The 141,457-nt window shown below is 52.7% G+C and overlaps 1 protein-coding gene, 2 long non-coding RNA genes and 1 pseudogene across 4 annotated transcripts; 1 reads left to right on the plus strand and 3 right to left on the minus strand.

The window, feature by feature from the left end:
- Window positions 1-37,520: 37,520 nt before the first annotated feature.
- On the minus strand, window positions 37,521-37,639 carry LOC118759755 (U2 spliceosomal RNA; annotated as a pseudogene).
- Window positions 37,640-66,029: 28,390 nt separating this feature from the next.
- On the plus strand, window positions 66,030-67,215 carry LOC131482440 (uncharacterized). Of its 2 annotated transcripts, none has more exons than XR_009246989.1 (3): window positions 66,030-66,168; window positions 66,388-66,572; window positions 67,007-67,215. It is a non-coding gene; the product is annotated as an uncharacterized LOC131482440 (long non-coding RNA). The 2 variants fall into 2 exon arrangements; XR_009246990.1 differs by having other exon boundaries at window positions 66,407-66,572.
- A 2,978-nt stretch (window positions 67,216-70,193) lies between these two features.
- On the minus strand, window positions 70,194-115,541 carry TMEM132E (transmembrane protein 132E). Its single transcript, XM_058676212.1, has 9 exons — window positions 114,188-115,541; window positions 80,500-81,436; window positions 79,042-79,188; window positions 78,639-78,831; window positions 77,805-77,948; window positions 76,055-76,260; window positions 74,065-74,353; window positions 73,025-73,216; window positions 70,194-72,265 (listed from the first exon to the last, which is right to left on the minus strand). The coding sequence occupies exons 1-9, from the start codon at window positions 114,252-114,254 to the stop codon at window positions 71,222-71,224; spliced, it is 3,219 nt and encodes a 1,072-aa protein (XP_058532195.1). The 5' UTR covers window positions 114,255-115,541; the 3' UTR covers window positions 70,194-71,221.
- A 680-nt stretch (window positions 115,542-116,221) lies between these two features.
- Window positions 116,222-117,505, minus strand: LOC131482408 (uncharacterized). The gene is made up of 3 exons (XR_009246969.1): window positions 117,410-117,505; window positions 116,514-116,601; window positions 116,222-116,352 (listed from the first exon to the last, which is right to left on the minus strand). It is a non-coding gene; the product is annotated as an uncharacterized LOC131482408 (long non-coding RNA).
- Window positions 117,506-141,457: the final 23,952 nt, after the last annotated feature.

Consider the following 141,457-nt stretch of genomic DNA (forward strand, 5'->3'; position numbering starts at 1 on the left):
TTGCCAGGCAAACTTTCTGCCACAGTCCCACAGCTCTGGCCACCCTGGGGCCTTTGCCTTCCCCTCCCTTGGCTGAGATGTTCAGTCCTTCCCCATCTGGCAAATATCTGCTCATTCTTTCCAGGCCCAGGGTCACAACCCCCTGGTCTGGGGTGGAAGCTCTGAACTTCACACCACTGCAGGGGGAACAGGGCCTGTCCCCTGGGCTGTGTCCTCCCAGTGCTTAGGATAAGCTAGTGCTGACTCTTAGCTACTATGGTCTGAGCAACATGCTCAAGTCTTTCTGCCTGGAGAACCAGGCTTCTGAGGATGTACATGGTAATTGGGGGTGCTGATGGAGGGGAACGGGTCTTAGATCCCTGGGTGTGGGCAGGAAATGTTTTTACTTATGGCAGAGCTGGCAAAGGCTCATCCCGAACCTCTGTAATCCTGATGTGGCTCTGATTATTACTTAGTTGTTGGAAAAGCCCACTGACCATCGGACGAGGGGTTTCCAGCAGAGCTATCTCTGCCATCAGATTGGCTGCTCCTCTGTAGGAAGGCTGTGTCTCTGCCATCAGACCAGGAGCTGCCAAGTAGCAGGAGCTCTGTCTGCTCCTTTCTACGTGGGATCCTCTTTCCCCCATGAAGCTGTGTCTTCCACATCAGATTGAAGGTCCCTGAGATGGGCACAGGGTCCTTCCCACCAAGTTAGGTGTCCGTAGGCTGGGGCAGGAGCTGTGTCCTGCTTTTAAATTCCCTCCTGGAAGCTCCATTATTCCCAGAGAGGGACAGAGCATACTTAACGCCCTCTCTGTGGCTGAGATGCCAGCGGGGCAATCCTCTCCATCCCTCTGCCTTCAACTCCAGCCCTCTCCCAAGCAGCTGTCTCCTCCCTTTTCCTAGAGCTTGGGAGAGTCAGAAGCCCACCAGAGGATGAGGAAATTGAGATTCAGAGAGATGTGGGGTGGCTGGGACAGCCATGGGATTGGGCCCTTGGGAGGAGAACAGATGTCATAGACCATGGGGAGCCTTTTACTCTTGTCTTCTTCTTCCAGGTTGGCAGGTGCATTTCCGCAAGATTGAATCTGCCCATATCAGCTTCATTAACACTTAAGGTGTGTGGCAGGCAGTTTTTGATGTCTGCTTCCTAGTACCCAAGCATTTTAGCGCCTCTTTGCTTTGAAGCTAGGGAGACTTATGTTCCTGTGAAGGAATAAACAGACTTGCACATAAACTAGACTCACTCCATTCCCCCCTAGGAAACTGGGAGAGGGTCTGCATCCCAAGACCATTAGCAGTTGTTTTAGCCTCCTTGGATCCTATCACTCACTTGCATTCATACCCATTTCTCTACCTCATGTGAAGTGTAAAGACAGCACCCACATTATTGATCTGGAGTCACCTACGTGGCCCCAGCATACTCACTAGGCAATGGAAACTGGAGTTGGGGGCTCAGCTCCTGCTAGGACAGATGGGAGCCTGAAAGTCCACCTTAGACTTTGTAAGAGACACAGGAGGACACCTCTGCCCAACCCACCCCCCTCATTTGATGCCATCCCTTTACGTCTCTGGAGGGACAAATCTTGCTCTGGGTCCCTGCCAGAGGAAGGCAGATATGTGGGTGTTGCTGGGCCACTGCAGATTTGCAGTTTCTCTGATGGTATCAGATCAGTGATTGGGTTATCAGGTCCCTTCCCTGGTTACCCAGCATGATCTGGGGATGTGGAGATGCAGGTGCTTTCTTCCAGGGTCCTCATGCCTCCCTCGCCCCTCTCCACGTGCCCAGCTCAAGCACTGCCACTGAGCATGAGGGGACTGTCAGAAGATCCCACCTAGGCTGGTGTCCCAGTGAGTCTGATTCTGGCGAGGGTGATACCTCGGGGGAGTCTGAGAACAGAGGAGCAGCTGCTGTGGGAGATGGAATCCTTGTGTGTGGTTGGAGACACAGCAGCAGACCTGGGCAGCCCCCACTTTGGTGGGAAAGGTGTAGCTTTGCATGGGGAAGGAGAGGAGATTCTTTCCCATAGCACTGTAACAGCAGCAGTAGCAGCAGCCAAGACTTGGCTCCAAGACTTATGCTTTCTTCACTGTTTTGTGATGTAAGCACAGAGACCAAGACTAACTTAAGGGCTAACTGGCTCTTGTGGGGTTTGAACAGTGAGATGAGATGCCTAGTTTTGAAGTAGATATTGACACTCTCTTCTGGTCCAGGGATGGGCAGGCACCCCCTTGCCTTGTCAAGTGACCTAGTGTGGTAATGGGAGGGAGCAGGGAATGGAATGGAGGTCCCTTCACCTTGAGTATATGATCTTTCCACTACATGTTGAACTCAAGAAAGAGATCCCTGCCTTTGTTGAGTGAATGCATACAGTGGTGCCTGGGCTGGCTGGCTGGATGCTGCCCAGGTAGCTCTTCAACCAAGGGCTTCCCCAGAGTCCTGTCGTGCTGTAAGCTGTGCATCCCCTGGGCCTAAGCGGAAGTTTCCCATGAGTTGGAAGGGCACTCATGGGTAGCAGGCCTTGCTGGGGAGCCAAGGTCACATAGGCAAGAGCACCTGGCACCAGCCCCTGCTTAAGAATAGACACAGAGTCATTATCCAGCAAATAATCACCATAATCCTGGAAGACACAGTTCCCCTCCGGTGCCTTCCATCACCACCCTGAATGGGAGCGGAAGCTTGAAGCAGGCATCAAGCCCACACAGAGGGGAAGCTGACAGCTCCATCTACCATCCTGATTCCAGGCATGCGGAGGCACCTGCTTTGTTGGGGGTGGGGGAGATATGCTTTGACCGCGACAACCTTGGTAGAGAGGGGGTAGAAGGAAGCAGTAGGAGGGATCATTAGTGGAGGGGGCACTGGGGCCCCTGGCATGGGAAATGTTTTATAGATTATTTATTTTTATTTTATTTGAAAGGTAGGGAGAGAGAAAGAGGGAGTGAAGGAGAGAGGAGAGAGGGAGAAAGAGAGAGAGAGAGAGCGAGTGAGCGAGAGAGAAATCTTGCTTTTATGATTCATTCTTTAAATGTCTAAAATAGCCAGGACTGAGCCAGGCCAAAGCCAGGAGCACAGAACTCAACCTAGGTTTCCCATGTGGGTGGAAGGGACGTAAGCCATCACCTGCTGTCTTCCAGGCTATTCATTATCAAGAAGCTGGATTGGAAGTGGAAGAGCCAGTACTTGAAGCAGGCACTCTCACATAGGATGTAGGTGTCTCAAGTGATGACAAATGCCTGGCCCTGGCATGGGAAATGTGGAGCCTGGCCCTGGATGAGTGGCATTAGTGTCACCACTGGGGATATGATATTGATGGCCACTCTGCCCTCTTATTTCAAAAACATTTATTTTCATCTACTTGAAAGGCAGAGGAAAAGACTTTTCCATTTGCTGATTTACCCTTGAAATGCATGCAACATCCAAGTCTGGGCCTGGCCAAAGCCAGGAGCCAGGATCTCCATCAGGATCTCCTGTGGGGGTAGCAGGGACTCAAGCACGTGGGCCATCCTTTGTTGGCTTCCCAGGTATATTAACAGGGAGCTAAGTCAGAGGTGTGGCAGGGACTTGAACTGGCATTCTGAAGGGGATATAGATGTCCCAAGTGGCAGCTTAACACACTGCACCACAATGCCTGCCCATATCTTCTCATTTAGCAGAGGGTGGTCTGAAATGACTTTGGAATGTCTTTCTCATGTGGGTGAATCTAGTAAGTCCCTTGTGGACTAACTCCTTCTAATGGGCAATCATTCGACTCCCCCACCAACCCTGAGGTGCCTGTACTTAGTCAGCCTAGACAACCCCCAGCTGATACTGGATCAAGGGCCCTTTCACTGCTGTAGTGCTAGTGGGGACAGGGCCTGACAGGGGGTGGTAGCTTTTCCTCCAGTTCCCATGGGCTGGAGTGCTTGGCCATGGCCTGCTCTTGACTGCACTCAGCTTCTCCACCTGCCAAGGGCAGGGAGGGCTGCTCAAGAGGATTCCTTTTTTTTAAATGATGTATTCATTTTTATTGGAAAGGCAGATTTACAGAGAGAAGAAGAGACAGAGAGAGATCTTCCATCCACTGGTTCACTTCCCATGTGGCCCAATGGCCGGAACTGAGCCAATCCAAAGCCAGGAGCCAGGAACCTCTTCCAGGTCTCCTATGCGGATGCAGGATTCCAAGGCTTAGGGTTATCCTCTACTGCTTTCTCAGGCCACAAGCAGGGAGCTGGGTACGAAGTGAAGCAGCCAGGACACGAAGTGGCGTCTAAATCCTGGCACTTGCAAGGCGAGGATTTAGCCACTGAGCCATCATGCCAGGCCCAGGACGATTCCTAATGGTCAGTCGGATGCAGACTTCCTGGGCTCCTTCCTGGCCCCCTGGGGCTCCTGGCTGACAAGCAAGAAGAACTTCTGTCTCCCTATCACTCAGACTCCATGCCAGGAAGGAGGGGTCCCAGAAGCAGCAGGGGCTGGTGGTCACTTCCTGGGGCCCAACCCCCTGGGCTGTTGCCAGGAGACCATGCCCATTTTCCATCAGTCTCTTCTGTGACCACAGCTGTGGTCCCTTTGGTTAGAGCACATTGGAGTAGGGACATGGAACCCTTGGCAGGCTTGGGGCAAGCCCACCGGGAACAAGTCACAACCCTGCTACTCCAGACTCGATTTGCACTCCAGAAAGTATGGGCACACTGTCTTCCTCTCTCACAGGGCTCAGAGAGGACAAAACGCCCTCCCAGTTGTGAAAGGTGATACAAGGGCTTGGCACCTGCTTGTTTCTCAGCAGGAGCTGTGAGATGCGTCTCCTCCTTCCAATCTCTCAGATGCCTACAGCCTGACCCGCAGGGTGGCAGGAGGCTGAAGCAGCTCCGTGGCTATCCCTTGATCCCCGGATCCCTCGCTCCCAGCAACCCTCCCTTCCCATGCCATCCCTCTAAGGCAGTGCCCCTGCCACTACAGACACCTGAGATGTGGCGCCCTTTAGAAGCTGGCCTTAAAGGTCAGGTTTGGAGAAGTCATTTGGGGCAATTTCCATTTCTTGACAATGTTATTTGCAAACACGGGGAAGGAGGCACTGACTCAGAGCCCTGTTCTGGGAACCAGGCTGGAGCGGAATCTGGGGCTGTGTTGGCAGAGCACAGAGAAGTATCCAGCCTCAGGGCTGCTCCAGGAGGGGCTGGCTGTCAGCACTCAGCACCTCTCCCTCACAGCTCCCCGAGTGTCGCCAGTGGCAAGGTGAGCGGCACCAATACAGGCTGAAGGAGGCTAGTGTGTGGCACAGTGGGTTAGGCTGTCGCTTCTGATGTTACATCCATATGGGTGTTTATTTCACTCCTGGCTGCCCCAGTTCCAATCCAGTTCCCTGCTAGTGCTTCCTGGAAAGCAGCAGCACAAGACGGTCCAAGTGCTTGGACTCATGTTGGAGACCCAGATGAAGCTCCCAGCTCCTGACTTCAGCCTGGCCAGGCTCTGGCTCTTGTGGCCATTTGGAGTATGAATCACTGGATTGAAGATCTGTCTGTCTCCCTCATGTTAACTTTCAAATAAACAAAAATCATTTTTTTTTAAAATAGCAGGCTGCAGGGCCAGGATTCCGAGTACAAATTTCAGTTCTGCTGCTCCCTGGAGGTGTCACATTCATCTCCCTAAAACTCAGGTTCCTCACCTGCCCGATGAGGACAGTGAAGATCGTCTGAGCATGGTGAAGTGCAGTTGAGGTTAGAGTGGGGCTTCTTTTAGCAGGCGGGCTGGCTCACGGCAGGTGCTGCATACACACTGCTTGCTTTATGCACTTGGGCACAATTAGTTTGTTATGTCAGCATTGAGGCCCTTGCAGTGAGTATGACCCAGGTAAGACCTTCAGGACCTCACAGGCCAGAGCAGGCACTGCCTTTCTCTTCCTCCCTCCCTTCCTACTTTATTGCAGACTTCGGGTGGGACCAGAAGCTCAGCAGGGCTCAAGCTGACTGTTGTTTATGAGAGGATGCTATTGCTTAGTCAGTGGTCCCCAGGGCCCAGTCCCAGTCCTAGCCCTGGACTGCTCCCAGCTTCCCAGCCAAGGGATGACCTTCTCTTGGGCTTTGTCCCAAACCAACCCTCATTGCAGCTGATGGGTAATACTGGGCCCATGGAGAAGCAGCCAGGGCCAGGCCCTGTGCTCAGCTCTGAGCTTGAACCCCGTTCCTCTCAGAACCTTACCTTATTGTTTCCACAAGCTGAGTGGAGCTCAAGGTGAGGCAGAAAGCCAAAAGATTTACACAGAAACAGGAAGTGTGTATGTGTTTGAGAGAGAGGGAGCTTGGGAGCAGGGTTGGCCTCCCCTGCAGTCTTTGGTGGTGACTTGTGTGGCAGGCAGTGCTCCTTGGCTCTTAGGAAAGCTGGGGGTGGGTGTTCAAGACAGGCATTTGGCACGGGGATTAGGACCGCCTTGGGATGCCCCATCCCAAATTGGACTGCCGGGGTTCATACAAGTCCCAGCTCTGCCCCTAATTCTAGTTTCCTGCTGGTGCATACCCTAGAAGGCAGCAGGTGCTGGCACAGGTATCTGAGTCCCTGCCACCCACATGGGACATCTGGCTGCTTGGGGCATTTGGGGAGTGAACCAACAGGCAGGTAATCTCTTGCTCTATCTCTTTCTGCCTTTCAAATAAAATAAATGACAATTAGCTAAAGAAGAAGGCTGGGAACACTGGCTGGTGAAGCTGCCCACTACTCAGTCTTGTGCAAGTCCCTCCCAGTCATGTCTCTGTTTCCTTTTCAATCATACCAGGGGAGAAGGATGCCACTGGCTCCTGCCTCTGGGAACTTCTGCCAATCCCTCTTCTAGGAGAGCTCTGGCCCTCTTGGCTCTCAAGAAAGGGTCTGAGGAAACTGGGGTGACCCTCCTGGAGGACTTGGAGGGTTTCCCAGAGCCAGACAGTAGGAGCTCTGAGTCCTGTGCTGCAGCCAAGCCACTACTGACTCCGAGACATGATGGTGCAGCCATGTGCGTGGAGATTTTTGGAACAGGTGGACTTGGCTGCATACATCCTTGCTTTGGTTGCTCACAGTGCTCATCCTCATGGGAGGCACAATGCTCATTCCTGTGACCCTGTCTTTACTTTGTCTGGCAGGTTTTCTTGGGGCCCAGCCATGAGGACCACAAGCAGACTCACGAGGAACTGGCACAAGCATTGAATCAGCCTCTGCACTTGGCAGTTTCTTCCCATCACACGCTGATAACAATGCGGCAGGGGCAACAGAGCTTGTGCAGCACTGCCTCTGGGGTCCCTGTGGCCCCAGTGCCCTTGCTGCTCTCCTTGCTTTTTCTTGTGCCCTCTCCAGGCTTCCCCTGGGGCCTCCTCATCTCCAGGGCTCTCCCCACATGGGGCCATTTATGGCTGTCCCAGCTGCGCTTCTGTCCCCCTCTCCTGGGACTGTCCACACTTGAACTCAAGTGTGACTGCCAACAGGCAGGTCTCCCCTGTCTCTCCTCCCAGGTCTGCTCTCACTCTTCAGGTCACATGAGGTCATCACCTGCTATCAGTGGGCTTCAGCACCCCCACTCCAGACTGTGTTCCCATACAGGAAGAACACATAGAGTGGCATCCTTGGGCCCTAGAGCAAAGCTTGGCCGAGTGTGGGTGCTTCACAGTTGCTGCTGGGCCGGGGGAGAAGGAATAACAATCCCGCACGATCTGGAATCTCTGCCGTGTGCCAGGCGTCTGGCAGCTAGCACACACGGAAGGCTTCTGCTCTGCAGGTAGCATTGCCCCCTTATCATGGGCACTGCCAGAGGCAGGAGCTGCAATTGTCCCCATGTAACATACACGAGAAAACTGAGGTGCAGGGTGCACCCCACAGTCCCCATTGGAGGCTGCCTGCTCCAGAATCCCGGCTCCCCAGGGCTGAGGACTATTTCTGTGTTGTTGCCTCCCCACAGGAAGCCGGGAGGGGGAGGTTGGGGAGGGACTCACTGGGCCTCCCCACCTCCACTCCCCGCTCTCAGATAGAAGGGAGGGGATCTCTTCTTGGTCAAACCCTGCCCATCCTCAGCCCCGTTTCCAAGCAACCTGTTTCCTGGGCAGCGCCCCCTGGTGCGGCTGTGTTGCCATGGCGACCATAGTGGCTACAGGTGCATCTCCAACAGGGTGAACCGAGGCTCCAGTTCCTAACTGGCCCTGAGTCTTCCTCCAGCAGAGATGGAGGAGGGATGGTGCCTGACAGGACCTCTGACGTGCCAGGGAGAACAGGTCAGGTCTTGGGCAGGGCTAGGGTCTGTGACTGGAGCGAGAGGAAGGGAATAGGGCCCAGGGCCTGGTTCTCACAGTGCAGTGAGTATCCCTCCAAATGTCTGGCTTTGAAGTGTCCATAGCCTCAAACCTGGTCACTGCATCTCCTCCAGAGTGGAGACAAGGGGACCTTATGCTTTCCAGGGGAGTAGTCCATTTTTTTTCTTTTCCTTTCTTCTCTTTAAACATCTCTAATTCTACGACTACAAATTATATAGCAACAAATTTAAAATTTCCCTGCCCACTACCAAGAACTAGCCTCAGAGGTTAAAACTACATATGGGATAGTTGTTCAACGCAAGGGTTGAGACACTGCTTGAGACACCTGTGTCCCATATCAGCTCCACTTCCAATTCCAACTTCCTGCTGATGTGCACTCTGGGAGGCAGCAGGTGGGTCCCTGCCACCCATGTGGGAGACATGGATTGAGATCCTGGCTCCTGGCTACTGACTTTATGGCTGGCTTTCCCTGGCTGTTATGGGCACTTGGTGGGGAGTGAACCAGAGGATGGAACATATCTGTCTTTGCTTTCAAATACACAAGTATTTGTTAAAATGTCAAAAAAACCTCACTTATAGTTTGTGCCATCTATTCACTGTCTTTTTATTTTTTTAAGATTTCTTTCTTTTTATTGGAAAGGCAGATATACAGGGAAGAGGAGAGACAGAAAGGAAGATTTTCCATCTGATGATTCACTCTCCAAGCAGCTGCAATGGCCAGGGCCACGCCGATTTGAAGCCAGGAGCCAGGAACCTCTTCCAGGTCTCCCACGCAGGCGCAGGGTCCCAAGGCTTTGGGCCATGCTCAACTGTTTTCCCAGGCCAGAAGCAGGGAGCTGGATGGGAAGCGAGACTGCTGAGATTAGAACCGGCGCCCATATGGGATCCTGGTGTGTGTAAGGTCAGGACTTCAGCTGCTAGGCTACTGTGCTGGGCACCATTCACTGTCTTTTCTACACTTAACATGATATATATCTAGATATTATATATATATATAATTATATTATGTTAAATAGGAAAATAGGAGTTGTATTCTACAAATTCATTTCTATCTTGCTTTTTCTTCTTTATTAATATTTTAAAATTAAAATTAAAATTATTTGGTTACTTGAAAGGTGGAGTTACAGAAAGAAATTTTCACTCACTGATCCACTCCCCAAATGCCCGGAGGTGGGCCAGTCCTAGTCCGAGAACCTGGAACTTTTTCTGGTCTTCCACATGGAAGCAAGGGCCCAAGCACTTGGGCCATCTTCTGTTGCTTCTCAGGGCGCATTAGCAGAGAGCTATATCAGAAGTGGGGCAGCCAGGACTCAGATCAACACCCATAGGGGATGCTGGCAGTGTAGGCCATGGCTTTATCTGCTACACTACAGTGCCAGTCCATCTTTATTAATATCACATTAAATGTATGATAGTTATGTACACGTATGGGGTATAGAGTGACATGTACACACACATACACATAAAGTGAAATTGTTCATTCAAGCTGGTTAACATCTGTCACCTCACTTATTTTTTTGTGGAATGATACTTGAAATTTACTCTCTTAGCTATTTTGAAATGCATGTTGGTTTTTAAAACTTCACAATATGTCCTGGTACTGTTCCATGCTGGCAAGCATTAATATATACTGAAGCAGAGAAAGAGCAGGCCTGGTGTGGGGGCAATCCTGGCGGCTCCCCGGAGGAGGGGATGACTGAGAATCTGAGTTGGGCAGGGAAGCAACAGCACTTACTGCAGCGAGCCGAGGGGGCCCTCCCATGATCCTATTTATTTCTTAGAGTAGTCCTGGGGACACCTGATTCTTCCCACATTTACAGATGCAGAAAGTGAAGCACAGGCGCATATGGGGAGATGACAGGGTTGCGGGCTCAAGACCAGGACTAGGTCCTTCCTGAACAGCACCCTTTGAGCCTGTGGGGTTCCCTCACTCCACATGGGCAAGTTCTTAGGTTCCTAGCACAGAGGAGGCCTGGGAAGCCCCTTACCCTCCTGCCAGTCCCTCTGTCCTCTCCTTCTGCAATCAGAACCAGGTGGAGCACTTTGGAATTCACGCAATGGAAATTTCCCAGGTAAGCCTTTGGAGAAGGGAAGTAGTGGAAACCGCAATAGAATTTCCGAGGCCGATAGTGCTGCCCAGCTGGAGGTGATGCTGCGAAGCCCCCTCAGAGCATGAGGACCACCTGTGAGACAGACAGACCCATGTCCCAGTGTGTCTGGGACCCCTGGGAGCCTGGGGTTCGTCCCTGTGGAGATAATGGCACCACTTGCTGCCCTGGGTGGTGCTTGGTTACCGTCACTGCAGTGTTTCCTTAATGTGGAGATCCTGTTCTTTCTCTCTGATACATCAGTTCTGGTATCTTGAAGTATCTTCATGGAAAGGAATGTAGCTCCCATTTTGCTCCTAAAAAGCTGCTAATTTGATTTTTTTTAAGAGTCCATTTTGGTTTTTTTCTATTCCGTGTTTCCTTTCTCTTTTACAAAATTTTATTTATTTATTTGAAGCACAGAGTGACGAAAGGACAGAGAGATCTTCCCTCTGCTGGTTCACTCCCCAAATGCCCTCATGGCTGGGGCTGGACCAGGTGGAACCCAGAAGCCAGAAGCCAGAAGCCAGGAATCCCGTTTGAGTCTCTCAAGTGGGTGCAGGGTCCCAAGGCTTTAGATCATCCTCCACTGCCTTCCCAGGCCACAAGCAGGGAGCTGGATGGGAAGTGGAGCATCTGGGACATGAAAAAGCATCCCTATGAGATGTTGGGTTCTGCTTCTTAATCTAGCTTCCTTCTAATACGCACCGTGAGAGGCAGGGGGGGCCCAAGCAATCTAAGCGTTTGAGTCACCTGCTGTTGCTTCCCAGGTACTTCAGCACGAAGTTGAATTAGATGTGGAGGTGGAACTCAAGCCCAGGCATTCTGGTATTGTGTCACGATGCCTGCCCCGTTACCTTGATTTTAAGTTAAAATCAGTGGCTTCTGAGAATTGAAGGAAGCATTATACTGTTGTTATTGCTGTTAAGTGCTTCATAGGCCTGGGCACCGCTACATATTCTTTACCAGAGAAAAGGAAAGGCGTGCAGGGGGAGGCGGAGGTTCATGCTCATCAGGCCCCAGGCTGTGACCTTGGGTTTGCTACTTCCTGCTCCGAGAGGCTGCCAGGCTGAGCTGTCTGAAATGAGGCAGTTTCTGGGATGTGGAAGTTTTGCTGCTGAAGCTGGCGCTGGAGTGGCTGGTGTCCTCTTGTTGCGGCTGGACCTGGGCATCTCCTCCCTGCATGGAGGAAAGCAGCAACTGGAGAATGAAAATTTGAGGGAACAAAGTGACTTCCAAGCCCATGTGCGAATCTAAACCATGGGAAGAAGGTGTTGAAAAACATAGGCTTTCAGACCCTGCCCAAACCTAGAAAGCCTGAGAAAGGGCTCTGGCGTTGGGGTTGCACCTGGGCGTATTTCCTCTCCAGTTGGGGTTGTGTGGCAGAAGCCGGTCAGTGGCAGTGGCTTGGAGGAGCTGCTGAGTGAGGCTTGCCTTCAGAACAGCTGGTGTTTTTCTCCAGACTTGCTGAGGTGACCTTGGGCTAGTGGCTGAAGCTCTGCTGTAAGAGCTGAGGGAGTGACCCCTGAAGGGCTGAGCCGAGGACAGGGTCGTCTGATGGATACACAGAGGCACCCTTTCTGCTTAAGTCTCAACGTCAGAAGCTTTTGGTCCGTTCTACCTTGCCCTACTCTGGGATCTGGGGGTGAGAGGTGAGGCCAGGGAGGGAGAGGGAGGGAGAAGTAGAGAGTATTAGAGCGGGGAGGAAAGGGGATGGAGGAGGGTGGAGGGTCTGTGAGGGGCTGAAATATGCTTCCTTCTTTCCGGAATGTGCCTCTTCATCAACTTAATGGGCCTCTGGCTGAGCGTGGCCTCTGAAGGTGGGCGAGATGGGGAGGGGGACAGGCCATGGTCGCCAGCCAGGGTGTGGGCAGGGCTGGGTAAAGTGGCTGAGCTTTTCCTGAAGGTCCTGGTGCAAACTGGACAGCTGAGCTAGTAGTTGGAAACCTCTTCTCTTGCTCCTTCTAAGTGTATCCACAGCTGGGTTCCTGCTCCTGCATTCTGCTTGGGGTGGCTCCAAGGGTCCTTCCTCTGCAAGCTAGAGGACAATCTCAACATGTGTGACTTGCATGTTGCACATGTTTGGCTTGCATGCTACACATGTGTGACATGCATGTTCCACTTGTGTGACCATGTGTTGCACTCGACAACGTTCTTAGGTATTCTTGAAGCAGGCTGACATCTGACCTGTCTGATTTGTTGGTCATGGCCCCTTTGGAGTACCAAGGCCCAAGGAACAGAGGCCTTGTCCCCAGAGCTACCCAGTGGGCAAAGGAGAGGGTTAGAGTAAAAGCCAAGGCTCAGGCTCCTGTAGGCATCTGTGTCCTGGAACAGTGAAGATGGTGATGGTGATGAAGGTGCTCACGCTGGTCAACACTTAGCAAGTGAACAGGCACACACCTGGCCTGACACAGCTGCCTGTTCACCATGCTGACCTTATGTATTGGGTTCCCATTTGATTCATGAGGACACTCAAGAGCAGAAAGACTGGGCAACTTGCTCCAGATCACAGAGCTGGCCATGGCAGGCTAGGATTGAGACCTGATGGTATGGCCCCTACCCACCCTGTGCCCCACCACCCTGTAAGTTCATAAAACACATCAAGAGTCACTCCCTGCCCCAGAATCTGGCCCCGGCACTCAGCTGTACAAGCACCCTTCAGGTCCCCACGGGGCACTGCCCTCTGAGGAGGTTGCTGGGTCAGGGGCCCATACTTAGAGATGTTGACAAGCTGATGGCCTGGAGAGCATTTTTTTGTCTCCAGGGTATCAAGCCCAGAACGGCAAGGAAGACAATCGTTGTGGGAGTTGCATTTGCTAATCTCCCATTTGTTAATTTATTTTATTTTCCATCCTCGGAATTAGGACGAGCCTCTTGAACTCAATATGCAAATGTATGCAAAGCAAGATGAACAGGCATCATTAAAGCTCACCACTTTTTTCCTTCCATGCATTAGAGGAATTGCAGCTCTCTCCCCAGCCAGCGGGCAATGGGTGGGGGTGGCAGCAGGCATGGGGGAGGGGGTCCTTGGTCACATTCCCGAGTACATTTCACAGTTCTTCTCAGAGTCTCTCACTGCAGCTGGCCCTATTCTACTCTGGAGGCTGAGGGGCTCAGGTGAGTGGTGGGTGGAGTGCTCCAGCAAGGGACCCCTTGAGTCCAAATCCCATTTGCCTCCCCCACTTGCACAAAGCCTGCTCCTGTCCTTGGCCTCTCTGCTAGTGTCCCTGTTGGACCCTCATGCAATGGAGTCTTGAGGTTAGGTGCCCAGCAAGGTGAGCTGGATCTATGAGTGAAGGCCCTCTGAGTGCTACCCAGCCCTTCTGGGGAGAATGGCACTGAGCACTCCCATCCCCGCCCCACAGGGCCAGAGGACTGAGATGTTCCTCGCCAGGTGTGTGGAGTGCCTGTGTCAGAGCCGTGGCCTCCTAGCCAGAAGAGCCTCCCTTAGCTCCCTGGATAGACTTGCCCCCTGCAGTCATGGCGCTGGATGGGTATTGGAGTGTAAAAGATGGGTTAGTAACAGGCCCCCAGGACTCGAGGATAGAGGACATTTTCCTCTTCTCTTGCCCCTGCCCCTGCCCTATTCTCTTCATCTATCAGGGAGTCTGCATCCCAGTGCACAGCAGCAGACAGCGCTTGGGGAGCAGATGGGGCTGGCTGGGTGAGAGCTCTTGGGGTCAGAGTGGGAACAAACAGGGATGGAGGACGGAGGATGCTGAGGAGGAGCCACTGGACCCAGGAAACATCAGCAGGAAGCTGGATGGGAAGCAGAGGTAGGGCTGGAGGCCAGGCACTCAGACATGGGATGCGGCTGTCTCAGATGTCTGTGCCACAGCACCTGCCTCCCTACAACCTTTAGAGTCATCCCCAAAAGGGTTGTGAAGAATCTGGACCTAGGATTGAAGCTTCATCCAGGATGCCCCTGTCTCCCCACCGGGATGGCCCCACCCCTGCTTAGAGCCCTCCTCTATAATTAGTAAGACCTGGGATGTCCAAGGTCAGAGAACTGAGAGGGTTGCCAAAGTGGACCCCAGCTGCATCCCTTGAATTTCGGCCCTGGTTCCTGCCCAGGGGTGGGATGGGGTTGTGCGTAAGGCTGCAGCTTGTTGCTTGGGGAAAGAGAGCCAAGGCAGAAGGCTGGGCTGCAGCCTGGTGTTAAGGGAGAGATACCCACCATCTGTTCCAGGGAGAAGCAGGGACTGTCAGCTCAGCCAAGTTAAACAGCCTGGATGGAAGCAGGTTCCCCAGAAGCGGGCCAGCCAACCTCTCCGTGAGCCTGCAGGGTGTCCTAGGCACCTGTCTTGGGTGGGGAATGGGACACCACAGCACACCTGCACCACATGCCCTATCCCTTCAGTCAGCTATGCTCCAACGTCAGAGCTTCTTGGGTCGGGGGGAGATATGAAAAATAAATAAAAATTTATAAGACAAATAAGGGATCAGGTCACTCTTTCCTCCTTTAATTTTTTAAAGGAAAAATTAATTTTCCCTCGCCTAAGTACCTGTCACCTTAAATTAATGTCTGTAAGAGCAAAAATGACAGAGAAGTTGGGTCATTAGGCAAATTTTAATTAGAGGCTTAGCTGTCCTTTACTAATAAGATGTTACATATATTTCATTTTGTTCTTGGTGCCCTACTGGCAGGATGTCTTTGCAATACAAGCAGAGGCCTCAGGGACCCACAGTGATGGGAGCTAAGCGGACCATGGTGGGAGGGGGCTGCACCTAGGGAGGAGCCTGGTGGGGGGCTCTTTGCTCCCATGCAGGAGCTCAGGGCAGGGCAAGGGAGGGGAGACTGCAGGGAAAGGTGCTTCTGTTTTGTCCCTAAGCAGGGATATGCTCTTGCACCTGAGCCAGCTCCTGCTCTCTATGTGGGCAACATCACTGCATCCATGGGTGGGTGTAGTAAGCCCCAGATCACCTGAGATCAGTGTGTGTATGTGCATGTGTGCATGTGTGTATGCACGTGTGTGTGTATGCACACATCTGTCAGTCCTACGGCAGATAACTGGGCAGCTACAAGGTGACTCACGTTGAGACTCTTGCTGCGTGTCCTTGGACAGGTTACTTCTCTGTGTCCCAGTTTCTGTACCTGAATTATAATGACACCCCTACAGGTGTTGGCAAAGTTCCACCCAATGGACTACAAGGAAAACCCTCATAATACGGTCTGATCACAGGAATGCTAAGAGTGCCCTGAGAGTGGTGAGAGTGAGTGTGCGTGATGCACATGTGTGGTCTGGGCCTGCTGCACTTCAGAAGAATCGGAGTTGTATTTGGAGTCCCAAGACATGGTTTCAAGCCTCACTTGTGGTACTTCCAGCCTGGGTGACATTGGCAGCCACTTTCCTTCCCTGAGCCTTTTCCTGTCTGCCATCTGCTGAGATGCTTGAGACTGAGGCCTGAGCCTCTGGAGGTTGACCCTGTGTGAGACTAAGACTCAGCTGAGATGCACAACAGCTGCTGGGAAGCACCAGGCTCAGGTGGAGAGGCCTGCCTGCTCAGACCCACCACTTAGCTGCAGGCAGCGCCCATCAACTCACAGGTGCCTTCCAGCAGGGGTGCACATGTGTCTGTATGAACATGGTCAGAGAGGCTGAAAGGGCTCCCTCTGGGTCCCACAGGGGCCTCTGCTCTGCTCTTCTCAGCCACATTCTCTGCTCTGCTAATCCATCATTCATTCCACCCAGGCCCCTGCAGTTTGCCTTAACACCCGGAGCTCAACAGCCCCTCTGAAAGTGGAGTGACCAGGGATAGAGTTAGCATAGCTTACCTTGCCTCTGCCCCCACCCAGGGATGCTCAGGGTCAAGATGGACATTGTTTGCAGAACCAGATGGGAAGGGGCAAAAGCCAGCAGCCTGTGATGGGGCCCAAGGGAGGGATTCATGCACGTGGAGCACCTGCTGTGCTATTACACCCTGACTTGCTGAATCCTTTAGCCATCTGAGTCAGGAGCATTAGTATTTTTACAGACAGGAACATTAAGGTCAGGTCACATAGCTAGTAAGCTGACATTCAAATCCAAGTGTGTCTGGCTTTTAATCTTCCCTCTGTAGGTCAGCGTATGTGCTGCAGGCAGGGCCCAGGAATGTGTGAGCAAGCCCACGGCTCTGTGCTGGAAGGCACTTTTTCTCCACCCTGGAGTTTCTCCTCCCCTGTGGGTGCGGCCCTGCAACTTGGTCAGAGGTCAGGTTAGTTGGGCACCCTGGAGTTGAAAAAGAATGGAGGATGCTAGGGGTCTGGAGTAGGGGCCTGGGCTGAGCTGAATCTGTCAATTGCTCTGACTCACTGCCTTAAGTTCATCTTTGGGGCAAAAGGTGCAAGCTGAGGGCAGAGCCATCATTGCCAGGGCCATTACTCACCACGGCAACACCTCAGCCGCTGCCACCCACTTGCTGGCTGGACTCAGCTTCTCGTGGAAAGGAATGGAAATTGCACTCATTTTCCAGGAACAAAGAAGCCAGTTTGTGCCGACCCAGTCTTGTTTCTTCCTGTCTCTCTGCTCTGTGCCCTGGCTCTGCTTGGCTTTGTGAGAGCTTTGCTACCCATCCAAGACAGTATTAAAGATACCAAGGGTTGAGGTGGAGAGGCAGCACCCTCAGATGGAACTCAAGAACCCTTGTCACCACCTCTGTTTCCTTGAGACAGGCTGGAGAGAATGCAGCAGAAGTGGGGGTTGAAGCCATCTAGGCAGGGTAGGGGGTGGATGGTGGTGCAGAGCGGGCTGGGGAGGAGCTGGCTTCCTGGATCCTCTTGCCCATGTGACACCTGTGTCTGTCATCTCATGGAGTCCTCACAACAATCCCTCCTCACCCTCATTTTAAGCACCAAGGCAACAGGCCTGGGGAGGATAAGTGACTTGGCCAAAAAAACACAGAGAAGTCCAGTTGGCAGAGTCAGATTTCCAGCCCCAGCCCTGGGGCTAGCCCTGCTGCCTCTCTCTTGGCCAGGAGTTGCAGGTTCTGACTCTCAGAGATGCCTTCTGAACCCCTCTGGGCCTTTATTTACTTATCTGGAAAAAATTAGAAGGTTGATACAGTGATTTCCTAGGTCCCTTTAGTACTTAAGAGAGAGTTTGGGGTTGGGGAGTATCCTCATCCAAAGTTGCGAAGCCTCAATGGAACTCTGTCATCTTCCACCTTCCATGGCATCACCAGGTGCTGTTCCAGCTCTCAGCCATGAGACTGTGTAGCTACAAGATGAGGGCAAGAGAAGGCTCAGATCAGGACCCCAGTAGGCAAGGAGACCCAAACAAGTCCTCCGGGGCAGCAGAGCTCCTCTTTCTTCACGCCCTGCCCCCAAGCTACAGATGCCCATGAGCAGCTTCCCACCAAAGTTCCCAGACATACTCCTGCCCCTGAGGAACACAGAACAATGGAGATATTCCCAGAGTTGGGTTAAGAAGTGGTGGGTTGGGGGGCTGGGATGGGGGGCATTAAAGGATGTGAACCTGTAAAGATACATTGAGATGGCACCAACATTGCGGTGCAGCAAGTTAAGCCGCCACTCTCCGTGTTGACATCCTATATCAGAGCACTGGTTCTAGTCCTGGTTAGCCCATTTCTAATCCAATCTCCTGCTAATGCACCTGGGAATGCAGTGGAAGATAGCCCAAGTGCTTGGGAGATCCACATGGAATTCCTGGAGCTTGGCTTCAGCCTAGACCAGCCCTAACTGTTGAAGCCATTTGGGGAGTGATTCAGGGGACGTAAGATTTCTCTTCCAACTCCCACCCCTACCCTGTTATTCTGCCTGTCAAGAAAAAAAAAACTTAAAAATGTGGCAATATTTGGTTTAGACTCTGGATTTGCTTCTTGATTTTAGGAAGGTGTCCAGTTTTCCCCTGAAGGAATCTTGGCCTGAGTATGATTTTCTTAGAGTGGCCCCATTCCTCTGGACTGACATCCTAGGTACTATGGAGTGAGAGAAAGAGGCCAGATGCTCATCTAACAGGAAGTGTGACCTCAGTGAGGAAGGCAGGCCTTCAGAGGAGGCCTACCCAAGTGACACCATATTTTAACCTATTGTGGGATTCCTCAGGCTGGTGGGGAAATACTTTGTTAACTTTGGAGTCATGGATGGTCTAGACAGAAGAGGTAGAGGAATTCAAGGGGGCGGGGAGTAGAGCTCAGGTGTAGAGAGATTACTGAGGGATGGATGAAAGATGTCGAGCAAGGAAGGTGTGTGTGTATGTGTGTGTGTGTGTGTGTGTGTGTGTGAGAGAGAGATCCTAAGGTTGGAACAGGGAACTCTTACTTTCTATATTTATTCTTCAGAGTATCAAGGAAACAGAGAAAAAGGCTCTCTTATCTCATTTCTTGTCATTTGGTGCAGAGAAGCTAAATTGGGAACAAACATATAAATAACATGTCCTGTTCTACTGAGCTGAAGTTGTGAGTTACGAGAAAGTGAACCAGAAGTCATAAGAGCCCATCTGATCACTTTGTGAGTTCAGAAGTCTTCCTGCTCCTGGCCTCAGTCTTCCTGCCTGTGAGAGGCTACTTGGGTGCAGGAGCTCTCTCGTCTTCTGTCCCCTGACTTTTGTTTGTTTTGTTTTCTACCACTCGTCTTTCTCCACTAGTTTTCACCCTTAGGGTTTCTTGGTGAGATTCATTCATCTCTCCCTGCCTGGGTAGTGTGGGTGTGATTCTGTGTGTGTGAGAGAGATTTTGTGTGTGTGATTCTGTGTGTGTGTATGATTCTGTATTCTCTGTGTGTGTGTGTGTGTGTGTGTGTGTGTGTGTGTATGGGGGAGGGTGATGGTCCTCTGGCCAGCAACTCAGCTCTGTGACCTTAAGATTCCTCCCAGAAACATATTCTTTTAAATTGGATTGTTTTGTTTGTTTTCTGCTGTATTTGATAATATGTAACATTCATGAGATCTGCCCCCCCCCCAATTTTTTTTACAGACTTATTTATTGCAAGGCATTAGCTTCAGTGACTTGGAGAGTGTGGCCTTTGCTCTCTTGGTTGTCTATGGAGGTGTTCATGGTCTCACTGTCTATCTGGGAAGAGTGAAGCACAGAAGGGAGGCTAGGGAGAACCCCTCTCTCATTGAGTCCTCACCATGCTTTGAATATTTTACATTTATTATTTTGTCATAAGAGTCCCGTGAAGAAGAATGATTTTGTCTGTTTGCTTTACTATAGCAAAATCCCTCAGTCTAGATAATTTTTATATAAAAATATTTCTGAGTTGTGGAGAGTGAAAAATCCAAGGTCAAGCCACTGGTAGGTTTGTTCTCTGGTGAGGGTCTGGCCTGTGCTTCCAAGATAAATGCTTGGGTGCTGAGGCATCCAGAGGGGAGGAGCACTCTGTGCTCACATGAGGGGGGAGACAACAACATGGGGAAGACCTCTCATCAAGCCTTTTTTAAGGGCTTAATCTACTCACAATGGCAGAGCCTCCCTCTCCAGCATGGTTGTGTTGGAATTACATCCAACACACGGATTATTGGAGGTGGTGTTTCATGATGAGGAACCATTGTTGTTACACAAGTCCTATGCAAGTGGAAGCAGAGAGATGAGCTTATCAGCTAACAAGTGCTGGATCATATTTACCAGTCCAGAAACCATACTTCTTCTGCTTCAAAAAGAATGCAGGTCCAAGGGTAGGAACAGGATGAGCTTTAAAGAATCTCTTAGTGAGTTTTGATTGTCCATCCTTCCCCATATGCAGTCAGTCCTTGTCTTATAGGCAGCAGGTAAAATATCAGATTATTTCTCAGGCTGGGTACATCTTTTTTGTTTCTTGAGAATGTAGAGGGAATTGGACCTTCTCCCTTCTTATCCTCTATATTTTAAATATGACTCTTGGGAAAGTTTTTTTTAATCACTCTATGTGATTTTACAAAATTGGAAATGTTAAATGATGTGCTCACTCCACAAGAGTCATTTAATGACTCCCTAGGACAGCGCATCTGCAGGTGGGGAGAATCCTGCTGGGACCAACTCTACTTACCGCATAGCTCCGACTGAATCCACCCTTTCTCCACTCTCACCTCTGCAAGGTGAGTAGGGATTATAGGAATAGCAATGATGTGTTGGGGGAGGAGCATGCCCGGTATACCTAAGGAAATGTAAATGTTGGAAATGTGGTACAATTGCCAACATTATTAGAAACCAATTTCATCATTGTGGAGATGCAAGTCATGATCCTGTGTATTCTGCATCGATTTCTCATCAAGAGAGGAGGTAAACGCAAAGGCGGGTTGGAGAGGAGTCACTACAATCCTGAGGTTAGAAGAAGCAGTGTGCAAGTGTGGGTCAGCACCATGGACAGTGGCCGAACTTAACTTCCACTCCCTTCCTGTTTCTTCTGTTTACTGATGCTCTGCCCATGGCCACGGGCAGGACCTCTAACTGGCAGGCCTCCTTCTCCTGACCTGTTTATCTGACCCCTGTCTTCCCTCTACCCTGGTTTGGGCATCTCCTGGGGCCATGAACAGCTGGCATTGCCCTGGTACATTTACAGATGAACTTGCTACTTTCAAAGCTCAGGCTTCCGACATGGAGGGCATCTGGGCTGCTCTGGCCTCCTCCCCACAGGGTAGGTGACCTTCTTCTTTCATGGAGGAGCAGGTGGGTTGCTTTGGCTCTAGCAAGGGCTTTTTTTTTTCCCGGTTTGCTGTGACAGGTGGCTTGCTGTGATTGGGCAGGAACTCCCCTCCATTCCCCCATATCCAGGAGACTCTTGCTGCAGGGTAGGAGGAAAAAATTAAAACTGAGGTTTATTATGAAATTAGGGCCATAAAACCACAGGCTACAGCAACTCAACAGCTACAACTATAAACATAGGGCCCATTCAATCATAGACTAGATGCTGTTACACATTAAGTAGGAACATTTATATACAGGTAGCAGAGAGTAACTCCTGATCTTGTATTGTGGCCATAACTGGCTCTTTATGGCATTTTTGTGGCTGCTTAATTGTGGTGTATGAACAAAGAGGTCTGGGATGTAGAAGGTCAGTATACCGAAAACTGGCTGAGGTTGCATTGCATGACCAAGTAAGCAAGTCCATTTGCCCATGTTTCTGTCTCCAAGAAGGCTAAACCTGGTGCCTGGGTCACATTGGTTGATGTTTGCTTTGGGATATGGGAGGCATGATATTTTGTGGCATTCTTTGAGTTGTCTTTCCCTAAGTCCCCCAAAATCTAGATTTAATGAGTCATGGTTACAGTCATTATTCAGAACCCAAGTCCATTTGCCACCTGTAGGGATATGGCAGGGATGGGGCTGCTGTGCAGTCTGCAGCTGGTCCACCCTGCGCCACCTCCCTCATGTCCATCCTGGGGAGGTTCCTGGTAAGATTTGGGTCATAAGACCCTGAGTAGCCTTCTACTGTCAGAGAAGCTGACTATGGAAGCTGGCTCTTGTTCCTATTTTCCAAGGAGCAAGAATTGTCATCCCTTTCCCAGAACCTTGCCTTGCAAAATGTATTTCAGCAATTTACACTACCAGGAAGATTCTTAATGTGTTGACGGAACTTTATAGCTTTTGAGGTTTTCCATTTATTTGGATCTCCCAAAGCCCTACAGTATGGACTGGTTGGGAGAGGATTATTATTCTTATATTATAGATAAATTGTTTGACTTGGGCAGGCTGACGTGTCCAGAGGTCTGCCCTGAGGTGGCAGTGCTGGAACCGGAACTTCTGTCTCCTGACTCCAAGGCAAGACCCTTAGGCTTTATTGGTTTTTGAAGCTCTGACTACCAAAGACAGCCTGGATTCCAAATGTGGCACATAATGTGTGTTTCTTTTCTTGGCCTTTCAGAGGATCCACAAGGGAGGATCCAAGTCTCCTGGGTTTAGTCCAGCAGCACTACCAAGCTTTTCTAAAATACCATGTGCAAGCATTGCTCCAAATGGTGGACAATAAAAAAACATGTGCATTCATATATATATATACACACACACACACACACACATGTGTCACATATAAGTCACAGTGTACATGTATAAGTACATACATGTTTGTTAATACATATAAACAATGACTGTGATTGCCACACTTCACCGATGGGGAAGTAGAACCACAGGCATGAATCCACTTTCTGGATGTCCCACAGCTGGCAAGTGGCAGACCAAGTAGCCTGGCTCTGACAGTGTCTCTCTGATCAGATTTTAGTCATTCTCCTCTGAACCCGCTTCTCTATAAGGCTTTGACTTTTGGACTTCAGTGTCCATCTTGGCTTGTCCAAATTGAAGCAATAGTTTTGCCAAGTTGGTTTAGCTATAATCTTCCACCCCTCACTATTTGATCCAAAATTTCATCCTCCATCAACTTCTGGGTGATTTATTGAGTTGACCTTCACCAATAGTCATATTAGTACAGCTTAGCTATAATATCCCTTCGATGATCTCTCTTAGCAATTTTCCATCCATTGTCCCTGCTCCTTGGTCCTGTGTTCCCGGGCTGGGAGACAGAGATCTCCCATCTTCTAGTTCTGCTTCCCAAATGGGTAAGGTCCAAACTGGAAATAGGGAACTCAATTTTGGTGTCACACTTGGTGGCAGAGACCCAATCGCTTGAGCCATCCCTGCAATGGCACTGAAGTTGGAACTGGTGACAGAGCTGAGATTTGAACACAGGAACTTCAGAATGGGTTACTGGTGTCCCACAGCTTAACCACTGTGCCAAGTGCCTGCCCCTGCCTGATGATTTTAACAAGTATCATGAGCAATTTTCTTTAGTAATGTTGAGACATACTTCTTCTTCACCACCATCCTACACAGCCTCTTCTGTGGAAAACACACTGGAGATTCAAGCTCCATTCTTCGTTCTGCCTTATGCAGGGACTTACTTTCCTTCACTGACAGGTAACAATAACACATTTGTTTAGTGCTTGAAGTTTATAAAGAAGATCGTCACACATCTTCTCATTTGTTTCTTGTGACCCTCCTTGAGGAAGAGGGTGGTCTGGATTTTACACATGGGAAAATCCAGGACTTTGGGATCTGACCAAGGTCCCATGGCTAACATGTGCTGGAGTATGACTGGAACCCAGGCCTCAGTGCTCTCCTTGCCTCAAAATATGTAGGTCTTGGGCCCGGCGGCGTGGCCTAGTGGCTAAAGTCCTCGCCTTGAACGCCCCGGGATCCTATATGGACGCCGGTTCTAATCCCGGCAGCTCCACTTCCCATCCAGCTCCCTGCTTGTGGCTTGGGAAAACAGTCGAGGACGGCCCAATGTATTGGGACCCTGCACCCATGTGGGAGACCTGGAAGAGGTTCCTGGTTCCTGGCTTCGGATCGGCACAGCACCGGCCGTTGTGGCTCACTTGGGGAGTGAATCATCGGATGGAAGATCTTCCTCTCTGTCTCTCATCCTCTCTGTATATCTGACTTTGTAATAAAAATAAATAAATTAAAAAAATTTTTAAAAAATGTGGGTCTTGGACTAAACATTCTCTCCAAGAGTTTTGCCAGACCAGATCCTATCTGTGCTGGGGAAATTAAGAATCTGGATGAGTTCTTCCTTTGGGGTCATCCCAAGCAATAGGTAATACAGACACTGGCCTCTCTGCAGGCAACACTCGGAGGACATGAGACACTGTCCCCTGCTGTCCCTTTCCTCCACAGGGACTCTCACACACCGTCCCATGAACAGCAGTTGGCTTCTGCAAACATCCACCAAACTATCCCCTGCCTTCTCTTCCCCAGCTGCAGTGACTCCATCTGCCTTGCCCTTTCATGGTTTCCAGGTGTAAATCCTGAGGATGACCAGAGGTGTCTCTGAGTCAAGGCTTTGCTCCGAAGAGGCGCAGGAAGAAAGGGCAAAAATATAAAGATTGTGTGGAAGAATTGCCCTGTGTGTTTCTCTCGTCTTCCTCATCTCCCCGTGTAAATTACCCTATTATTCTGCTCCCTTAGGACTCCTGATCGTCCTTATTTCTTCTTTTGAGCTAAAGTCATTCATGCAGTAAATTAGTTCTTTGCTTCGAAATAGCTCTGATTGTAGCAGTTGCTGCCACCAGCAGCAGCAACACTACGTCCCCTGGACAGTTAAAAAAAAAACCTGCACGAATTTTCCCTTCCCCCAACCCTGTTCACATGCAGAGACACTTAGTTCCCATTCCTGGGAATCGATTTCTCCGAAAGGCATGTGGTGTATGCTGAGGAGGAGTGCAGGTGGTTTCCTAACCTGGAAACAGCTTGGGATGGGACAACAAGAGTTACAGTTGTTAAGGCTGGGCAGTCAGCCTGAAAACTTCCACTGTGTTTTGTTCTGTCTCTTCCAAGCCATGGTTCATTTTGGAGTCTAGTGGAGCAGAATAACACAGGTTTCAAACCCAGACAGACATTGGGACCAGTCACTCTTGGGTCAAGCCCTTTCACTTATCAGCTGTGTGACCTTGGTTGAGGGTTGTAATAGTCCCGAAGCTATTGATTTCCTCATCTCTGACATACGTTTCACACCAGTCGCACACCATTGCCTGCTCAGCATCTTCCCTTAAACAGCTGAAGGCAAATCAAACTTAACAGGACTCCAAGGAAACTGTTGGTATTCCTACCCTGTTCCAGATATACTCCTCCCACTGTCTTCTCCCTTCCTGTGAAGGTCAACTCCAGTCATCTTTTGCTCAAGTTTAACTTCCGCCACTCTTATTCCAATCCCTATTGGCTTTCTTTACAAGCCATGTTTATAATCTGCCTCCTTCTTGCCTCCTATGTTGCTGTGTCCTACATCTAGCCACCTGCCTGCAAGGTGGGTGCCAGTTTTGTGAGCCCCGAGGGTAGAAGGTCCTGTGGAACTCAGGTCGCCTGGCCCTGGTCTCTTGGCCTGCCTGAGTGGTGGGTGCTGGGGTTATGAGCCCCAAGGGCAGGGGATCTGACGGAGCTTAGGGTCACCTGGCCCTGATCCTTGAACCTAAATGAGTGAAAAAAGCGGAGCAGTGGACACAGACCTTGATGCACATGGAGAATATGGCAGCCCATTGGGTATTGTTGCAGGGGAAGAACAGAGCAAATTGGACAGCAAACAAGGACAGCAAAAATCTGGCTGAATAGGGACTTGAGGTTGACTATGTCAGCCAATGGATCGGGAGGGTTGCCTCACCCTTGGGTCAGCAAAATTGATAGCATTTTAGAACTATCCAAACCACTTGGGCAGATCCATCAGAACATATACTACAGTGGGACCCTGGGCTGATATTTGGTGGTGGTCCCCCATCCCTGGGTACTGGGACATTTGGGAGGCTGGGTGTGACTTCCCCCTTTATCTCTCCCCTTCCCCAGAGACAAGAAGAAACAGGGAATTTGGAAACAATGATTTCATCCATGTTTCTCTAGCCATCAATCCTTCCCACCCTGATCAACCATGTAATCATCATCAAAAATTTAAAAATTTAAAAATTTACATGTGACTATTTGACTACCTGCTTTCAGTTCTTTTGGCTATTTATCTAGGCAGGGGAGTTTCTCAAGGCATTTAGTAATTCCATGTTTAGTTTTTTTTTTTAAAAAAGATTTATTTATTTTTATTGGAAAGTCAGATTTATACAGAAGGAGAGACAGAGGGAAAGATCTTCCATCTGCTGATTCACTCCCCAAGCAGCCACAATGGCCGGAGTTGAGCTGATCTGAATCTGGGATCCAGGAGTTTTTTCAGGTCTCCCACACAGGTTCGGGGTCCCAAGGCTTTGGGCCATCCTTGATTGCTTTCCCAGGTCACAAGCAGGAAGCTGGATGAGAAGTGGGACAGCTGGGACATGAACTAGTGCCCATATGGGATCCCAATGCATGCAAGGTGAGGGCTTTAGTCACTAGGTTACTGTGCTGGGCCCTAGCTTTTAAGAAGCCAACAGAGTCTATACCATTTTATGGTCATACCAACCGCAATCTTTCCACAACCTCACCAAAGCTTGTGATCTTACATTATTATCATAACTGCAATCCAGATAGGTGTAACAGGGTTTGGGTTGCATTTCCTAATGTCTAAGCATATTGAGCCTCTTTTCATGTGCTAATTGCTTATTTGTACATATTCTCTGGAGGAAATGTTTAGTCAAGCATTTTGTCCCTTTTTTATTTGGATCATTTGTCTTTTTATTGTTGGGTGTAGAAATTATGTGTTTTGGATATTATGCTATTATCAAAGGCGGTTCTTTTTTTTGGTGATGATCACATAATTAATTAGGGTGGAAAGGGTCAAAGACTGGAGCAAAGTGGCTGGGACCATTGTTTCCAAACTCTCTCCTTTCTCTTCTTGCATCTGAGGGAAGTGGGGAGACAAGGGAGTTGCCACACCCAGCCTCCCAACTGCCTCAGTACCCAAAGATGGCCATCTGATGTCATCCCATGGTCACCCATGTGGAGCACATTCCGAAGATTCTGCTCAAGTGGTTTTCATAGTTCTAAAATGCTGTTGATCTCTCTACTCCAAGGATGAGGAAATCCTTCAAAGTTTCATTGGTTGACTTAGTCCACCTTAGAGTTTCCATTCACCTGTCAACACTTGGCTGGGGTAGCTGACCAATTTGTTCTACTCCCATCCTCTGCCATGGCACCAGATGTTCTCTGCAGGCCCAATGGACTGCCACATCCTCCATGTGCACCTGGGTATGCTATCCACTGCTCTAAGCCACTAAGGAGGCCTGGTTCTGCAGGTAAAGTGGCCCTGTTGATGGAAGTCCTTGAGGTCATTCTTTACCTGCAACATACTCCCTCAGTGGTTCTCCCTCCTATACATCCCCCTGCCCCTTACTCTGATTAATCCATTGTCCCTGCACCTGAGAACCCATGAGTATGATGGTGGAGGGGTAGTGCGCTGGTCTGGAACTCCACCTGCCCAGCAGGGTCTCAAGCTCCTGGCATATGCACACCGACCTGGGACCCTACCCCTCCAGCCTTCCAAAATCCAGGCCCATTCCGAGTTCGCCAAGCCTGGTCCACCAGCACACCAGACCAGTCTGACAGTCAAGGGCCCTCCCCCACCTCCCTCTACCCTGTCTGGGACCAAGCACATGGGGAAATCCCCAGGCTCTCTCCACCTGCCTGGACGTGAGTCCCCAGGTCGCCTCATGCCCCCACCCGCATTAGCCCCCAGCCTCCCACACCCTGCAAGCCTGCACCCTAGGCCTAGGTGAGTGAGCCCTGTGGGGTGGCCTGGGGGCTGTGTCCAGGAATGGCCCTAGGGGGTAGGCAGGCCCAACAGGGAAGAGGGCTATCAAACAATTTTTGAATACTTTCTCCCTTTATCTAGGCTGTCTTTCTTGCTCAAGATCTTTTGCTGCACAAATAGTTTTTTGCCCAAGTCCATTGAATCTAGATTTTCTTTTGTTGCTTTGGATTTTGGAGTTAATACTTATAAATCAATTTCTGAGTCCAAGATCATTAACATTTCCCCCTGTATTTCCTCCTAAGAGTTTTATACTTTTAGTTCTTACATTTGAGTCACTGATTCACCTTGAGCTTATTTTTGTACTTGCTGTGAGATGGAGTCCAACTTGATTCTTTTGATGTGGAAATCCATTTGTCACTGTACCAATTGTTGGAGACTCTTCTTTACCTGTTGAAAAGACTTGGCTTTCTTACTCATACAAAGATGTAGGAACTTTTTTCTGGACTTCCAGTTCTACTCTGTTGGTATATATGGGTATGCTTATACCAGTACCATGCTCTTTCATCCCTGAAACTTTGTAGTGAGTCCTGGAATTTGGAAGTGTGGTCTTCCTACTTTGTTCTTTGTCAAGGTGATTTTGGCTGTGCAAAGTTCCTTGTGATTCCATATGAGCTTCAGGATTGGCTTTTCCATTTCTGCAAGTAAAATAAAAGGTTATATTAATTTTCATAGGGATTGCATTGAATCTACAGATCACTTCGGATAGTATAAACAACTCAATAATATTGTCTTTCCATCCATGAACATGAAATGCCTTTTATTGATTGAGATTTTCAATTTCTTTCAGCAATATTTTGTGATTTTTCAATGTGCCATTTTTCAGCTCCATGGTGAAATTAGCTTCTAGGCATTTATTCTTTTAAATGCTATTGTGAATGGAGTTGCTTTCCTTTTCCTGTTTTCATTGCAGAGGTACAGAAACACTCTTGATTTACAGTGTGTATCTTCTATTCTGGAATGTTGATTAATTTTTAAAATTAGTTGTGGTGGATTTCTTCTAGGTTCTTTGCGGTTTTTGCATATATATGGCCAAATGATCTGTGTATGAAGATAGCTTCACTTGATGTTTTCCAATGTGCATGTCATTTATCTGTTTTCTTGTCTAATTGCTCTAGCAGTAAAATGCTGAAGAACTGTGGGGAAAGTACCTACCTTTGTTTTGTTTCAATGCTTTCATTTTGAGCCTCCTTGATGCTCAATACTCCTTGACCTACTTTCTGTGGATTTTGGATATATTGTGTGGAAGTATAATATATTTCTCTTGCATTTATCCCAGAAATGCTGCTAAGTCTCTTTTAACAGAAGCTAGTTGTTTTTAGGTAATCTAGTCTGCTATTGTGCGACACTAGTCTGCAACCTGTCAGCACAAGATGACACTTTGAAAAGCCCTGATAGAGAAAATGGGAGATTAGTTTTCATGGTCTGCCTTGATGACTCCCTCTCCACCTTACCCAGAATAATGTACTAGAAATTGAGTAGAGAAGAAAATGTGGAGAACAGAAAGCGTACAGTAGTCCAGGGGGAAGAAGAAGCTCTGGGAAAACAGAATAGATGGTTGGGAGATAAATGTATCTCACGACCTCTGGCACGACCAAGTTCGTTGCATTTTGCAGTCAGGTGTCATTAGGTGTACAATCATGTAGTACTCTGGAAGTTTCTGCAGTTGCTAGGGAACTTCCCCTTGTAAACGTGAGTCATACTGGAAACTGTGTCTGTTCAGTGTTTCATGGAGTAGGGGGTAGAGAGGAGAGACATGAGGAGAGGCATACCACTCTTGGAGAATGGGAGTGATTGTCTTTTGTCTTTTTGGGGTCTCTCCACCATCTCTGGGTACACCCCACAAAAGCAGTGTGTCCCCACCTGCTCCATGAGCTGTTGAGAGCAGTGACCTCCTGCTAAAGCCTCGGGTGTGTTGCCAGCTACAGTTACTGGGTGAAACTCAAGCTAAAAAAAGGTTCACTTAGGGCGTGTGAAACCTCAATCACTACAGTGAATTAATGCTTTTTTTTTTTTTCCGCCCATGTGAGTGAGTGTCAGAGCATTCCTGTTTGGATACTGTCAATCACTTCTCCCTCACCCTCTGCAGAGTGAACTCATCCTGAAGATCCCTGGTGAGAGTTGTGGGAGTGCAGAACAACTACAGTCAGTCCCCTGAGAAGCAGATGGCAGACACCTGCTGAAGGGATTTCTGGTACAGAGTTGGTCCTCAGCCCCAGGGACCTCCCAAGCTGACGGAAGAAGCACGGCCTGTATCCTAAGGATACAGGTGTGATTAGAAGCACCTAGGCCCTCCCTACAATTAAACACTTCGTTTGATGCAAAAGAGGTAGTCCTTTTCTCCAGCCTAATAAATTCCTCTGTGGTGGAGACATAATGTGATAGAACTATCTGGTGTCCAGAGGCCAGATGTCCTATTGAATGAGGGGGTGACCATTGACCAGCCAACCTCTGGAAATAGGCTAAGTAACTTGCTTACATTTAAGTGTTGTAGCAGACAGGCACACACTCCAGATTGGGAAATCCTGATCTGGCCTCCTGCCTTCCCGTAAGGACATCTGGAGATTTACCCATTCTTGACCAGCCCTGCATCCTCTCTCCTGATGCTCCTTTTCCCGACAATCTATTCTGAAAATTCTAAGGACAAAGAACAGTTGGAAGAACCCTAAGTACTTACATAACTAGTACCTAGCTTCTACACTTGTCAACATATGACTGTATCTCCTTCATCAGACACCTGTGTCTGTCTATCTTTCAGTTTTCTTTCTGGTGTGTTTAAAAATAAGATGCAAGCCATCTGTATTCTTTCCCCACATGCTCCAGCATGCACTTCATCAAGTAGTTTTTAGCATTTGCTTGCAGTTCTGTGTGTATGTGTGTGTGTTTGCATGTGGGTGGGTGTTAAATTTATATCGGTGGGATGGTGAAATGTGCAAATCATTAATGCCTCCTTTTTGAAAAATTGAAAAATATTTTCCCTGGGGAGAGTGAGAGGGAAGAAGGAAAGAAGGGGAGAGACAGAGAGAGGGATGGAGAATAAGAGAGAGAGAGAAATGCTTTCCCATCTGGTGATTCACACGTCACATGCCCTAAAAGCTGGAAATCAATTTAGATCTCCCATGTGGTTGGCAAGAACCTCTCAGGGCCAGCACCGTGGCATAGCAAGTTAAGCCACCACTTGCACCATTGACATCCCAAATGGGTGTTGGCTGCAGTCCCAGCCATTCGCTTTCTATCCATCTCCCTGTTTCTGCACCTGGGAAAGCATTGGAGGATGGCTCAAGTTCTTGGGCCTTTGCACTCATGTGGAAGATCCAAGGGAGTCTCCTGGCCCCTGACTTTATCCTGGCCCAGCCCTGGCCATTGTGGTCATTTAGGGAGTGAACCAACAAATGTAGGACCTGTCTGTCTCTCCCCACCCTCCTCTCTGTAACTCTGTCTTTCAAATTTTTTTTTTAAGGACCCAACCATTTGACCATCACCACTGCTCTTTGTGGGCTGCATTAGCAGGACACTCCAGTATGGGATGCACGTGAAGTGACATCTTTATCGCTAAACTGAACACTGCCCCTTCGAAGTGTTTCCTCTGAGGAGATGTGAGGAAAGCTTGCATGCATGTCTCTCAGTCCCCTCTAGGGATCTGGAGCACTTCTGTCATCCAGGAAGTCTGCTCATGTCCTTTCTCAACAAATCATTGCTCTCATTTTGCAAAGACAGTTGCACACAAATGGGCTCAAATGGTATACCTTATATATAATGTTATGTATTACATAGTGTATATATATATATATATTTAAAGATTTATTTATTTTTATTACAAAGTCAGATATACAGAGAGGAGGAGAGACAGAGAGGAAGATCTCCCGTTTGATGATTCACTCCCCAAGTGAGCGCAATGGCCGGTGTTGTGCCGATCTGAAGCCAGGAGCCAGGAACTTCCTCCAGGTCTCCCGCATGGGTGCAGGGTCCTAAAGCCTTGGGCCATCCTCAACTGCTTTCCCAGGCTACAAGCAGGGAGCTGGATGGGAAGTGGAGCAGCCGGGATTAAAACCGGCGCCCATATGGGATCCTGGCGCGTTCAAGGCGAGGACTTTAGCCGCTAGGCCACGCTGTCAGGCCCATACATAGTACATTTTTAGAGATTCTATAACATGCAACAGTTTAGTCTTTCTTTCCTGTCACTGAGCAGTGGTCACAATTTGCTCATCCATTCTGTTGTTCACAGAAATTTGTTTTGGGTTGCTTCCAGTTAGGGGCTACTGTGATGAAGCAGCTGGGAATATTTTCATACAAGTCTTGCAGTGGACATATGTTTGCATTTCTGTTGAGTAAATATCTAGAAATGAAATTACTAGGCCATAGGGTAGGTATACATTTAGGATACAAAACTTATTGTAAAGTGTTCGTAGAAAATGCTACGCTTTTCTTTCTTGGGTTATATTTTTATTACCATGTGGCAGGCATTATTTTCAACACCCGTCCTTCAACAAATATGTTCTGTGAATAGTTCATCCAGTCATGACTTGCCATTCGTTTTCTTAACTGTTTCTAATGAGAAGACTCTGTTTTTACAAAGTCTAAATTACCATTTTTCTTTTCTAGTATGGTGTTTTGCCTTCCCCCTAAAGATCTTTGCCTGTCTGCTGGTCATGAAGATGTTTTTCTATGTTGCATTCTAGAGCCCTATAGTTTTGGCTTGGTAGATATCTACTGAAAGTCAAGTGACCATAAATATGAGCTGATTCACGGGCTCTCACCTCTCGCCCATTGAATTGTATCTCTACAGCCCTTCCTGTCTCGACAACAGTGTATTAGCTTTACTATAAGCTTCCCAGTTAGATGGTGGGGTTCTCCAACTTGGTTTTTCTTTGGTAATATTGCCTTGTAAGTTCTAGGTTCTTTGCATCTTCATGTAAATTTGGGGGTTAGCCTATCAATTTCTATAAATAAGCATTCACTAGAAATCAGGATTGGGATTGTGTTGAATCTGTAGAACTAACAAAAGTTATTGATTGGAAAAAAGTGATCATTGAAACAACACTTAGGTCTTCCAACACTGGAGCACTTACTTAGTCCTCCTTAATTTATTTCAGTAATTTAAAATTAAGTTTTCTATATCTATTATTGAATTTATTCCTAATTTTCTTTTAATTTTAAGTGGAATTTAAGCAATTTCATTTTCGTGGAGCAAATGTTTGGTGCCGTGATTAGAGCATTGCTTGGGAGCTAAGCACCCCCTATTTGAGTATCTATGTTGAGTCTCAGCCTCCCTCCTGCCTCCAGCTTGATGCTGGTGTGCACCCTGGCAAGCAGCAGATGGTGGCTCTAGTACTTGGAGGGCTGCAACCCAAGTGGGGAGATGCAAATTGCATTTCAAGCTTCTGAATTCAACCTGTTGTTGGCATTTGAGGAGTAAACCAGTGGATGAAAGATCTCTGTCTCTATATCTCAAATAAAATGAAAATAACATGAAAATAAATAGTTTTTCAATAGTTGATTACTAGCATATAGAAGTCTCACTGATGTATAAATAGTACCCCTTTATTTTATTACTTAAAGTTCTCTTGTTAGTTCCAGTTTCTATTTTGTAGATTTCTTGAGATTTTTTTTCACATAAACAAGTCTTGGCATCTATGCACAGACTTGCTTATTTCTTCCTTTCTAATCATTGTGTATTATTCTTTTTCTTTTCTTATTACCCTAGCTCAAAAATGTAATAAAATGTTAAAAGGATGTAGCAGGAACAGAGCTCATCTTTGTTTCTCAGCTTAAGGAGAATATATATAATAATTCATCATTAAATATAATTTAAACTGTAGCGTTTCATAATTTTTTATCAGAGTGAAGAAACTTCTAACTTGCTGAGTTTCTTTCACATGATAAACAGGTGTTGAAGTTTACAGAAACAATCTTATGGGTTTCCTTCTCTGTTGATACAGAGAATTATATTAATAACGTCTTAAGTGTTCAAATAATCTTATATATCTGGGGTAAATCTATGTGGCGATGATTTATTATTATTATTATTATATGCTGCTGGATTTGATTTACTAATCATTTCCTAGGAGTTTTGTTCTGTGTTTGTGAGGAACAGTGGTCTTTTTTTTCCCCTTTTGTTTCTTCTTTTGTGTAATGTCTTTGGTTAACCAGGGTTAATCTGACAGTAGGATTAATCTTATATCAGGGTTAATCTGCTGTTGTAAAAACAAGATGAGAATTGTTGTTCTCTGTTTTCTGAACTTGATGAAATTCAGAGTGAAACCATCTATTTCTGAAGCTTTGTGGGAAAACTTCGGGCAACAAATTAATTTTGTTAAATAGATACAGGGCTACTTAGACTTTCTATTTTATCTTGTGTCAGTTCTAGTAACCTCTATTACTGTATTTTTCAAGGAATTGGTCCCCATTGTTCATAATGTCCTCTTATGATCCTGCTAATGTCTGCAGGAATTGTAGCAACAGGCGCGCTTTCGTTTCTGATTCAGTTAGTTGCATTCTCTTTTCTCCTTGCTCAATCTAGCTGGACCCTGGCCTCCTTTGTTTGTTTGTTTGTTTGTTTGTTTGTTTGCTTCTTTGTTTTAATTCATGCCCTTACCTGTGGCATTTTTGCAAATATAAGGACAGACCTCTGAGGTCTCAGCTCCCCACTCCTTTCTTTGAAATGCCTTCCCACCTTAAAGGAAAAGTGGATGAACTCTTCCCACATGTGTCCGACTCTAAACCCATTTTCTCAACTCAAATCTGCCTTCCCTTTGTGATCCCAGCACTCCCAGCACAGCACTGTTGAAACCTCCCTCTCTCTATTATGGCCTCCATGGCTGTTCATGCCATGGTCCCATTAGGCATCTCCAACCCCAGTCATGGTTTTGCTACCCTGAATGCCCGTGTGGCTACAGATCTAGAACATGTCAATGAGCTTTGGTTCATTGGTTCATCCTTTCCATGAGGATGTGTGCCCCTTCACATTTGCCTGGAGATCACCTACTGAATAAAATGAAAATCAATCAATAAATAGATGCCTTGCTCTGCAATCTACTTATGGATACTTATGGATACTGTGGGCAAAAGCATCTACTGGTCTTACCACATGCATTTATTGCAGTCTTTTTCTCCCAATGATTCCACAAAATCCTCGAGGACAGATTTATATCCTTAGTGCCTGATGTACTGTAGGTGTTCAGGAAACACTTGTTGACTAAACATAAAGTGTTTGTATTTTGTATTTTGTTCAGATTAGGCTTTCCTTGTGGAACCACCAAACATGTTGCCTGTGAGTCCCTGTTCTACTATTCTTGTTCTACTGTCTTCCTACTTTTCCTAGGACTATTCTCTTGTGATGCCCACTTCTGCTGGGTCCTCCAGGTGCTGCCTCTTTGTTCTCCTCCATTCCATGTGCGTTGCCCCCACTAAATCCCAAAGAGGCACTGCTTCACTATGACTCATCATCTCTAAAAAGGCTCTATCTCACATTCATCTATCAGTTGCCCTGAAATGACCAAGGAATGTGTTTCCCTTGGCTCTTCATTGTTCACAGGACAAGCAGCAGTTGCCACCTGTTGGGTATCAGCTATTTGCCAGATCCTGCATAAATATTAACTCCTGGGGGCGGGGAGAGGGCAGTCACTCCCTCTTTGCTTTTTTTATGTATATATATTTTTTATTTATTTATTATTTTTAATTCATTAATTACATTGTATTATGTGACACAGTTTCATAAGTACTTGGATTCTCCCCACCCCTCCCCAAACCCTCCCACCATGGTGGATTCCTCCACCTTGTTGCATATACACAGTTTAAGTTCAGTTGAGATTCCCCCATTGCAAGCGTATACCAAACATAGAGTCCAGCATCTTATTGTCCAGTCAAGTTCAACTCACTCCCTCTTTGTAAAGATAAGGAAACAGAGGCTACAAAAACACGAAGAAACTTGCTGAAGACCACCTAACCACTAGGTGGAAGTAGAATGCAGATGTTTGCTGAAGCTATGTCTCCTAACTCCCTTCTCACCCCATTTTCAGGCACAGATATTCCAGATAGAACTCTGAAACCCATTTCCATGGGTCCATCATTGTCTTATAGAAAGATCATGTTCTTTCCTCCTACCTGGGACACTATCAATCTACCCTGAATGTTACCTACCCATTGGGTCTGGATACTTGCCATTCTGTCCCCCATTCAAAGCATATGCATCTCTCTCAGGAAGCCTGTGTGGTTGTACCATAAGGAATATGATGGCTTTTATTTATTTATCTATTTTTTTAGATCTATTTATTTTTATTGGAAAGTCAAATATACAGAGAGGAGGAGAGACAGAGAGGAAGATTTTCCATCCACTGGTTCATCCTCTAAGTGGCCACAATAGCCGGAGCTGAGCTCAACTGAAGCCAGGAACCGGGAGTGTCTTCCAGGACTCCCACGTGAGTGCAGGGTTCCAAGGCTCTGGGCCGTCCTCCGCTGCTTTTCCAGGCCACAAGCAGGGAGCTAGATGGGAAGTGGGGCCGCAGGGACATGAACTGGTGCCCATATAGGATCCTGGTGCATGCAAGGCGAGGACTTTAGCCTCTAGGCTACCACACCAGGCCCAATGGCTTTTATCTGATGTTCCATGAAATTCACTGCTGTGTGTAACACTCTCTGCGATTACAGGTTCCCTCTTGACCATCCTCGGCCAACACAGGACAACAAACACTGCAGATCTTCACAAATATTTATTGTGGAGGTGCGTTCCCAGTCACATATCTCTGGCTCACTCATTTACTTGATCTTTGAATAAATCTTGATGAGTACCAAGCATTGGGCAGGTAATACAGAGATGTGGATAAAGATGTTGATAGTAATGGTGATTGCAATGATAGTGCTGGTGATGGTTTTCTATATCAGTTCTGACTGCTATGACAAAGTATCACACACTGGTGACTTAGAAACAATGACATTCACTTCTCACAGTTTTGGACACTGAAGGTTGAAGATCATGATGCCAGCATGGCCAGGTTCTGACAAGGGCCCTCTCCTGGTTGTTGGCTGCTGAGTTTTTGCATCCTCATGTGGAGGAAAGAGGGTGAGAGAGCATGCTGGGGGGTCCTTTCTCAGGAAACTACTCCTGTTTGTGAAGGTCTTACCATCAGGGCCTGAGTCCCCTTCAAAGGTGCATCACACCAATAGCATCACACTAAGGCTTAGGGGTTCTCTTTCATTAAAAAAAAATTATTCGAAGGTGGAGGTTGGCGGTGCAGAGACAGATAAAAAAGAGAGAAAGAGCATGTTTTTTTCTACTGGTTCACTCTGCAAGATGCCTACAATGGCTGAAACTAGGCCCGGGCTGGAGACTGGAACTAGAAACTCTGGGTTTCCCACGTGGGTGGCAGGAACACAATTTTCTGAGCTATCACCTGTTGCTTTGCTGGGGAATCATGAGCCCAAGCTGGGAATCAAACTCAGCTACTCTGGTGAGAAAGGTGGGTGTCTTAATGCGAGAAACAGCCTCAGAGGAGGGGCTCAGAACTCAGGAAGCACAGTGAAAGTGAGGCTTCATGAAGCATCCCGCATGGCTGGGTGCCTGGGGGGTCAGCACACCCAGGGTGGTCCACAGCATGACATTTCCTAGCACATCATAGGTCCTTCCCTGGCTCCTCACTGGTTGAGTTACTACTGGGTTAGTCTTTCTGGCATTTGCTTCAGCTGTTTGAACCACTACCTTTGGTTTGTCTAAGAACTCTCAAGTGTGTGTAACCTAGCTGCGATGCTCCTCACTTTGAACATGAACCAAATACTTTCTTGTCACTCTTGGCCACTAGGCTTAGTGCCCTTTCTGACACACGGGGGCTTGGGATGTCAAGGTATGAATGTTGGAGGGCCACAGATAGACAGTTAATTGCACCAGCACACTACCATTGGATGCTAGGTTCTGTTCCAAATGTAAGATAGGATTAGATTGTGAGGATTACAGAATTCAATCCTCATTATAATCCTATGGCATAAGCACTATTATTAGCCCCATTTTAAAGAAGAGGAAACAGAGGCACAGAGAGATTCAGAAACTTGTCAAGGTTATAGAATAAACGGCTATCTGGGCTCAGCTTGTAGAGTGCCCATTCCAGGATAGGTTTAGTAATTACAGGGTCATAATTACAGTTTCCTGAGTATTTAATATATATACATGTTTCTACACTTGATCTTAGCCAAAAGGCCAAGAAGCGATATATACATGTTTCTATGCTAAGCACTTGAGATACATTATATCATTTTAATCTTTTTATTTAATCTGTAAAAAGCTAGTACTGTGAGTCACATTTCACCAGTGAGGAAGCAGAGACCCTGAAAAAGTTACCTTGATCCAGGCCCTGCAGCAGGTGAGACACAGCTGGCAACTGAGCCGGGTCTGTCTGGCTGTAGAGGACACCCTCAGCACCACTGTACTTGCCTTCCCAACAGCGCAGAGCTGGAGAAGCCACCCACACACGTCCCCGGGCCCCATCTACTGGATGGGGAGAACTGTTCATTGAGCTCTGACAGAGGATGCTCCTGGTCCATCTTGGATGCTTCCAGGGCAAGGGGCTCACCTCCCCCAGAGGCAGCCTGCCTGCGCTTGGGCAGCAATACTCTTTCCTGAAAGGTCAGCATCCCCCTCCCTGGGTCCTCAGCTACAAGACATCCCCAGAGCTGCCTGCAGAGCCTGCCGGAAGGAATCCAGCCTAGCCTAAGCAAGGATTGACTCTGATCCCCTGGGAGCCAGACAAGGCACTAACCTGCCCAAGGTTACACAATGGGGGTGGGGAGCTGGGAAGTTACAGGCATCCCTGGGAAGAGAGGCACAAGTGTTCTGGGTCTTTTATCTTAATTGGTTTTTGATCTGTCTGGCTGAGTGATTGCCTGGAGCCACCTCTGCTTAACATTCATGTAGATTCCCAGCTGGGGCCTTGCTGGAGTAAATCATCCTGTTTGCTTTCACCCCTGACTCAATCTCCAGCCCCCCAGGACAAGAGACTCCTTGGTTTCCATGACAACAAGGCCATCTGTTTCACTGAGCATCCCAGGCCAGCAGAAGTTCATTCCGGCCCAGCTCTGTTAAGTTATGGGTGGTACAGGAAAAAGTAGAGGAAGGAGGGGGGATTAGGGAGAGTGGATGGGGAGAGCCCAATGTGCTTCTTTCTGATCCCAGTCATTTCGAACAAGGCAGGCAAGTGAGCTGAGCTGGAAGAGTTTTGGAGGTCCATTGACCCAGTGGCTGCTTTTCCTGTAAGGGGAAAGATTCTGAAAGGAAAGATGATCATCCAACAACACAATAGCTTCAGAGTGAGGTTGCTCTCTCTCATGATTCGGTCAAGGTGCCCTTGCCTGTCCTCTATCAAAAGGAGTTACTGAATTCAAGGAGTGATATAGCTGGCCTTATGAGTTTCCAAAAATGTAAATGATGCAAGAGGTCATTTACTTCTCCAACAGATAAAAGCTCGATGACCAGCATTGTCCAGAGGAGTTTGTTTAAGGGAACTCCAGGTGTAGGCAGGGAAATTTCAAGTCTGGGGCAGAAAGGAACTACTAGCTACATGTAACGCCTCTGTCCAAGCGGAGCCTGCTTAGTTGTCATAAATTCCCTAAAGGGCATAGCATCAAGACCATTTAAAGGAAGGTCACGCATACCACTGACCTACCAGGAGGCTGGACATGAGCTGACAGTGCCTCTGTCCATCCCAGCTTCATCTGTAACTTCTCAGGGAGTTAACAAATACCCAGCTCTTCAGTTCGCACCTTGCAGTATACACTATCTTTCTTCAATTAATGGACTTCCTGCATATCAGGCCAGGAGGCCTGGGTTTGGGGATCCCATAGCAGCACCTCCAACTGGTTTAGGGAATTCTACAAGAGCTGGGTCTAGTAGATAACTGACACAAATTTGTTGAATGAGTCATAGGATCATAAAGATACAGAGGCAGCCAACACTCTATACTTAAATTCCCATCTAGTGTGGGAAAGCATCCAGAAACGATGTTCCAAAGCAGATGGTCATCCAAGTGTGCTTGAAAGCTTCCAGGGACACCGAGGTCACTCTCTTACTCTCTTAGGCATTTGTTTTCATGTTTTTATTTGAGAGAGAGAGAGAGAGAGAAAGAAAGAGAGAGAGAGAGAGAGAGAAAAGGCAGAGAGGTCTTCTGTGCACTAGCTTATTTTCTGAAGGCCACAGCAGCCTGTGCTAGACCAGCCCGAAGACAAGGAAGCTTGGACTCAACCCAGGCCTCCCATGTGGGTGGCAGGGAGCCCATATCTGAGCCATCAGATATTCATCTCAGGATGAACATTAGCAGGAAGCTAAAATTGAAAGGGGAGATGGAACTCTAACTCAAGCAGTCTGATGTGGGATACAGGCAGCATGTCTTAACTGCCAGATCCAACACATGCCCCTGAGTGTCCTATACTGTCTTAACCGCTTCCATTGTAGATACTTTGGATACAGAAAACTCCTCCACAACTCCTGTGTCTTCCACTGTAGCTCTGCCCTTGAAGTCATACCCGAAGACTCACGGTTTCATCAGAGTTGTGCTATTTCCCTCCCTTCAGGGGTTTAGAGAGGGAAGTAATGGACCCAAGGTCCAGGGCTCCTGAGAGCCCAGGTGTCTGAGGTGAGGGGAGGAGGGGGTTGAACCGGGCAGTTAAGACTTTCACATGCCATAATATCAAGTGCCCATGTTTAAATCCCAGCTCTGCTGATGATTTCAGCCTTTTACTAAACACACATCAGCAGGTGATGGCACAGGCACTTGGCTCTTTGCCATTTAGATGAGAGGCCTAGATGGAGTTCCTAGTTGCCAAGTTCCACTTGACCCAGTCCTGGTTGGTGTGGGCTTTAGTGGCCTGAACCAGTAGATATGTGCTCTGTCTCACCAATGAATAAGTAAATACATAAATACATTTGACAAAACCAGCTCAGTACCCAGACCATGGCCCTTAGGGTGGAGGTGGGGGAAGTGGTGTTATCTGTCAGCTCCTCCGGGGCAGGAAGCAGTTGGAGCTGAAAAGGGACATCAGGGGATGTCTTTTGGGAGATCTACTTTTCTCTCCTGCCTTTCCACCCATCTGAAACTCTTGCTCTCCAATTAGATTAGTTTGACAAACTCAGGATAGTTTGTTCTCTGTTCAATAGCCAGAAAGCAGACTGACTGCCACTGGGTAGATGGACTCCTGGGCTTCCTCTCCCTTGATGCGAATCCTGCTTTGGACCACAAAGTATAGTGATTAAGCCAATTAGCGCAGGTATGCAAATGAGAGCCCTCAGAGTGGCATCTTCTCTGGCCACTCATCAGCAGAATTACAGCCTCTGCATTGTGACTGGCTCGTCAAGACAAGCCTGCGTACTCAGGCACAGTTGTCTTCTTTGAGGGATCGGTGGGCAGGAATGAAAGGGCAGATGCAGAGAAAGAAACAGCATCACACTTTCTGTTCTCCTTGCAGTGCAATATTCTGGTGTCATAGTGAGGGGCATGGGAGATGCTGTGAGAAAGGCAGACCAGACAAACCTGGAATGGAAATGGTGGTTGTGCCACTTTCCCCAGACATTTCTCCAGCTCCTATCATGTCTGCTGGCTGATGGGCATCTGATCCTACTCCAGGGCCTCTTCCCTCTGATCTGCTCACTGGGAGCTTTCCAGCATTTAGCACCAAGCCCCCCAGGGTGCCCAGGGCAGGGCTCTGTGTGCAAAGACCGGGCATGAAGATGGATTGTTCCCTGCAATAACTATCGACTGATTCATAAATCTGCTTGCCAGATTCGATCAGAGTTGCTACCTGCATAATCCAGGAGCAGGAAGATGCCAGCTAATTCTGTACCTGGTCAGCTGACTGTGTGGGGAAGCGGTGCACTTGCCCATGTCTCTCAGCTACCTGTGATTTGGGGGCTGCGTGAGGGGGTGGGGGCAGAGAAAACCTTCCCTGTGGGGTAGCACAGCCCTGAAGGGTGGCTAGAATGAGCCAGGAAACAGAAGCTCCCACAGGATGGGAGCCCTGTCCTCCCCTTCACGTCCCTTAGTCTTCTCAGCTTGAACTTCCAGCTCCCCCATCTGCAGCTGTCTCTACGGCAACCACTTTCAGGCAAACTCTACCTAAAGCTGCACATCTGGATGAAAAGCAGAGTCAGCCTTCCCCCACCCCGCCCCCACCCAGATGTTTTTAGATGCCTAGCACTTTGCGCAGAGATGAAAATAGAGCAGCCTGGCAAGGAAGAGTCTTCACTTCTCCCGACGTGGGATGCTAGCCTCCAGGGTCCTTGATTTCTCCTTCCTAGAACCCTCTTTGTCAACTTGGTGCCCCACAAGCTCTAGTAGAAGGGAGAAGGCAGCTGTCCTGCTGGCCCATTCCTTTTACGTATCAGCCTCGGGGTTGTAGGGTTGGGGACAGCGTCTGCCTGGTAGGACTGCCGTGGGAGGGCATGGGTTGACACATGTTGCGTGGCTGAGATTTTTCCTCCGTTCAAGATTTCTCTGCCTCTCTGACACTACCTGTATCCTGCAATTCAACGTGAGGTTTCGGTGCTCGTCCCACAACTGCTGTCACTGCAGGTCCAGATCCGAGGGCTGGGCCCTCAGCTTACCCACATTTCTGTCCAGCTTGCCTATAACTCCCACAATCATCCTGCCCGAGATTGACCACTGGCTAAAGTGACTTTCAGGCCTCTAGAAAATCCTGGGTTGACAGCTGCAGTTTGTCCTAAGGGACACACATGAACAGGTAGTTAAAGAGGCCTGTAACGGGGAGTCCCGGGAGCAGGAGCTCCATCCCCAGGAAGCTGGAGACATCCCCTCCTCCTGCAGAGGTGCTTGCTAGCAAGGACCTTCCTGGAATCCTGGAACTTAAGGATTTTTAAGGTAGATTAATTGCATAGGCAGGAGGGTGGCCTTGACTGCTAACTCACTCTCTGCCCTGCTCCTCCCCTCCCAGGGCTGCGAGAACCAAAGCCTCCAATGATGTGGTGGGCTCTTCTGGCTTCCAGCCTTGCCTGCAGCTCTCTGGGGACCACCAGTAACCTCTGTGTTAGTATCAACTCAGGTGTTTCTGGAAGGGGCTCCTTACAAATAACCTAGGGTTTCCAGGAAATCCCCAAGTTCTTGGGAACTCCAGTTGAGAAACCAGGGACAAGGAATAATCTGCTTCTTATACCGAGGAGCCAGGACAGTGCCTGGAAGAGATGTTCACATTGGTGGTTCTTTCTCCCTTGCAGCAGGATGCCTGATGCCCCATTCTGCGCAGCACACAGAGCACCTTGGGTGCCACTAGCTTGCTTAGGAAGGGTGCAAGGTGAGTTACAGGCAGTCCCTGACATGCCCTCCCTGGAACCCACGGCAAATACAGACCAAGGGCAAGGGGCTGGGCTGGGCAGGCAGTCTGGCCATTTGGAGAGTTGGGGAGGAGACAGGGATTGTGGCCCTTGCTGGTGTTGCTGGAGGATGAGAGGAGTCTTCTGGGAATGGAAGGGATGGGGTAGGGAGGCATGGTGCCCAGATGAGAGGACCAGAAAGGGAGCTGGAGTTGGGAAAAGGTGGTTTGTGTCACGTTGTAGAATGCCAAGTGAGAGACAGGGCCTGTTGTGGGTCATGGCAGCTGCAGGAGAGAGCTGGTCAGAGCTGAGCTTTAATAAGGTCTCTGGAGGTGGTGATGGGGGCGGCGGGCGGCGCTAGGAAGCTGTACAACAGTCAAAGGAGGCTTGAATCACTTGTGGCTCCAAGCAGAGCCATGCAGAGGGACAAGGCCTCCACATATGATACAGGAGGAACCCCAGACAACACTAGGAAACTGGCACACCAGGAAAGTGGGGGTGAGGGCTGAACTCTAGGGCAAAGCATACTGCAGCCAGTCAGGTGCTACCTGTTTTCCCTTGAGTGGAGGAGTAGGTGCTCCCATTCTGGAAGTGGCTCTTGGAATTAGAACTAAAACTCCCATAGATCCAGAGGACAGCAGAGTCAGAGACCTTGTGCGAGATGGTTCCATGCAGCCCTTTGTCTCACAGGCCCCTCTGTGAGTGCTGAAGCAGGCCAACAGGGTTTCCAACAATACCAGGGACAGAGCAGGGACACGCCCACTAGAGGCTCCCAGGCAAGGCATGACTGCAAACACACCTGTACCTTTGGCTCAGCCAGGTACATGCTGGCCAAAGCAAGTCGGGTTATGAAAGATGCACTGTGCACCCGGCACCCAGAGGGACCCATGGGGGGTCAGAGCAAGGGTGATGTTGCCCCTTCTCCCAAGGAGCTTGCACTGCAGAAAGCAAGACAGTAAGCGAGCACAGCAGGGTCCCCCAAAGCTCAGCCAACTATTCCAGGCAGTCCCAGCTCCCGTCACAGCCCCTCTCCTGTCTTCTCATTTTGTTGATGGCTGGCTGCTGCCTCCAAATATATTTTTCAGGTTTTTTCTTTCATGACACACACACATACACGCACACACACACCCCCCTGGTGTTAGCCTACAGTCTCCTGATTGAATAGCAGCATATGCTATAATGGAGAAAAATGTGTGGCTCTAATTACTGTCATCAGTGAGGCTACTCAGTGGAAATTTCCTCCCAGCCTGGCCTGGCATTCTGGCTCTCACCGCTCTCACTCACACACATTCACAGTTGGGTGATTTTACAGGTGCCTGGTTGTGACATTTTCTAGCTGCTTCCAAGCACCTACCCAGACTGTGGCCCAGGTGGTGCTGGCTCCTGCCTTTGGGAAGCTAAGGACCTCGTTCAGGGATGATGCACAGATGCATCGGGCACAGTCAGAGCCTTGGAAGGCAGCAGTGAGCAGAACAGGAATGATCTCTGCCCTCGTGTAGCCTCTGTGAGTCTCTCTCTCTCTCTCTCTCTCTCTCTCTCTCTCTCTCTCTCTCTCTCACACACACACACACACACACACACACACACACACACAGAGTAGAACATAAGAGAATTGGGGAGGGAGCTAGATGTAGAATAGAGGAAAAGCCACAGTGAGGGCTCTGTGATGGGGCCCTTGTGCAATATCAGGTGCAGTTATTGATGTGCTGGGCAGAGAGGGTGATGTCCCTGCAGAGGCTGGGACTGTGCCCACTAGAGGGGGAGCAGAGCCACTGATGCACCTGGGAAAGAGGACGTTGTAGACAGAGGCAAGAAAGGAGGACACCTGCATCCTGCAGGGTCCTGGCAGCCACTGCCAAGAACTTTGGCTTTTCTTGTGGGTGAGCACCAATCCCACAGGGAATCCTTCGGAGGCCCAGGCTCCAGAGAGCCAGTAGCTTCCCTTCTTGCTGCCTCCTCCCCCTCCCATTGATCCACCACTATGTTGGTGGGGAGAGAGAGCTGTGCTTCTGCTTGGTTTTGCACCGTTTGCTTCCTCCTAGTCTTACCTTGATTGCACCTGTGGGCCAGGGTCACACCCTCTCTTCAGGAGACGTTTCCACAGGGGCAGGTGGAAGCAAGGAAAGGGCTGACCCAGGGCACTGTCTGATCCCCCAGCACTGCTACTTGCTGGTGTTAGGTCAGCCATCTGCTGGCTTTCCGAACCCAACCCTAATGGCACAGAATTTCATTTTTGTGCATATTATGATCTCTCATTCCCTCCCGACCCCTCTCCACTGGGTTCCTTCTCAACCTTTCGATTTAAAAAACTGGCCTCAGAAGACAGTGCTGGGCGGTGTTTAGGCTCTGAGGCTGTACAGCCAGCTTGCCGCTCTAGAGCTATCTCACAGTTGCTGGGTGCTCTTGCATTGGTTTCTGAGTTCTTTAAGCTTCAGTTTCCTCATCTGTGGAGTGTGTAGGGTGGCACTGGTACTTGCCCCTGGATGTGATGTGTGTGCCCAGGGCCTGCCACTTAGCAGGCCCTTAGGAAAGCAGGGTGTCTTGTAGCAGCAGCTAGAATGATGTATCGGAGAGGCAGAGGCCCTTGATCCTGTCCAGTGCCAGCCCCACCCCCCTCGCTCTTTGGGTCACAGAGGGACTGTTGTCCCAGATGTGCCATCTGGTGGGAACTTGTCTAGGGTCAGGCTGCTCTAAGGTGACACTGACCAGTCCACTTGCTACTGGTTTCTCTCTTGAAGTGCATCGTTTCTGTGTGGTATAAGAAGCAACCATGAATAGCATGGAGGGAAGTCCAGAAGAGAGGAGGCAGGAATCTGGACTCTGGTCCTATGTGCTCTGAGCCTAGCCCAGTGGACTGAGGCAGGGGGGGGGGTCTCTTTGGCTGGGAAAAATATCTATCCCATAGATCCAAAGCATACAGAAAACCATGGTTCTGGGGGCAAAGTTGGAAGTTTCTAAAGAGTGAAAAGAGAGCTTTAATTATCTTGTGTTTAGAAGAGAAGAGGGCAAAAAAGTTTATGGAGTTGAGGACAGGAAGCCTGAGCCAGGTGCTGTCCTTGGAGCCCGGGCTGGGGACAGGGGTGGAGGAATGTGGGGGCATGTGAGGTGGGGTGCTCTTCAGATCCTCTGTGTCTGAGCACTGGATTCTGTCATCTCTGATTGAAAGATTTGGCTACATGCCTCTTAGCATGACGATCATCTGAGGATCGAAAAACATCAAATGCTGATGCAGTAGGGGAGAAGGGAGTGGTGCAAACTGGTACAACCATTATGGAAAACAGTATGGCAACTCCTTAGAAAGCTCAAACCAGACCTGCCATATGACCCACGAATAAGTGAAGTCAGCATGTGAGAGAGGCACCTGCAGTGCCATGTGTGTAGCAGCTCACTGCACAACAGCAAGGGTCCTGGCTTGTCCTGGAGACCCACCAGAGAAAGAAATGTAGTCTCTATTCCCTGCGGAATATTGCCCAGTCATAAGAAAAAATGAAATCCTGACATTTGCAACACAGGGGACACAACTGGAGATCATTATGTCAAGTGAAATAAGTCAGATCTCAAAGGACAGATATCACATTGTCTCCTATGTGTGGAAGTTAATGTATACAGAGTATAAAAATTGTGTGAGTGTCATACTATTCAGGGTTTAGTTACATACACTACTTCTTTGGACCACACCGTACACATGCCAATATATTGTTCTTTCTGCCAATTATGATCATTGCCATGAACCCTTTTCTGTGAGCTATTAACATGTCTTTTCCAGAATAAATAGTATATGTGTGTATATATAATGTCCATATATGGAGTAAATATGACAAACTATTTTTAAAATTGTTATATTTTAAAACCAAGAAACAATTTAAAAGATTCTTGTGGTTTAGATGCAATGTCAGAAAGGGGAGGAGGTGGCTCCTGAGCAGGGACTCGGGGAGGGTAGAGGGACAGCTGGGAGAATCTGGACAAGTTATCAGATTTGAGGATGGAGGTTGTCTTGGAGGCTGGGCTGGAGAGTAGTGAGAAATGAATGTTTTGAATCTGGGGAGGGAATCGGCTCTGCTGGGGAAGATCTTAGCAAATGACTTTTCCCAAGGAGACTGAGACAGTGTTTGCATTTGTGCTTCTGCCGTTCTATTGATTTGAACATCAGTGCCGGGCATTGGGGTGGGGTAGGAGGTGTCAGACAAGGAGGGGAGTGTGTTGTATCAGTGCTGACTGGGGCTGAGCTGGACCAAAACCAAGTCAGTGTGTGTGTGGGGGGGGGCAGGGGTGGAGGGGCAGACCTGAATGCATCATTCAGGAGGAGAGGTGTGTGGCGGAAAAGCTGCCACCCAACTGTTAATGCACACCCAGTGTGCATTAGCCCATTTAACCCACCAAGCCCAGTTTTGTCTGGAATATGAAGGATGGGGTTTGTGGACAGGGTGTGACAGGTGGAGGGGACGAGGAGCAGGTAAGTGGAAGTAAGCTTGAAGAGCAGGAAGTGTCCCATGTCAACCACTGCTCCCAGGCCTCTTGCCCCCTCCTGGAGACCCAGGGGCCTTCAAGAGGGCAGTATAGAGGCAGACGCTCGGTGCCGTTGTTAGTTCACACACATCCATATCACAGTGTCTGGTTTGAGTTCTGGCTGTTCCACTCCGGATCCAGCTTCCTACAAAGGTACACCCCAGGAGGTAGCAGGTGATGGCCCAGGACTTGGCTCCCTGCCACCCACGTGGGACACACAGACTGAATTATAGATTCCTGGCTCAGTCTTGGCTTTTGGCGGCATTTGAGGGAGCGACACATGGATGCAAGATCTCTGCATGTCTGCCACTCTCTTTTGCTCTGCCTCTCAAAAAGTGAAAATAAATGAATTGTAATAACAAAATCAGAAAAAAAAGAAAGGGCAGGGCAGTCTTTTGGTCAAGGGTCTGGATCCCTTGAAGGCAGAGCTGGCTGGACTGGGGTAGACCCTTGACCTGTGCTGACCCAATCAGAGCTCTGTAACTTGGAATTTTGGATTTGAACCCAGAAAACTTGTGAGATGGATGGTGAGGAGCAAGTGAGCTGCCAGGAAGCACAGTGAGATGTGGTGCCAGACAAGGCAAAGGCACCTGCCAGCCCCAGTGTAAGCAGAGGAAGCTGGTGTGCAGCGAGGAGCAGTGAGGAGCAGGTGCGGGAATGGGAGGCAGGTGGAGATGTGGGGACTCCACACAAGGTGTCCTGTTGACCTTAATGTTAGCGTGGCCTGGTTTTATTGCTGGCACCTAAGGCTCCTGGGCTAAGATCCTGAATTACTGCAGAATGGAGCCTGTGTGCTAGGGAGGTGCCAGGTGTTTCCGAATGAACCTAGGCGGTTGGGGCCAGATTGGGGTTGGCTTTCTGTGCTAGAGTGCGAGAGCAAATATAAGTTTATAGAAGTAGGGGTAGGGGCCTGAAGTGGTAGCTTAGTGGCTAAGTCCTTGCCTTGCATGTGCTGGGATCCTGGTTCTAATTCTGGCAGCTCTGCTTTCCATCCAGCTCCCTGCTTGTGGCCTGGGAAAACAGTCGAGGACGGCCCAAAGCCTTGGGACCCTGCATTGGTATGGGAGACCTGGAAGAGGCTCTGAGCTCCTGGCTTTGGATTGGTTCAGCTCCAGCTGTCGTGGCCGCTTGGGGAGTGAAGCATCGGATGGAAGATCTTCCTTTCTGTCTCCTCTTCTCTGTATGTCTGATTTTGAAAAAAAAAAAAAAAAAGGCCCAGCGGCGTGGCCTAGCAGCTAAAGTCCTCGCCTTGAACGTGCCAGGATGCCATATGGACGCCGGTTCTATTCCCGGCAGCTCCACTTCCCATCCAGCTCCCTGCTTGTGGCCTGGGAAAGCAGTCGAGGATGGCCCAATAGGTTGGGATCCTGCACCCATGTGGGAGACTGGGAGGAGGTTCCTGGCTCCTGGCTTCGGATCGGCGCAGCACTGGCCATTGCGGTCACTTGGAGAGTGAATCATTGGACGGAAGATCTTCCTCTCTATCTCTCCTCCTCTCTGTATATTTGACTTTGTAATAAAATTTTTCTAAAAGAGGTGGAGCTGGGTTGAGCCATTAAATTCCTAAGAAACCTTGGGAGCTCAGGTGCAGTGCAAGGGAAAGGATCTAACTCTGAGGATAGGGTGCCCCTTGGGCTTGGAGGCAGCCAGGAGGGTCCAGCTGAGAGGCTCCTCCCAGGGCTTGCTTTGGACTGGCCCAGCCCTGGCTGCTGCAAGCCTTTGTGTAGTGAGCCAATAGATGGAAGATTTCTCTTTCTCTCCCTCCGTGTCTGTCACTCTGCCTTTCAAACAAATAAACCTTAAAGGAAGCAATGGTTGAAGAACTGAACCTTTCTCTCTGTGAGCAAAGACAGTGTGCATTTAACCCACAGGGGATCACCCCACAGCCCAGGGGCATGGTCACTGCCTGCTTCTAGCAGTCATGTTGGCTGTTGGCTTATCTGTCTGCCACTGCTCTACAGGGGAGTTGCTGACAGGCAGAGCCCAGGCTCAGAGAAGGCGTTGTCTGCTGCATCTGATGGCTCTGGCTTCCCATGGAGCCCCATGCTGGCTACACAGCTACAGGCCAGTTCCCTGGTTGAATATCAATGGCTCCCACTTAGGGGCGGCTGAGGGTGAGTGATGATGTGTGTGTGTTTGAGGCCCCACCCACAGGCTCAGTTGCAAGCTCCGCAGATGGGGGCTTTTACTGGGATTGCAGCCTCTGGGCTCCTACCCCCACCGCTGTCAGGTTCAGGTGCATGTTTTGGCGGGGAGATCCAGGGTAGAGTGGAGGGGTGCATGGTGGTGCATGGCGAGGATGGTGGGGAAGCAAAACAGGCCTGTGTAGCCAGCCTGGCCCACGTTCCAGCTCCCAACCCTTTTCTGGGGAAGAAAAGAACAAAAATAAACCTGCTGTCATCAAGCAATTAAATGGAAATCAAATAATCCCAAGGACAGAAAAGCCAATTAATAAAGGAGCAGTGAAAACCAACATAACCACGGGGGTTGCGGGGAAATGCAAGGCAAACAGAGGACAGCAGGCTGGGGGCTGGTGGGAGGTGCACTGTGGCTATGTCCCTAGGAGGAAAGAGGACACAGCCCCATCCCACCATGTCCCAGCTGGACTGAGCCGTGACTCTGTCCTGGAGGTGGAGGGGTGCAAGCATGTCAGGATTTGTGTTGCTCATCATTGGCCTTGCATTGGGTAGTTTTACACATGAATTCCCGAAAGGTTAGTATTCTCAACTTGACCAACTTGTTGGGTACAAAACCCAAAGTCCTCCCGGTGGAGCTAATGAAGCCCTCGGAGTGGCTGCTGCTGCCCTCTGAACCTGTGCTGACAGCTGACTGCCTTTCTGTGCCTTCTCCCTATTGCTCTGCAAACCCTCCAGGGGAGCTTCTGTCTCGGGTTCCTTTGTGCTCCCCAGGAACATCCTCCCCTTAGGTGTTCAGACTTGATCTGTTTGCTTCTTTTGGCTCCAATGGCACCTCTTCAGAGAGGCCTATCTTAATGCCTATTTTGACGACTTTTCCTAAGGCTTGCCTGCCTTCCCATTATCCCACCATCTGACATTTCCTGTGTTGATGCAATCCACCCCTCCCCTCCACACACCACTACGATGTCATGTCCGTGGAAGGAAGAGCTGCTCGCTTTAGTCCTATGCTTGGCATATAATGGGTTTTGTAGATGGGGTTGTTGAATGAATCAAAGAACTGAGCTGAGAAAGGCAAGAACACCTGCTAAAGGCCACGCTCACATGAAGGGAGGGTGCACCTCCCTTCACCTGGTGAGGCTGTGTTTCTGGTTCCCAGGCTCCCATGCAGGCTGCGTAAGGCAGCACAATGCCTGTGTCTAATCCCCAGGGCTGTGGGTTTGCTCCAATATCCAGCTAAACACAAGGAGGCTGCAGGTGGAATTCAGTTGGTTCATCAGCTGCCTTTAAGATAGAATATTTATTGTTATCCAGGAAGGTCCCTAAAGAAGGAAAAGGGAGGCTGAAGGGCCCAAGAGGGTGTTATGACAGAAATGATGTTGGGGGTGATGCTGTGTTGGGGGAACTCCACCCTCCCCTGCTGGCTGTGAGTCCAGACATGTGGGCAGCAGGTGGTGCACACAACAGGCGGGGCTGCTATCGTCTCTGGAGCCTCACAAGGAAGCTTGACTTGAGCCCAGCTTCCAGGCCCTATAACTGGGCAGCAGTGATGGCACATTCATGCTCACAAGCTCTCTGACCTCAGAGTGGAAGCCCTGCCCTAGGAAGGCCTCAAAACAGAAGGCATGGTGGCCCCCTGAGCCAGCACCATGAGTGGTCATCCATCACTGGGCTGGAGACTTTCTGGGTTTGCCAGAGGCAGTGGGGCAGACATGGCCTCAGGGTCAGCAGGGAAGACCTGGCTGAGGGCAGCCTAGGGGACAGACAACCCTAATTCTGCCCCTTCCCTCCATTCTGCCTGCCATGGGCACTGTGAGCTCAAGCTGCCATGGATCTTGGGTGGGGCTTGAGGGAGAGCAGGTTGGGGTATTGTCCTAAGGAGGAGTCTGGGCTGGAAAGAGGTCAACAAGAAGGCAGTGAGGAGCCCCTTGGGCAAGCCCCTGTGCATCTGAGACAATCTCTGTGCCGAAACCAGATCCATCCAGCTTGCCCCTCTATCTATGACAATGAGGATTCTGGACATGAAAACACAGGGGAGGAGGCAGGACACTTACCCACTTATCGTTTCCTTCCAAAGGCAGGGTGCCCACTGAAAAAGGGCTCAGGCCCTGGCTGACAGACTTCAGCCCGACTCTGGCCTGCGTCAGACCTACTGGGTGGTGGCAGGGTGGGGAAGGGGCGTGGCGAGCTGTCTATACCCTCTCACCTTCCTTGGCCTCATCTGGCAAATGGAGACAGCTTCATAATTCCCACAGAAATTCTGAAAAGCAGTAATTCTTGAAAAAAAAAATCAAACTATTTTTCAAAATTCACTTGATGAGGAAACTTGAGGACATGCAAGGCTGTAACCCTGCTGGGTTTCCCTCCTTTCTGGGGAAAGTCACCCGTTCACTGCAAGTGCATTCGTGCACTGGATCATCAGGTAGAGAGAGGATATGAGCAGAGGGAGGATGCTACCCTGTGTCACCTGTTGATAACCTGGTACCATGGGTTTTGCCCTCTGGGTCTGGAGTGCAGCAGTTTTCCTATGGGTCCCTGGGTACTGTGGGTGCTCAGTATGGCCGCAGGGGTACCCAGATGTTCCCATGCGATGCATCAGCAATCAGAGGCTCAGAATGGTCAGGCGGCTTGCTCAGCTGGTAAGTAGTAGAGCTGCATTCGAACATGGGATTCATAGTTTTATCACTTGGGAGGTCATCAAGTTAAATGTTCTGTGTCAGCTGATTTGTGCTCTCCAGGTCAGTGGAAGGTGAATTCTAGCTGGTGATCTGTGCCCTGCCTACCTGTGCCGTGGCTCTGAACTGCTGGACATGAGGCTCTGGGGAAGGCTGGGTGGAAACCTGCATTCCCACCCTCTGGTTTGAAACAAGTGGTAATCAGCAAGCCATAGCCACCGCCCTCCTGGGGAGCCTGTGGCCCTGGCTAGAGAGCTGTCGGATAGTGCAGAGCAGATCTGTTCCCAACAACTCTTGCCTCCCATCAGCACTGAAGTCCGCAGGCATCAGAGGGTTGGGCTCTTGCACTGTCCTAGCTGGAGAAGGGGCAGGCATGCAGCTTCTCTCTTTGCTCCCTGGGGCTACTTGAGGTTATGTGTGGCTTGAGTTTATGCAGTCAGAGGGCTCACCTGAGGTCCCAAGGAAGCATGGGTTAGTGGGATTGGGGTGACTGAGTTGTGTGAACGGGGGACCAGATAGCAGTGGGATCTGCAAGGCCCGGAGAGGTGAAATGTCAGGAGCAGATGAAGACAAGAGCCCAGCCCCACAGCACCCAGCACGGCCCCAGCAGGAGGGCTCTGGAGCCCAGCCTCAGAAGCCCATGGCGGCCAGAAAGACTTGTGAGTTGAGACTTGTGACAGGACCATAACCTAGAGAGGATCTGGGAGCTGAGTAGATGAAGGGCAGGTCCTGACACTGACACAAGTTCCACTCTGGAGAATGGAACTGGGCAAAAGGGCAGCCGAAGTGACAGGCTTGTCAGGCAGCTGGTGCTAGGCATCTGTTACTTATTGGAGAGGGAGGTACGGCTACCCAGCCAGCTGACTTTCTCCGTGTCTCACAAACTAGCTACCCAAGAAGCGGCAGCAGCGGAGTTCACTCGGCGGGGGCAGCTAAGGGAATGCAAACGGAGCAGGGTGTATGCTGGAGGTAGGGGAGGGGGAGTTGGAATCCAGCCTATAGGGAAGAGGAGCTCAGGACCGAGTGAGGAATGGGAAACTGTCCACACAGGGATGCCCAGTTTGCTTTTGACAGCTGTGGTCACTGACATGTCAGTATATAGGCTGGCCAGCAGAAGAAAGCAGGAACAACTCAAGCTAGGGGCAAAGAAGGGCTTCCTAAACCCCTGAGAATACCAGACCAGTCTCCCAATCCTCCCCTCAGGGCTCTGCCAGAAGGTCCTGGGGGTGTGCCGTGCTGAGCAGGGCAGTGACTGGAAAAACCAGGGGAGAGTAAAAGGGATAGTGGAGGGTGGGCTGGGTTGCGGGGGCCACTGGCCCCGCTCAGACCCCAGCAGGTTCAGCTGACTCTGGCCCTGGATGGAATGGGCACAGGCGCTCCCTTTTAATTATTCCTGGCCTAACTGGTCTCCTGTCTCCCCTCCCGCTGCTGGGAGAGCCTTTTGTTTGCGCTTGCATGTTTACCAAGCAAATGGGTTTTAAAAGCTTTCCTAGACACAGAGAACCCATTTAGGAGGCTCAGTGGATACAATTATTTATAGAGATTAATGGTTATCGTTCGTGTGCCTGTAGGAAGTCAGGAGCCGTGTGCCGGATGCCGCAGGTGCATGGGGCTGGGGGCTGTGCTCCAGCTCCCTGCAGCCCATGCCTTCGTGTTCTGCCTCTTGCCTCTCTCAGAGGTCAGCTCCCCTGGCTCAGCCGCATGCCCCACCTCTTCTCGCATTCTGGGTCTTCTCACCCCACCCACCAGTCCTACTTGTACCCACAGGTTTCTTTCTCTGCCCCGCAACTGTTTTCATGCCCTTTTCTCTGGTCCTGTCTCTGCCAGTCTCCATCTCTGAGTCTCTGGGGTCCATTCCTCTCTGGTATTCCCTCATCCTCCAGCTGCTTTGGGTGCGTGTTGGAGGCAGCTGGCAGGGGTGAGGATGGGAGGGGGTGTCCTGAGGGCCCAGGGCCAGGCAGCCTATGCCGGCTGGGTGCAGCCTGTGCCGGCTGTCCTCTGCAAGGACACTGCCTGGAGCGACAGAACCTGCCAGGCTGGGCTGCACAGTCACACAGCACCAGAGCATGAGAGCAGGTGGTGGAGGGCCCGGAGGGGTGAGCAGGGCTCTAAGGGGAGCATCAGGGTGCTCCTGACATCACAGCTACTAAAGCCTACTCCAGACAAGTCCTCACCACCAGCTCTCCTGCTAATCCAGGGCCCTCTGCTCTCCCAAGCAGCCCTCCAGGGGAGCACCCATGGGTGAGCCGCTTGTTCCAATCTGTCTTTAGATAGCTGTGCCTCAAAAAGCATCATCTTCATTTAGCAGATTCTCACCTGGAGGCCCCAGGTGCAGAAGTTGTGAAGGGAAACCAAGCTCGTGATTGTGGGAGAACCTCAAGGGATGTGTGGGGGACAGTGGAGGTTTTGAGGTGTGCAAACTTCGCTCTCTGAGCCAGTCTCTTTCTGTACCTGTACAGAATGGTGATGAACATCATCCCTTACATGTGTGCTATTGTTAAGTGTAACTCAAGAAGATCTTGTACTCCTAGCACAAAGCTTGGACAAGTTACTTAACTTGTCTGGGCCTTGGTTTCCTCCTCTGTACAATGGGAATAATGGGAGTCCTCAATGAAATAGCACATGTAAAACATCCAAACCATGTCTGGTGCAGAGCAGGCACTCATGAGGGTCACCTGTTGCTACCAGCAAAATGCCTGCCCCAGATAGGATGGGATCGCACCCAAGCCCCACCCTCTATGGGCCCTGAGCTCTGTGTCTCACCTTTTGGAGCTCCTTACCATGGCCACTGTCAGGTCCACCATGCCTTAATGACAGTATGTCTTGGGCCCAGTGCAATAGCATAGTGGTTAAAGTCCTTGCCTTGCACATGCCAGGATTCCATATGGGCACTGGTTCTAATCCTGGCAGCCCCACTTCCCATCCAACTCCCTCCTTGTGGCCTGAGAAAGCAATCGAGGATGGCCCAAAGCCTTGGGATCCTGCACCTGTGTGGGAGACCCAGAAGAGCTCCTGGCTTCAGATTGGCTCAGCTCCAGCCTTTGTGGTCACTTGGGGAGTGAACCATCGGACGGAAGATCTTCCTCTCTGTCTCTCCTCCTCTTTGTATATCTGTTGTATATCTGACTTTCCAGTAAAAATAAATAAATCTTTAAAAATGACAGTATGTCTTGGTTATAATCAAAGATGCCTCCTTGCTCTTCATCTCTCCCAGAACTACCTGGGGAAAAGGGAAGACAAAGGTTTCCTAGGAAGATCTATCTCTTCCCACCCATCCATCCATCCATCCATCCACTCATTCATCATCTATATGTTCATTCATGATCCACCTATCCACCCATTGTCCATTCATCCATCCAATCATCCATCCATCCACCAGTCATCCATCCATCCATCCCAGCTTCCTCCCAGTGTCCTGGCCTACCACTCCTTGCTCCTAGTGCCTCAGGTGGAGTCTCCTGGATCTTCAAGCCATGGGCCCAGGAGCACTGTGCTGCCTGCATGTCCCTTCACCATGCCAAGGTAAACACAGTAAACTGGGTGCCCAGGCTTTTGTGACTAATCTTGTCCTCTGCCTCCACTCCCAGCAGCTCCTCAGGGGTTCATGCCCTTCCCCTTTCTGGGACTGCTGAGGGGAATTCAGATCAGTGGGAAAGTCTCCCCTGCATCTTGTTTTCTGGATTTGTGTCTGACTTCACATGTGCAGACATTTTTAATCTCTTTATCACTCTGTGGGTAGACACTAAGTGCTCAGTACATGTCTATTGGCTGAAAGGTGGTGCCTGCTTCAGTGAGCAGCTCAGGGCCCCATCCTCTGTCCCTGCCCCCATGGACGTCTGGCCTTCTGTGCTCTGCATACCTTGTCTCCTGGGTGTAGGGCTTTTTCAGCCAGCTGGGGATGCTGGGCCAGCTCCCAGAGAGGAAGGTAGAGATTCTGCAGCACTCTCTTGGCTTTCTCGACCTCCAGGGCTAACCGATGCTTGCCTGCCCACCACCTGTCAGGTCCAGGGCAGGAGTGCGACAAGGAGGGCCATGCACATCTCAATTCCTGGAAGCCATTCGTTTATCTCACAGGGGTCCCTCTCTCCTGTCTTGCCAAGTGGGCCTTCAGTGTGGCAAGGCTGTGAAGCACACATAGGGCTACAGTGATGGCCACTTGAATCCCCACAGCACACACGCTGGTGTCCTGTCGGTGGGCTACTGATGTCAACAGGAGGAATAAAGACACAGAGTCAAGAGCACAGAGAGTCAAAGATGTTGTTTAGATGCTATTCAACAATTGGCAATTGAATTGACAGAGATAGAAACTGGGAAAGCGTTGTTGCTGGAAGGTGGATTTGTCTGCACAATAGTCTGGGGGTATTTCTGGGATGGAGGGGTTAACCAGCATCAGACCTGGGGTGTTGGTAGAATGAGAAGATACATTAATCCAAACTTGCCAAGCTGTCCCCTCAAAATGTGAGTTATACCTCAAAAACAACAGCAAAACCACAGTGACATCAGAAGACAGCAGTGTTTAAAAATCGCACAAAAGTGCATGTGCCTAGTGCTCAAATTATCATATACTTGCCCCATAAAATGTACTTACCATTATGTTAGCAAAACCCCAAGCCTTGCTGGTGACATCAGGATTTGGCGCAGTGGCCCAGGTGACGCTCAGCATACCTATAGTGCCTGTCAGGGTGTCTGAGTGAGTCCCAGCTTGATGCCCGGTTCCAGCTTCCTGCTTAAGCACACCAAGGGAGCCAGCAGGGGATGGCTGCAGTAGTTGGATCCCTGCAACCCACGTGGGAAAGTGGGATTGAATTCTGGGCTCCTGGCTTCACTTGGGCACAGTTCCAGATGTTGTATCCATTTGGGGAGTGAACCAGCAGATTCAAGATGGAACTCTTTCTCCTTGCCCTCTGTCTATCTTTCACTCTACCCTTCAAATAAATCTTTAGAAAGTTCTTGTATGGTATTTGAGGTCCTTTGTTTTCTACTAGGTCTCTGGACTCCTGTATTGTATGGATTAAAGCATTCAGGTGTAGGGTAACTGCATGTAGATACTGGACTCTGGATTGGGCCACTCAGATGAAAAAAATGAGAAAATAAAATGAAGTTTTATTCACAGTGTCCAAAATTTGAATGTGTTCTCATTATACTGTTAAACTCAAGCAATCGTAAAAAACTGAAAAATTACACATCTCCTATGTTTTCAAAAAAGCCTGTGATGTGATCTATTAAAATTACAAGATGTAATTCACATTCCAATGAATGAATATAAAAAAGCTGAAAATAAAAGTAACTTACATGTAGCTGAATTTTACCTAATTTGTGCAAAGATATTTAGACGTTATTAAATATTTGAGGATGTTTAAACAGGTTTCAACTCTAGCTTTCAAAGCCCCAGTTGTTGCAATGTATTGAACCAGTGGCATCTTTTTTTTTACAACAGGACCTGCATGTATAATACCATTAATCGCTAATGCAGCAGAAGTTTCCTCAGCTGCCATGTCAACAGTAGCAAGCGCTACTAACAATGCCTGATAACACCTGAGCACTTCCAGAAGCGTTCATTCAAAGAGGGTGACTGCCAGCAAGGGACACTTGGCACTATGTGCGAGTGGTACTTCGCTTCTCAAGGATTCATCGCATTAATGCTATCAGAGAGCAAGGATTTGAAAAGCTCCCCAATCCATATTCTTTCTTACCCCGGGCTTCTGCAGCTCCTACCTTCTTGACGTTCCAAAGCAGGGCATGATGCCACCAGTTGCTAGGCCCAGAAGCCCCTGTGGCATTCTCACTTTTAGAAAAGACAGGAGAAGCACTTTGCTGGTGTCTGACTCTTGATCATGAGAGTCCGTGCTTACGGGGATGGACTACACTGTCATGGGGTTGGGAATAGCAGTCTTGATGGCAGGAGGGCCCAGTGTGTTTGAGGAGTGTGTGTGTGTGTGTGTGTGTGTGTGTGTGTGTGTTAGTTCCAGCAGAGCTGCTTGTTTCTGTAAATTAAGTTGTATTGTGAAGGATGTTGTGGTACAGTAGCTTAAACTTCTGCTTGGGCTAAGTTCTTGGGTCCCTGCCACCCACAAAGGAAGCCTGGATTCTGGCTTTGGTCTGGCCTAGCCCTGGTCATTGCAAACATTTGAGGGGTGAACCAGAGGACGGAAGCTCTCTCTCTCTGTCTCTCTCTCCTGACCCCCATGTACTGGTCCAGGGGTCTGGAACTGGGCCCCTTGTCTGTCCAAAGTAGCAGGTAAGGCTGACTGGGCTCTAGAGGGTATAGCCAGGGTGGGGTCAGAAGAAAAGTATGGGGCCCTGACTTCTTGAAGTGGATGGTGCAGTGGCATTTGCTGCCACATCGGCTCTTCCACTAGGTATGTGGGGTCAGTCTGTTTGTGCTGATGCAGGGCTCACCATGGCGTGGATGCAATAGGTGCCTTTGGCCCGTGCTGGATGCCAGACCCAGGCTGGGCTTACAGAAATGGATCTACAAGGTCTGTGCTAAGCAGGGTCTCTCAGCACAGGGGTGAGGAGAAAACCCAACCTCTCTCCCGCCCACCCTCCAACCTCCTGCCGCCATGGAGGAGCTGTCACTGAACCCTCCAAGCTGGGTGCCACAATGTAGCTTGCTGGGATCAGGCAGCTTAGGAGATGACAAATTGAACCACCTATTGAATGGTAGTGTGAGCCGATGAGCCTGGTGCGGGGCCAGAAGGGAAGGATTGCGTCTCAGACTTTATACTGAATCTGCCTAGGGGGTTCTGGCTGGGCTGAATGTGAGACAGGAGGAGGGGGCTGGGCAGAGGGCATGGGACAGGCAGGACCTACTGAGAGCAGGGGGCTCCTGGGTTTTCTGCACAGCCACCCTCCTCCAGCCAACAGCCCCTCCAGTCTCTGAGTGAGTGGCCTCACTCAGAAAGATGAGCTGTCGCTGCTGGAGGACAAATCTTTTTAAATTTTCTTCTCTGGAGGAGAGGGTGGGGCTAGCTGATGTCAGAGCAAGAGATGGGCTCTGTGAGTAATGGCTGTGCTGGCCCCTCTAACATGTAGGAGGGGATGGCGAGAGGCAGGCCCCCTCACCTGGCCTGGCCTGGGGCCAACTAACTGGGACACAGAACAGAGAGATGCTGGTCTGCATGGAGCTTTGGGTGGCTGGGGTAGGGGCCTCTGGTATGGGGTGTCAACCTCCCCTCACTAAATAGCATCATGAAATTCTGAGTCCAGATTTTTACAGAGAGCAGTGTGTGCTGGGTTGGTTGGGGTGGGGGTGTGGAAAAGGGTACCTGGGCTTCACCCATACCTCCACAGAGCCAACCACACGCCCACGTTCAGGTCTCCTGGATTCATCCCTCTTGCTTAACTGATGAGGCAAGGAAGGGGCTGCTCCAGCTTCCAAAGGGGCTGAGAGTAGACCCTGGGGGCTAGGTTATGAGAGAATTTGATCGCCTGGAACTTGGACTTAGGGCATGTGAATGATCCCAACACGCCCTGTGAGCCTGGGTAAGAGCTGAAGGTGAGGGTGGGCATGCGTGTGGACTTTCTCTCCTCTCCTTGGGATGGTTAGGAAGAGCTGGCAGGGTCCTTTGCCCTGTCCTGGCTTCTTCAGCCTTATCTCTACACCCATAGGGAAGGTGGGAAGGTGGGAAGGTGCAAGGGGTGACAAGATCTGACAGAGATCAGAAAGGCATCTCTGATGTTACAGTGGTGGCGGCGCAAAGGCGGGGAGGGCAGAGCTGGGCAGGAAGCCAGGCAGGAGGGTGCTGCAACTGTCCTGGTCAGAAAAGACACCAGGACAGCACAGTGAGGGTCCCATTCCCTTCTTAGCCTTGATTTCCCTGTCTGTTAGACGGGAAGCCACCATCAGAGCAGCTCTCCTTAACAGAGAGGGCTTGAGGGCAAGAGGGTGGGCATGAAAGCACATTGAAGCTTGTGAAGGAAAGGGTGTTGCTGAAGATCAGAGAGAGGTTACATGGGAAGAAAGAATGCTGAGGGAGGAGAGGCAAGGCTGGGGAGGAGGAGTCTGTTAAATAAAATTGTGGGAAGCCGCTGATTTGCACAAGGCTCCTACCCTGGGCTCAGCAGCCCAAGCCGCGGTGGAGTCATCCATGCTAAATGAAATGAATTAATCTCAGAGCGCACACACAGATCAAATGGCTGGGTTTCGGCCGGTTACAGCACACAGCTTTCTTGACTCAGCTGTCGGGGGCCAAATGATCACAGTAAGTCAGGCGCCATGCTAGTTCAGCTCGAGGCCTCGTTTGTATCTCCACACTTCACTGAATATGACCTGACCTCCTGGAGAATTTGAACCTGTTGAGGTGCTGAGGGCTGCTCCATTCTAGGTCAGGACGATAGTGGGAGTGCAAGGGGTTAAACTACTGTTTGGGGTGCCTATGTCCTAGGTCTGAGGGCCTGGTTCCAGTCCCGGCTCCACGTACTTCCTGCTAGTGCACACCCTCAGAGACAGCAGGTGATCCTTCAAGTCCTTGGGCCCCTGCCACTCACATGGTCGACCTAGACAAAGTTCTGGGATTCCTGTGTTGGCCTGGCCTGGTCCTGGCTATTGCAGGCATTTGAGGGGGTGAACCAGTGGATGTAAAGTCTCTTTTCATTCTGCCTTTTGAATAAATAAATCCGGTTTTTAAAGCCAATTAAGCTCTCCCAAAGAAGCATGTCTGGAGGTGTCCCCCCATGGCTGCTTCCCGAGAAGCACAGGGCACGTGCCAAGAACATTTGACACAGCCCTTCCAGAGGCAGTACTGATCTGGGGGCGGGAGAGGTGGGCTTTGGTTTTTCTCCAGTCCAGCCCAGACCCACTGTACTAGAATTCCCACAGGGGGAGCCGAGAGGAAGGAGGCTGGGCAATGATGTGGTCATAAGGGACAGAAGGGGGACCTATGTGAGTGTGCAACCTGGTGGTAAGATCTCACTCTGGGATACAGCCAGGAGGATCAGGGAGGGCTCCTTGGAGGAAGCAGCCAAGTGTGAGGCTCCTGGGTAGGAGTCCAAGAGTGAGGTGGAGAGCAGCATCCCGGTGGAGGGGACTTTAGGAACTGTTCTATCTCCTGGCATCATCCCAAAGGTGAGGACAGTTTCAATACCAATCAGGATCCACGTGACTGCTGAAGTGCAGGAGGCCACCTGAGGGGTCCTGCTAGCCATGGGTGGGCAAGGAAGCCCTGTGTCCCTCCCTACCTCCCTGGCCCGCGGAAAGGCTGCTGAGCTGGGCTCACCTCCAGATCACTCTCTGCACAGCTCGCCTGTTTGCCACTTCGCTGCAGAGCAGATGGATGACATGGAGGCCCCATTTTTCTCCCCCAGCAGCAGGAAAATGAATTTCGCCAAGTGCTGCCGACACCATCCTACCAGGTTCTGCATCCATCGTGGACCTGGGCCGCTGACGGAGCACAGGCCTATCCCTCAGCAGTGGAGGGGACCCAGGGGACAGAGTGACAACAAGAGAGGCATTTAGCATCTTTCCCTTCCTGCAGCTTCTCAGTTGCAAGCCTGATGGCAATCGGGGCACTCTGAGGGGGAGAGGAGGAGGCTGTGGTGGGGGGAAAGGGCAAAAAGAAGGTGGTTACTGTCCCTGGAGCCTCACCAATCGACAACACTCACTTCCTTGAGATGTCCATGGAGGCCGGGTCGGCCTGGGAGTGAGGCAGCTGGGAGTTCGGATGCAGGCACTGTGGCCAGGAGGCCTGGCTTTGAATTCCAGCTCCTGAGTCGTGGACATGCCATGACACTAGTCATGGTGTCCACTGCTCTGGATCTCATTTCTTCCCAGACTGAAGAGGTATGGGGTTGATGATTCCAGACTAATGAGCTTGTGCTAGGCATTTAAAGCTGGGATGCTAGTGTTCATCATTTACTGAGTGCCCACTGCATTTCAGGCTGTATGGGCAAGATTCCTGATTGCGATGACCACCTTTGGGAAAAACTAAGTGCAGCCCCAATTCACAGACCAGGGAACTGAGAGGGATAGCATTAAGACTCAGACCCAATCCTATTAAATTCCCAAATCCTTTCTTCAGGCTAAAGGATGTGACTACCTCCCAGGCCTTAGTCAATCGTGGAGGCCTGGGCCTTAGGGGATCTTATGGAGCAATAAACAATTGAAGCAAGGGACTTGGCAAGTTCACAGAACTATCTGGGAAGGCATTTCCATTCCTGAACTCACTGACCACCTGGCATATCTTCCTTCTGTATACACACCCTTGTCCTGTCTCCTTTTTGCATTGGAGTCATCTTCCCTAACCCTCAGGTCTTAGCCTCTTGGGCCACTCTGTATTTGCAAGTCTCTGCTGGTGCACACTGGGTGAAACCTGTGGGACTTCCTCGCTTGCCTGCCCTTCTTGGGGTGCTCTCCCGGTACAGTCAGGGAGAGGTCAGGGAGTCTTTGGCAGTTTGTAACATTCCCTGGGTTCCATCTTGACTCTGGGACTGCTTTGGGGTCTGGGCTCTCTGCCTTGCATGGCTTCTTATCTTGCGTACATGAAGGTTTTGGATCTTGCTTTTACCTCCCCTAGCTCTTCGGCCACTGGACTTGGTTCCCGTCTGGTGTAGGCAAGATGGTTGAGGTTTTTTGTCCTGCTAATCTGGTTCTTGGAGCTCCACTGCCCCTGTGCCTGCACCGTGGGCCACATGAGTGGTCCAGAAAGTGCAGGAGTCATCACTAGGCCAGCTAGATGCTAGCAGGTGCTGCCTCCCAGGCTCCAGGGGCCCTCAGTGAAGAAATCAAGTTGTGATGCATCCGTGCACTTCCAGTAGAAGGACTGGGAATACAGTTTCCCATATAGAATCACTGGACCCCAATTCATATCCACTTTACCTGCAAATGCATTATGGACTAGTTGGGGCTGGAGATTTTATTTTATTTTGGTTGTGGCTTCAGTCCCTGCTGAGGCAAGGGAGTGGCCTCATTGACTGGCATCAGGGATCTCTTGCAGGTGGGACCTGGGTGTGCTCCGTCCCTGGAGGTGGTAGAGGAGCTGAAAGGACCAGAAGTTGGACTTTAACACTCTCCCAAACTTCAAGCTCTCCTTCTTTTTAAAGTGAAGGCCCCTATGAAAGGCTGATGAAATCCAGGAAAAGCCATGTGGAGCTGTATGCTCTCATACCCTCTGCAAACCATGGGTCACCAGCTCTGCACTCTGGCTTGAAATCAGAGCCCATCACAGTACATTGCTGTTCAGCCATACCCACCCTGCCAGCACTCACCACAGAAGTAGGAGTTGCCCATTGCATGTGTCCTTTCCCTGCTCCCTGCTGTTGGGGTCCTACTCCTTGGGGAGGCTGGGGGTTTGGGGAGCAGGTCCCGTTCTGCCTGGGAGTGCCCTCTTTTTCATCCACAGAGCTTCAGGATTACTCCAGGTATAGCTGAGAGGCTGGCAGACCATGTGGGCCCCAGGGTGTGGCAGGGCTGGACTCCTTGTCTCCTCTACATGGGAGATGCTCCGTGATCAACAGGGCACAAAGACTTGAGACAGGAGCTCATCACAGCACCCGTTTCTCTCTGCATGAGTGAAGCAAGGCCCCATGTCAGCCAGCAGCCCCCATCTGCTGGGCAGCCACCGCAGCAGCAGCTCAATACAAGGATAGGTGGTAGACAGAGAGGTGTATTGCAGCTGCCTGGAGGGGTCAAGGGCCCAAGTTTGCCGTTTGGGCACAGGGGCTGGGGGAGGCCCTCGGAGGTGAGGGCAGAGCTCAGATCACTGACTTCCCACCTGGGCTTGGAGCAGATGCTTTCAAGCTGGGTTTGCGTGGGGCCAATGGTGCTCTCTGGGCCTAGGAGGGGAGAAGTAGAAGATGGCTTCCCTAACGTGGAGGATGCTCTCAGGACTATGGCCCACCAGGAGGCTCCTGCCAAGGAGACAGTAAGGGTAGCAGGGCACACATACTCAGGCCACATACTGCATTCTCAGGCGCATTAGCAGGTTGCTAGATCAGCAGCAGAGCTGGTGCTCATACAGGATGCCGCTATTGCACGTGCTGGCTTAATTTGCTGCGTCATAACAAGGCCCTGGATTTGTGGCCAACTCTAGGGAATAGGGATGATCAGGGAGGCATATATCTGGAAGAAAACCTTAAAGGGAGCCACCCCTGACACCATCTCAAAATCCGCTCTCTTTGGACTTGTCAAATCAATTGCTTGAACTCTCCTGCCTGACATTAGCAAAATGCCAGTATCTGCCTCTGGGGGACCTCAAGACTGGCCACAAACTTGTTGCGGTCCTCCCACCCCGCTGAGAGATGGATCAGGGAGACCCACTTATCTTACCTCCTGCCACCAACAAGAGAGAAATAAAATCCCAGAGAATCAGACAGGCTCAGCCCAGCTCTGCACGCCATGTTACTTTGGAAAACTCATCTTTCTTTGGAAAATGATAGAATAATAGCTTGCGTTTACCGAGGGGAGCTGTGGACCAGGTATTTTCTGTTATTCTCATGCAGTAACTCATCGAATCTTCACAGCAACACTATGAGGCAGGAACTGTCTTATTCCCATTTCATAGACACAGGACCAAACCTGTAGGAGGACGTCAGTCCTGCTGCTTTTGGTGGCTGGCTCAGGTGGGCCGGAATCCCCGGGCGGCCCATTCCTTTCAGCTGCTTCAGATGGCCTGCTCCCCATCGGGGAGGGCTTTGCTCCCCACCTCAGAGGGTTTTTAACTGTCACTCCTGGATTTTTATCCCTTTCTTCCCAGGCAGGGAGTCCCTGTCCTGAGAATCTGGGTTACAGATCCCAAGTTATCCATGACCAGGCACGGGCCCCAGATAACTCATGCCATTAGCTCTAATGACACAGCCCTTTTAACTGCAATGTGTTTCCAAATAGAGGCCGCTGGACTGCTTTAATGAACAGATAAGAATCTTTGTAATTAACTCAGAGTTGGCTCGCATGTAAATGGGCTTTCTTCTGAGGGCTGGGTGACTGTCATTTCAAGTATGGAGTCAACAAGCTCCCAGGTCCCCTCCCCTCAACAAGCTCCAAAACAAGGACCCTGAAGGTCACTGACGCGGGTGGACAGGAGTCCTCTCTGCAGAGAGCTCACGGGTACACTAGAACCTGGAGCAGAACCTCAGCCTCTAAGTCTACAGTGGAAATGAAGCTCAGGCTGGGTTGGGGCCACGCCACTACTGTTGAAGGGCTCACTTCCCCTCTGTGCCTGTTCATCCCTGGCTGGCAGTGCCCACCTTGCTGGGATGCACCAGGAATGCCCAGGGAGGGAAAGGGTCTTCCTAGCCCCATAGTGGGGTCCAAGCAGGACTGGAGCTGTGCCCATGGTTGCCCAGGAAGACTGATAGAGCTGGGGCTCCTGCAACCACACGGATGCAGCAGGAGGGATTGCAGCCTGGTCCAGTACCCAAGCGGGGTCGTGCGACTCCTGGGCTAGAAGGCCCTCTGAATAGGGTGGCACAGTTGGGTTCTTGACTGGGGTGCAGAGTCTCAGTTGTAGAAGTGGCAATCCCCAGAGAATATCTGCTCCAGACTGGAAGCCCTTGGAGGACATGGCCTGGTCCTCTCCCCTTTAGACTGCTATGCCTGGGGATGCCCTATCTCAGCATTGAGATGCTCATCCACCCTGCCTGGCATCTGTCCCTAATCCATGTCTGACCCCAACATAGCAAACCCTCTAACATAGGCAGCATCAAGTGGAAACACAGTGAAGCTTAGGGGACCAACCCTACCTCCCTCCCCACAGCAGCTTTCCCTCTAGGAATGTTGGGGCAAGGCCGGTGTGATCTGCCAGAGCCAAGTGAGACCAAGGCTTCACCCCTTGCCAGCCACCAGCTGTCAGGATGGACGGCACCACAGGTGCTGTCTGGCCCATAGATTCCCCAAACTCATGGCAGGAATCCAAGTGGGGCCACTTCAGGGAGGTGGCAGATGATGCCTAAGGTTGGTGGTGATGTCTGTGTTGTCCTGTATGAGGTGGCAAGGTCTTAGAACTGGTGATGCAGTGGCTGGATGCAGCTAGACCTCAGTCATCTTTGCAGGGCCGTCTTAGAAGTCAGTCCTTCTCCAGACTAGTTCCGTGCTTGCAGTTCCCTGGTTCCCAAGCCTCTCTCTCTGCCCCAGGAGCCTTAAGGGCAACACGGCGACCCAAACAGTGGGCGCTAGGTCAGTGTGGGTGAGGGCTGGCAGGGACGAGTGCCTGGAGCTGGCGTGGAGGGAGGGTGGAGCTGGTGGGGGCAACCCCAGTCATCCTGCAGTGGCTTCTTCCCTGCCTGCTATCGCCCTGCTCGTCTGAGAAATCTCATTTTGCTGGTGAGCTGATTCATGGGCCTGGCTCCCCGGTGCCCCCGAGCAGCTCCCCGCCAATAACAATTCTTTCTACAGTCCCTCGATTCGTTTCCAGGGTTGAAGACAAATTTTCAAAAAGGCGCTGAGAGCCAGGGCCATTCCAGAGAGGCTGTTAACTTAATGTCCCGCCTCGTTCCTGAGGAGCCCGGGCCCACTTGAACTCCACTGGGGTCAGGTGCTGCTGTCGCCTGTGATTGCTTCTGGTTTTCCCATTTGGATGGGTGAGTGAGGGATTGAGAGAAGGCAACACAAATTACAAGGAGGGTGGCGCAGCTTGGCTCTGCTCCAAGCTTTGCTGTGTGTCTTTTGACCCACGGCTGCTCCTCTCTGGGCCCATTTCCTGCAGCCAAAGGTGTGTATTGCCAGAGCATCCATCCTCTGCCCTGCAAGTGTCTGCTCACAGGTCTTCCCTGAGTTCATCTGGAGGTGCAGTGGGTCTCATTCCCGCCATCCTCGGCATGGCATCAGGGATGGGGATGAAGCCTGCAGCCACCTATCTTCTACCCCAGCCCTCTCTTCTGACTGGCCCTGTGCTGCGTCCTTCCCCACAAAGGGAAATAGCAGGACCTCGAGTCTGAGCTTGCTTCCCAGGCTCATACTGAACCTGCCCCAATCCGGCCACCGCACCTTCCTCATGTGTGCGTCTCATCATCAGGGACTGCTATTCCATCTGCAAGAGAGCAAGTGCAGGGATGAGGCTGCTTAAGCATGTGTGGTGGGCGCCGTAGCAACCCTGGGCCTCTGCTTCCTGAGCTTCCCTGGCTGTCCTCCCTAAGCTGCCACAGACGTAAGGGGGAGCCTCACCTCCTCCCACAACCCAGGGCACAGCAGGGTGCACGGCTGACCTGTCCTCCTCGCCTGTGGTTCTGGGGTGATGGGGTCCATGCAGTAGGTGTGAATAACACGAAGGTGTGAAGAGAACAGCTCCCTGACTGGCAGGACCCGGGGAGCTACCAGCTGCTTAGCAGGGCTAAGTGGATTCATCTCTGACCACCTTGACGCAGTTTTCACCCCCCTTTGCATGGGCACTCAAAGACCCCACTAAGAATTTTGTAATCTATTGAGGCATTGTCTGCCCCTGTGAGATGGCTTTTACAACCAACATGAGCTTAAGAGTTAATGTTACTGAGGATGTCCTGGTGAGTGGGCCTTTAACTACACACAGGAGTATAATTAAGTCTGTGCTGTTTACCCATTGCCAGAAAATCTGGCCCAGATATTTATCATGCTTTCTAGGAAATGGCTTGATAAGAGGGACCCTAAAAGTTATCCTGTTACTGTGACCCTAAAGGTCATTCTGCTATGACAAAGAATATAGTTACTGTGACCCTAAAGGCCATCCTGCTATGACGACGAATATAGCTACTGTAACCCTGAAGGCTATCCTGCTAAGGCAAAAAATATAGTTAATGTGGTCTTAAAAGGTTAGCCTGTCCTTGCAATTCTTTAGAATATAGAAAATGTAGTTGCTTTAGTTGTTTTCATAAAATTTTTTTTTAAAGATTTATTTTATTTTTATTACAAAGTCAGATATACTGAGAGGAGGAGAGATAGAGAGGAAGTGGAGCTGCCGGGACCACAACCAGCAGACATATGGGATCAAGGCGAGGACCTTAGCCACTAGGCCACGCTGCCTAGCCCTGTTTTCATAAATTTTTAGCTAGAGGAAATACAGGGTGATTTCACTAATACCATAAAGATATATTTTTGATTATTGTTTGATCACTTATGAAGTTGTAGAGCCTGCAGTTGTAGAGGAATGTAATATTTATAACTTTTTGTCTTAGATCTTCATGTTTTTTCTCTCTTGATGTGTTTCTCCCAATTAGTGATAGATAAGTTGTAGAACAAGAATTGTATTAGGAGTATATTACTGCATAAGATGTGTTGTCTACTGAGAAACTCTTGGTTGCAACGTTGGAATGGATAATGCCTTGTCTAATACTGAAACAATTTGTAGAATTGTCTTTGGAAACACTCACTCATCCATTGTAGAGTTGAAACTTAAATAGAGTAACTTAGCTCATTGCTAACTGCAATTCTTTCTGCCGTTATTACCCTTGCTTTAACAAACTGTGTGAGCTTACAGACCTAATGGCCAACTAATGTCAATAACCCCGATCCCCATAGACCAAGGCCCCAGACCTTTTAACTCATACAAGATAGGGGTCTGGTTGACACAGGCGGTGCCTAGGTTATAGTCCAGACCTGAGGAGAGCAGATGAAGACTGACAAGCCAAGATAAGCAAGGAATATGGAATCCTTCCTCAATCATTTCTTAAGAAGTTGTAAATTGTGCCCCCCTGAAGCTATGTCAATATGCCCCTAAGAAAAAACTTTGTACTGCTTCTGTATAAATAAAGCAGACAGCTTTCTCGCTTTGTCTACTACGATCAAGGAATCCTGGTGGTCCGTCTCTCCTTTCTTTCTCTCTTCGCGCCTCATCCACGCACCCTTCTCTAGCTCCGGACTCAGCTGGAGCTGGACTCCGGCACTGGGGGTTCCTTGAGGACAGGCCCAAGACTGTTCCCCAGACTCTATGCATGTAGGAGCTTTATGTGTTAAATAAACCAGTGGCTCCATGTTCCAAGTTCAACACCAAGCTGCCCACAGCATACCCCCACCCGTAGCAGCCTTCCTTGGCTTACAGCGAGGGCTTCATCTCACTCCCGTAGCAGAGAAATCACAAGATGGCAGAGCACAGGCAGGCCCTGAAGTGAGATCACGTGCATACCACTTACACTCAGCACCTAGATTTCAGCCAGCCAGCATCTGGAGGGTTAAGCAAAATGACTGAGATGACCCTAACCTTGACCTTCTAGGAGCTTCTCAGGGCAGATGCCAATAGCCACGAATAGTGTCCTGTAAACTGAAGGACAGCTCTCCTGGTAGGACCCTGTGGTTGTGACCTGGACATGGCTCTCCAACAGCCCTACCCTTGTCCCTACACCTTACCCAGCTGTGGCAAACTCCTTCACTGAGACCCTTCAGGCCTGGGCTAGATGTGTACCTGCTGCCCGGGACCATGCAGAGCATGCCACTCCCATGGTGGCCCCTATCAGTTGAGTGGGTGACCATGGCAGGCCAGGCTTCCTTTCTTGCATATCTGTTTGAGCAGTTAGTTGCTTGTGCAGCCCGCAATGCCACCAGCTACTTCCAGGACAGAAGCTGGCTGCTGTTCCTTCCCGTTCCTCCACATTTACAGTAGCCACTTGTCCACAGGCACTGCATAAGGTCCCCCTTTCAGATCTGGAGCTCCTTTGTCTCCCTGGGCTGCGGCTCAGTGTTGGGGATTGGCCATGAGAGGCCATGGGAGACCAGAAGCACACTCCAAAGTCAAGGCTGCCAGCCTGTTGGTGGGTGGGGTACACCTGTTGTAATCAAAAGCCCCTGAGTTTCCCCATTTACTCTGTGGGGAGGAAAGGAAGGTTTTCCTGCGAGCTATGATGAGAAGAGGTGGGCAGAGGCAGCGAGGGACACAGAGTCAACACAGTCAGAAAACACTTTCCTTTCCTCCTCTTCCTGTGCCCTCTGGACCACAGCCTTGTCCTTGCAAGGCCTATGGCCTGCACCTCCTTCACTCCCTCCCCGGAGCCAATCATGACCAACTCCTTGCGGAGGCTTCTTGTCCTCAGGGCACATCGTGGGGTCACCAGATGCATCACCACTTGAGGTGGGCATCCGCTATAGTATCAGGTGATGTATCCCTTATATATATAGTATCCCCCTATAGACAGGAGCCTGCAGGTAGGGAGGAAGAACAGGACTCAGCTTGGCCTCCCACAGCACACCCAGTGCGTGTGTGTCCACGCATGCTGCCCAGGTATACAAGAAAGAGTCAGAGCCAGCCACCAGGTGCTCTGTTTCCTGGGAGCTGCCGCCCCCACCCCCAGGTCTGACGGCCCCCGTTTATTTAAGAAATAACCGACACAGTGGTGGGTAGAACCCGAAGGGAAAGAGGCTGTGGGGTGAGGAAGGGGAGTTGTCAGCTCCCCTGGGCAGGTACCCACTCCAAGGTCCCTCGCAGTGTGCCTGCACCTCTTCCTGCCCCATCCCCAGCCTCTATCCTGTGAGGGGTGGGTGCTGCCCGCCCTGCCGCTGCGGAAGGGACGGGTCAGCAGATTGGAGATGGCTAAGGCGCAATAGTGTTGACCCTGCTGGGGGGTGGGGCGGGACATCGGAGGCCCTCTGTGGACCCAGGCGCTCTGGGGTGCTGCTTGGCTGTAGAGGGACCCAGAAACCTTCCCTTTAGGGTCCCTGCCCACAGCCCTCACAGCAGGGTGAGAACTCAGGGAAGTGCCTGATGTGGCACTAGCTCCCTTCGTATAATCAGCTCCCAGGGACAGCCTAGGAGACACTCAGAAGCCAGCAGATGCTACGACCAACCACCATGCCACCTTGCCCCATGTCCTGTCCACAGCAAGCTCCTCAGCAGGGCAGGCAACTGCACCTCCCACCCTGTAGGACGGAAATCCCTGAATATTGGTTTGAGAAAAGTCTTGATGCAGCGTGACTCAAGACTCCCCAAAGCCCCCTTCACAGGGGTAGGGTGGGAGGGAGGGAAGGTGAGGGCTGGGACACAGTGTGGGCCCCACTCCCTTTGCCCCAGGTGTGGCCTTCTGCCCTCCCTCATGAGGGCAGCAGCCTGGGAAGGACTACACCAGGGCAGATTAGGGTGGCCCTCCGCCCTGCGAGCCACAGGAGGGAGGGTCCTCCACCTGCAGAGGGCAGAAGAGGGTAGCTGTGAGCAGGGCTGGGCAAAGCTGTAGGGGCAGGAAGTATAAATCCATCCAGCTGCCTGCCCTGGGTGAGCCGGGGTCTGGGGGTTGGAGCAGTTACTGCACCCCTCCCTCAACCCACTCCCCACCGCCTATGCGATCTCTTTGATTCTGCGCATATAATTGTGCAGGTCTGGGGGTGCTGTGGGCCTCGTGGAGCCGGCCACCTCCGGGCAGCCCCAACCCAGGTCCTCTTCATCTTCCTCATCTTCTTCTCCGGCAGGCACCGAGTCATAGGCCAGCTCCTCAGAGGGCAGAGTGGTGAAGGTGGTGAACTTGACCCGCTTTCGTTTGGAGGTGGGTGAGCTGGCAGGGTCCTCGTTCTGGTCCCGGGCAGAGCCGCCAGAGGAGCCATCACCGCGGCCGTGCACTTGGCTCTGGACGCTGGTCTGCGAGCTGCCGCTGCTGTGGTGGTCACCGTGGCAGCAGGCGGGGACCGTCTCTAGCGGATTGCTGGCAGGTGGTGAGAGCTCCCCTTGCACGCGCAGTGGCTGTCCATTGCCCAGAAACACCCAGTGGTGAGAGTGGTCCATGCTGGTCTGGCCCTCAGGCGGGATGCGCTTATGCCGGTAGCGCAGCACGAAAACGATGCAATTGATGAGGAAGACAAGGATGGCAAGGCAGAAGACACCCAGCAAGGCATACATGCCAATCTCCAGGTCGGTCAGCCCTCGAGGCATCTGCAGGAAACCCGTGGGCAGTGGCAGATAGTCCTCAGTGGGACTGCTGGTTCCCTGGCCTGGGACCCCTGGAGCAGGGTGCGCAGTGCCTGGCTGGCCGCCTCCTTGGGCCTCATCCTCACCCCCACCGGGTCCTGGCTGGCTGGGGCCTGGGTAGTCATAGGTGGGGTCTTCCTCGTCCCTTCCATAGTGCACCCGCAGGCCTACGAGGGTAGTGGCCAGTACACTCTTGCGCTTGGTTTTCTGACAGCTCTCAGAAATGCTGAGCTCTGCCCGGAGCAGCTCCCCGGCTCCCTCAGCCTGGGCCACCACCAGTGGGAAGGTGCGATCCTGGGTCACAGTGACCACACGCTCATCCAGGCTGCTCACCAGCAGCCCGTAGTCACGGGGGCTGTAGAGAGAGAGTGGGGCCGTGGTGCCGTCACTGTAGGAGAGCCAGAGGCTCAGGAGGCCTTCCTGGAGGAGGGGAAAGGGGGCAGGAGTTAGGTGCTTATTCCCTGGGTTGCCCTGTTAAGAAGCTGAGACCCACAAGGGTCTCTGGCCCTGGAGTGGCTGGCAGCAGTCCCTCGGGAAGGGAACTGTTGTTGCAGTGAGTCCTGCTCACAGGTTACAACTTCCAGATTTCAAATTGCCCAAGGCTTCTTCTTCTTCTTCTTCTTTTTTTCCCCAAGGCTTCTTAACCAATTTCACCCAAATCCCTTTGATGAATGGAAGGTAGGTTCTGCCTTGGGTCTAACTCAAGTCTCTAGGTGCTGCAGATGAGTCCCACATCCATGCTTGACCTTGGGTTCACCTTCATTAGACAACTGACTACGGAGAGTGCACACACACACACACACACACACACAACCCTCCTCCACTGGCCCCGACCTCCTGAGAGTCCCCCTCTACTGCTGAGAAACTAGAGCCTGGCAAGATCAGATGGCCCAAGTCCTGACTTCTGGCTCGGCACCTGACCCCATGGCCCACGGCAGGGTTGTGCTATGTGTATACTTAGGGTTCCAGGGTCAGGTAGGGATACTGGCTGCTCATGCGGCAAGGGTGACCGCCCTCTGAGGACCAGTGGACAGTGCTCAGGGTGGCAAGGCCAGCAGGTGAGACCTTGCCCAGGCAGCCCAAGCAGAGGGCAGGGAGATGGGGCGGGACAGGTGAGTCCTCCTTCTGCACCCCAGAGGCTCCGGTTTGGGGCAGGAGGAGGCCCAGGTGGCTGGTTACCTGCTTGAGGAAGCTGAGGGTCTGCTGAGCGGCCGTGGTGGCCAGGATGGTGTGGCTGCTCCCGGGGCTGGGCCGCAGGGACAGGGTCAGGCTGGCCACCACCTGGGCCTGCAGCTGTGTGATGGTGACCTTCTCCTCCGTCACTGTCAGCAGCGTCTCTCCTAGCACGGCCTCCGTCAGCGGGGACACCACCTGAGGCAGAGAGGGGTGGGCAGTGGGAAGGCCTGGGAGAGCCCCCCACCCAGGGTCCCTGTATCAGGGGGAAATCTTGGTGCTGCTGGAGGAGGGGCCCAGAGGACTGGGCAGGCAGGAAGGCGGAACCTCTGGCTGTGACTCAGGTCTACAATGGGACCCAGGGTCCAGGGGTCCCCAGAGAGTCAGAGGCTCCTAGGAGCCAGCCAGTCACACATATGATACAGGGGAGTTTAAGGAGAAAATGATGCCTGCACAGTGATAAGCAGCAATGGCTGCCCAGCCCCACAGTCAGGGAGGCAAAAGGGAATGGTGAGGTTGTTGGCAAAGGGGTGAAGGCATGCTCCCCCAAAAAGGGGCACCAATATATGGGCTAAATATTGCTAGGTGGAAATTCATGTCCAGGGTTACACCAGCAGTCTAGTCTTTTGTTGTTGTTGTTGTTCAATGAAAAGCCTCCCAACCGTTACACATTGGATCAGTTACTTCCTCAACAGAACACAACTCCCTGCCTCCAGGTGCCCCTTTACAGTCCTCTAGGTGGATAGCTTCCACTGTGAGAGGTGACAGTCACCACTGTGCTCCCAGGCCCAGAGCCTGCCTTCTTGCTGGCTCACACCTGCTCTCCCACCGCTAGCCGTAACTGCCGGAGGGCTCTGCAGGAATCTACAGAGCTGATCAGGTAAGGGGTGGGAGGATGCCGGAAAAGCCTGACCTTGGGGTGGTGGAGTTCCAGGCAGGAAGCACCTGCTGGGGACTGGCTCAAGCTCTGGGGATATCTTCCCTCCCTTCCCCAGTCACCAAGGCACTCTACATTGCCCATGTGCTAGGACGGAGCTCATGCCTACCTTAAAGGCGGTGGTGCCTGGCTCCAGGCCTGCCAGCGTGCTGCTGTCCACCAAATGTGCCACTCGGGGGTCACCTACCCGCATGAAGTCACTGACCAGGTCGGTGACCTCCACCAGCCAGTCCGAGCCCAGCATGGTAACCACCTGGTCGGTCCCCTCTGCTGAGGTGGTGTGGAACTGGGTGAAGACCTGCAGCGTGGCATGCTGGTACTGCAAGGTACAGCCCCGACTCACACTCTGCCGCCGCTCCTCTTCCTCCTCCTCCTCGTCCTCACTCTCCCGGGCTGACCTGGTACAGAGGCATGACAGAGTCTGGGCTGGCCGGACCAAGAGCTCCTGACCCTGGGCTGACCTACACCAGTCTCTACCCTTGCCCTTGACCGGGTGGCACCTCTCCAGCTCCCGTGGGTGGAAAGTCTCTTCCTGGCTCACGTTTTCCATGTGGTAAGCATGCAGCCAGGTGTCCCAGCCTATTTGCTTCTAGAAAAAACCATTTTCAATCCTCTCTTACTCCTCCCCCGGTCTGCTTGGCTTCCTCCACATCTGGGAATAGCTGACGTCAAACCCCAACGGTGACTGCCTGTTTCACCCCTGAGTGTATGCCTGGCACACTGCTAAACTCTAAACTGTAGCAAAGACGATCTTGACCATAGGGGATTCCAACAAGCTCAGCTGAATGTGCTTATGGTTATGTGAAGAGCAGAACATGCTGGGAGGGGGAGGGGAGCTGGACAGTTAACCGAGGACATTGCCAAGCAAGGTGCCGCCTGGCCTGCTCTTGCTGCCGTTTGTACACTGTGACATGAGAGGGGCAAGTGTATCGATTGTCAAGCCAGAGGGCCCCTGGAGCTGATGATTTGGGAAGCTATCAGGCTGTGCAGTTTAGAGAAGATGCTCCAAGCAGGAAACCCAGCGGGAGAAAGGCACACCTGGGAAAGCTTTCTCTCTGTGGCTAATGCTTTGTTAGGGCTTTGGAAGGCTCAACTTGCCAGTAACATCATTCCCACAAAGTTGCTTGTGCATCTGTGCCACCTACTGACTGAACCCTTATCATGGGCCTCTTGCCCATTTCACAGGTGAGGAAACTGAGGCACAGAGAGGTTATATAAGTGGGTCACGGCCATATAGCAGCTAGCCAACCACAGAGCCAGAATTTAACCTGGCTGGCAGACTACAGAGCTCACATGACCATCACCTGGGAGCTGGGCAAAGGCATACTCGCCCCAGCCTGCTGACTGGAAGCCACGGTCTAACAGGACCACAGAGGATTCCCATGCACGCTGATGCTTGATGGGCCCTGGTCCACACCCCCGAGCTTTCCCAGATCCCCACTGAATGGAGCTCTGCCCAGTTTTCCCTTGGCCACCTGCTTTGCTTACCACCTGCTTCTCCTGCCAGTCCCATGTGCTACTGCTCAGAGCTGTTTGCCTTCATTCCCTGCGTGCCCCTGCTGGGTTCTCTCCAGCAGCTCTGAGGGCATGAGTGAAAGGGTTGAATATGCTGGCTCACTTATATGTCCCACAGGTGGGTGAGCCTGCATCCCAGCAAGCAGTCTGGGCAGGGACTCTAGTGCTTGGAAGTTTGCCCTCGCTGCAACCAGGCTCGGGCATGGGGGCCTGGCATATGCCTGATTCTGCGCTGACAGGCTTGCAGCATTTTAGCTGCCTCACAGCTCTCACCCTGATTCCTGGGCCAACCAACTCCTCCAGGAAGCCTGTCTTGACTTTTCATGGTAGGGCTACCTGTGCAGCAGCACTGTGCTGGGTTGGTCTTGTTCACCATGTGCACAGCACTGACAAACTCAGCAGTGGGTTGGAGCAGGCAGCAGCCACACCTGCCCTACAGCCGCAACACCTGCCAGTGCCTGGCACATGGCAGCTGCCCAGGACATCGGCAGCTGCTGATGCCAAGCCTGCCTACCCAGGGCCTCTCGCACATGTGCGCCAAGGCTGTGTCCCCCGTGAGTGTCCCCAGCATATGGGCACTGTACCTCCGGTCGGGGAGGATGGGCACCCTCCAGCCCTTCACTTGGCTGAGGCGGGCGTCTGAGAGCTCGATGTGTAGTGGCAGCTTGGGTACCCAGACGGTTATTTCCAAGGGGGCTTGGAGCACATCATAGCGGAAGGTGACTCTGGCGTTCATGGACCCTCGAGACTCCTTTCCGCTCACAAATACATAGTCGCAGCTGCTGGACACCTGGGGAGAGGCAGGGTGGCACACCCTGTCCCACAGGTCTTCCCCGACCCGGTGGGACAGGGAGCTTAGGTCCCACAATTAGGTCAGGGAGGCTGTTGGAGGGAGACGCATCCAGAGTGGGGGAGGGGAGGTGGTTGGAAGGGCAGAGGGCCTCCTTGCCTGTTTCACTCCTCTGGCCTCTGTGGGAGGCTTAGAGCCCTGGACCCACTCTCCTCTCGGCTTGGTCCCTCCCCCATTCACAATGACGCCTCTGGATCCAGGTGGCTGGATCCACTTTAAGCAAGAAGGGGATACCAGGCTGGGGAAAGGGTAGACCTGCACCTCCCTGGTTGTGACTGTCCCAGGACCATGCGCAGTGGCTAATGTCAGGGTCAGAGGCTGCTGCAGATAGGGCTGGGGAAGAGAGAAAATGGGAAAGAAGAAACCTGGCCAGGGGATCTGAGGCAGACAGGCGGGGGGCTGCCACCGATGAGTGTGCCAACCCACCTGGACTGCAACACTGTGTTGCTAGGGGTTCTGGGCATGGAAACCACAGGTCTATTGAACACGTCTCGGTGGTAGATGGCAGTGCCCACTCAGACAGGGGCTGCTGCCAGTGCTGCAGGGCCAACCCAGAGGGGAATGTATGCTCAAAGTGTATCCCAGCACTTTGCCTGATAGACGCCTGTGGGTGCCTTGAGCTTAGCAGGAGGTCTCTCATGCAGCAGGTGGGCTCTGCAGGGGTGGGTGGGGGTGGGCAGGGAGTGTATTGCAGTCCCGGGGCCATCCCAAGCCTCTGCCAGCCCCTTCTGTCATCTCAGAGGAGAGGTGTAGGTGGGACGTGTGGGCCCACCAGGAGTGTTTATTTCCCATGTGAGAAGGCAGAGGAGCGTACCCGCAGGCTGGCAATGCCACAGAGAGCCCGGTGTGGTTCACTGAGATCCAGAACACATTCCATTAAAACCCTCCCAGGGTCTCTAAGGCAGCCCTAGGGAGGGGTAGTCGGGGTGGCAGAGGAGGGGTAGGGTGAGGGCGTAGGCAGGTGATGGGGTGCGGCACGAAGCCCTTGCTCTGGCTCCTGTGTGGGAGGTTCTTCCCCAGGTTCCCTGAATCCAAAGGGACCCAGAAGCAGAACAGAGAGGGAGGCAGAGTGGGTCCCTACACCTGTACTCTCCTGCTCACCTCCAAGCAGCACCACTTCTGTGTCAAACCTGCCGACTGCAGGCCACGGTTGCCAGAGCTAGTCACCTCTCACTTTGCTATCCACCCCTGGCCCCACACACTCAAATTTTGCCTTCTTTCCCTTCCTGCCTCTGCCCACTGGGTAAAGCTCTGGCAAGGAACAAATCCAGAATGCTGGGCCATTCTACAGGAAGCCCTCCAGGATTGACCAGAGCAGTACCCGGGGTTGGGGTGAGGGAGTGGTCCTGGGAACCCACCCTCTCACAAAGCTGTGGTGGTGCCTGGGATAAGGTGAGCAAGGGAGGTGTGAGCCCAGAATGAAAGGATGAGTAAGAGGGAGCCACCTGGACTCTGCAGGGGGGCCCTGCCTCCAGGAAGCCCACCTTGATGATATCCTCATTGTCAGACTCGCATTCCACCAGAGCAGAAACGTCTAGCACGAGGCCGGTCACTTCAATGGCGATGACCTTGACAGGGATGGCCACAGTGCGGCCAGTCAGGATGGCTGTGTTGATGATCTCTGTGTCCTGCAGAAAGGGGAAGGGGAGGGCCTCTGCTTGTGGTCTTGTCTCTTGGAACGCGCCCGCTAAGCCCGGGGTCCTGGCTGCTCCCATGGTTTGGAGCACATCACTCTGATAGGGTGACAGGCAGGGACAGGTGTCTGTCCCAAGTGCCTTTAGAGGTCTGTTCTCTTACACTTTGCTGGAGCTTCAGGTAGACCTCACTCTGCCCTTCCCTGATGCCTGCCACTTTGTCCCCAACACCTCCCCATTGGGCATATCCCCCACACTCACCACGGTGCCCGAGACTGGGCAACCTTCCATTTGGGTAGCCCTCACATTTCCCAGCACAGCGTTTGGGCACAGATGAGCCCTGCCTACCCTGTCACTTCTGAGGGTCCCACACTTCCTCCCATATGACCTTCAAGGCACCCCTGCACAACCACATCCTCCAGAAATCACCATGGTGACTTCCCCCACTTCTGTCCACCCTGGCACCTGCTATCTATACTAGTTGGCATCCAGCCGTGCCTGCCTCCTGAGAGTGTAGGCAGGCACTTTGCCATTAGACACATCTGGATGTAGGAGGCAGTCTCTCTCACTCATAAACACACACACACACACACACACACACACACACACATATCTGTGCATCTGTGCACATGCTCAGCCAGGCATACCCACCCCACCCCCAAGCCTGCACACAGGCTCACTCACCATGGCCAGAGGAAGGATGGCTTGTACGTCCCGCTGGATGACCGTGAGCTCTGTGACTGCCCTCTCCAGCTCAGGCAAAGCGCCGTGGCCACGGTAGTCAATGTGCCACATAATCCTCCGCTTGACCGACTGGCTGGTGAAGTTCTCCATTTCAAAGTCCAGCTGCAGGATCTCCAGGGGCCCCTGGCCTTCCCTGCCAGGTTTTGGAAGGTAGAAGAGGAAGATGGGCTGGGAGGAGCCCAAGGGCTCTGACACCTTCCGTGGGGTCCAGTCTTCCTGAGGTTCCCCAGCCCTAGAACCCTGCCCAGCAGCCCAGACCAAGAGGCAAGTTCCAGCTGCCACCCTTCTGCCCCCAGGCCAGGCCTCTTCCATCGCCCCTGCAGATGCACCACTTCATGCTCACCAGGGAGGCAGGGGCGTGCCCTGAGCCCAGGCCACATCCACGGTGGCTGTTGAGTGCTTTGCTCCCGTCAGTAGCTCTGAGGTCACATGCCACTGGCCACTCCGTGACTTGGTGCCTAGAAGGGTCACACCCTTCTTGGCCTTCACTCTGGGACAAAGGATGGGGGGGGGGGGATAACAAAGATGGAGTCAGGCAATGGCTCCAGGACCGCATACCTGGCCACCAGCCCTAGGCTGTGGGGCAAGGGGAGGAGAGACAGGTGTGCTGAGTGCAAACAGCATCACCTTTTAGAGCCCCCTGCCTGGTCTGCCCCTTCCTCACTGGCATACCTTAGTGACATGGCTTCTGTACGCATCTTGCTGAAGGTCCATAGGAATGAGAAGGCACTCTAGGCAGGGACTCTGCTGGAGCGAAGGGAGCACTTCCTACCTCTCCCATGCTAACTGCTAATTTTCTAGCTAGCTAGAGACCCCTCCCATGCTTTCCACTCTCCAGTTCCTCCAGGAGACGCTGTGGCTGCAGTTTTGAGGCACTTGCTGGCTAGTTACCACTCTAGATGCTCTCAGCACACCAGGTGCATTGTCCTTGTTGAAGGCACAGAGCCAGCTGGTCTCCAGTGAACACCAGGGCAAGCAGAGGACCAGCCCCCCACGCCCACATGCTCCAAACACATGAGTGCAGCCCAAGCTCAGAAGATTGGTGCCACTTATCTGCCACTCAGCCTCCGAGCCCTGGATTAGGCCAGACCCATTCCAGGAACAGCTGGGATGTGAGGAGTTAGGGCCACGCTTGACACAAGGAAGTCATAGGTCCACCATGGTCTTCCATGTCTTACCCACGGAGTGCGGACTTTCTCATATCCTAGGAGTTACTCAGCATGGCTCAGGGCATGGACCCCTATAGGAGGCATCACCGTGTCCTGGGTGGATGTGATCTAACACTTTCTTGAATTCATGAACTGTGCCCTCAAGGTATAGAGGCAGCGGAGAGGCCTGAAACTGTCCCTTTAACTCCAGAATCAGGTCCAAGGTCCATGTGGGCATACACTGCCATTCATCTTTTGGCCATCAGCCAAGAAGCAATTATGTTTTTATTTTCATGCCTCTTTTTTTGGTCTCAGAATGGGAGAAAGGTGCCTGCTTATGTCCTAAGTTCCTTCCAACCCTGACTCTATCATTCTGGACAACCACACTTGCAAACCTCCTGGCCCCTTTATCAGGACTCTACTTCCCTAAGATGGTAAGAGGAAGCACACTGGGTTGCCATTACAAACGGGAACCCTGAGATTCCCCCCATCAGTGAAATGTCTTTCTGAGGTTGCTCAAACCACCTGTGGAAGAGCTGGGAGCCAGACACAGCCAGTGGTATAGCTGATCACCACCACCCGCACCCCCCCCCACCAAGTCAGGTGCCCATTTGGCCTCGGGAAGCCCTGCACTCCCTCCACAGCCCCCCTACCTGAGTGTGAAATGCTCCACGCTGGGGCTGGAGGCCGAAGAGGTATTGGGAGCCAGGTAGAGCAGGACGGTGAGCACCTCCCCAGGCTTGAGGGGTCGGTCGGGCAGGCGGATCATCAGATTGCTGTCCAGTCTGTGCTCCTGCAGGGCCCTCCGGGGCGGCGGCCGGAACAGGCTAATGCTCCCGATGCGCAGTAGCGGGTGCTGCGTGGGGCTCTCGGCACGCGCCCCAGCCCCGGGCACCGGCCCGCGCCGGGCCCCACCACAGCCGCCGGTGGCATCGGGGGCATGCAGGGTATAATAGAGCTCTGCCTGCTGACTTTCCCCGGTTGCCTCAGCTTCCAGCCCATCCGGAGCCTTGCGGCGTGCAGAGGGTGGTGAGGCGGGTGCTGGGGGTCCGAACCACGCTAGGGGCAGCTCGGCCCGCACGAGACACGTGGCCAGGCCCCCGGCGAGGCGGCAGGAGCTCTTGACTTCGCGGGCGTCTCGGAAGGCGTGCAGGCGGACGCAGGGCAGGCGCTCAGTGACACCGAAGTCGTCCCAGTCTCGACCGGCCACGTAGAAAAGCACCTGCGCCACGGGTTGCGAGGCAGGCACGCGGGCGCGCACAATGAAGGCCCGCACCTTCCAGTTGACCGTCAGGCGCTCGGGGATGTCCAGCGTGCTGGAGGGCTGTAGGAGCTCTCGTGCCACCACCTGGCTTGTGCTGAAGGGCCCCAGCGACACGTTGAGCACGGGCAGCTCCTTGGTCTGGAACACCACGAAGGGCTCGGAGCGCTGTAGGGAGCCGTTGGCCTCAGAGGGCGGTAGTGGTGGTGGCCGGGCCTCCCGCAGGAAGAAGGCCAGCCGCGTGTGCGACAGGCGGTAGCTGACCGGCAGCACTGGGCTAGCTTGCGGCCCTGGCGGGCTGGGGCTGGCCGGGTGCGAGCGGCTGGAGGCTGGGAACAGAGGAAAGAAGCCCAAAGGGGTGAGGGAAGAGGCTGCACACAGATCCTAGGGTTCTGCCGCTGCACCGGCCCTGGGCTCTTTGAGCTGGGCAGGCATTGCCTGCTTCCCATGGGCCCTGGGCCTGGCAGAGCCTCTGCTGGCGTGTCACACTCCTCTCTCCCCCATGCTTACTTAAATGCAGCGTGGAGGTAGAGCGGTCTGAGCCCTAGGCAGCTGTAGCCATGTTGTCTTCCTGCCTCCCCCGCCCGCGCCCATCTGCATTTTGCTACAAAGGGCTGACTTTGCAGTCATGGGCATCCAGGGCTGGGCACAAGCCTCAGCTGGACTAATCCTGCGCTCAGGCCTTCAGGTAGGCCTTACTGGGGGCCCTCGGAGCCAGCCAGTCTGACACCAGTAACTTATTACACCTTTCAGATTAAGGGGAGATCAAGGACTGGTGCCAGGAATTCACTCCAGGCATAGGGGAGCTGGCCAGCAGGGCCAGCCACGGGAATCCATTCTGCAGCCTGCTCACTCTCAGACCCAGCCTCAACAGCACCAGTTGTCCCAGAGGTGAAGGGCCCCAGGGCTTTACCGTCAGGCTCCCAACATCTGTATATGAGCCTCATGTTGGTCTTCTCCCCCATCTCCCTACCTGCCCAGGAAACCACTTAGTTTTGAAATGTCACCTTAAAAAAAATATCTGAAAGGCAGCAAGACAGGGACTTCCATCTACTGGTTTATTCCCCAAATGCCTGCAACAGCCTTGGCTGAGCCAGGCTGAAGCCAGGAGCCTGGAACTCAGCCTGGGTTGGTGGCAGGGGCCCGAATACTAGAGCTGACACCTGCTGTCCCTTAGGGTACATGTGAGCAGGAAGCCGGAACTGGAAACAGCCAGGACTTGAACCAGGCACTCTGAGAGGTGAGGACTCTCCAGAGGCCCCTAAACCGCTGCACTCAGCACTACCCAACTTCCACCTCTTGCTTCCTCCATGCACCATCCTCCATCCTCAGGTCCTTCCCTACTCTGGCCTCATTATTGTCACCATGATGACACCAAACTGCCTCTCGGGGTCTCCCTTCTCCCCAGCTCACCTCCCTGCTGCCATTCCCCTCTCCAGCATGGCAGCGGAGTGGTCGTGTCTCCTGCGCACCAATCAGACTGTGTTATCCTCTCATGCCCACACAACACCTGCTGGACACGGGTAGGTGCCAGGGAGGCTCTGTGATGGAGGGTGGAGGTTCTGGATCCTCTCCTCTCCTTCCTGGGCACCTCTCTGAGTCCCGATCTTCAACACGGACATCAGAGCAAAGACAGTGCTGGCCTCTCAGGAAGCCGTGACATTCGTTTTGATTTTGAGACTCAAAGAAGAAAACTCCATCTGTCATGCCACTCAAGGCACAAGTGTGCAAGTATTAAAGGATCTCTTCCAGGTACTTACAAACCCAAACCCAACCCACCTTTGAGTGTGATATGCAGGACCTCTTAGGTGTGATCCCGAACTCCCCTGGCCCCTAAGATCCCTCTTCCCAAGACCCAGCTGGCAGTATGACCCGACAACTCGCTGTTGTGAAGGCTCACAGTCACCACTGCTTCTCCCCTCCTCTGCTCAAGCTGTGTCCTCTATCCATACACAAGCAAATCTGAATTGTCTTCCAATGCCACCTCACCCAGGAAGCCCTTTGGGCTCCACTCTTGGGGAGCTTTCATTTATTTTCTGTGGTGAGATCTCTCACCCTGTCTTGTGTGGGGGAGTCCACCCTCCAGGCAGCCTTGAAAACCTCATGAGCAACCTGCACTAAGCAATTTGCAGAGGCCTCTGGAAGAGGAATTGCTTTCGGTCCTCGGCCCTGCAGGCAACTGGTATCCCTTTGTTGCTGCCCCACTGTCTGTAACCCCTGGACCACAACCACCCATACTTGGTTCTTCACCAAGGTAGGGAGCTCTGAAGTCCTCACCTGCAAGGGTACAGTGGCTCAGTCTTTCATTGGAGGCAACTGATCTGGACCCCGGCAAAGGCCCTCAGGGTCAACTGTAGGAGTGGCATTTGGAGCCTCCAGGAACCCTAAAGCAGTGGCCTCCTGGTCCCTGTGGGCAGCCCAGGCTTTGGTCATCATTCCTAGGAGAACTCACCCCCCAGGCAGCCTCTCCCTGACACTCAACTGTCCCGGCAGGAAGTGCTGGCTGCAGGACTGAGGTGAACCTGGCAACAGAGATCCAAGGGAGGACAGGAAGATGTCTGCAGAGCCAGGAGGAGCCTTCCTGACTGGCGCCTGGCATTCCTGCCCACCCCGCAGTCACCTCTGGGGTCTCTGTGTCCCCCAAGTCTAGGGGTGAGACTGGCCCCAGGTCCACAGAATCCAGGCTAACACTTGGGGTCAGGATACAGCTGCCAACCACCTGCTTGAGAAGTAGCAGGTTTCTGCCACAGATTCACTGATCAAGTTGCTTCCCATTCTGCATCTGAGTGTTCTGCTCTCAGATTATCATGATGACATGAGCCCCACTACCTCCAGACACACTGGAACCGAGGCTGAGGACCTATAACTGCTTCTTCCCTCTGTGACCTGCAGAGCTGCCTAAGGGACAGCCGGGATCTATGCATCCCAAGGCTGAGCCTTGGAGGGACTACCATGCATGGGCCCCTGGGCTGGAGACCCAAGAGTAGCTAAGTGCCACTTGGTTCCATCTGTCCCTCACCATCCTGACTTCATGGCTGGTCATCTGGAGCCCTTGGTGTCACAGGGGGAGAGGCCACCAGGAAGGGCTCCTGACATGGGGTGGCAGTGGGGCTTGAGGGGAAGGACTAGGGAACTGTGTCCATGTGCCCTTCCCTGACCCCTAGATGGGGACAGGGAGCTAGCCTGGCTAAAAAGCAAGATCCTGTGCTGTTGTTTCAGTGAGGGCCTTTGCACGTGCTGTTCCTGCTACTGCTTGGAATGCCACCCCCCCAGAGGGGCAAAGATGCTTCTCCCCAGTCTTCACTCAGGCCCTCCACCTTCCCCATGTCTGTCCCTCCCCTTCCTGTTTCCTTTGCTTGTATAGCACTTCTCAGCACCTGACAGTATTTCCCATGCACCTGCCTGTGGCATCCTCCAGCTGGAATTCAGCTCCCCGGGGCATGGATGTTGCTTGCTCCCTGGCACATGATAGGCCTGGCACACTGTAGGCCCTCTATGGATTTCCGTTATAAGAATGCAGTTCTCTGAATGAGCTACCCAGCACTGACTGCAGAGCTGTAGGGGCGATGACAGCCTCGTCAGGCATCCAAGAATCCTGGCACAGGGCCCAGGTACTTGACCCTTGTTAGCATCCCTGCAGATAAGGAAGCAACTGGCGTCCAATAGAGGCCAGGCAGACAATGCCACAGGGCTGCAGCTTTCCTGCTTCTCACTTGGCCACACACACTTCCCCTCTCTACTAGGAAGGAGTCTGCTTCTGTGGCCCTGGGGCACCCCTGTGGACACAGTTGGTGGGGCCCCCAAGCCCCTGGCATGGCTCTGTTCTCCCCCTCACTTACTCTAATGCCTGAAGGAAGCTGCTTGACCTTCCAGGGCTTCAGTTTCCCCTGGGAAGTGGTGCTGTGATGGGAGAGTGGGGAGGTGAGGCTGGTGGAATCAACAGATCATGTGGTTGGTGGAGGGTTCACAGCACTGCATGAGCACACATGTATGTGTGTCTGAGCATGCACTAACATGCTGACCTGAGTCGCAGTCTAGAGCCCTGAACCCCAGATATCATGCACCCTGCCTGGAATGGGAGGAGGAAAGCTGCTGGGAGATTCCAGAAGGGAGACAGAAGTAGGGTAAGGACTTGGAGTCCAACACAGATGTGGCGGTCAGGTCGCTCCAACGGTGGGCAGCAGATGGAGCTTAAAACTGAGACTGGGGAGGAAGTAACAGCTTGGGCCTGTCATGAGCACATACAATACCAAGAAGGTGCACACCCTCCAGATAGATCTAGAAGCATTCGTACACACACGCACGCACACAGTACATATACACACATATAGTTCACACACACACATACATGCATACAATACACACGCTGGCTGCCCTGCCTCAGTGCCCAGCAGGCTGGCTACCCATAGCAGTACTGCTGTGGGCTCAATGTTGAACCTGGACGCCAAGTGTCCCCTCTCTACCTGTTTGGCCCTAGAAGGCCTGACCTTTACAGACTTTGTGTAGCCAGCCTCCCTTTCCCCATGCACGGGACTCTTTCTCCCACCAAAGGAGTGGACAGAGGCTCTGTTGGCTCCCGAGGAGGCCATCAGACCCACTAAGATCCCGGAACAGACTCACATACTTGAGATAGGGGCAGGGATCCCCACATCCTTCCACGGTGGGCTCACATACCTCCTCCTCCTTGAAGCCCTCCATGAGGCCTCCTAAGAATACCTCCACCTGTCTGCTACTACTTTACTTTGTCCAGCTCTAGTTCTGATGGATCAGGCTTGGCCCGGGTGTGTGAGGGCCAAACCATCAGTCATTCCTATGGAGTTGGGGGATTCTGGTTCTTAAGCACCACTCCCCTCCCCATTTTTTTTGGAAAAAGACTAAGAGGGAGGTGAAGGGCAGAGAGAGAGAGAGGTCCTTCATCTGATGGTTCATCCCTCAAATGGTTGCAACAACCAGGGAGGGGTGGGACCAAAACCAGGAGCTGGAACTCTATCGTGGTTTTGCATGTGAATGCAAGGACCCAAGGCTTGGGCCATCTTCCACTGCCTTCATTGGTGAATTAGCAGGCAGCTGGACGAGAAGTGAGGCAGCTGGAACTTGAATGTGTACCCATCTGGGATGCTGATAGCAGTCTGTGGCTCAACCTGCTGTGTCATGGTGCTGGCCCCACACATGAACTTGCCGTGCAGAACTCTCAAACCACTAGGAGGCCTTCCCAGCCATACAGGATATGGGGAAACTCTGGATTTGACCGGCTTTGCGTAGTACAAAGCATAGCACACAGTAGGTGCTTCTCAAATCCCCACTGACCTGTTGATGGCACTAGAGGCACGGGCTTAGAAGCAGTGGGCAACAGACTCCCTCACATGTCATCATGCTAGGGAGCCCTGGCCACTCCTCCCTCTCTCGATGTAGCCTCTACCATACTGCACACACACACATGAATTGTTGAGTGAGAAGCATGCAGGCCTGGCAGGCTGGGGGCAGGGACCCCTGGCCATCTCCTTGCTTTTAATCACAATCAGATGTCTCAGTGTGTACCTCTAAATGCTCACAAATTGTTCACATGTAAATCAGGGGGAAAAAAGTCATTTGCTTTGGTGAGTTTGTAGCCCAGGGGCACAGCAGGGTATGCCAGCAGGGCCCACGGGCTCTGGGCTACGCTGGGGTAAAGTTCTATGTATGTGTGTGTGCACATGCACTTGCCATGTCACACGTCACTGTCTAGGGCTCCTTTGGCACGTAACCTTCATGTGTACAGGAATCAGCTGGAGGTGGGCATGGAGGCCAGTGATCTGGGCACCCCTGCGCCACACTGCTTCAGGATCTGGATTCTATACCTGGCTCTGACTCCTGACTCTGGCTTCCTGTGCGCCTATGTGTACCCTGGGAGGCAGCAGTTAATGGCTCCAGTGACTGAGTACCCTGGCCTGGGATGGGAGGCCTGGATTGCTTTCTTAGCTTTCGGGTTCAGCCTCTGCAAGCACGGGCAGGGATGGAGAGCTCTGTTTCCAGCATTTGAGGAGTGAACCAGCAGGTGAAAGCTCTTTCCCTCTCATGTAACAAAAGCACACAGGACAGCAGGCAGTGAAGCCCAGGGATGCCCAGGCAGACGCGATCAGGAGCAGCAGGACAGGCCTTGTGGCTTCTGTTGCTCAAGCCTTCCAGGCACTACCACCATCACAACACAAGTCCGGAAAACAGAGCCCGAGGGGAAGGGCTGCTGACGATGCCAAGGACCCCGTGACTGGCCTGAGGTGGCCTGAGCAATGCTAGCAGGCAGTGATGACAGGCATCCAGAGCCCAGGACAGTGCCTGGCCTACGCTGAGTCTTGTTATCAAATCCATGAACAGATGAATGAATGAATGACTGAATGAGGGGAAGCAGGAACAGTGAGGAAAGCGGCAGGGAGGGGCTTAGGGGCCATCTAGTGTCTGGTGACCACTGTCTGCTTCAGGCCCCAAGGACCACATGGAGGTGTGATGGAAGGTGGAGCAGGAGGCCTGAGTTCTGCCTGGGTCTGACCCAGCATGCCCTTTAGGCCTAGGGGGTTGGCGGGGGATGCATTAGGTCCTCTCAGGAAAGTCATGGGCTCATTCACCATGACACCACACAGCTTTTGTACAACACAGTGTCAAGGCCTGAGCCTTGAGGAAGAGTTTTGATTTTATATAAAAAAGAGTGCTACCTAGTGCTAGTAGGGTTTAGAGACGCAAGCCCTTGGCTGCCCCAGCAGTGGGGGGGACAGTGGGCAAGGGGACAAAAGCGACACTTTTGTCGCTTTTGACCAGCCACACTCCGAAGCAGATATCTGCTCACCAGTAACAGACAGAGGGCCACTGTAACACTAGGCTTGTTAGTGAAAACTTAGACAAATTACAAAATCCTGTGCTGCTGATATAGATCAAGGTCTCAAAAAACAAAACAAAACAACAACAAAAATCTCTGCTCAACCAGGAACGCGCTCACCAGTCGGACAGTGTGCATGGACAAGACAGGGCACAGCAGCGGCTCTACTGTGCAAGACTGATTTTATGTAACAAGATGTAGACAATGGGCAGGAACACATCCAAATGCTAATGGCGGTTACCTCTGAGGGGGCGGGAGTACGAGTGAGCGTTGTTTCTCCTTCACGCACTTATGTATGTTCTGGTTGTCTGCAATGTACATGGATTGCTTGTAAAATTAGGAAGCAAACAATAAACGCCATTATAAAAATCAAAGTATTTGAACCTGTTCCAAGGATTTTTTTTTTTTCAAGAAAAAAAACAAATGAACCTGGGTCCCTGGACTTACCTAAAATTCACATTCAGTCTCAGTTCAGACACGTCCTAGCTGCATGACCTTGAGGCGGCTACCTCACCTCGCTCAGCCTCAGTGGTCACACCTGTGAAGAGGACCACAGACCCTGTCCCACTGAGGGGCTGTGATGCAACTAGCACACATTGCTGGGTGCAGCTCAGCTCGCACTCAGTCTCATTCAATGCTCACTGGTTGCTCAGTTCTGAGAGGTAGGAAGGGCAGGTGCCCTGTCAACATCTGTTCAGCTAAGCAGGACAAGTACAGAGATGACAGGTGCCTGGAGCAGTGGCCCAAGGACCTTTGGAGGAGGCACTGAGGCTGGAAGGAGCACTAGCTGTTGGTGGCCCCAGAATCTAGACCAGGGAGCTGGGCTGCGGGCCTGCTATGTGATCTGGGACATTGGCCTCTCCTCCCTGGACCTGTTTCCTCATCTGGGACAAGAGGCCCGTCCCTGCCCTGTACATCACACAATTATTGAGGGCGGGTAAGGGCTGTGTCCCCAGAGAGTCCTGGGACATTCTGACTTAGGCAAGGGTCAAGTGGATAAACGGGAAGTGACAGCAGGGTCCCCTGGGCTCTGAATGCTGCCCACCCCCTCCCTACACCCTGACATCTGGTCTCCAGCCCACTCAGGGAGCAGTACGGGCTCAGCTCCAACCCTACTCTCCAGACCTGCAGCCCACTGTGGCACTGCTTCTGGGTTTTTCTAAGCTGCACGAAAATGCCACAGAGATCAGTGCCTATGCTGGAGTGGCAGCAAACCACCCTGGGTTGGAAGGCAGAGGAGATGAACCCGGAACCCTGCACCGAGGCTGGAAGGAGAGACCTCTTCCCAGCACTCCAGCTCCCCAGTACTTGCTGGCTGGATTAGGCTGGGGGACGGGACAGCATCCGTCCCCACTCTGCCCTAAATCCCCTCCCAGCAGGCCTCCTGTCTGTGCTAGTTTGCAGCCATCTCTAAGCTCCCAGATGTTTTTCAGAGGAGACTGCAGGGAGAGGGAGGCTGGCTCTGCCCATCACTCACTGTGGGACCTACCAAGGTCTGGCCCGCCTCCCCCTCCCAGTCTAAGGTCCTAAAATGTGAACCAGGCTGAAAGCTGCACTCCGGTCATTAGGCTGCTGGGAAAACAAAATTTCTGCACTCTAAAGGGAGCTGCAAAATAGGTCCCTCACGCCTGGCATGCATTTATTTAGCCCCAAATTGTCCGCTATTACTGCAGCGTTGGCATCACCATTCAGTGAAATCCTCCAGGGTCTCCTGAGTCAGGGCCCACTCACCCCCATCCAGCAACTGACTCCCTGTCACTGTGCATGAACCCCAACACCAACCCGCCTGGGACTCCACTGGCTGTTGACTTGCCCCTACAATTGAGGGTTGTAGAGCAAATGAATGAGTGATGTGGTTCTGCGAGGTGATGCTTGCTAACAGACTTGTATGCACATACACACACACACACACACACACACACACACACACACACACACACACACACGTCTACTAGTCTTTCCCTTACAGCCCCCCAACCACATCCCTGTTCTGGGATCCCTACCCCTTGTTGCCCACTCCCTTTGTCCTCTCTTTGTGAATGCTCCTCCCCACCCCCTATCAGCCTGACTGTGGTGCTCTCTGCTGAGTCAGGAAGGAGCAGAGATCCTAACAGGAGTGGGGGAGGGGAGGACCTTCCACATCAGCAGAAACCAAGACTGAACCCAGCTCAGCTATAGTTGCTCGCTGAAGCCCAAAGGAGGGCTGAGTACCAGGAGGACAGGTGGCCAGGGGATCCCCCAGAAGCTGCTGTCAGGACAGCCCCCACATACTGTCCTGTTCCTGGGGAGACTGAGGCCCCTAAGGAGGGAGCACTTGCTCAAAGTTCCCAGCAAGGAATGCAAGAGGCCAAGACCAAACTTAGCATCTGCTCCTTGCTAGTCCTGGGGTACCTGCCCACTGTCCCTGCAGCCTCGCTGTGCCTTCAGAGTGCACAGTGAGCCTGGCCACCCCAGGCTTACCCTGTGAACTGTGCTAAAAGGCTGTCTGCTGGCGGGGGGTGGGGGAGGTTGCCTCTGTGACCTCAGGATGGGGACCGCAGGCTCCCACAGGCCAGGGAAGACAAGAAGTCTTTGTGCTTCCAGGCCCTGAAACAGCCTTTGCACCTCCGGAAAATCCGGTGGGGCTCCATCCTCCCGCTGCCCCAGCAGCAACCTCTGGGGCAACTAGGAGCTCTGATGTGAGGTCCCTTTTGTGATGGGAAGGACTGGGTGGAGAGATCAGGGATGAAGCACCAGGGGTCGGGGGTTCACTTGTCTCCAGGTCTGACACTGGCCAGTAGGCATGAAACTAGGCAGAAAACAAAACTGTTCCTTGTGGACTCCTGGGTACTCCCCATCGCCTGGCTAGCCCCTGCCCAACCCCAGGCCACACAGAATGGAGGCCTGGCTCCTGCCAGCACTGCAGGGCGCTTGTCTTCACCCTCTCAACCCATCCAGCCTCCGCCTAGGTCTTAGGACAACCAAAAGTGAACCAAGAAGAAATGGGGCCATGAGGCCACACTGATGGGCTCTGGCCTTTTAGGGACAATGTCCTGTCTGGCTAGACCCCTGCTCAGCCAATGCTGGGGATGAGGGGTGGGTTGGGGAGGGGAGGTGGTGTGCTGGGGATGCTACTACCAAGGCCCCCAGGCATACCGACCACTACCAACCCTGCCCTCCCCACAAAGACCTTGCCCTGCTCACACACCCAGACCTACTCTGCCTCTCTGCTGCAGCCTTGAGGGGCGGGGGAGAGAAGAGAAGCAGGGCAAGGACCAGGCGGCTGCAGGCAGCCACTGGAAGGGAGCCAGGGAAGCTGGACTCAGGAGGAGAAAGGCAGCAGAAAAGAGGCAAAGAATGGGGTCAGAGGAAAAGGACAGAGCAGGTGCAGTGGGAGGGAGGTCAGAGGGAGGCAACGCCATCCTGGGGTGGCCATCTCCATACAAGAAGGGGATCACTGAGGGAGGCCCTGGGACAAGCCTGCATGGTTGTGGCCTGGGAACTGAGTGGCAGCAGGCGTGTGGGTGAGGGGAGTGCGGGGGAGGGGCTGTGCTCAGAGTTCCACTAAATGACTAATGTGCATTATCCTAATTATAGCGGAGCAAGCTGAGCCTTCCCACTGGTGCCGCTGCCTGCATCTCCTAATAAACAATTAACCGCAAACAACGGAAAAAGAAAGTGTGTGTGCGTGAGAGAAAGAGAGAGATCCTGCACAGGCCTGTCTGTAGGTGGGGGTGGTTAGAACCAGGCTTGGCAGGAGTCAGGGATCCTCCCCCACCCCCCAGCCTGTGCAGCCCTACCTAGCAGCAAAGCCGCAGGAAAAAGCAGCACCCCGGAGTTGCAGAGTGCAGTAAGTGGGGTCCATCTCATGCTCCAAGACTGTCCTGGGTGCCAGGCCCTAGGCTGAGTGTGCTACCCAGCCTCACAGGAGCTCTGGAAATTGCATCGTTTTTATCTTCTTTGTCTATGAAGGAACTGGAATCATGAAGAATCTCTGAAGGACACAGAGCTGGGGTTAGAGCCCATGCCCGTCCCTCTGCTAATTTCTCTGGCTCATTTTTCAGAGCCTAGACACTGGGGATAACCTGTACTGATGTCTGAAACATATTCCTAGATCTGAGCTGGAGGTGGAAGGGCAGTGGCTTGGATGGGACTCACCGCTGATGTTTGCTCACTGTTCGGAAGAAGCAAGCCACACACACACACACACACACACACCCCTGCCGACAGCCCGATCCCCCCATCCCCGTTCTAACTGAACCTAGGGAGAAAGCACCTGTTGCAGGTTCCTGAGGCTTAGAGTCAACAAGGGGTTTGGAACTCAGACTCCTGCCCTGTGCACATAAGCTGAGGGTGGGGGCGTTGGTGGGGAGGAAAGAGTAGCACAGAACTTTCAGCCTGTGTGGACACCTGCACCTGGAGGAAACTGCTCTCATCAGCCTCCTCCTAGGAGCTGTCTGCGTTGGCAGTGTCCTCTGCAGTCCCCAGTGCCAGCTAGGTCAGAGGCAGCTTTGAGAACAGGGCAGTCGGCAAAGAATTCCCCCTGGCTGTGTGTGTCTGAGGAGTGGACTGCAGAGGCTAACCAAATTGTCCTGCTTAGCCCAGGACCGTCTCCAGCAACAGTTCTTGTTTCAAGACTGAGGCTTAGCTGATGGTCCCTTCCCTGGGGTGGGCAGGCCTGGGGCAAGAGTAGGCAAGCATGACTGAGCTGGCTTCTTCCACAGGGGCTCTGGAGTTGAGCGGGGACAATCTGAAGATCAGTCATTGAGTCTAGACCTCTTGTCTCCAAAATGGGGCAAGACTTCCCCACCTGCGGTTGGGTTGAGATCAATTTGGGGATCCATTCTAACATGCTCTGGCTCCCGCGTGACACCCCCCCCCCCATGGAGCCCTTGCTGTTTGGTTCTGTCATGCTCTAGGCACCCCTCAAAGCCTGGGCCCTAATGGGCCTTGTTCCTCCTGGCACCATGCTGATGGATTGACGCTTCTGCAGCACTTCTAACTCAGGGCTTGAGAAGGAGCCTCCAAAGCATCCACGGAACAGACTAGGAAAGCCAAGGGTGGGAGAGGAGCCAGACCCTGCACCACTCCCTCCTCCCTGCACCCCACTCCTCTGCCCAGGCCCACATCTCTTCATCCCACAGTGCTACAGGATATGCCGCTATCTGCTCTTGAGTCTTTGCCCACGCTCCAGCCCACACCCCTGCGGCTGGGCCTTTCCAGTGGCATCCTGTCGGCCTTGGGCCGTTGCATACATTGTGTCCCCATCTCTGTTGTCCTGCTCCCACATTCCTTCTGGAAGGTGTCACTTTTCCTTTCTTTTCTCCCACATGCCACCTCCTCTGTGAAGGCGTCTTTGATCGCTCCCCAAAGCTTGACTAGGCACAGACCTCTTGCTTCTCGTCATTACAACAGTCAGGGGCCATAGTTTACACATCCCTCTTTCTCTTAGATATACACCTCGCTGAGGGCAGGGATCCTGCACCAACCCAGCCTGACCGCCCAGGACAGGACTAAGGGCTTTGAGCCCGACATTCGATACAGATATTCAGCAAATAAATATTTATATGACCCCTTCTCTCACAAGACCCTGCTGGGAACTGGCAGGGAGAAAGAGATTAAAAAGAGAGTCTCTGCCCTTAAGGGATTTGCTGGCTAACAGGGAGACAAGTACATAAATAACTGAGCTAAAAGGTAGGACGCACCGCAGGCTGTGAAGAAGCACGGTGGAGCTGCCTGGGAGCCCCAGGCACAGCCAGCTGCCCACGCAGCCCCTACCCGTGGGCCCAGCAAGAGGTGCAAATACAACAGCAGGTTGGCTGTGGCAAAGCCTGGAGGGGCCAGGAGCAGAGTGGCAACATCAGGCCAAGGATAAAAGGCAAATTTGGACTGAGATTCTGGGCCACAGACTGCCTGGCACCAGGAGGGCACGCGGTTTTGATGCCAGGAAGAGTCTGTATGTTTCACCCTGGGACTCTGAAATTGGCTTCCAGGGAGCCCTGGGGCAGCTTTGGTTGTCGAGAGTGTTCACATGGGCTGCTGCACATGGATCCTGCCTGCACCTTTACCAGTCTGTTGGAAGGCCAGGGCAGGAGGATGCAGAGGCACTGGGGTTCTGGAGCAGAGAAGTGTTGGTGCACAGGGTAGCACTTGGCCTGGGGCTCCTACCTCCCGGCCCTCCCCATACAAAGGGAGAGAAGAGGGGGGCTCCCAGGGACAGATGTAAGCAGGTGCTAGAATCAACTGCTGATGCTTACGCTATAGCGTTAGCCAAGCAGTATGGCTGGATGTACTAGAGAGGAAAAGGCTTCTGGTCCCTGGCGTCCAGGGATGAAGGGCAGGCACCCCCATTTGATAGCCCCCTTCTGTTCACAGACACGTTACTGCATTCTGCTCTCCCAAACTCAGGAGGCTCCACACCAGCCCACCCCTGCCCGCCACTGCCCCGATCCATTCTCAGTCCTGACCCAAACAGAGCACTAAGGCAGAGTTCACCTCTAGGCCATGCACAGAAATGAACGCAGTCCTAGTTTCACCACCATAGCTGACTTTTCTCACAGCTGCTTAATAATTTTCAACTCCACAGGATGAAAAGACTGAAATCCCACCTCCTCCAGAGAGCCTGCCCTGACTGCCTCAGGGCCAGGCTAGGAAGGAGACTTTTCTTGCTCACGCCAAGGAGTCTGACTTGAGAAAAGTTCAGCATTTGGGGAGCAGGGGAGGAAGAGAAGCATAACTGACGAATGCTGTCTGCTGTGAGTGCAGGCATGAGCTAGAGGCTTCCATTGTGGTCTCTCATGCTTCCCCTCCTGACCCCAAACATCACATCGGGGACTGAACTCGACATTTCTGAGGTCCCCTACAGCCCTCTGGCTCTGGAAGAGCCCACACCAGAGCAGGTGACACCCTCTTTAAGGCCGTGGCCATCTGTCTCCCGGTCTGCCCTGCTGGAGAGAAAGTGCTTATGTGGTCTAAAATGCCCACAGCTGGGTCAAACTGCTAAGTGTATCTTGTCCTCATGTTTTGAATTAGGTTTTCTTTCTAAAAATGGATTTTAGTTTTATTTGGAAGGAAGAAAGGGAGAGAGAGAGGGAGAGAAAGAGAGAGAGAGAGATTCTATCTACTAGTTCATTTCCCAAATGGTCACAGATTGGCCAGGTCAAAGCCAGGAGCCCAGAACTCAATCTGGGGTCCCCACATGGGTGAAGGGGACCCAAGTAGTGGGGCCAACATCACCTGCTGTCTCCCCAGAGTTTGCATCAGCAGGAAGCTGGATCAGAAGCAGAGGACCAGGACTTGGATTGGACACTCTGATATGGGACATGGACATCCTAAGCAACAACTTGACCACCATGCCAAACACTGTCCCTCTGTTTCTCATTTTTGAGAGGAAAAGACAAGGCGGGGACCAGGGTCACATTCCCAGTAGTTCTTTGCAGCCCCCAATGTGGGGGGGCACTCAGTGTGAGGTCACAGTCTGTGTGTAGTTGTGCTCATAGCTCATTCTACTGGGGGTGCACACTTTACCACTCCTATCAAGACAACAGTCCCAGTCATTGGGCCTCAGCTTTACTGCCCAGTCTCTCATCATTGGATAGAAGCTTTGTCCCTACTTCGTGTAGAAGCTTAGCCATGGCCAAGATCACAGTCAAGAGAGCTGTGATCGTAAAGCACCTGTTGGGTGTGCTGGGGAAGAGAGACTCTACCTCAACATCTGTATCCCTAATGAGGTAGTTAGGAAGATGTGCAGGTCACCAAGAGTATGTGAGATTAGAGTTACCATGTTTAGGACCACCCTGTGACCTCTGCGGAATGGGCAGGTACTAGAGTTGAGCTAATCCCTAATAGCCAGTGATATTTGTCCATCAATCACACGGGGAGACTAGAATCCCGGGCATGGTGAGCACATCCAAGTACTAGGAGGGTGGCGCTCAGCACCTGCATTCGGGACCCTCCCAGACCTCCCCCCAGGCCCTCACCCATGCCTTCATCTGTGTCCATGGTCGCACCCTTTCTGCTTGGCAGGTAATGGTAAGTTAAGGGTTTCCCCAAGTTCCACAAGCCATTGTAGCAAACTATAGATGCTGGGCAGAGTTTCTGGGAATTCCAGCTGGAAACCCAGCTGAACAGAAGCAGCAGTCCCCAACACTTGCAGCTGGCATCTGAAGTGGGGAGCAGAAGCACTGAGCCCTGAATGAACATGTGGGGTCTGTGCTAACTGCAGGCAGTTGGTGCCAGAACCAAATGGAGCTGCAGGCTGCTCACTGGGTGTCCATGCACTTGCGTGCGGGCGTGCGTGTGTGTGTGTGTGACTACAAGAACAGGGTCCTTACAGAACAGAGCGAGGCCCTGTGATGGTCAGGGTCCTTCCTGACCCCATCACACATCGCCCTATGCTCCCCTCCAGGAGCACCTGCCCCTGCTACCCTGTTGCTTCCCCTGTAGCCTGTGTGAGTCCCCGAGGAGGTGGCCAGGGACACCCAGCCCTGCAGCCCCAGTCCCAGCAGACACACAGTAGGTTCTCCCGAAATCCAGGGTAGATGCAATTTCATGGGAGGCTGACTCAGGATTGAACATGAGTGACTGGCTCCTTGGACTCAGAGCTGCTCCGCAGAGGAAGGGGTGCCTGTGAAGTTTTGGCCCAATGAGATCCTGCTGGTTTGTTATGTGCCATTATCACAGCAACAGCTACTAAGCAACCTTCTGGCCCAATGTGAGTTGTGGTGCCAAAGAGGGATCATCTCAGCCCTCCTTCTGGCAGGTATGGCTGCCAGGGAGGGAGGCATGAGCTGGCTGGCTTGTGGGGAGGGGTCACTCACACTGGCCAAGGAAGGCGTTCCTCAGAGGCTGCCCCTGTCCTCCCTGACCCTACTTACCAAGGTGAGGACGCTGAGTGTGCACTTGACCCTCTTAGTCCAGAAGGAGCCAGCCTTGCTGGGCCCACAAAATGTGAAGAAAGCTCTGAAGCTGACCTGCTGTTCCTGCTCCCAGCATGCGTGCTCGGTCCTGAATGCCTGTGTGACATCTGAGGACAAGGGATCTGAGTCTGCTTGCTTAGGGCTTCATGGATGATTACAAAAGGAAACATTATCAGCTCTGTGGGCAGCAGTAGGTCGGCAAGGCCCTCTTTGTGCATCCTGATACCTTGGACAGCTCCAAGCAGCCAGGTTCTTGGTGGTAGGTACAAGCACAGACAGACCTGGCTTCAGAACCCCAGCACTGCCTCTTGCCAGCTTGAGGGAACTGTGTGACCCCTAGTGAGTGCCCATCTCCTGTCCCCTAAGGTGCTGAAAGAAGAACCAAGCCCTCCTGGGCTTGTGGTGAGGATGTGCCCTGTGCCTCATGCAGTGCTGGGCACACAGCGTGTGCTCAGTAATGAAAGTGAGCAACTGCCATTGACAACACAGCACTTTCTCTCTAGGCTTGGGGTATTCTAGTCTTAGCTAAGCTTGTCATGGGCCTATTGTATACCAGGCAGAGTTTGTAGAGATCTCATGGGGCCAGACCCACAAGGGCCGAAAGCGATGCTAAGGGCACACAGAATGGGGGCTGATGGACTCTGCCAAGGAAAGTGCTGCTGGCAGAGTTAACAAGGGGAGTGCAAGAACTACTACTTCTTCCAGAACATTCTGTCCCTGCCTCAGCTAGGAGATCAAGCATGGGCAGCTGGCTTTTATCTGCAGACACAAGCAACTCCTTGTCCCTGGTGTTCATGGGAAGTGCAGCCTGATGGACAGGGGAAGTGGTTTTCAAACCATGTTCTCTGGAGCCCCTCAAGGGTATCAGGGGCAGCAGAGAGCTCCTGAGGCCGGCCATGGACTGCAGAGGCCAACATGATGAGCAGAGCAGAGCTGGGTGGCACGTCCGACTGTGTGGATTCTGATCCCTGTTTTTACATGAGCTTGGAGCCATTCCCTGTCTGAGAACTCCTAACTGTGCACCTGTGTAGTGAGATTCCCCTGCAGGTAGTTGCAGGGCAGACAGGGGGGCAGGGAGAGGCCCTTGGGTGGGGTGAGGGGTCACAAGGGGCAGGCAGGTGTGACCAGTGACTGCCTCTTCCCTTGGTGGTCCCAGAGGAGCTACAGCCATTACCAAGAAGGGACCTCTAGTCAACAAAGATAAATTGGCTTAATTGACCCACATTAGCGGCAGGGAGGCCCCAATGGCCCAGCTGCTCGTGCACTTAATCACTGTCACTCTGTGTGGCCAGGGACAAGGCCATCGGGGTCATCTCCCCCATAATGGTTGCCTCTTGGGAGTTCTCCAACTCCAGGAGGCAGGACTGGGACTCTTGGGACAGAAACAGCCAGGCCTGGGATGGGATAGTGCAGGTGTGGCAGGTCCCCCCTACCCTACCCTCCCTGCCTGCCCAGCCCCAGCTGACCAGAGGAGCCCTGCAGAGACTACTTCCTGGCAGAAAGGAAGCCTTTGCTCCGCCAGGCACTCTCACAGCCTCTCTCTGCTTTCCTCACCCGGGCTCCTGACAATCCCCCTGGAAGGCTGTCTCCTGGTGGCTCAAACTCCTCACCCCAGGGCTCTGTAGGCCAGCCCCTCCCCTCTCAGTCCCAATCAGCACCCACAGAGGCCCCATAGGGAGCTGTGCCTTGGTGGACTGTGGGTCCCCATGGCCTCAGGGTCTCTGCTTTGTGCTCTCTCTTGCAGCTGCCTCTGCCTTTGTCCTGCCTGGAATCTGTCACCCAGTGGGCTGCTCTCGGCTGTCCAGCCAAGGGTGCTTCAGAAGGTTCCTGCAGGAGGCTCACTGTGTGTGTCGGGGGTGGGGTGAGGGCGGGAGGTGTACATCCAGGACCTTAGCTCAGTCGGGGCCACATCTCAAGCCCAGTTCTTCTGCTTGCCCTGGACTGTGGGCCCTCCTCCCTCTGACGATTCTCCACTTTGCCTTTGCCATCAACACACCACTGGGGTCAAGCTCAGGACAGATCCTGTTGGGGGTGGGGTGGGGGAGAGGGGTGGAGTCCTTGCTATGTTCATTCAAAGCAGAATCTCTCCCTCTCTCACACACAGGCACACTCATGTACACTTGCACAAACATGCATGCACACTTGCACAAACACAGGCACACATCAGGGCGTGCTCCAAGTTATTAACAAGCTGCTTATCAAGATTCCATGGGAAATAGGCTGCCAAGCATAGAGACGCATTTCCGCGTGTTTCCCTAGAGACAGAACCATTAGGAGTCATTAGCACAGGTTCTGGAGCAGTAGTCACCAGCAGTTAGGTTCCCAGGCTAGTCCTCCAGACCCTGCCCATAACTCACCTTATAAATACGGACTGAATACCTATTATGTGCATAAAAGGACTGAACAGTGTCCCAAGGGAAGCTGGAGTTCTGGGTTCTAGGACGGGGGGTTCGGGGGCAAGAAACACAACAGTGTCCCTGTTCAGTGGCACTCAGGACAAATGCGTCCTCAATGCCTTCTCCACATCCCTCCTCCTGTCGCAGGGTCCTCTCCTCTTCTCCCTACCACCCTGGGCCTCCATGTTCCCCTGCAGCTTTGGAAGCCTTGGCCCATGGAGCAGGCATGAGATCTGGGGAGCCCCAGCCTTGCGGATTCTTGCAGGCTGGGACCCAGGCACACGGAGCTTTACAACAGCTCTCTTGGATGAGCAGCCAAGGCTGAGAACTGCCTGCAGGGTACCCATTCTCACAGACACTCTCCTTACCATGAACCTGCATGCACAACGCCAGAGTGCATTCTTGCCCCCATTGCACAGCAGCCTTTGCGCATCTCAGCAGTCCACACCCTTAGAGTCCCAGCATAGAGGCCACCCTGGGGTAAACTGGCCCCGAAGGTCAGGACAGCATGCACTCAGAGTGGACAGCGGAGGGCTAGGAGCTCTGTGTGTGGAGGGGTGTTGCTGAAGCAGCTTTCTGGGACACTCCCTAATGTGGATCATTCATCTTCCGTGCTCTAATTCTGCATGCACCCCCATTCCTGCTTCCTCCAGAGAGACCCACTACGGGCAGCCCCAAGAACCTGCTGTTGTCCATCTTCCAAGGCAATACAGTGTCTGGAGTAACAATGTGTATTATGTAGAATACACACACTGCCTAAGATCTCCTGGCCTACCTTTGGCAGCAGGTGTCTGGGTGTGTGGATGAACTAAGGTGGCCTGAGGCGGCTGTGTCCTACTTACGTCCCTTGCTCCCTGCTTCTCCTTGGACCCCATGTCCACACCTCCATGGGACCACTGACTCCCATCTGCTGGCCTCAGAGCAGCCCCTACAAGCAAGCAAGCCTGAGCTCTGGGATGGGAAGCTCTGTCCCAGCCCAGGGAGCCAGGCTGTGTGTGAACAGTGGGGGTTGGAAGCTATAGGCCCCTGACAGCCAGGTTGTGCAGCCAGGGCCACATGGGACCCCTTCCCACCACAACTTTTTCAGACGAAGGGTCAAGACTTCCAGAGGCCCACCTGCCCTCACTCTGAGGAAACCCAAGCTGGCCCGGGCAGGGCCCACTAGGGGTCACGAAAGCTCACTGCAGGATGCCAGCTCTCACCCCCAAGCTGGTGGAAGGTAATTTCACATTTGTAACGATTACTCACTTAATTGGGTTCCAATTAAATGGGAGAGGAAGCAGAGGGCTGTGTCTGTTCTCCTCCTTCCTCATGTGCATATCAAAGTGGGCGCAGAAGGATGACAAATGGGTTTGGTTTCATCTGGAACAACCCTGCCCTCTGCAAAGGCAGGCACAGCTGTCTCAAGGTGGGTCCTGCTGGTTTCTCACCAGGGGCTACACCCGCAGCAGGATCCCAGAGGCTCCTGGGGCCCCAGCAAGAGCCAGGTTTTCTCCTGGGTTTCACCCTCACCAGCTACAAACAGAGCCAGGCTCCTGGGAATCAGGAAGTGGACAGGTGGTGGGAGTGCCCCCACCCACAGTATTGCCAGGTCCCCAATGGCACAGAAGAAGTGGCCTTAGGAAGGGATTAGGGAACCCAGGACTTGCCAGCTGGGCCCCGTGGAGGCATTTCAAGGACTGCCAAGGGGTGACAGTGGAAGCAGGCACAGATGAGGTACCCCACCCCACCCCAAGTCTTCTTCCAACCAGCAACTTGGTTTTGATCCAACCATTCTGATCCACAGCTTAGGCAGCGTGTGTATTCCACATAATGCACGTTGTTATTCTAGACACTGCATTGCATAGTGAATACACTGCTATTTTCCATGAATTTCACCCAATCTTTGTCTCATCTCAGAATAGGGCAAGGGACTTGCTCAAGGCCACACCATTAGTGTAGAACCTGGGCTGTCAGCACTGAGGTCCCTAGGCCTGGAGCTCCATGGGCAGAGGAGTACAGGGGACAATGGGGGAACCTACACATGGCCAGTCCTGAATGGCGGCAGAGGAGACACTGCCCTTCCTATAGCTGGCTGAGGGTGGGTTGGAGGGGAGCGGTCTGTTGCCTCAGGGAGACCCCTCCTTGGCCCACAGTGAAAAGAGGTCAGTGCCGTGAAGGTCATGCTGGTGGCCGGGGCCAGGGTGGGGCAGTTCCCGAGAAGACGCTGCCTCAGTGGGCCCCTGGGCAGGATGCTCTGTCCCCAGGAGAATCCAGGCTGTGCCTGGGACCTTGGTCATGGATGCTCCAGCTCAGGTGTTCAGGAAAGCGTTCTAGTATGAATGAATGAATGTGTGATGGAATCAATGACACCAGCATCTAGATTTCTAAGACGGGGTGGGACAAATGAGGTGTCATGGTAGAAATGGCTGCAGAACTAGGGACATTCAGAGGCCCAGGGGCTTCTTTCCCAGGGCCCCCAGCCCTGTCCATGGGAAACCCCTTCATGGGAACACCCCTGCCTGACGAGGGAGGCACGGGGGGTTGGGCAGAAGGGAGGAAGCTGTAGCTTCCCGGATGAGCTCCCTGTCTGATGAGGGACACTGTGGTGCCCTGGCATAGCGGGGATAGCCCCCAGGCTGGCAGGCAGGAGCTGAGATCTGTGGCCAGGCAGGAGGGGAGTCATCGACATTCTGGTCAGGCAGCCAGTGGCTGAGTTATTATTATTTCTTTCTTTCTTTTCTTTTCTTTTTTTTTTAGCTACTTAGAGCAATTTACAGAAATCATTTAGAGGCCGTTTAGGGAGAAGAGGAAAGATGAAGACTTTTAAAGGCAGGGCCTGGGGATGGTTTTATGTAAATCAGCTTGGCATGGACATGGGGTTCAGCAGGGTGTGGCTAGGGGTGGGGAGCGGCAGGCTCTGTCCCTGCCCCAGCTCCCCACAAGGCTGGGGTCCTCTGGGGGTTCGGGGACAACCAAGGACAAAGGAACCAGCAGGAGTGTATGTGGGACAGGACTGAGAGGAGGAGGGAAGCTGGCTACTCCATGCCTCAGCGTCCTTGTCCATAAAGTGAGGGTTGTAACGAACAATTTCACAGGTGAGGATGTGAGGCCTCCATGGGACAGGGTGTGTGTGGCCACAATTCAACTGCCACGGCTCCATACACCTTGGTCATGGTAGGGACCCTCAGAGATGAGAATCTGATCCTCAGATATCCACGCCTCCTGCCCCTACCCCAGACAGGACAAAGAGCTCTCTGGTGGACACGGCTCCCAGCGCTGTACGGCACTAACTCATCCATTCATTCTGACAACTTCATATGAGGAAGCTCCTTGTATCATCCCACTGCAGACAGGTGGAAATCGAGCCAGAGGAGTTAAGCAGCTTCCACCCTGCCACCCCAGGACCACACAGCTGGGATGAGGCAGATAAATGAATAAGTAGACAAAGGATTAGATGTTGTTAGAATGCAGCAATACAGGGTGTCCAGGCAGTGAAAGAGTGGGCGGCCCCATGGTCAGCATGAATCACACTGGGGCTGGGCAGGCTACGAGAGGACACAGTGTTTCCAAGAAAGACTGCAAAAAGGGGAGCCAGCCCCCAAAACACTGCCTCAGAGGTCCCCAAACACCTCCCAGCAGAGACCTTGGGTGTTGGCAGTCCTGCCCAGGTGGCTGTGGGGCGCTGCGGCTGGCTAGCTGTCTAGTTGATTGGCTGGTTGGCTGGTATGAAAGTGTGCCACTGGCAAATGCCAAATGCCCAAGGGAGCTCTGAGGCTGCCTGCACAAAAAACAATGCAAAATAGCTCATTCATAATTGTTTCTACTGATTGCACGTTGAAGCAGTGATCTTTAAGATCGATGGTGTGAAAATGCTGTAACATTAATTCCAGCTGTTTCTTTTGCTTTCTCTCTCATGACACCAAGACAAATTCCAGTAGACTGGGGGCTCCTGGTGCACTTCTACGGGACCGTGGGGGTGCAGCTCAGCGATCCCTATGCCAAAGGTAGGGAGGAGCTGGTGCTGGGGCACGGTAGATAAAGTTGCCATGCTTGGGACATTGGCATTCCATATCAGTGTGCCAGAGACCCAGCTTCTGCAACTCTGATCCAATTCCCTGCTAATAAGTCTACAAAAGTAGCAAAAGATGGCTCAAGTGCTTGGGTCCCTGTATCCATGTGGGACTCCAGATGAAGTTCATCTTCAGTCTGCCCAGTCCCGGCCATTGTGATATTTGGGGAGTGACCCACAGATGGAAAATCTCTCTCTCTCACACACGCTCTATCTTCCAAATAAACAAATAAATCTTAAAAAAAAACTGGACTGAGCTCTCCTAGGAGCCAGAGCTTGTACACACAGTTGGCTAGGAGAGCAAAGATGGAGAGTGTGGCAGCAGGGTAGGATCTGGGGGTCCTCGGGGTGGACGGGGGTGAGGTGACCCCATGGAGAGCCACTGGTTACGGCACTGATGGTGCTGGGCCATGAGTGTTACCTACCAAGCTGCCAAAAGGGGAAGACTTCTTCCTACTGCTTACAAAAGAAATTGATACCCAAGACTGATATGCTCCCAGCCAACTGGTCACCTCCTGAAGGGTCAGGCAGAGGTTGTGGGGCCAGGATCCTCAGGGCCCACCCCTTGGTCTTGGTCTGTTCCCATGTGTTTTCAGGCTATAAGGCTGGAGAGGCCGGTGTCAGACCCTTTCTGTCCCCCTGAAGTGGGACCTGGCTGCCACAGCCAGAGCTGGGACCACCTTCTCTGTTCCTGTCACCGTTGGCATGGGGAGTGCAGGGTAAGGCCAGTGGCTGCTTTCCTGGGAGAGAGGATGGGAGGGCCAGCAGCTGGCCACTGCTATTCTTAAAATCAGCAAGGTGTTGTTAGGAGGCATCAAGGATAAAAGGCAAGGTGGGGGGAGCGGTAGGGAGAAAGAGGAAAACCCCAAAGAAAGCATAAGAAACTCCAACCACCAGAAAAGAACTCTTTGCCAAATCTTTGCTCTGACCTTAACATGCTTCCAAAACAGCCAGGCTGGCTCCAAGCAGGCAGACAAGGAAAACCCACAACCACTCAAGCCTTTCCACAGGCATGCGGAATGTCTCTTGGCACTTGTACCATGTGACCTCCTCCATGCAGGAGCCCAGCCTGAGAGCTGAGGCCGTCACTCCCATTTGGCAGGTGGGTAAGCTGAGCCACATCAGATAAGGGTGTGCTCTGGACCACCTGGCCATACCACAGTAGGGCATGGACTGGTATCTACCCTTGGTTAACTCAGGTATCTACCACCTGCCTCCAACCTGGCTGGCTCCTGGGGATTGCATGGGGTCCACATGGGTCCTGGACACCTGGTACACATTACCCTTCAGTCTCCGGTTGACTGTGGGTAAGAAATGAGGACGGAGACTGCGCCTGTGTTAAAAGCAGCTTGAGCGGTCCTGGGTCTCTCTTCCCTCCTACTTGGCCACTCCCTTCAGGGCTCTACCTTGGGGGACGAGCACACTCCAGGGGCCAGACCCGGCTGGGATCACAGGCAGACCCCGGCACAACCAACCAGTAGCAAACTCTCAACCTTCCATTTGCGACTCTTTCTTGTGCAGGTGGGAAGCCAGGGCCGGGCAAGCAGGGCAGGGAAGCAGTGGGAGAGCAGGTCCTCACACCACACTCAGCTCTGTTCTGGGTCTGAAAGCTGGCTCCTTGGCATGTGGTAGTTGTGGGGTGATTTCTCCCAGTTCCCATCCTAAGGCTCCCACCTCGGGGCAGCTACTGCCACTACTTCCTTCAACATTGCAACAATCTGCCCAGCACCCCCAGGCAAAGTGAGTGTTGCAAACCCTCACTCCATAACTTTCAGTAGCTCTTTAGTGCTCCAGGGAACATAGGGCCAAAGTTCTGAGAGGCCCTCAGAAATCATCCAGGTAGAGACCTGGCTCCAGCCATGTATGCTGCATCTAGCCTCATGTCCTACATTCCTTCACAGCTGGCCTTGGCTCTCCCCCACCTGGATCTGAGAGCTCCTAGGCCAGCAGCCATCTCTGCCCATTCTGTATTCTGTGCCTTGGGGTGCCAGACTGTAGAGTATCTGCTGACTGGTTATTCCAGAAGCAGAATTCTGGGACCTGGGGAAGGGATCCTAACAGCACCTCCTCTAAGAAGCCTCCCCTGATGCGTCTGTTATGAGATTTCTCCCTTCCTAACCACAACCACTCAGGATCTCTTTCAACAGATCCACGACTCTGGATATCGTCATTGTTGGTGCAGATAGGACCAACCCTAAGACTCCTCTGTATGGGGCAGGTGCCATGTTTCCCTGATTTTTTTTTTAATACTCTGCACAGTGCCTGACATCTGCCAATACTATTAACGACGGCATGACTGACAGCTGTCAGTTTTGCACACTTATTATCTGCCAGGTACGATTCTAAATACTGGACATGGAATAACATGATGAATCGTTGCACTGCCCTCCACGTCGGGTCCTTTTATGACCACTTGCAGAGGAGGGAACAGAGTGGCTCTGTGGTTTGCTCCAAATCACACAGGAAGTGATGAAGTCGGTGGTCTGGTTCCCAAGCCCAGTGCAGAGGAATGGTAAGGGTGGAGGAGGGAAGCCATGAAGGGCAAGGGCAAGTTGAAGCCCAGTGGAGGCCTCCACCACTCCAGGGGGACATCCCTGGTGTTCAGCACATGCCAGGTGTGCGGTTAATAAGGACCATCAAGGTAACTGGCTGCTTCAACGAGCTCAGACTCAGGTAGATGGCCAGTGGAGCTGGGAGGAAGGGAATAGGGGACAACGTTCCAGGCAGGGGTGCTGAAAGTCACTGCCCCTCAGGGACAGGGCACACTCTCAGCTCTCCCCGCTGCTCCAGCCTCTTCCCCCCACCTCCACCCCTCCCACATTTCCGACAGCTCTGGGCACAGGACTGGCTGGCTGGCTTTTGGCAGTTTTTCTCCCACCGAGAACAGCTACAGAAAATTGAGATCATTTCTCTACTGTGTTGGCATCTGGCAAAATCGCAATTTTTCCTATTTCCAATCTAAGAGCTCCCTCTCATTGGACAGACGCCCCATAAGCCCATCTCTCCCCAGGAGGGACAGAGCAAGGGAGAAGTGTGTGGGCTGCCCGGGGCCAGGTACCCCCCTCAGTGAAGAGGCTTGGCTGGGGTAGTCATGAGGTGGCAGGGGACTGGGGGCGGGTGGGAGGAAGGGCCACCAAACATGGCATCTGCAGACACAAGATCAGGACTGTCAGAGAGAGAGATCAAAGCAACAAATCCCTGGGAGTCGCCGAGTGCTCAGGCCTTTAAGGGCCAGGGGCTCTAGCTGCCACTGAGCACAAGGGTACAGACCTCCTGATGGCCACACCTCCAAATCAGAGCTGTGAGGGCTGGGGCTGAGAAGCCAGGCCCTGCTACCCTGAGGGACTCATGTGTTGGTAAGGTAGAAGTGATTTACAAAGTCAGGGTCTGCCAAAGAGAAATGGAAGGGTGCTCGGAGTCCCAGACACCCCATGGAGGTGGACATACCTCCCATCCGGCTCAGTCCACAAGTTTATGTTCTTACAGGAGCCTGTGAGGCCCTGCAGGGCCCTGCTCTACCCAACTCTCCCTGTGCTCCGCTCCTGCCCTCCCCTCTGGCACTGTTCCCTGAATGCCAAGCCTGCTCCCCATGGGGCTCCCACACTGGCTGTTGCCAGTCCCTCTGGCTTCAAGGCCCTCGGGCACTGGCTCCCTCACCCCCTCCAAGCGAACAGGCTTACTAGCTGGTAAGGAACATGGCACACCCCTGTCTACACCCTCAGCACCCCAGTTGCCTGCATCTGCTCATGGCCCTTGCTGCCTCCTAGCATACCTAATGTGCTTATTTCCTGTGCGTCTCACTTATTTCCCCTCTTGAGAACCTAGCCTCCAGGCTGCAGGGGGTTTGTTAAGCATGCAATTACAGTCAGAAGCTGAGGACAGGGCCTGGCCCGAGTGCAGTGAACACCAGCTGAACGCTTCCTGAGTGCCAGTGAGGGTGTGTGTGTGTGTCTATGTTCATTTGCTCTATGTAAAGAGCATCATGGCTACCTGATGTCAGGTATTTCATCCATGTCAGGGTCACAGGCACACAGGGATGGGGACATAACACACACTGTGCAGATGCAGGTGAACACAAAACCAGCAGGACGCAGGTGAAGCTTGGTCCCTCAACAACATGCTGCAGGGGGCCTCGGGGCCTTGTTCATCCTGACCATCAGGGTAGCCTGCTAGCGGGAAGTGAAGGCAGGTCAGGCAGAGCATCCTGTTCGGAGGTGACAGCATGAACAAAGGCTCTAACATTGAGCAGAGCATGACCCGTTAGTGGGACATGGAAGCAGGAAAAGCAAGGGAGAAAGGGGCTCAGAGTGAGAGTTCAGGGCTCTGTGACCCAGCTGGGGTGGGTTCACTTACGTGTCTCCGCGCACCTCCATGCCAGCCCCAGCCTGCAAGGGACAGGGAGTCATGGCAGGAAGACCTCTCTCAGGAGAACCAGAAAGCTTCATTGCAAAGCTCATGCGGCCAGGACTCTGGCTCTGTCTTCTGTCCAGGGAGGCGGAGGGCAGTGTATCATCCCAGAGTGGCCTCTGAGCATCAGGTGAGCCCACGGCTCTGAATTGCTGAGAACTGTTGGTGTTCTCAGGGGCAGCCATGTGTGACCATGACTGAGTGACTGAGTGGGCATGTGCGTGAGTGTGGGCCCACACGCCCAGCTTACACCCTGACAAGCCTGCGGCATCATCTGTACCAAGAAACGCCCCCTGCCCAATACACTTGCTTTTGGGCCACAGCCAGCTCAGCAATCCTGGGGGCTGAGGGGACAGAAACACAGAGGGCAGCATCTTGCAGGGCACAGTCCTGCAACCCCTAGGCTGCACAGCTCTCACCCTCACTGTCATATCCTCCCCTGCACCTCTGACGGCTGCACCTGTGCCTCCCTCATCAGACCGAGGACTCCAACGTGAGACTGTGCCTCCCTCCCTTGGCATACTGGTGCTTCCAAGGGCAGGTTCATTTTCTGCCTCCTTTTCCTCCTTTAGAAAAACAGAGAAGCAGGCATGTGGCCCCCGAGTTAAGCTGCCATCCAGGATGTCAGCACTCCACGTCAGAGTGTCGGTTCCTGTCCTGCTTCCCATCCAACTTCCTGAGAAAGAGCACCTAAGGGGCAGCAGGTGGATGGCTCAAGGGCTTGGGTGCCTGTCACCTACATGGGAGATCTGGACAGATTTTCTGGTCCCTAGCTTGGGCCTGGCTCAACCCTGACTGTTGCAGGCATTTGTGGAGTAAACCTACAAATGGAAGATTTCTCTATCATTTCACAATCCAAGATGAAAATAAACAAGCATTGAAAAAATAAAAACAGGTCAAGGAAACACATAAGCATTTTAAAAGTAACAGACTTGGTGTGTCTGTGGCTGCTTGTTCTCATGTGGGGCCAGGAACCTTCCCTGCTACATCCCACGTGCAGTCCCGGATTCCTCATGGGAAGGCCATTCAGAGGCCTCTCCATTTCTGCAGTTCCTCAACTTACTACCAATCTCGGGCCTGGGGTCACTTTTGGTGATCCAGAGAGCATCCCTCTCACAGCTCCAAGGACACTGGGAGGAGGGCCCAGGTAAGCTGACAAGGCTGCCAGCAAGCACACATCCTGCCTGCCACCTGCCAATGTGAGGCGGCCATGAAAAGCAATTCCAGGGAGGAGAGGAGCCAGCTGCCCCTCTCTTAGGTCAAAGAGGGGAGAGTGGGATGCTGCAACAAGGATTCATGTTTGATCCAAAACAGGACTTTCTAACTGCGGATAATTATCTGGATAATTTAGTCAAAAAGGCGTTTTCTTCAATTATCTTTCCTGCCCCCCTTTTTTTGCACTGAATTATTCATTCTTGGATTCATTCATTCTCACCACAAGCACTGAATTATCTAGGTAATTGCCTCCATTTCCCACTTCATCCTACAGCTGTCTGCTGGCCGGTGAGGCCTGGGACAGAGGTGTGTGTAGTGCAGGTGTGAGGGAGGGGGCGCTGAAAGGGACAAAAATCAAACAGCAGAAAGGAGATAATTACATCTGGAATCAGCGTGTGGGGGCCCAGGTCACTCTGCTGCCTGGCCTGCCCTTTGCTGGCACCGTCCAGGCTTCCCTGCTGCCAGTATCCCCCTCCCTACCCCGCTGGCCCCTCATTTCCCAGAGACTGGTGTCATATTAGCTAGTGGTGGATTGGGACTCCCCCCGACACTGTACCATCTTAGAGGACCTCAGGAAGTAGGTCCAACCAGCTGAGCTGGTACTAAAGGAGTCCACTTTTTTTCTTGCATTAAAAAAGAGGAGGAGAATAGAAAAAGACATTTATTTTCTTTAAAAAAATGCACATGCACAACTGGTTCATTAATTTCTTATTAAAATTCTGTGTTGAGCACAGGCAAGAAAGAAGTAAGGCAGATTCTGGGGAGGAGGCTGAGGAGGAGAACCTGTCCACTGGCTAGCTCTGCTGTAGGAGGCCGTGGAGGGCCGCAGGGGCGGGGGACAGAGAGAGAGCAGGCTGGGGGAGGTGCTTGTTTGCTCCAGGCAGGGCCTGCCTAGCACTGTCCCTCTCACTCAGTCGAGGAGGAGAAGCCTGGTAAGGGGAGGTGAACTGTTTGTAGCTATGCAGCAAACTGCTGAAACCGAGGTGAGGGGGTTTGAACCTGGGTGTCCTGAGTCCTGCCGGCTCTGGTTTAAATGTGAAGAGTCTGAGGCCTTTCCTCACCTTTATCTGGTGCTGGAGCACCCTAGTGGACGTGGTGCAGAGTCCCTCTCTGTTGCACTTATATGTGAGCTGAGGTTTATCTTCTATGGCTGCTGGAGGGGTGGGACTGCTTGCCATAGGGCCCCAGCCTAGAAACGCCTGCCTGGACAGAGTGCCCTGAGCAGGTACCAGAGGTGGCAGAAGCTGCCAGGCAGCATCCAGGATCCCCATTTGGGCCCTGGAATGGGTCCTGATGCAGACTGAACTCACACAGGGCTCCTGGCCAGTCCCTTCCACTGTGTGGCCACTTGCTCATCCACATGAGGAGTGAGACCTGGTGCTTTGGCCATCGCTTCAGCGTGGTGGATGTTGGCTACATATTGAGCTATCAAGGGAGACCCTGACCCGGGTGGGAGGGCTGCACCAGGTGGTCGGAGCTTGGGCCTCTCAGTTCTTCATTTCTGCAGTTCCTCACTCATTACCCATCTAGGCCTGGGGTCAGCAGGCTGTCGACAGGTCTGTGGTGCAGAGCCCAGCGTGTACCTGGGGCCCACCCTGCTGTTCCACAGTGGCCTTGCCTCTTCCCGCAGCCAAACACCCAGCAGTCTTCAGAATGGATTCCAATAAAGCTCATTTTCTGCCACCAAGTTTATAACACATCCCCACCTACTGGTCTAAAACATTAACAGGGCTGAGTGGCAGCACCAAGCTCCATGTAGCCAGAGGGAGAGGGGGCTGTGGGAGTGGGGAGGTAGGCAGCCTTCCAGTAATGGACCTCCTGAGGGACTCCCATCTTCCCACCTGTCCCCCCATCTCCAATGGGATCCAGAGCCTGGGTGAGCCAGGGCATGGGCGAGGGTGTGGACAAACCGCCTGAGAGACTTGAGGCTGCAGGGGTGTTTCCCACATGCAACAAAACCACATACTCAGAATGTCATGGGGCACCACTTCTGCACCCTGCAAGGTTAGGTGTTCCCCTGTGCCCACCCCATCCCCTCATGCTTTCCCTTTTGCCTTTACCCGTGTCCTCCCCTGCCCCTCTTTTGCCCCACATTCTGGAGTTCCCCTGGCAATTGAGAGGGTCCCTCAACACACAGTGTTCCTCTCACCCCATTTATTTCTTCTGAGAACTACTGCAGAATGAGGGAGAAACACAGAAGATGAAGCATCTGCCCTTGATGCAGATTTGGGAGGATCTGGAGGGTTGCCCAGGTCAACATGCCCATGCACAATTGACTGGAGGGCTTAAAAGGGCAGGGCAAAGTGCCAAGACAGCACTAGGAAGGGCTGAGTTGCTTCTACCGGGGAGTGAGGAGTTGCTGGGAAAAGACTGCCTGGAGGAGGTGGTACCTGACTTTGAAGGTTGGGGAAAGTTTTCTAGGAGCAGTGTGTTCCAGACAGAGGGGCTGGCAGGTGCAAAGGCAGAAAGGGAGGCTAGTGAGAAAACAGGAAACTTCACAGGGTGCATGGAGGGGTATGAGAGGGTAAGGCCATGGAAGTGACCACGGAAGAGGCAGACAAGTGCGTGAAGGCCCTAGGACACTTGTGGAGCTCATAAATGGGCAGGGGGCTGGAAGTATCCACTCAGTGACAGATCGAACCACTTCTATTCACACTTCTATTCAAACTAACAATAGAACAGATTTTTCCCCTGCACCCAAAGACCCCTGACCAAAGAAAGCAGCCTTGGCCGATGTTCCCTGGAAGATGGCCTGATGACAGGACAGGGGGTGTCTGGACAGCCCTCTAAGCCAGGCCAGGACTGAGCCTCCTCCATCACACATGCTCACTGCCCAGCAGTCCTGGCACACTTAGAGGAAAAGGGATGGCCAGAGACCACTTGGCTTGTGGAAAACGGGGAGCACAGTCCAAGATGAGAGAGGCAGCCCAAGGTCGCTGCCTGATGGCGCCAGAGGCAGGCAGACACCCAGGCCACTTGGCTCCCCTTCTGGCTGTGTGGTCAGAACCCTGTGGCCTCAGTAGCCTGCCAGGCACGGAAAACCATAACCGTCCCTCCATGCCCAACCCAGCACAGGCTCCAAGTGAGATCAAGTCCAAAGAGCCTCTTCCTTTGAGAGTAAAGGGTTGGCTGGACCACTGGTGTCTGGCAGCCCTGGAGGAGAAGAGATGGATTCTGTGTATCTGACCTTATCCATCAGGAGGGAGTCCCTCAGCTGCAAGCACCCCGCTAGCATCCTTCCCCAAGAAGGAGAGACTTTAGGGCCAAGGGGAGTTGCTTGGAAGGAGGACCTCCTCCACCCTCACCCTCAGTCTCCTCTGATCCTTTCTTTCTGACCATATGTTCAAACCCTGGGCCCCTGGCTGAGCTAGCTCTGTGTCATGCACTGGGCAATGGCTGTGTAGACAGACAAGAAGGCCACAGCTCCAGCACCCCACGGGCACAGAGAAGGAAGACACTGGTGCTTAGTAGCAAGAATGAGAGTGATTAGATGGCCAGGAAAGGCAGCACAGGAAGGAAGCAGGCAGGATCCTGGGAGGGTATGGAGGGGAAAGGATTGATCAGGCCAGGCTTTGGTCAGGAAGGTGAGTGGAGGGGGATGCCCAGAGACAGACCATGGCTGGCATAGAGAGGGCAGCCCAGACAGCAAGGTGTAAAGGGGCGGTCAGAACCACACCTAGACCCAAGGTCCAAGCTCTCTGGCTTCCTTCAGCTGGGTACTCGCCAGGGCAGGGTCAGGAGCACTTGCCCAGGAGCCTCCAGCAGACAAACAGGCAAGCCCTCCTGCCCACCCTCTTCTGGCACAGAGAGCAGAGGTTTCTGGTTCCCCACCACACTCCCACTCCCTTTGCCCAGCACCATTGGCTCGCTGCCCTGCCTGATCCTAACCCCAGGAAGAACGGAGGCTAATTGTCCCCAGTGAGCTGCAGGGAGTCACCCAGCAGCCAGGAACAAGGATGCCACACACTGGGGAGGTCAGCCTGCTCCAAGCTCCCCGATAGTCTTAGGATCCAGCGGGCCCCATTCCCTTTTTCTTTTCTTTCAACCTGGAAAACGAAAGCATCTGGCTTAGGGTCCAAGGCGGCTGGTTTGGGACCTCTGGGGTCTTCCTGGCCAGCTAGGGCAGGCTTTTGGGGGAGTGGGCAGATGTGGGCCAGCTCCAAGCAAATGCGAGCAGCTATACTGCTTGCTCCATCGAAACCCCCACGCACCACGGGGCAGGAAGCCCTCCTTCCACCCCCGCCCTCGGCAGCGGGAAACCTGTCCCAGGTCTGAGGTTAAATGCTGGGGGAGTGGGTACAGGGCCTCCATTTTGCTCCCCAGAGTTCTCTCCCTCTCCTGGTCAGCGCCCCTCGCCTCCTGGAGCGTCTCCAGCCTGCGGAAGGCCACCTGCAGCCTCGTGAAGCCGGGTCCGAGTTCCCCTAGGGGTGGGGTCGGGGGAGACTGTTCAGAGACCCACGCACCCCACACGCTTCACCGACGTCCCACAAGCAAAGCGCGCCATCCTGGGCCCGTCCCTCTTCTACTCTCCCTGCACCGCGGAGCCCCGGGCGAGCCTGGGGAGCAGACGCAACAGATTGCAGAGCTCGAGAGCGCAGAGCCCGCTCCCTCCGCGCTCTGTCCGCGGGCCCGGCCGGCGCCGGCTGCCCGGACCCCCGCCCTCCGGGCTCGGCTAGGCCGGCCATTTAGATGCAGCTCACAGGCCCGCGGGCGGGCGAGAGGCAGCGGCTCCCGGGCCCCTGCCGGTACACTTCCTTCGCGAAGACAGCCGCAGGAAGCGACGCGGCGGGCAGTGCGGGGCCGCACCGGCCTGCGCGCCAGGGCCAGGGGTACACTAGATCCCCCGCGATCCCGACAGTTCCCAGCCCGGCCGGTTGCAGCGGGAGGATGCGGGTGATAGGGGCGGCGGCCGGGGAGAGAGAGGTAGCGGATCCCCGGGCGCTTCTGGTCTCCTGTGGGCAGACACGCCCCCAGACTCTCGGGCTTGGACCCTTCTTCCTAACCCGGGGAGGCTTGGAGAGACCCCCTCCGCTCCTCGTTTCCACCTCGACCCGCTCTCAGCCTCTGGTCCCTCTGAAGGGAAGGAGGGCATAGGAACCAGCGCTCACTCGAGCTGCTGCCCGAGACGCCAAGCTGGGAGAGGCGACTGCGAGTTGGGGTGGGGGTTGGGAGCGAGCTGGGGGGTCCTCCTTTCTTGAATCTTCCCGGCGCCCTCTCCAGCAGCTCCCGCCGCATCTTCACCCCCGAGTCTGCGCCGCGACACTTACCGTGGGCGAGCAGCGCGGAGAGGCAGAGCAGGGCGGTGCCGCCGCGGCCCGACATCCCCGGGGCCATGGCCGAGCCGGGGGCGGGAGGGGCCTGAGGGGGCAACAGCCGACGACGACTTGGCCCCGGGCTAGGCTCGGTCACATCCAACTCGGGGTGGCCGGTGCGCCCAGCTGTCTGCTGAGGCGTGTGGTAGGGGGGAGGGGGCAAGCAAGTGCAATTTGGGGACACTTTGCGGGGAGGGGGCGTCCCAGGCGCCACCGGCTACACCCTCGGAAGTGGTGGGGGCGCAGCTCCGGGCGGGAGGAGCCTCGGCCGCCCCCAGGCTGGTGCCCCCTGCAGGATCCGCGGAGCCAGCCGGGAGCCGCACGTGCAGTCCCGGGGCCGGGGGCCGCTCAGAGCCCAGTCCCGAGTGCCGCGAGCCCGCGGCCCAGCTCCAGTCCGAAGTCGCACGAGGGTGCAGCTCTCCAGCGCCGGCCCCAGTCCCCTCGGTTTCTGAAGTAACCCCACATGGATAGCGCGGCTTTCTTCCTCAGAGCGCCCTGCAGCAGCTTCAGCATAAAAATCCCAGGTCAGGTGCCAAGGAACGGTTTCTTTCGCAAAGAAAGAGAAAAATCCCGGCAACTTTAATCCACTCGGAGAAGGAAAAGTTTCCGTGCAGCGCTGAGACCGCCGACGCCCAGACGGAACGCCCGAGGCGGGCGGCCAGTTGTCTGTCCCCTCGCTCAGCTCGCGCTTGGGCTCCAGCGCGCTCTCTCTCTCCAGCCTCGATCAGGGCTCGGGCTCGACGCAGGCCAGGCTCAACGCCGCGGCCCGCCCCGGGCAGCGGCTCGGCGGCCGGGGTGAGGGTGGCGTGGCCGAAATGGGGTGCCTGGTGGCCACAGGGGCTTGGAGGAGCGAGGGAGCTGGAAAGCCGGCTAATGCGCCCTGCCGCAAGTCCCTCCTATCCAGGGCGTCGACCGCAGCTTCCCGCTCACAAACGACGTAGGATGGGCAGGGGCTCGGCCCGCCCGCTCCAGGCCACCCCTTTCCTTCGCAGGGCTCACCACCTGAAGCTGAGGGGCGCGCTGCCTCGCCGCGCTCCTCGTCTTCCTGGGGTGGTTGAGGGGAGAGCTGCACGAACCTTGAACTTTTCCGGGATTCAGAGTCTCCGACGCCTCTGTCTCCCCTCCTCCCCCGCCTTGCCCCGGACGCTCGTTCGCCCGCTGTCGTGGTGCAGGCAGGCATCGGCGGTGCCTGCTCTCTTCGAGTCAGTTTGGGCGAGCGGATCGCCGTGCCAGTCCGGGCTGCAGGAGGCGAGATGCGGGCGCGGCGCCAGGGACCGGGGCACCCGGCACCCGCGCAGCCCGCGGCGGGGAAGGCGGCAGCTGGTGCCTACTGGGCCAAGCAGAGAGAAGGTGCCGGCAGGGGGGCCGGCTCCCCGTGGACGTGTGTGGGGCGGGGGTGAGAAGAATCGGGAGCAAAAGGGAAGAGGAGGCGGCGGGTAGCCACAGTTGCACGAAGCCGCCGCCGCCGCCTCCTCGGCGCTCGCGCCGGCTGCTCCGCCGTAAATGACTCGAAAGAGACACACACTCGCGCTTGCCCGCCCTCCTCCCCCGACCGGGATTCAGCGCCCACCCGGGCAGTGGCGGGCGCCGCGCTGGGCGCGCTAGCTCCCCTCCCCTCGCAGGGTCCCCGTGGTCACGTGGGTCCCGAGCGCGCGGCCCACGGCTCGCGCGCCACGGAGAGCCCCCTCCCCGCCTCCCCCTCCGCCGTCCACGTGTCCATTCCGCATTCCCAGCCTTGGGGGCGCGCGCCGCTGCTTAATGAGACTCGGGCAGGGGCCGGCGTTGCGATTCCGTTCTCTGGGGGTTGAGGTTTTATTTGTCCCTCTCCAACGCAGACTAGCGTTGGGACCGGAGTACGGCCTGCGGGCTGCGGCGGCTGTGTCGCTCCCGGGGAAGCTGCATCAGCCGCCGCTGCCGCTGCAGTAGCCAAGGTCCCTTTTCAGAGGATGTAAGCTTCCCTCGGGCGCCGGAGGTGTTTTGCAGCGGTTCTGCCAGAGGCGCGGGTAGGGGTACCCTACCCCCCCATCCCCAAAGTCTGCGTGAGGGTTTCCGGGTGGGAATTAGCCTAGCTGCCGCGCTTGGCTCCTTGCGGGCAGCGTGGGAGCTCTCGGGCTCGGCTTCTGCGAGAATGGGGTGGGGGGCGCAGTTGGGGAGAGACCGAGTACACTACTGGGCGGGGGTGGGGGAGAGGAGATAGAGAGGGCCCTCCTACAGGTTGTTTTGCAGAGCTTCCGGCGGGGGCCTGAGTGGGGGTTGGGGAATTACCCCCTGGCACACTCACCCAGGTACCTGCTGAAGAAGAGGCTGGGCTGGTGGCGCTCCTTCCCACCAGCAGGCCAGGTCCATTAGAGCACAGTCTAGATCAGACCCTGCAAGTCAACCGTCAATCAGACACTGGATCAATGGCAGTGATTGGGAGTCACGCCCCAGCCCTTAGAGACCAGGTCTGAGTGCAATCCTACTCCAGAGGGACAGGGTCTTTAACACCACAGGTCTAATACCCTTGTGCAAGAGAGCTGTTTGAGGGTCATCTCTCACCATACCTCTGCACCTAACCAGGTGGAGAATGTGGGGCCAGGCAGGTCAGCACAAGGTCCACTGGGGCCTGGTCTCTGCTCCCCTCAATCATGTGCCTGACTGATTCTTAGCCCTTTGAGTCTGACTTGCCTTTCATCCAGGAGAGTGACTTTGTTTTTGGAAAATGGGCTTGATGTGTTGTTGCTGGAAGCCTTCCTACTCCCTGGATGTTGGCTGACTGGCTGACAGTGGCCTCAGCTTGATTCTGGGGCCAGGGGAGCCCCTCCCCCACGTCTGTCCGGAGCTCCTGGAGGCCCTGGGGATGGAAGTTGCTCTAGTAGTTCAGAGAAGACGAGTTCTCATTAGGTCCCTGTGTTTGATGGCAATTAGTGTCACCCAGGGTTTATTCACCCTCCCACTGCTGAGGCAGACCAGTCATGAGGCTGGGGGGTGAAGTGGGAGTGGTGGAGGGAAGGCCAGCTCCTGACACATGACAGGTTCCAGGAAGGAAACAGGGAGTCCTTCTTCTGTGCCCACCAGCCCACTGGTCGGGACCCAGACCTGAGGAAGGCCAGAAGGAATGCAGCGTCCCTCTTGTATGGATCTGCGGCTGACCCTAGGATCTGAGGGCACAGCCAAGTCAGCTTGCTCTCTGATCACCTCCGGGAAACTGAACCCAGGACACAGATCCGGGTCCTCTCTGTGCCCGCTCCCCCGTTCTCAGGTGACAAGAAAGGAGGCTCTGCCCGCCTTCTCTCTGCAGTCTGCTCCCTTTTACAAGATGCGAGTATCCGAATCGTCAGTCATAGCAGTGGGCAATCAGGATGAGCCTTTGTTCCTCTGTGTTTGGGTTGTAGAAGCAAGGCAACACCAGGCTTACCATGGGTTGCAGTGGTGATGCTGTGTGGCATCATGCCCGCTCACCTGTGGTCAGGCAGCCACAGCTATCTTTGGAGGATCTTGCCCTTCCTGGACCTCCTCTCTGAACCTACTCTTCATGAACCAGGAACCTTCTGCCCAGGCAGCCTATCTGATCTTCCTCTGATCTCCAGATACCACCTCTTCCTTCTCCCTGCCTCAGAGACACCAAAGCTGTTGCTGCTCAGCATAGGAAATAGGTCTGACTCCATCTCCTGGGCCCCGTGGACCTGCTCCTCTGTCCAGTGCAAATTCTAGGACACAGGGGAAAGCAATTGCAGGAAGAAGGCGGAGCCACTGGTGTACTTGTTCTAACTCCATGTGCACCTGTCTGGAAAAGTGGCCACCTAGTCCCTCAGCCTTTCTTGTCACACCAGCATCTGCCTCTGGCCTTACCCATGAGTCCTAAACAGTGCTGCTGGTACCTGGCTAGCTCATGGTCAGCATAGCAACCAGCCTGGGGAGGGGACCTTGCAGGTGTGTAGCCCTCTGTCCCCCTAAACCCCATTGTCTTCCCACTCCGTTGGAGACTGCATGTGTTTCTAGGTAGATGACTACCGGAGGTTGAGGTGTCTGTTGTAAGCTCCTGAATGATGCCTGGAGCACCTCCCAAGTGCCCAGGCAGCAAGTAGGACTCAGAACCTCAGCACCCTGCATGGACTGGAGCAGATAGCTTTGTTCCCTGGATCACCTCCCCACTGCCCTTGAGGGTGCCCCTGCTTTTCAGGATGCCTGGCTATTGGAGCTGGGACAGGCCCAGTGCATGGAGCATTACTGAAATGTGTCTGTGGGGTTATCCTGTCCAGCCAGAGGCAGACTCAGAGACTCCCTAAGCTGACTGTCTCATTTTATAACTGCAAAAACTGAGGCCCGTTCCTTCAGTCCTTTTATCAGGCTGCAATGATGTCACTTCCTTAACATTCTCCACCCAGGCCCCTTCACCCCCGATACATGTCTTGGCTGACCTGCCTCCTCCTGTGTCTCATTCCCTGCAGTGGACAGAGTTCCTACACCTGCCCAGGCAGCCTCTCTTTGCCTGATGGGCCTTGGGCTGATATTTGAGAACCCTGATCTCCCCCTTTGCTTCCTGCCGTCCAGTCCTGCAGGATGCTCCAACCGCATTTCTCATGACTCCAGGCCCAGAGAGAGCCGGTGATGGGCCAAGTGCATGTAGTCGGCTATTGCCCAGATGGGAATATGACCTTGTATGGGGATGGACCTACTCCCTGCCCCACAGTGGCCATCCCCACTGCAGATGCGGGCACCAATTTCTCTGCTGGGGGATGAGGCTCAGCCCCAATACGGTGTGGCTGCCCGTTCAGCTCAGGCCTTGGACTCCAGTTCCAGCAGCTGTTTTCCTTCACTCATTCATCCATTCAGTTGTCCTCACCTTGCACCTTCTTCCAGAATTCTGCTCACAGCCCCATCCCTCGTCTGTGCACCAGTAGGATTCTATGCTACTCGTATGGGAGCAGCTGTCAGATTGTAGAATTCCTGTCTCCTCCAAAAGAGAGCTGACCCAGGAAGGCAGGTGCTGTCTGGGTCGTTCTCCCAACATTTCTCCCTTGCCTGGCATCTGTGCAGCTAATGGCTGTTGAGCAAACGAGTCACTCACCCACTGCTGTGCATCTAGGAGTATCAGAAGGCCAGGGGTGATGCAGGATAAGGAAGGTTGGCTGGCGAGATGAAAGGAGGGCAAGCTGGAGTAGACCAAAGGAATGGGGAGAAGAGGAAGAGGAGAAGAGGGTGTTGCAGGAACAGAGAGCAGCTTTTGACAGCTTGGAGGCAGGGAAGATCCGGCCTGAATAGGAAACTGTGGTTCAGCGTGTGGCTGGAGCCTTTGAGAGCTGGGGTAGAGCTGGGAAAGGAGGCTGGGATAGCAGCAGGCACAGTCTGCCCCACCCTGCACACTCACAGTTATTATGTTCAGTCACATACAGCTTCACAAGTGCAGTTCCAAAGCTGGAGCTAATGCATTTGTTCAGCACATGCCTGTGTGGTAGCCACACGCACTCACACACACACAACTCTGTGTCTTTGTTATAGGACTTATTTTTTTAAAGATTTCTTTATTTTTAATTACAAAGTCAGATATACAGAGAGGAGGAGAGACAGAGAGAAAGGTCTGCCATCCGATGATTCACTCCCCAAGTAAGCATGACAGCCGGTGCTGCACCGATCCAAAGCCAGGATCCAGGAACCTCCTCCAGGTCTCCCACATGGGTGCAGGGTCCCAAGGCCTTGGGCCATCCTTGACTGCTTTCCCAGGCCACAAGCAAGGAGCTGGATGGGAAGTGGAGCTGCTGGAATTAGAACCGGCGCCCATATGGGATCCTGGCACGTTCAAGGCGAGGACTTTAGCCGCTAGGCCACTGTTATAGGACTTTTGTACTCTCATTGCCGCCCTGAACTCTTCACCCTTTCGTTTTTTTCTCCAGATACCCTCTCTTCAGTTTCCCCCTCCCCCGCTGTCCCCAACACCCAGCCTGGACTTCAGCTGTCTGTCCACTTTCCCTTCCTCCCTCTGACACACATGGACAGTAAACTAGGACCACCCTGGGCACCCAGCCAAGGGAGGGATTTGGCCTTGGGCCAGCTGCTTTTCTCTTCTTTCCCTCCCAACCCCCACACGCTTCACTTAATTCCAGGGCAAAGCTCTCACCCGACACAAAGTGGAGAAAGAGAGAAGAGCCAGAGAGAGGTGATGGCGAGAGGGAGCAAGCCCAGCAGCCAAGTAGCGGGATCCTCCTCCTCTGCCTTAACCTGCATGGCTTGGTGGCCAGGGTGGGGGCAGGTGGAAGAACCGCATCCCAGAACCTCCTGAGCTGCTGCCTGGAATCTGACAGAGTTGCAGAACCAGCTTTGCCTGACCCTTGGGTTGACATTGCCTGGGACTGTTGCACTGAGTACAGAGTGCCAGTTGTGGCTGCTGGGGAAGGTGAGGGAGGGAGCCAGGCATGCTGAGGCTGGGGAGGCGGCAGAGCTGCTCTGCATACGGGAATTCCTCTTATCATGGGTGCATATGGCCAGAGGGGCTGCCAGTCCCTGAGTGTAAGGGGATGGACATGAGGCTCAGAGCACTGTATGCTTGGGCTGATATCACACTGGCAATTCCTTTCAGAGAAAAAAATCTGACCTAGGTCCTCAACAATGGAATCCTTGCTTTAGGTTCTCAGCCCACCTCCCAAATATGTGGCTCAACTTGCCATGTCTTACTCTGGCAATAGAACATCTGTGGCTCCCACTGCCAACTGGATTCATCTTTTAGGGCTTGGCACAGGTGTTTGCAGCCCCTGTCTCTCTTTCACCAGCCTTGTCTTCATTACTGTACCGTTTCACCATGCTGTCTTTTTGTTTTTTGTTTTTTGTTTTGCTGTAATACCTGTTCATTTTCCCTTTTTGTCTGTTCAGTCATCCCAGATGGAATGTGGCTCATCATTAGGCCCCCCTACAGTGTGATCTGTGGTGTAATGCTTATAGAATGAATGAGTGGCTTGGATGCCTGTGTCTCGCATGGTCTCAAGTACCTTGTTGTCTCTGAATCGTTACTGTAATTCTGAGGGGGGATGTAAATGCTCTCTCAATTTGTAGATTTGGAGAGGAGGAAGCAGAGGCTCAGAGAAGTGAAGGAAGTTGCTCAAGATTGCACAGCGAGAAAGTGACCTAGCTGAGGTTGGATCTCACATTAACCTGCTTAAAAATCCTGTGTTCCTGGCACATCCCGTGCTCAGTGCCCTCTGAGGCTCATCTTCCTGGGATTTTGCCTGTGAACCTCAAAACCCATTAGCAGGGGACATTCAGAGAGCCTATGGGTATCTGCCAAGCATTTTCCTCCATTGGAAACTTCTCCCTCCCTGGGCCAAGGGAAGCCACGTTCTAGGCTTGCAGAGTAGAGCAGACATGGACTTTGTTCTCTCAGGGCCCCTGTCCTTGTGTGTGCCTCACCATCTGTCTCCCAGATCCTTGTAGGCAGTTGCTGGAGCAGCTAGTGGGTAGTTATGAGCCCAAGTGCTGGAACCAGACTGGCAGAGTTCAAATCCCAGCTGTGTTAACCGTGTGACCTTGGCCAACTTGCCTATCTGTTCCTCTTTGGTGAAATGGGGATACTGGTAGTAGGCAACTTGTAGTGTTGAGAAGTCCTGATGAGCAGGGCAGGCCTGTGGGAAGCTGCTTGCTCTCAGAGTTGTCCTCTCTGAGCCACGGCTCCGGAGGGTGGGTCTTCTCTGCCTCTAGAGAGCTATTTGCTTCTCTTGGGGGTTCCTGGATTCCACCCCACCCCAAGCCCCATCAAACACTCTGAGTCTCCCTAGAGAATGAGGATGCACAGCTCCAAGCAAAGCTGAGTTGAAGTGACTTTGGTGGTGACACATGCTTCACAATCACTCTGTTGAATTACTATGAATAACAACCTCATTTTTTTTTTGATCTGGATACCATTCCTGCCTCCCAGAGAGCACGCAGCTACAACCCCAGGATGCACCCAGAAGAATCATCACTGGGAAAACAAACTAAAAATAGCCCTCAAGGAAGCCGTGCCAGCTCAGAAGCTGCGAGAGGGAGGTGGGGGCGTCTGGGGAAACCGGGGTAATAGGTTTTCTACTGTCTTTGGCATGGCTTGAGGGATGAACTCTTCCCTCTTCCCTCACACCTGAGCTCTCAGCATCATCTTCATAGTTTCTCCCAGGCACCCGGCCCCTCTCTCATCCTCTGTTGGTCCCAGGGGTGCTGTGGTAGGCTGGGGCCTTGTCCTGGGCCCCCGATATTGGCTTCGTTTCTTTTCTGTGCAACCGGTGCTGTTCTCTTCTTTCAGGGACTAAAGCTCTGGAGCTGGTCCTGACCCCCCTGTGCTGGGTTCTTGGAGTTGGCCCAACCAAGAGCCTGCGCTCCCTCATCCCACCTCCGCTGAGGGCTGTGCACTTGGCTCAGTGCGCTCCACACTGGCCTCACTTCTCTCCTGAAGGCAGATCCCATTTTGCACATTAAGAGGCTCTGAGAGGTTGAGTCATGGGGGCAAAGATACACAGGAAAGGGTGCACAGAAGTGGAATTTGAGGTCAGGTCTAAGCTCACAGTCAGCCCTACCAGAAGCTGTGCATGGCCCTACCCCTTGTGGATGGAGCTTCTGGAGGCAGTTGCTTGGCCCTTGCCCTCAGAGTTTGGGGGAGTGGCTGCATCCTCCCTGTGTTTCCCAGATGGGGCTCCCCTTACGGCAGGGCTGTGTCTCCCTATCACAAAGGGGTCTCCCAAGGGTGGGACCTCTCACTCAGTCTGGAATATTCCTTCCCACTAGTGTGGAGGAAGTCCCAGATCTGGGCCTCTCTCCATTCTCAGGTTGGGGCTGCCTCAGGTAGGCTGGGGCTTACCTCCCGGCCGCTGTCCCCCACACTGCACCATCAGACCCTGTCCTTGGACTCTCTTTCTCTGCCTGCCACCTGGGAATCCTGAGTTGGCCAGTGATGGGTGATGGATGAGAAGGGCAGCAGGAAGAGCATGGGCTCTGCTTTGCAGGAACCAAGGCTGTTGCTCCCGCCGCGGAGATGAATGCTGTCCCTGGGAGTGCGGTGGTCCCCCTTGATTGAAACATGTCCCTGTGGGGATGGGGCCTGCCCTGGGGCTGGGTGGCTGCCGGTGCCCTGCCTGGCCCTGGGCTCCATCTGTCCGGGGAAGATGGATGACATAATTCCAAGCCCCAGATGATGCAACCAAGGTCAGAGCCAAGTGTTTAATTGGAATGTCAGGGGCCGGGGCCCAGCTCTGCTGGGAGTGATGGATGCCTGAGGGCTCCTCCATGATACCGCCTCAGCAGGGGCATGTGGGCAATGGGCTTGGGTGGGACTCTGGGCACCTGCTAGCCCCTGTCAGCCTCTGCATGAGGACAACCAATAACTTCTGCATCTGCCTAGGGTCATGCCTCCTGCAAAGGGGAAACTGAGGCACAGTGGACATGATGGTGATGCTGGTGCTCCAGACCTCAGCCTTAAGTTCCGCCTGACAGCTCTGTTTGACTCCTGCTGTTAATCCCTTCTGATCCTCAACTGCTCTTCTTCCCCTCCCTGCTAGGGAGCAGGAGTGGGTGCTCCATTGTCCACACTGCAGCTTTTCTCCCTGGCATGAAATATTTCTCAGGCTCCAGAGAGGGGGGACACTGAGACAGAGGGCTGGGCTTACTGCTGCTTCATGATCCCAGCCCTCTCCTGTCCTGCACTGGCCCTGTCGGAGGGCAGGGGGAGGTGCAGGGAGGGCTGGTTGTGGCCGGCAGGTGGGGCCCTGGCCATCTGCCCCTTGGCGCAAATGGCTGGCTGCAGGGCAGGTGGTGCTGTGCTGAAGGAAGGTGTGGTAGGGAAATGACAGGTATCCCTGGGTGTAAATGGTTGCAGCAAGTGGGGCTACTCTCCTCACTTTAGCAGAGAAGCCCCATGAAGGTAAGGACAGGTTGAGGAAGTGGCCAGCGGAGGAGACACATGGGCTGGACCAAAGTGGCACCTGCGGGAAGGGGCCGGAGATGGGAAGGCTGAGGGTCTGATGTCCAGACTGGTGGGCTGGTGCTGGGAAGGGGAATGTTCCTAGGTGTGACACGCAGGGGGCGCTGCTATCTCCGAAACATACCCACTGCTTCACACCTTGGTCTCTGCATTTCGTTCTTGTGAACATCATCACCTTCATCTCAGCTCTCATCACCTCCAGCATCGCTGTCACCCTCATCAGCGCTTTCACTGCATTACTGTCATCATAGCTCTCACCACCAGCACCACCACAATTAAACCATCAGGGTCATCGTGGTCCCCTGGCATCATGCCCTGTCCTTCCCTCCATTTCTGCTGGATGCTTTGTTCAAAAACACTTCCAGGTCCTTTCCCCAATCTGAAGCTTGTGATGCATGCAAGGCTGCTCTAGTTCTCTCCATCTCACAGAAGAATAGACTGAGGCCCCGAGATGGGAGTGCTGTGCTCAGGGGCATGTCCTGGGACAAGCGCTTGGTAAAGCTGGGCTCTCATTCCCTGGTCAGGGGCTCTGTCTGCCACACTGAGCTCTGGAGGCTCACTGCAGCCCTCCTCCTGTTCTCCTGTTGGCGTGGCACCAACTGGCAAAGGAGGAGTCTGGCTTTGAGGAAGTGAAGCAGGGTCCATCCTAAGCATCTGTAGCAGCAAGAGGCTCTATTTCTGTTTCTGGTTGAGCTCCTGCTGTTTTCCTGCACCTCCATTTCCTTATTTCTCCAAGGACAGATTTGAGCTTGATGAGACCACAGGAAAAGAGGCACAAGAACAGAGGAAGGGACAGGAAGACATAGAAGGACACATTGACACATGGAGACAAGGCAGCAGCCCAGCAAGACCGCGGAAGACTGAGATGCAAGTCTCATTAAGATGCAGAAAGATATGGTAGAGAAATGGAGATGGAGACAGGGCCAGTGGCACAGAGCAGACTCCATGGGTGAAAGCCCAAGAGAGCAAGGAGAAGTTCTGAGCTGGACCCAGGGCCTGGAGGATCTGTGTGTGCTCATCAGACTCCCAGCTCTGACTTGTAGAGGGAAAACTGACAGGGAACTGGGCAGAGAGCAGCCTTAGGGAATGCTGGATGGCCTATGTTGGATCGGCAGCCTGGGTGTGTGTGTGTGCGTGTGTGTGTTTCTGTGTGTTGAAACCATGGACTCCACATGTTTCTGCTCAGCTCTAGGAAGGCAATGAGGGATCCTCCTGTGGCTTTCTGTCTCCCTTCCACCCGGCTGTTTGGCCTTGACACAGCAACTCCAGAAAGTTAGAATGTGGAGGAAGTGGGACCCTAGTTCTCTGGGAGCTGTGGCCAGGGCTCCCCACTCCCTGAGAGCTGGAGCAGACTTGGGATAGAAACAGAGGTGAGCAAGAAGTCTTGGGATTGTGGCGTTTTCAGTCTTAAGACCAGAGAGGCGGGTTTCTATGACCAGTCCAGCCTCCTGATGCCATCTGTGTCCTTGGGAGGATTTCAGACTGGGAGAGACCTCTTATGGTCACAGAGATGCCTGGCTCTGGAAACAACCCCTGGCAGGGGAGAGAGGGGGCGTCAGTCATTCCTATTCCACAGACAAGCAGGATAAGAGCCAGAGGAGTGATGGGATGTGGCCAGCCCCAGGCAGTTCTTTGGATCTCGGAGCTGAGGGGCAGAATCCAGGGTTCTTGCCTCTGGTTTCCTGCGGGTCTCTACACCTTGAGCCATGGAGAAGACCTGGATTCCTAGGATGCAGGCCAGAAGAGAGGTGAGAAAGGGTGCCCCTCAGAGAAGCACAGCAGGAATGCCAGGAGGGAGTCCGAGCCTCACTCGAGGGTGTCCTGGAGTCCCTGTGGAGGTGACCAGGGGATGGAGGTAACATCACTGTCGTTGCACTAGTCTGATGCCAAACTGCCTTGATAACTGTGTGGCTCAGTCTGCTCAGTTGCAAAGGGAAGGAATGACAGTGCTGGTGTCCTACAGCTGCTGCGGGGACTAAATGACGTTCTTTATGAAAACACTTAGAACAGTCCAGGGCTCTTCCACGTGCTGAGCAAATGTCTGCTGTTATAGGGCCACCCGCTCTTCCTCCTCCTCACCACCTCCATCTTAGCATTGTTCCTGGGCTTGGGCAATCTCTTCCACTCAATCTCTTTAATCTGTAAGTGCTATAAACTACGTGATGACTCTGGATAGAGCTTATGCAGTGCTTAGCACGCACTTGCTACCACCCTGAGTTCATTATCTCACTGAACCTCATGATTTCCTCCAAGGTCAGCCCATAAATAGCAGCATTGGGATTTTAACCCAGGCTGTTTGACTCCTGAGTAAGCCTCCTAGCCACTACTCTGTAAACTTTCTGCTTAGAGCTTGGAGCCTGCCAGGTGAGGGCAGATGGTGTGTGCAGAATTGCATGTGGCGCTGTGGGCTACATCCGGGGCCTTGGTAAATAAACTGTGGTTTGTGATGATGTGGGGGCAGTGTGAGTTCACAGACATTGAGTGACTGTGTATGCAGCGGTATATGGAGGAGTGACACGCTATTTTGTTCCCGTGTGAGATGTTGTGTACCATTTGTGTCTGTGTTGGTCCACCGGTAATGCTATTTCTTCTGTAATTGTTAGATGCTGTGTGTTTATATTTGAGTCATGTGTGTATATGTGGGTGGGATGCCATATGGACCAAGTGCACGTGTTTGTTATCATGTAGGCCACTGTGGAAGTAATCATATATGAACTATCCATTCTGGTTGAGTTTGTGTTCTAGCATGCTGCTGTGTGTATGTGTGTATGCTCTCTGCATTTGTTTGGAATTTAGTTTATGATGTGTATCAAGGCTCTGGGGGTGTGTGTTCATGGGTGCATTTATGCAGGAACCAATGTTCTGTGTTTGTGTGTGCATGTGAAGCCATGTCCCTGAATGCACAGTGCTAGTGTGTATGAGCATGTGTGCCTTGGGCTGGGTGCCCTGCGTGTGTATGTGTGTGTGTGTGTCTCCCTCCTGGGGCCAGCATGGTGGACTGGGGGAGATGGGAGTTTAAACAGACTTTGTGGTTGGCCTGGGTCCAGCTCTCCCTCTTAGCCACTGCAAACACTGCCTTGCAGACACACTGAGTTTTTATACACATGGAAACAGTCCTCTAAATATTGACCTGGCAGCCTGGGGGATAATCCTGCTTTCCGGTCCTGCCTCCCCTGCACTCAAGGAGCCCCTGGGGTAAGCACTCAGCTCTCCTGCCTCCCCTGGGACCCAGCTTTGCTGGCCTCCCACTGCCCCCTGGGACTCCTGCTGGCCTCCCAGAAGCCCGAAGCTCACCTAGCTCTAATCTTGATCAGTACCCGCTCTTACCTCCCTCACAGCTGCCTTCACATGCACTCCAATGGGCAGGCACATCTCGTTCCACGCTCGCAGCCCTTCACATTTTCTCAACTCTTTTAGACTCAGTTGCTCTGAGCCTCCCTGTGCTCCACAGTCATCCCTTTCCCCCCCAGCCGCCATCCTCACGGCCTTCACACCGTGCTCTGCTTTCAGCTGCGCCGGTTCACCCATGCTTGTCTGCTAGGCTGCTCTCACCCCTATCTACCTTATCCAGGACTCTGGGAGCAGCTCCCTTTCTTTTAGGAATGGAGGCCTCTCCACCAGGTGGTCCCCCTGTGGAACTCTATCCGTGGTCCTGAACTATCCTACCTGGCTTACCCTCTGCTGAGCCTTGGGGCATTGGTAATGAACTTGATCCAAAACTGTTCAGGAATTCCAGACTGGGGAAAAAGAGTCAGGAGAGGCGAGTCTGCAGGTATTTGTACACACACACACACACACACACACACACACACACACACACACTCAACCATGCAATAGAAGAGTCTTAAAAATGTGGAGAGGCTTCAGAGGAACACAATGACGTTTTCCTTGACTTCCCTTTCGAATAACTCTGCTGCCAGAGGAGGTGTGCTTTTCCTAATCCCCTCTGGGAAACTGGGGACATAGATGCTCCTGGTCCTAAAAGCTGGAGCAGCAACTCAGCAAGGCCAGCACTGAGCTGAAGTTCCTTTAAAAGGAGAGCCTGGTCGTATAATCTTGTAACTGGATTTAGCACCCAGGATGAAACCCCAATCCCACCCTAATCCGGGTTGGCATCCTGGCAGATCACTGTCTCCTGGTGCCATCCAGGCCTGCTAATCCTTCACCTCCCCCACCTGCTCAGACTGGGTAGAATTTCTACGGGTGAAGATCATCTGGAGGAAGCAGCTGGAAGCAAGTAGGCCCTCTGTTCACTGCCTGCCCATGTGTGTAGGCGACAGGAGGGTGGAGATAAAATCTGCTTGGCTCATGTTCCTTTTCTCTTGCACGCCTGCTGGCTTCTCCCACCCGCCCACATGGGTAGTTTTGTGGGATACACACCTCCTGCTCCGATTCTCAGGCGTATTTTACATGCTGAGTTCTCTGAGCACAAAAACCACACTGAAGCCTCATAATCCCCTTGGGAGTCGATGGGTATTCACATCTGACAGACAAGGCAACTGAGGCACAGAGAAGTTAAGAAACTTGCCCAAAGCCCCACAGCAGTCATAGCAGAGGTACTGCTTCTGGACAGGGAGATTGCTGGGTGGGCAGCATCAACTCCAGGAAGCTCCCCCGGGACAGCCCTCTGTGGCTGTGAAGATTTCAAAGTCAGATAGCCTCTCAAGGGTTGTCACATGTTCTGGAAGGATACAGCTGGGGCCTCCTCAGCCTGGGAGCCTCACCTCAGGTCCCTGGCAGGGGGAGCTGAGGATGTCAGGAGAAGTGAGACGATAGCAACAGCTCAACCAGAGCAGGCTCCGCAGGTTCAGCCAACTGTGAAATGCCGCGGCCTCTGGCTGCAGGTGCCCTGCCCAAAGTGGCAGAGCCTGCCTGGCAGGGTGGGAGCCCAGCTAATGGCCATGTTTATAGCTCCAAGCATTATTAGCTCTTAGGAGTGCTCAGCCTCGCTTGTTGTCGACAGCTGAGTTTATTGATTGAGTGACTTGATGTTTTTGCTTATTAAGTGCCTGGAGTGTAGGCAGATTTGGGCCAGCCTTGGCTGGGCCGGGGAGGGAGGATGTGAGTAGGGGGAGGCCGTCTGTGTGGGGACACATTGCAGTCTTGCTCATTTGTGCAGACGCAGAGGCGCATGTGTGTGCGTGTGTGTGTCTGCATCTTCCTGTTCCAAGCCAGTGTGATGGCAGGAGAGGGAACGTGGCTCTCTGAACCCAGCAACTGCTGGGCAGCGCTGGGGGCAGCTGGAATTTGGATTTGGGAGGCCTGGCTTTGAATCTTGGCCTTATCTGTGCAAGCTGTGAGCTTGGGCAAATCCCTTCCTGTTTCTGAACCTTGCCTTCCTTATCTGGAGAAGGGAGATTAAAATAATACCATCTCTGCCCACCTCTGCGACTGGGAGTTAATGAGGTACGACAGTTTGTAAACTGTAAAGTGCTATGCACACGACAGGGAGTGGAGCTGGTGAGCTGAGCTATGATGCCCCAAGTCGGTTTATGTTTAGGAGAAGATTGGTGGAGCAGAAAATGCCCAAGAAGGGGGCCCCTGGGCGGCTGTTGGGGAGCCTGGCTCAGTAGTTTGCCATCCACTGAGACTGCATGTCGGGAGTCCTGGCTTCCAGGCCCACTTGGATATCAGGGTGCTTAGGAAAGTTGCTTTTCTTCTCTGTGATTTCCCAGAGGGGAATCCAGGGATCTCCCTGAATCTTTCCAGCTTCATGTTTTCCTGAATGTAGACATCCTGGAGTCCCATCTATCTTATGTGTGGGGCGTGGTTGGGGTTCACAGTTGTAGTTTGGATGTGAGGCTCTAATTTAATTCTAGTTTAACTCTCCGTGTGTGTGTGTGTGTGTGTGTGTGTGTAGCGCCCAAGTGCCCCTAGGTAGTTGGAATATTGGCAAGTGAGCAGCTCCCATACCCCAACATCTGAGCACATATGTGCCCCCTTGCTAGGGTAGAAGAACCAGGAAAGCAGCTGCCTCCTGGATGCCAGCAGCAAATGAGGAAAGTCCATGTTAATGACTGATAATGAGTTTGGTCTGTTAAAAGCACAAATTAACTGCAAATTCCAAGATTCCTTCTGTTCTGCTGGCACTTGGTGCAGGGCTGTGGATGGATGGTGGGCTCCATCTGTTACACCAGTGTTCCCATCTTTGCTTCTGAGGTATGGCTACTCCCAGGACATGCTGGTCTGGCCGTCTCTTCCCTCTTGCTCCTCCAAAGTCAAGTCCTGCTTAAAGCTACCTCCCAGGTAGCAGGCATTTGGTACGGTCATTACGACACCACTTGGGACACTTGCATCCCATCTGGGACTGCCTGGGTTCCCGGTCCAGTTCTCCTTCCAGTTCCAGTTTCCTGCTGATGTGCTTGCTGGGGTTGCCCAGGGAATGGCTCACGGATTCAGGTCCTTACTACCTATGTAGGAGATTTGAATTGACTCCTGAACTCCTGACTTCAGCCTGGCTCAGCTGTAGCTGTTGCAAGTGTTTGGGGAATGACTGTTGGAAGGAGCATCTCTGTTTCTGCCTTTTAAATACAGGAAAAACATTTAGAAACATAATTACAAAAATGGGGGCCAGTGCCGTGGTTTATCAGGTTAATTCTCCACCTGCAGTTGCAGCATCACATCTGAGTGCCAGTTTGTATCCTAGCTGCTCCACTTCCCATCCAGCTCCCTGCCAAAGCACCTGAGAAAGCAGCAGAAGATGGCCCAAGACCTTGGACAACTGCACCCATGCAGGAGACTTAGAAGAAGCTTCTGGCTCCTGGCTTTGGATGGGCTCAATTCTGGCCATTGTGGCCATTTAAGGAGTGAGCCAGCAGCTGAAGATCTCATATCTATCCCTCTCTCTTTCTCTGTAACTCTGACTTTTAAGTAAAAAAAATTCTGTTTTTCTTAAAATTGAAATATGCCTCATCAGTGCAGAGCTGCCTCATTTTTCCTTTGCCCAGTACCACGTACACTGAGCTTTACCCCACCCCCCAGCCCCTTGCCCTGAGCTAACAAGCACTTGGGTGAAGAGAGGCTGCCTTTCCTGGCTGATTCCACCTTTGCCCTCTCCGCTGGGACGCCGCTTTCTGTTAGGATGGCACCGTTTGTTGATCCCATGAGTGTTCTTCCTTCATTCACACCTCTAATCACTGTGTTTGAAGCTCCACTGTGTGGCAGACTGTGTGATGGGGCCCAGGCTCTACCCTAGAAGAAGGGGAGGCCCTTGGGCCATGCCGAGTGGGAGGGAAGCAGAGGTGAGACCAACCTCCCACCTCATCTTCAGCCATGGCACCTGCCCCTCCTCTCGCCCCAGACTCAATCTTTTCCTGTGATGGGCAGCACAACCACTGCCCAGGCCTCAGTGCCCTCCCATAGGCCATTTCCTCTGCCTGAAGGCTCTCACGGCAGAGAACAGACATTTATTCTTGAGGCTCCAAGCACTGCTCTCTACCCCAAGCTTCCTCAAGTCTCCTTGGGGAGGACAAACCCCACATCCCTGCAGGTTCTTGTGCATCTTAGTTGTAGAACACCATCGATTGTGAGCGGCACATCGATTGAATAATAGCTTTGGGGGAAAGCAACTCTGGCTCCGTGTGTGTCTTCATTTCAGAAAGCAGCCCTTGCTGTGGAAAAGCCCAGCTATGAGCCAGGGAGGGGTGGGCTCTCCTGGCACAAAAGTCACAAGGATTGGAATCAGTCATTTATCAGTCAATCAATCTATCTATCTTTATAGAGTTCTGTGATGGCACTGAATGGAAGCAGTGGGCAAAACCAAGCATCTGATCTTCTGCTGTGTATATTGCAATGAAAAAAAAAAAAAAAACAGACAGTAAGCAAACAGAATGTAACCTAATCTCCATAATGTAAAAGAAAGGTCATGATGAGCGCTTTGTGGAGAGGCAGGGAAGGTGGGGTGGGAAAAGAGGGACTGGGAAAGTTCCTGCAGGAGGGGACATTGCTGTAGGCTTGAGTGACCTGGAGGAGCGAACCACGTGGTATGTGCAGAGGAGCCTTCCCAACTGAGGCTGTGGCGGGCACACCGGCATGAGGGTGTGTGGGGGACATGGGGCTGGGGTGCATGAATGAAGGCAGTGCTGGAACACCAGGTCTGCTGTAACACTAGGTCAGCATGTTAAATGAGGTCTGAGGCAGGGGGCTGGGTGAGACATTTATCCAAAGTGTGAGGGGAGGGCTTTGAGCAGTTTGCAGATGACCTTGTGTACAACTTCAGTCTCTTAGCTGACTAAGATCCCCATAGTCAGGGACCATGGTGCTTGTCATGGTGCTTGGCACACACTTAAGGGTACCTGAGTGACCAGCTCCAAGCAGGACTACAGAGTAGAGGAGAAGGTATGAGAGTGGGCAGTGAGGAGTCGCTGGCCAATGTGTGCCAGCCTCCTAGTCCTGGTTCACCTGCAGCCAGGCTGGGGGAGAAGGGGAAAGCTCCCACTGACAGTACCTCGTCTTCTCCACATTGCTCACCATGACCTGACCTTGTGTGCTGCAGGCCCAGGCTGGGTATTTGTTAAAGGAATATCAGTGACCAAAAGGAGCCCCTTCCAGGTTGTAGTGGTTCTAGCTCTAAGCATGTTTTGCACAAGGGTCATTATTGACTCTACTCCTCTAATTCAGTTGAGTCCCTTTCTACAGCTGAGGAAACTGAGGCTTGGAGAGGGTGAGGAGTGGCTCTTCTGGGCCTGTGTAAGAGGCAGGAATCTGCCCAGATTGGCTTTCTCCTTTCTCCCCCATTCTCTTTTCTCCCCTCAGGTTAGAGTGTGTAGGACAATGTGACCTCTGAACAGGGCACTTAAGTATTTTCTGTCCCCCAGTGGGACCAGAGGCTGCACAAGCCCAGGAGTGGTGAAGGGTCCACCGTGTGTGCACAAGGCGCTGCTCCAAGCCCTCTGCATCTGTGGACACTGAAGCCTCTTTGTCTGCAGTGAGGTCACCTGGGCACTCTTCTCAGCTCTGCCACTGATAGGTTGGGTGATCTAGAGGGAGTCTCTGTACTCCCAGGCTCCTCCGTTCCCATCACAGTCAAGTGAGGGAAGTTGATCTAGATGCTTCTCTTGGGCCCACTGAAGTGTGGATTCACAGCAGTGCCTTGCAGGGGAGGCCTACCACAGGTCTTGGAGGGATCCTTGGAGGGATCCTGGCATGTGGCCAGGATCTCCTGAGAGGCCTGTGCAGCAGGCCCAGTGTCTCTGTCAGTCACCTTCAATTTCTATCCCCAGCAGCGCTGCCCTCTGCCCTTTGGTTCCTGACCCCTGGGAGTCACGGATGCCCTCTCTATTTCACTCTCACATTCAGTCCCTGTGGTGCCTGGGCCCTTCTCGGACAATGTGTCCCTGTCTCTGTCTCACTGCTGCCTGCCAGTGAAGCAGCCTCCCAGCTTTTCTGCCCTGCCCCAGGCACCCTCACCTCAGATCCATTATCCACACTGCAGCTAGAATGATCTTTCTAGACTGCAATTCTGGTCATGTCGTCCTCTGGCTTAAAACACAGCAGTAAGTTCTCTCTGCCCTCGGGATAAAATCCAGACTCTTTAGCATGGATCATGCGGCCCTTTATGCTCTGCCCCTGCCAGCTGTGCACCTGCTCTTTCTCCCTCCTTGCCATCCATCCCTGATTTGGTTCTTCAGCCTCACTGACCTCTCTGAGTACCTTGTCCTCTCCTTTGGCACTGCCTGCTTGTGTCTGGAGCACTATGCATAATCAGGGTCACCCACAACATCCAAAGTCCAGGCTCCTATCAGCCTAGCTTTGACCTAATTGCCCTTCTGAGCTCAGCTTTCAAAAGCCTCCTCCTGGAAGCCCATGCTAATCACAAGTTCCTAGCATGCACCAGACAGCCTGGAGTCATCTGCTCACCTGTGCCCTTGGACATCACTCTTCACTAGCAGGAACGTTGTTTTGCTCTATCACTTCAGGTCCTGCGTGTGCATCATCAGTAGTTGAAAGGGAGAAAACAGACCCCTTTGATTCATGCATTCATGCTGTCATCCAGCAGACATTTGCTGACTAGGCAGCTGAGAGCATGGAACTGAAGGGTCTGTGGGTTGGCAGAGATTGTCCCATTGGGGAGTGAGCATGTGCTTTGCAGCTCAGAGGGTTCAGGACTTGGGGCTTCATCTCTGTCAAGCCATTCAGAAATGCTTTTGTGTTAAGAAAGCAAAACTTGAGCTAGGGTTGGGATCAGAGCTGGGATCAGGCTAGGAGACACCCAGTGCCTCGAGGATCCCTGTCTACCCCTCCTGGAGATGTTCTACTCCCCGACTCTGGGCTCTACCCTCCCTCTTTCTCCTCCTTCCTTCTCTCCTCAGCTGCTGTGTTCCCAACAAGTCAGCTTAGCTTAGGCCTCCCGATTGGGCTTTTAATTTGGATTTATTGCCGGCCGTGACTGTATGTTAAACAAACTCCAGGCGATTATTAAGAACATGATTATCACGGTTTATTGTTCCGCTTGGTCCTCAGTGGGTGTTCTGGTGCTGAGAGCTGGCCCAGCTTCTCTGATACAGTAATGGGACTGAAGACCCTCTCCCCCCCAGACAGTGAGGGTCTGTCCCCTTCCTGGGCCTTGTCACACTTGTCACTTTCCAAAGGAGGAGACGGTCATGAGGCAAGAGAGGCTGAAGAAGCAGGAGAGGCTGGGCAGGTACAGTGACTGGGCAGAAAGCACGCCAACTTGGTCTCCTTTGGACTGAGCGCTAGTTCGGCTCATGGCTGCCTTGGGTTGTTTCTTCCCCTGGAATCGGTGAATCTTACAAGGTGACCAGTGCTCTGAGGGCTGGGACCAGCTACCTACTGGACTGGAAGGACTTCACTGTGTTCCATGTGTTCTACAAAGGGACTCAAGCCAGGGGCAACTGCAAGACACACAGAGACCCGAATATTTCATCATGGGCATCCAATGAAGATCCACTCAGCCTAGTTCCACTGACATGAAATGCATTCTGCCTGCAGTCCAGCAAGCTGCCCTTGGCTTGGAAGACCAAAACACATGCAGACAAAGGTGCTGATCAGAGCAAGCCAGGGGACAGGAGGACAGGTTGCTGGCCTGGATGCTAGAGACCCAGGTGCAGGCCCAGCTCTGCCACTGACCACTGGGATGGCCTTGGGCAAGCAGCTTTGCCACTCTATGCTCAGTTTGTCCTCTGTGAACTGACGAGTCAAGCTGTCTGATGACTTGCAGACTTTTTACAAATACCAGTGCTCTTTTCTTTAAAGCAGAAGCTCCTTCAGGAGCCAAAGACAGAAGATAGGTGAGGGAAGGAGCTGCTTGGAAGCCCAGAACTGAGTGCTGGGTCTCCCTGGGGCTGCTACCCCTGCCCAGGCTGGAAACCCCCCTCCCCATGCTACCCTGATGTCTGGCTTTAATGTCAATCATGACGCCAGCCAGTCCCCTGCCTGTAGGGTTAAACCCTCACTCTATAGAGACCCTCTGCAGCTCTCTGCCAGAGAGAACAAGGGCTCTGACATCCACCAGGGGAAGAGTAAAGCCCAGATTGCAAGAGGAAGATCTCTGGTGGGGGGTCAGCCTTCCTAGGGTGCCTCCCCTCCTCTAGCTCACCCTTGCCCCTCTTCCCCCAACCCTGCCTGCCCAGCACTCAGGGTCAGCGGACCCAGGACAACAGAACCTCCACACAGCCTTCAGACCCCCCAGGCTCCTCCCCTTCTTCACCTTCCCTTGGCTCCTCCTGCCAACACTGGGGCCCAACCCAAGCCTGATGAATCTTTGATGAATTCTGAGTAAAGGCACTTTTAAAAATTCAGAAAGGTACGGAGGTGATGGGAAGGAGGGAAACAAGCTGCTCTGCCTCGCCAGCCTGTCTGTGTGGCCTGTAGTGCCGGTGAGGGGAGGGCAGCACCAGGCCCAGCTGCCCAGCCTGAGGGGCCTGCACAACAAGGCAGCCCTCACCCCAGACAGGGCTGGGTGGGGACCTGCTGGGAGGAGAGGAGGCACAGGAGCACATTCTAAAACCAGACATGCCAGAGCCTGGAAAAGCTTAGAGACAGGATCCAGGCCATGGGGACAAATGCACGAGTTGCAGGAGCAGGGGTACCTGATGTCAGGTTTAAAGAGGCCAAGAGAGGGCTGGAATTCACACCCTTCCCCGCTCTGTCTTTGCTGAGGTCACAGCTATCCCTGGGCCTGAAAGCCTGGGACAGGTTTTCTGCACAATCCCCTACCCTCAACCTGCCCAGCAGTACCATCTTCAGGATGTGCAGATGTCCCTGGAAGGGCAGAGAAGGCAGCAGTGTCACCCCAGGCTGCGGTTATCCACTGAGGCCAGTAACTGGTGCTGTTGCTGAAGCCTAAAATGTAGAGGAACTGGGTCTCTCCTCCGCCTTCCTGATTGCCCACCAGGTTGCTCTGGTTGCCTCCCTGCAACTTCCATCATCTCCACATGGCTCTTTCAACCCCATTCAACCTGGATCCATCTATGTTCAGGGTCCTCCCAGCAGGTGTTCAGTCATGATTTGGGATTCTCCTGGAACCAGCTGTGTAGCCATTGGAAAGTTCCAGGCCTCTCTGAACTTCTTTCCTTATCATAGGAGGAGTCATGCTAAGGATGAAGTGGGACAGACCCAGAAGGCCCAGCATGGAGGAGGCGGAGTGAACACACTGAGTTCCCTTCTCCCACAAGTTCTGAGAAATGAAAACATTTTTCACGTCTTTCTTCACCAGCCTTCCTGCCTGCCCGTGTTTGATCTTCTGCACAACTTTAGGGGGTGGTGCTTGTGTTCCTGGACGTGAGATTGGCACCCCCTGGCATCATGGAGCTCCTCCAGCTTCCAGCAGGTGGATCTGAGCACTCTGATTTGGGGCCTCTGCCAGCATTATTGGGTCAGCTTTTCCCCTGTCGAAGTTCTATTGGCTTCTCTTGACCAAAACGCCTGTCACCTTGTCTGATTCTCCATGGATTGGATTTTGACTCAGGACTGAAACTTCAGCTTGGTCCCCAATGTTTCTACCTCAGTTTTTGGAACAATTTCTCCCTCCACCAAGGCTTTCTGCTTTAGTTTCCAAGCACATAAGATTCTAGAGACACATTTTTCTGGTCTATTTCAATTCAACATTCCTAGGATTTGTAAATAAAAAAGAGCCCCATAAACTGAGAAATGCTGGTAATGGCCTCAAAGACAATCAGATTGTATCTGAAGCTGATGAGTGGTCCTGACATGGGGCATCTGGGTTTGTGCCCTGCAAGTTTCCAAATCCACAATGAGATTCTGCCCTTGCTTCAAGGGATATCTGGAGGGTCACAGTGCACAGAACACAGACCCAACTTTCATATGCAAATTAAAAAAACATTGAGAGAGAGGGAGATAAGTCGTATGTGCTGATTCACTTCCCAATACCTACAACAGCTGAGACCCAGCCAAGCAGAAGCCAGAAGTTTGGAACTCAAGTCACCCATGTGGATGGCAGGACCCAACTAACTAAGCACAAATCGTCATCTGCTGCCTGCTAGGGTGAGTGTAAGAATGTTAGAATGGGGAACAGAGCTGGTACTAGGACTCAGGCACTCCAAGATGCAGGAGCGCTTCCCAAGTGGCTCCTTAACCACTGTGCCAAACACTAGCTTCTCAATTTTCTCTTTATTGCCCTTCTCTTTCTTAGGGTTGGAGTTACCTGTGTGGTTGCTGGGAGAGTGTCTATCTTCACGCCCACTCCAGGATGTTAGCTTTTATCCCCAGTCTCCTCTTGACAAAGTGGCAACTCAAAGAGGTCAAGGGTGTATTCGCCAAAGACCTCTCTGCCATCTGGGATTCATGCCCAGACCGCCTGACTCTGAAGTTCACTGTTAATTTCCTAGCCTCGTTTTACCGTAAGGAGTTTGTTTCATGTTGTTAAAATATACATCGCATCACATCCACCATCTGAGTCATGGTTCAGCACACGGTCTAGCTTCTTTAGTTACTTTCCCATTGCTGTGCAGCCAACTACCACATCCATCTCCCAAACGTTTTCACCACCCCCAACTGACTCTGTCCTCACTCTTCCCACTCTTCCCTTCCCCAGTCCTGACAAATATGATCCCACATTCTTTCTCTGGGAACTTGACTGTTCTAAGTATTTTATAAAAAGTAGGACCACAGAGTTCTTCCCTTGGCAGAATGCTCCAATGTCCATCCATGTTGAAGCACATGGCAGGACCTCCCTTATTCTGCAGGCTGAATGATGTTCCAGGGCTGCATGTGCCACACTGACTTTATGCAGGGCTACGTGGCAAAAGTCATGTGTTCTCACCGTTATTGGTATTTGCTTTTATTCAGTTATTTGATTATCACAGGTGCTGGGCATGAAGCTCACTTGTTCAGCAACCTTATTCAGAGTCATGGCAACGGCAGATGCACATCAAGCAGGGAAGGCCTCTCCTGGACCTTGAGTCCTCACACCACCTGCTGGCCCTGGCAGTGCCAGGAAAGATGCCACAAGGTCCTGGTGAGGAGGGTGTGTGGCAGAGGAGAGAGAGGCAGGGGCTTATGGTGTGGGCTCTGGTTTTGTGGCTGGCCCCATCTGACCTTTTTTATGTTGGATAAAAGATTCCAGCCTTTGTTCTTTCAACATCATTTCCCATCCCTTGGTAACTTAATATTCACTTTGCCTCTGTGCTGAGCCTTGCTAGCCATTTCAATCTTTTTTTAAATTCTGTTTTAGCGAGGTAGGAGCATGATTTATCCAGTTTGTTGTCATTGCTTGTTTCCTTGTTCACACCTGTTGGAGGCCACCTGGTGCCCCACATTTGGCCTCCTTTGCATGACTGAATACTCACATACTTCGCTTCCTGGTCCTGCCATCATTCCCACACCTGCCTTGCACAGATCCACGCATCCCACAGTTCCTGCAAGCCTGTTATCAGCCTTGCATCTCTCAGCATGTTCCCGGCCCATGTGGGTATCCTTTGTGCCATGTTGAGACTTGGGCAGAGAGGATCAGTGAATCTCCAGTGGAAAAGAACCAAGTTCCTGCAAAAAGACTGCAACTGGGGAGGATGGAGAGGGGAAGTAGAGCTGTGTGGCATTTCCTCCATGTGCTCCATCCTGGGGTGGTGCCTTGCCTGGCTGTGGTCCTGAGCATTGCCCACCTTGATGATGGGGTGGATAGACTGTGTGTGGCTGTGTGGGTCACTGTGCTCCCAGGATCACAGGTGGCTGGCTGGAGGTTATTCAGAAACTTGGTCTGCTCATTTTCTCCCCCACTAATGCAGAGGGGTGTCGGAGGCCCAGGGAAGGAAAAAACTTTCTTCAAGGGCACACAGAGGATTCAAAGCCGGCCGGCACTCTCTCTGTGTGAGGAGGGAGGGCCTGGGCCCAGCGAGCCTCAGGGCAGGTATGGGGTCTGGTATGCTTGTCCCTGTGCGCTGAAGGGCTGGTGATGGTATTGGATCAGCCTTTCTTCACTTCAAAATTCCTCCTGGGATCAGGTGAGCTCTGAAGGTTTGCTTCAGGGAGGGAAAGGATAAGAAAGCGACGGTTTCATGATGGTAGAAGAAAGGACTAGGGAATGACCCAAATGACTTAGGGGTTCAGTCGGTTAAAGAAGGCAGAATGTCAAGAGCAGGAATGGTGAATACCAAAGTCTTTGAGATCCTGCTGTAGGAAAGGCCTCTGGGCGCTGCAGAGGGCACAGGAGAACATGGGTTATGGTCTGCAGTGTGCTCTAGCTGTTCCATTCTGCTTTGGCTGCTGCTGCTGCCAGGGTAGGAGGCTGCCAGCTTGCCTGATCTTCCAGGTGATTGTTGAAAGGAGCTGGAGCCCGCTGTTGATGTGAAATGCAGGTTTTCACATGTTGACAACTAATTCAAAAACGTAAAGCTCTGTGTGAATACAATGTGAGATCTGATTTGGATCCCTATTCAAACCAACTAGCAGTAAAAAGGCAATTTTGGAAACAATTAGAGGAAGTTAAATATGTATAAGTTACTAGACACTAACGGGGGTATCATTTTGGTAGTGGGATAGCAGGTTTGTGGCTTTATTTTTATTATTATTTTTTAAGTCTTTACCTGCTCGAGAGACATACTGAAGTATTTATGGTAAAAACAATGGGATGCCAGGATTGGCTGTGAAATATTGCAGGAACAAAAGGTAAATGTGGAAGGATGGATGCAGGGGGATTGACAATTGGAGGGAGAATCTAAAGCCAGAGAGCAAAGCTTGCAGTTCATTACCTGGCTGCTGCCTCTGGTGTGTTTTACAGCATCATTAAAAGCCAGGGCGCTCCTTGGACTCAGCCAAATCTGTCATGGAGCTGAGAATGCCCTTAAACTACCATTTTTCCAACTGTAACGGGACTGTTTCTCACTAAAAGGCAGAATGCCAGAAGTGCAGACACCCTGGTCGTCCCACGGGCCAGAGACTGTTCAGTTCAACCTGCAGCCAACTCCAGTCAGCCAACAGCTCCCTGAACTCCACTTCACAGAGCCCCAAGCGCTTGCTGTCTTGCCATTCTCAGAAGAAGTGCCCTGTCCCTCTGATACAGCTGAACATTGTGTTGTGTCTTCTGAGGCAGGGGTAACTTGGGACTGGGGGCAAGGTAAGGGGGCTGTGGCTGCAGGAGAGTAGGAGAGCTGGAAAGCCAAATGTAGTGATGGGATGGTGCTGACACAAAGCACGCCACAAACAATAGGTGAATAATAAGTGGTGGATACTATTATTCTTCCCTTTGATGAGGTTACCAAGTTTTTGGATCATAAAACCCAACATCACTGAGCTTCTTTGTTGACCTTAGAACATCCTCTTAATAAAAGGAAATAAATACCACTTACAGAGAAGGCACACAACTTTTATTAAAGGCAAAACAAGATGTTTATTGATCTGTTAAGAGGAAACGAAGGAGAAAACTACATTCTTTGCTCATACAAAAATGACACAGCTCTAGTGGAGGAAGACATTAGAAGCTAACACGAGACGCCAACAGTAAGGCCTCCCACGCAGGCATTCTACAAGACCGCGTTTTCCAGGTTAGACGGTAGTGGGAACAGGGTGTGGGGAGTGAGGTCCTGCCAAGTTTGTAGTTTATCCAAGGTTGAGTGTACTGGTTCCATACTTGGTCTGTCTAAATACCAGTAGCATCGAGAAGTGCTAGTGACTGTCCAGGATTGTTTAGGGATAAATGAGATAACTTATGGAAAGGACCTAGCTTGGCATAGGTTAGGTGTGTCACAAGTCTCAGTTTCATCAGCCCATCCCTCCTTCCACTGTTGGTCTCTTTCATCTTATGTTTTCCCCATACCCAAATCCCTTGCATTTGGTGCCTGGGTAGTTAATGGTTCCCTTTGTGGTCTATATAAATTCATCTGTGTATTGTCAAT

This window comes from Ochotona princeps, chromosome 17, assembly GCF_030435755.1.
Source record: "Ochotona princeps isolate mOchPri1 chromosome 17, mOchPri1.hap1, whole genome shotgun sequence".
NCBI lineage: Eukaryota > Metazoa > Chordata > Mammalia > Lagomorpha > Ochotonidae > Ochotona > Ochotona princeps.

Bases quoted from the DNA above. Each gene is read 5' to 3' on its own strand.
- TMEM132E (XM_058676212.1), bottom strand. From the start codon at position 114,254: ATGGCCCCGGGGATGTCGGGCCGCGGCGGCACCGCCCTGCTCTGCCTC. The intron at 79,189-80,499 runs GTAGGGGGGCTG...CCTTTGTCCCAG, and splicing joins GTGGAGCATTTCACACTCAG to AGTGAAGGCCAAGAAGGGTG. The intron at 73,217-74,064 runs GTAGGCATGAGC...TCTCTGCCTCAG, and splicing joins CAGGCACCACCGCCTTTAAG to GTGGTGTCCCCGCTGACGGA.